At 39.0% G+C, this 144,179-nt stretch overlaps 1 protein-coding gene across 1 annotated transcript; it reads right to left on the reverse strand.

The window, feature by feature from the left end:
* Window positions 1-15,871: 15,871 nt before the first annotated feature.
* On the reverse strand, window positions 15,872-101,703 carry IPCEF1 (interaction protein for cytohesin exchange factors 1; the record flags this gene model as incomplete). The annotated part of the gene is made up of 10 exons (XM_079716745.1): window positions 101,677-101,703; window positions 89,377-89,416; window positions 88,588-88,757; window positions 56,661-56,734; window positions 55,154-55,225; window positions 48,821-48,879; window positions 47,408-47,496; window positions 37,846-38,218; window positions 24,688-24,881; window positions 15,872-16,087 (listed from the first exon to the last, which is right to left on the reverse strand). Exons 1-10 carry the CDS (start codon window positions 101,698-101,700, stop codon window positions 15,872-15,874), a joined length of 1,311 nt encoding a protein of 436 aa, XP_079572871.1. The 5' UTR covers window positions 101,701-101,703.
* Window positions 101,704-144,179: the final 42,476 nt, after the last annotated feature.

The following is a 144,179-nucleotide window of genomic DNA, read 5'->3' on the forward strand; positions in this document are numbered from 1 at the left end:
CCCTCTCTCTCATCTGGTCACTGGAGTGTCAGAAAGAGCCCCTAAAGTGGAGGGCGGGGTATACACTGGGGGCACACTTTTTATTTATTTGTTTGTTTGTTTATTTATTTATGCTTTTTATTTCTTAATTAATTTATTAATTAATTAATAAATTTGTTTATTAACATCTTTAATTGAGTATAATTGCTTTACAATGGTGTGTTAGTTTCTGCTTTATAACAAAGTGAATCAGTTATACATATACATATGTACCCATATCTCCTCCCTCTTGCGTCTCCCTCCCTCCCACCCCTCTAGGTGGTCACAAAGACCAAACTGATCTCCCTGTGCTATGCGGCTGCTTCCCACTAGCTATCTATTTTACATTTGGAAGTGTATATGTGTCGATGCCACTCTCTCACTTCATCCCAGCTTACCCTTCCCCCTCCCCATGTCGGAACATGCTTTTTAGTTTAGAATTGTCCTGAAGGAAAGAAAGGGTGTCACCATGGCTGCAGCTATGTCTAACACAGTCATCAGTCTGTAGTAGGCTAATACATTTTCAGAGAAGCAGTCAGAGTGGAAAACACTGAAGGACCCTGGCAAGTGTGGGTAGCCACTTACATCAGCTCCTAACACCTAGCTTGCTAGAAATTTAATCAAAAGCTTTTCATTTTCTCCAGTGTATATAAAATGAAAAATATGATGTGCAGACTGAAATGGCCAGCAACAAGGAACACTGATCCCACGTGTTACATTTCCCGGTAAGGATATCTCTTGGCCGAAGTCACACTTGAACCGGTCCTAACCTGCAGGAAGTTGGAGAAACCAGTGTGCAGACTCCAGTAAGACACTCCAGCTCTCAAAGAAAACCAGCACAAGGGGCCTGAAACATTGATATGCAAGTCACTCTCGGGCTGAGTCAGTTTCTTCTTGAAGCAATTAGCAGTTACCAGCATTTAGTCAGTGAGCAGGGCTCAGGCAGACAGACACTGACAGTTGGTCATTATCACAACAAAAGAACCACAGCTTTTATCCTCCCCAGAGGAAGTAAGATTTTTAAGAACTCCAACTTTCCATCTCACTCTCTTCCCAGACCTATGATTTATTTCATCATCAACCTTAAAAATAAAATTCAGCCATTTATTTATGAGGGGCTGCTCACAGAAGGGCCTCCCAAGAATCACATGCAGCCTCAGAAAACTCTAAAAAACTACTGGACAGAGAAACAGAGATTTAATAGGTCAACTCCCAGGGGGCGCCATCTCTACCTTCACCCCAGTTGACTACAGTCTGGGAAAGGGCACCCTTTCTTCAAACTTCCTGCAGACCGCTTCCCTTTCGTCACACCCTAATCACTCAGCTGCTGTTCCGGTGTGGTCAAAGCAATCATTATTTGTCACATTCTGATTATAGGCCAATATTAGACCCTGTGGAAGCAAGAATGAACAAATGAGCCATTTATGCTCTCAGCTCTGGAGTAGTAGACCCTACTGTTTTGTCGGAGCTTCAGTAATGGAGCCAAAGTCAAACTGGAGTCAAACTAAATCCACCTCCAGCTCTTACTGGATGCACAATTTAGGGCAAAGCATTTAATCACCCTGAGCTTAGTTTCCCCATTTATCAAAAGACTAAAACCTACTTCACAAATCAATAAATGTGATATACCACATTAACAGAATGAAGGATAAAAATAATATTAGTATAAAGCATACTGCCTTACACACAATATGTGGGCAATATGTATTAATGTCATTAAGTCACCAGTTTGTCCCTATCTTGACCAGCTGATAAGTGTAAATATTCCAGTAAAGAGTAAGGAAATTGAATCAGTAATCAAAAACCTCTAGACGAAGAAAAAGCCAGTACCTGATGTCTTCACTGATATATGCTTCCAAATATTTAAAGAATTAATGCCAAGCCATCTCAAACTCTTCCAAAACAAAGAAGAGGAAGAAACACAAACTCATTTTACGAGGACAGCATTACCCAAAGCCAGACAACAATACTACAAAAAAAAAAAAAAAAAATTATGGGCCAATATCGCCAGTTAACATAGATAGAAATATTCTCAACAGAATACTAGTAAACCAAATTCAACAGCACATTCAAAGGATCACACACAATAATCAAATGGGATTTATCCATGGGATACAAGGATGGCTTAACATATACAAATCAATAAATGTGATATACCACGTTAACAGAATGAAGGATAAAAATCATGTGATCATCTCAATAGATGCAGAAAAAGCATGTGACAAAATAAAACATCCTTCCATGATAAAATCTCTCAATAAGTTAGAAGGAATACACCTCAACCTAGTTAAGGCTATATGTGGCAAACTCACAACTTACATCATACTCAATGGTAAGCTGAAAACTTTTCCTCTAAGATCAGGAACAAGGCAGTGATGCCCAGTCTTGTCACTTCTATTCACTATTGTACTGGAAGTCCTAGACAGAGCAATTGGACAAGAAAAACAAAAAGCATCCAAATTGGAGAGAAAAGGTAAAATTGCCTCTGTTGGCAGATGACATGATTATATAGACAAAACAATCTTAAAGAAGAAAATTCTGTCATTTGTAACAGCATAGATGAATTTGAAGGACCTTATGCTAAGTGAAAGAAGACAGGCACAGAAAGGCAAATACTGCATGATCTCACTTATATTTGGAATCTAAAAAAGTCAAACTGATAGACGCAGAGATTAGAATGGCAGTTGCCAGGGGGTAGGGGGATAGGGCAAAGGGGGAGATGTTAGTCAAAGGGCTCTAAAGCTCAGAATTTCTGGCCGTCTGTCACAATGCACAGCATTGTGACTGTAATTAATAATACAGTACTATATAACTGAAATTTGCTAAGAGAGTAGATCTTAAATATTCCCACCACACACACAAAAAAGTGATAGCTATGTGAGGTGACGGATATGTTAGTTAGCTTGACTGTGGTCATCATTTCACAGCATATACATATATCAAAACATCATTTTGTATACCATAAGTATATGCAATTTTTATTTGTCGTTTACACCTCAATAAAACTTAGGGAAAATTCCAGCAAGGTTTTTTCCTAGATATAGACAAGATTATTCTAAAATTTACTTGAAAGGACAAAGATCTAGAATAGCTAAAATATTTTGCAAAAGAAAATAAAGTGGGAGGAAGCAGTCTGCCCAATTTCAATTTTTATTTATATAGCTACAATAATCAAGACTGTGGGATACTGGCAGAGGGAGATACACATAGATCAAATGAACAGAACAGAGAGCTCAGAAATAGATCCACACAAATATGCCAAACTAATTTTTGACAAAGGTGCAAAATTCAATGGAAGAAAGATAACATTTTAAACAAGTGGTTCTGGAGCAATTGGACATCCAGAGGCAAAAATTAGCCTCAATTCGGGCTTCCCTGGTGGCGCAGTGGTTGAGAGTCTGCCTGCTAATGCAGGGGACATGGGTTCGAACCCTGGTCTGGGAGGATCCCACATGCCGCGGAGCAACTAAGCCCGTGAGCCACAGTTACTGAGCCTGCGCATTTGGAGCCTGTGCTCCACAACAAGAGATGCCGCGATAGTGAGAGGCCCGCGCACCGCGATGAAGAGTGGCCCCCACTTGCCATAACTAGAGAAAGCCCTTGCACAAAAAAAAACAAAGACCCAACACAGCCATAAATAAATAAAAAATTTTTAGAAATTAACCTCAATTCATAAGTACCACGAAAAGTATCACACTGTCCTTGATAAAATGGGCTAATGATAAGGCAATATTAGGATGAGACATCTCTGCAAGGCAGTATGTTTGTTTTTAACTTTTTATTTTATATTGGAGTATAGGTGATTAACAATATTGTGTTAGTTTCAGGTGTATAGCAAATTGATTCAGTTATACATATACATGTATCTATTCCTTTGCAAATTCTTTTCTCATTTAGGTTGTTACATAATTTAGGTTGAGCAGAGTTCCCTGTGCTACACAGTAGGTCCTTGTTGGTTATCCATTTCAAATATAGCAGTGTGTACATGTCAATTCCAAGCTCCCTAACTATCCCTCGCCACCACCATTCCCCCCTGGTAGCCGTTTTTAGAGAGATATTTGCTTAACTTGGATGTTTAGGTAAAGAAAGTGAGAAAGAAAATCTCACAATCCAACTCTGATCAATAATTTGCAAAGATGAGTGATGACAAGAGTAAACACTTAAATTCCGACTAATGCTTTAAGGGTATGAAATGGAGCATTTTGTGCATAATGTATAAAACTAAGATGTGTTGTGTGGTTGCTAATGAATGATTCTGACTTCAGTCATGGATTGGATGATCCTTAAGATATATTAAGGTGATGGGTTAGGAGTGTGAAGTAAAGAGCGTTTGCATTCTGGGTTTATTCTCAGGGCTGACAAATTATTGAGCAAGGAGAAATACAGTATCACCCTCACTATACTGTGCTTCCCCGGGTGACCTTATGCAGCACAGGACAAAAAGAGCCCCCCATGTGAAAAAAACAAACAGAGAAGGTGGATGACTGTCTTAGATAAGTTTCCATAGAAGCATGGCCAGAGACAGAGATATTTGTTGAAGTGATGTATTGAGGAGTGCCCTCAGGAAGAGGGACATGGGTGAACAGGACGGGGTAAGGGAAGAAAACTAATGAACAAAGTGGTTTGGATGTAAACTAGCTTTGATCTGATCTCAAGGGCCACTCTGAAGTACACTTTGCACCACAGAGTTGGTCCTATCTTAATACAAGGGAAACAAATTTGTACTCTCGTAAACCAGTTATTATTGCTCCCTGGCCTCTGGGGGAGAAGGGGGGAAGGGAGCTGGAAGACAGCCTGTAGAGAGGCAACTGCTATTCAGCCAAAGGCCAATCTCTGGTGAAAGGGGCAGTTGTGAGCTGTTAGCAGCCAGCATTCACTGGGGTTTGGGTCTGTCTGGATCTGAACCATGTACCATCTACATACAAAGGAGTCCACCTCCTGAGCTCTTGTTCTTGATTTTCATATTGTTTACTATATTTAGGCACAGTCACAATTTCTGAGCAAACTTCCAAGAGGCAAGTTAGGATGGTGAGCTATAGCCCAGCTGTTCCATTGGTCCTAGGGCTTCCATTGACACTTTATCTCCTTCCTCCAGCACACATCCTAGATTCCCCTTGCCTTACACGTCTGCTCTCTGTGGTCCAGACCCCCACCCCTGAGCTGTCAGAGCTCCTGGTCACCATACACTTCTCAAGCTGGTTGCTGTACTTGCCTTTGTACTGGGCAAGTTATAACTGGGAATGAGTACCAAGAGATGCCCCAGTGGATTATCTGAGTTCCAAACATAATTTTCCCTTTTCTATTATGTAGCAGTGATCTTATCTCTTCGTGATTATCATAGTCAATGATCCCTTCCGGTATGGTGGAGTCTTTCACTGCCTGCTGGTCTCCTAGCCTGAGGAACTAGGTGGCAGCCATAGTCTTAGGTTTATTGGGATTCTTTTTTTTTTTTTTGCAGTACGCGGGCCTCTCACTGCTGTGGCCTCTCCCATTGCAGAGCACAGGCTCCGGACGCGCAGGTTCATTGGCCATGGCTCACGGGCCCAGCTGCTCCACGCCATGTGGGATCCTCCCGGACCGGGGCACGAACCCGTGTCCCCTGCATCGGCAGGCGGACTCCCAACCACTGCGCCACCAGGGAAGCCCTATTGGGATTCTTATGTCCACCCCCACCCTTACCTCAGAGAAGTAGGACCTCTAGACACACAGAGCCTGATGCTGTAGGGATGGAAAACACAAATTCCCCAGCTGAATCACTTGGACTGATGTTGGCCAGTCCCAGCTGGCCAGTCCTATTTTGGGACCCTTGTTCCCTGACTTATGTAATTTAGCCTGTTGTGAATAGGGTACCATACAATGGCCACTGGCTCTTGAAAAGTACAGTATATTCTGAAGGATGGCGCTCCACTCTCATAATGTGTCTCCTACCAGTAGGTGTCTCAGCTGCCCCTGCAAGAGACCTTTCCAAAGCTCTTTCAGGCCAGCAGCTTCTGAACGTACAGCATGTGATAGAACCACTGGGTCTCACGGTCATGTGCCCACTGCCTCAACTCCTTGGCCACACAGCAGGCTGCTTGTTAAGGTAATGCTCTTAGTCTACTCAGTTGCTCTGACAAAATGCCATAAGGGAGGTGGCTTGTCAACAACAGAAATTCATTTCTCAGTTCCGGACACTGGAAGTCTGAGATCAGGGTGCCAGTGTGATCGGGTTCTGGCCAGAGCCCTCTTCTGGGTTGCAGACTCCTGATTTCTCACTGGATTGTCATACGGTGGAGAGAGAATGAGCCTTTTATAAGGTCACAATCCCATTCATGAGGGCTTCATCCTTATGACCGAATTACCTCCCAAAGGCCCCACTTCTAAATAGCATCACACTGGGGATTTGATTTCAACATATGAATTTTGGATGGACACAAACATTCAGTCCCTAACGGTTATGTTATTCAGAATCCCGTGCATAGATCAGACATTCTGTGAGCCTTGGATGAATCCATATGTGGATCCTCATCAATCCCAGTCAGGGTGAAACAGTGCCTTTTCCCACATAGAAGGGGTCCAACCTAATCAACTTGCCAACAAGTAGCTGCTTGGTCTCCTCAAAACATGACACCTCCTTGGGACTCAGCATTGGTTTTGTTCCTAGTGGGCAAGATATTCAGTAGAAGCAGTACCTTTCCCCCTTGAGGAAGGAGCATACGATTTGAGGCCCATGGTTGGCTTCCATCTCTGCCACTCTGGTTTCTCTCCCATGAGCCCGTGTGCAAGCCCTGGGGTGGTCAATGTCACAGCTTTGTGGGCATCAAGTGGCTGACTCATCCATCTACCTGGTTGCTTAGTGCTTCTTCTGAAATGGATGCTCTCTGATGGGTATGAACATTCAATACAAAGATCAGGTTCTCACATATTATGCCCTCTCCCATGGGTAGATCCTCAAGCTTCTCCCCCAGACCTCTTTGTCCTCAGTGTTACTTGGGCCACCCCTCTCTCCACGCAAAGTGGATGACCAGTCACACTGCCTGAAGCTCTGACTCCTGGGTGGTTTGCTGCTTTCAGAGTCACCCATAAGTGAGATGATAGGGCAGTTGAACAGTTCATTTTTGGCTTGAACTAACATATAAAGTCAACCCACCAATTATCTAGGTTCAGGCATTTTCCTCTTCTGACAATGAAAACTTCCCATGGGGTCAATGTTAAACTAAGGGACATGACTGTGCAACAGTGATAAGTGGCATAGATGTCTGATTCACCTGTTTATGCCATTTCCTTGTGCCCTCTAGAGCTGCTTAAGCCCAGTCTTGGATGTGCCACTTCCATTTTACAATAAATTACTTCTGGACCACTCTAAAGTTATGTCTAACAGTACTCACCTCTTGATGGTTAGTTCTGGCTGCAAAGACAGCAGATATGCCATGCATGGCCTTGGTCCAGAATCCTAGGGATCTGTGCCGTGACTCTTATGTTGAAAGCTGTCATAGACTCCATATTATTTCTTTCTGTGTTGTATAAGTCTCTACTAACATGGGAGCTGCCAAGTCATATAGCCCAAGCAAGAGAAGGACTACTTGCACCACAGCCTATTCTTACTGTAGAGCCCAGTCTTGTTCTGGGCTCTAAAAGCTTTCCTTGTCACTCAGTGGATAAAGTCAGAACAATCCTCCCAATTACAGGATATGTTGCCTTCAAAACTTGAACAGTCTCACCAAGCATAATGCTTCTTTCTTATTGGTAGTAGTCTAAGGTATGATAAGTTACCCTTTGCTTGAGATGTCCTGGTTTTCCCCAAGCAATTGGACCCCTAGATATTTCACATATTTAGCAAGATTTTGAATCTTTATAGGGTTTATCTATCATGCTCTGGAGTTCCTGTGTCAAATCATAGCCTCTGAAGCACCTGCCACCTCTTGCTCATCAAGTTTTTATTGTTAATTACATGATGTCATCGATATGGTAAATCAATGTGATTTTCTGTGGAATGTTCCAATGGTCTGGTTCCCTTTTAACTATTTTGTGACACATAGCAAGAGAATAGACATAGACCTGGGGCAAGACCATAAATGTGTATTGTCATCCATCTCATATAAATGTAAAATGAAGCATATTGAAGAGAATCCCCTTACTCAGCCAAGGTCTATGTACTTGCGGCTGTAATCTGCTCTAGCAAAGGGACCACATCCAACACCACAGCTACAGCTGGGGTTATAACTTGGTTAAGTTTGCAAGGATCCACCATAATTTGCCATGATTCATCTTGGTTTTTCAGGAGACAAACTTATAAATTGAATAGGTATGAGTGGGAACCACTACCCCTGTACCTTAAAGTATTTTAGGGTGGCACTAATCTCTGCCATTCCCCTTGGATGCAATGTTGATTTTCATTTACTATCTTTCCTGAAGAAGGCAGCTTCAGGGACTTCTACTTGGCCTTTGTTTTTTTACTACAATAGCTATTACTGGTCAAAGAACTGACATGAGAAGTCTTCCAGCTGCTAAGCATAGCATTTCTAATTGTACATTTAGAAGTAAGAGGGAGTTCCCTGGTGGTCCAGTGGTTAAGACACCGCACTTCTACTGCAAGGAGTGTGGGTTCAATCCCTGGTCAGGGAACTAAGATCCCACATGTCACATGGTGTGGCCAAAAAATTTAAAAATAAAAAAGAAAGAAATTAGAGGATATAGGCTATTTATCACTTGGCGTGTATATGCCCCTCCCCTCCCATAACCCATTGGCCATATTATTTGGAGGTGGTTCCTGAGAATTTGTACCCTGTATCCAATTTCCCTTGAAGATATTTCTACATATTGTTGGCTTCCCAGGTATTTCTGTCTCTGGCGTACCATTTTCTATTAGCAGTCTCCAAAGACCCATATGGTCAGCACCAGACCCAGGCTGTCACTACTGTCCATCACAGTAATTCTGACTACCCTGCTTGTGATTGTCAAGTGCTGGCATCTGGCCTCGGCGGTTATTGGCCACGGCCACCCTGGTTGAGAATGAGGGACATGACATCCTGGCTAAGTGGATCTCATTTAGCTGAGGACAGTTTTCTGGAAAAGGGGGATGCTGTTAAGTGCAAATCCTGAGGCATGAAAGCTCCGGCCAAGGGAAGGGGTCTGGGCGGGCATCCACGGTGTCCATGACAATAACCTTTGGTGCTAGGATAATAACTGACAAAACATCCAGGCACCCTGTTTGCCTGGGAATTTTGTCCCTTCCCCACACCACCTGCTCTGGACAGAACTGCCAAGACACACTCAGCAGAGACTTTGGGGCAGGCAGAGCGCTTATGACTTCCTAAACCACGAGACTGGATAAACAAGCAGAGCAGCATCAAGGAATTACCTATAAAGACAGGCTTGTTTGGGTTTTTTAAGAGAAAATAATAATACTCGGATTGTGATTTATGAGGACCAGGACCTATCACAATTCTATGCCTATCAGTACATTTGAACACCACAACGCTCTCACAAGAGTCTCTGCGACTCTTTCCTTGGAGAGGAAGCTGGGACTCATCCAGAGCCCTCAGCCAGTCTGACATGGCACAGAGCAGCTCATAAACCTAAGATTTTGAGGCCTAAATTATCCTCTGCATCATGATACTCAATTCTCAAAAGTGACATTCTAATGCTTTGTGTTTAAATGCAGGTATTATTAAAACTTGGTCTGATTGCGAAACTACTGTACCTGTCAAACCTGTGTATGTGTGACTTTAAAAACTAGAAATTTTTCCCCCTTTCTCCTCGTAAAGATGGAATTGCTTTTCCTGTGGCAAACATACTTTGATGAAATCAAATTCAAGCCACATGGTATGACAAAGGATTTCATGCTTGTCATGAAAATTTAGACACCCTGGAATTTCTGGAAGAAATTGATGGTTCAGGGGGACTAAGCAGGATATTTGAAATGGAGGTTTATAGTCGGCAGAATGATGACCATGAATCACTGGACCTGAGTCTATGTTACAAAGGGGAATAAGGGTTGCAGGTTGTATTCAGGTTGCTAAAACAGAGAAGGTTGCCTGAATTATCCAGGTGGGCCCAATGTAATCATAGGGTCCTTAAAAGAGTCAGTCTGATATATACACTCCCAAACGTAAAACAGATAGCTAGTGGGAAGCAGCCGCATAGCACAGGGAGATCAGCTCGGTGCTTTGTGACCACCTAGAGGGGTGGGATAGGGAGGGTGGGAGGGAGGGAGACGCAAGAGGGAAGAGATATGGGGACATATGTATATGTATAGCTGATTCACTTTGTTATAAAGCAGAAACTAACACACAATTGTAAAGCAATTATACTCCAAATTTTTTTGTTAAAAAAAACAAAAACAAAAAGAGTCAGTCTGGGGAAAGTGTGACTAGAGAGAAAAGGTATAGAGAGATACTTTGCTGCCTTTGAAGATGGAGGAAGAGGCAAAGAATGTGGGTGACCTGGAGAGGGCAAGGAAATGCATTCTTCCTTGGAGGTTCCCGAAGGAACACAGTTCTGACCACACCTTGATTTTAGCTCAAGGAAACCGGTGTCAGACTTCTGAATCCACAACTGGAAGAAAACACAATTTTCAAGTTACTGCATTTGTGATGATTTGGTACAGCAGCAATGGAAACTAATGCAAGATTGTTCTAGAAATCAAGAACATACTGTATCAATGCCTTTTGCTAATCTCTTTGGTCTAGAATAATTTTTATTGCTTCCATGTGGGAGCCTGGACAGATTTGGTGGTGGCAGATGGAGGAAAAAGAGGATGGGCCTCAGCATGTAAAGTGAAAATTTGGAGAGAGAGGGGAAAAAAAATAACACTTTGTGTAGACAGCAAACAAGGAGGTGTGAATCAAGGTCAGTGCAGGCTAACTTCCTCTCATCAGTGGATCCAGAATAAAGGCAGTTTATTATGCTACTTCCATATTTTCTTTGTTCCTTTTTCACAGAGATATCTTATGTATTTTAAGGAACTTATGTGTTACTGGTTGTAACTTTTATAATCTTCAAATTTTTAAGATTCTCTAAACAAAATGTGGGTGCCTAATAACGAGTCAAATTGTGTGCACCGACAATTGTGAAAAATATAAATATCTCGGTACAAAGAAATCTGTAAGCTGAAGACCATTGAAGGAGGCCACATCAGTTGTTGTTGAAATAGATTTCCCAACATAATTAAATCTTTCATTTAATAATAAAAAGATCGATCGTCTCGAATCAATTATTTTGAGGCTGCCACCAGAGGGCGCTATAACCCTTTGTAGACGATAAAAGCCCAGGCATTCTACACTTCCCAAGGTGTTTTTATTTTGAGGAAGCAACATTGCAGGGCAGAAAACGAACACCACTGGGACATTTCCAATGTTTTCCATGTCATTTTACTAGATCTATTTTCTCCTGTTTTTATTTTTGTCTTACAAGTCATCCCCAAACACATAAAGCAGGAGAAATGAGTCATGCCCCTTTTTTCAGTTCGGTCAAAGAGGGTAGAAGACAGAATAAAAGTACAATGAGATTGAAGGTATAATTTCTACATTAACATCTTGCCCCCAAACACCATGCAGTGCAAAAAGTCACATCCCCATCATGCAAGGGCATTAAGATGGTGGTTTAAAATCCTGGGCTTAAACGTAAAATAGACAGCTAGTGGGAAGCAGCCACATAGCACAGGGAGATCAGCTCGGTGCTTTGTGACCACCTAGAGGGGTGGGATAGGGAGGGTGGGAGGGAGGGAGACGCAAGAGGGAAGAGATATGGGGACATGTGTATATGTATAACTGATTCACTTTGTTATAAAGCAGAAACTAACACACCATGGTAAAGCAATTATACTCCAATAAAGATGTTAATAAATAAATAAATAAATAAATAAAATCCTGGGCTTTATTAAGAGATACTCGACGTCTCCCTGGGGCATGCTTCCCCTTTGGACTCAAAGAAATATCAAAACAGGACAGTGAAGTCTTCTCACAGCAGGAGAAATACAACTATTTTTTAAAATATCTATAAATATCTATTTTTTTCTTCTTCATTTTCTCTGTGGTCTATGGTGACGTGAGGAAGAATAAAGATGTGCAGAGGAGGTAAGAACATCACTTCCTGTCTCACAACATAGAGAAACATGTAGAGGCTCGTTATTTTGTTCGCTGAGAGGCGCAGCTCTCAGTGCCGGGTGGAAGGATGGCCCATCCCCAGTCTATTTCCTATGAGTGGTTAAAATCTAGTTTCAGGGGCTTCCATTTTTAGTGACATATTACAAATCCATAGGCAGGACAGTCACCTCACATTTCTAGGACTCCATTCCTCTTATAAGTGTACAAAAAAAAAATGGATAGGTGAAATAAATCGGAAAACCCCAATCAAATATCAAATTCTATTAGACCAAGAAGAGAGGCATCCTAAAACTTCATTTGGACATGGCAGCTTTGCAACATAAAGTGACTGTTGGATGGGTACCTTGTGTACCTAAATTACTCACTCAATCTTCTGTGTGGCCTCATCAAAATATTATCTTTCAGAGTATCGTACAAAGAGGTATGTGTCCATGTATTTAAATATGGCTGGAATTGGTAAAGCACCTCTCTTCAAAAGACTTGGAAGTATCTGGTTCGTCTCTATGATATTGTTTGTGACTTAGAGGCTGTCTGAGGAAATTAGCCTAATTACATGAAAAGGAATTGAGAGGAAAGTTAAGGTCCTAACCCTTAATCACTAAGCTCGGTCTCTGGCATCTCCTGACGCGTTTTAAAAGGAAAACAAAATAAATGGATCCCTTTCATCCAAGGATCTCACAGCTCCTAAGAAGCAGTGTACTTTACAGAAGGAAGGAAAGGAAGCAGAGTGATAAGTTACACCCCAATCCACAGCCAGCCCAGCAGCAGGTCACTGCAGGAGGGACAGTAACCTCTCAGGCCACGAGGAAGAGACTGTACTCAAGGAAAAGGGGCCTTTGGGTTTCCAGTGGATGACCTCACAAAAGCTACCATGGCCCTGCGCCCACTGCAGCGCGATGGCACGTAGAGTCCGAGTCCAGCTGCTGGGTCCCCGCAGCCACTGCACAAGGCGGAGGCAGAGGGAGGAGGGAGACTCACAGCAGCAGTGCCCCTACTTCCTAGCACAACGTAACACAAGAGTGAAAGCATCCTCAGAAGGGAAGTCACAAGTGAGCAGGTGAGTTTGGTCTAGAAGAGCCGGGTGCGAAATCGTGCATCTGTTTCACTTTCGTTTGGGAGGGTCTGCATAGTAACTGTTCTAACGAACAAAGCAAAAACATCTCGACAAACTTGACTTTGAAAAGTAACTGAAAAGCTAGATTGAGTAATCTCGCCGATCTGTTTTGCCTTTAAGCTGGAGTGGTACCAATGGACTTTAAAAGGTCAGTTAAATATGTATTCATGAAAAGTCAAAGTAAAGCGTTAGAATATATTTGCAAGCCCTGGCCAAAAGCTTTCGAAGCACTTCACTTTAGGGAAAACTGGTTTAACGTTTATGGGTTGGTGCTGGAAACCAAAGAGAAAAAGGTAGAAGAATGCTTTATCATACCATCCCTTCCTCCGCGATTATTTCTCCTTTTCTCACCACTTTGGTTATTTTGTGAATCCTAAACAGTCCACCTAATTATGGGAAGAATTAGATGCTGCTAATTACAGAAAGAATCAATGCTGATTTCTAGAGTTAAGAGATTAAAGCACTGGCCTTCAAACCAGAAACTTCAGGGTCCAATCTGAGGACCTAAATGTTTGCTTCTCTCTGCGCCAACAGTAAACTCACAGAGGGCCAGGTCCCCTCTTCTGCAGGGTCTGAGCCCTGCCCAGCACACTCCACCTGTTGCAGGAGCACCTAAATGTTTACTGGGCCAAACTGACTAGCATGGCCTTTCAGAAGCTTCTAGTATTACAACTTGCTTCCTGGTTTTGTTTTGTTTTTTCTTAATGCTAGGGTTGTTTTTTGTTTACAAAGTATTAAGACTTCTTAGTAAAGCTTAGGGAAAATTTCAACAACTATTTCCATTTAGTTCGCAGATAAGATTCCGGGGGTTATTTCCACTTGAATGTCAAGCCACACACTTTGACACTATAAAGCCAACGATGTTGTGTTGCCAATTTGCTAGGGGTTAGGCCAAAATGGGTCTTTGATGGGTTGTGGTTATTCTTATGGTGAGAAGTATTCATGGTGATTAGTGGGTGAAAACTTTCCTATTGTTTCTCTAATAAAATGAGTTCCCTTAAACGGTAAACCCCAAAATTTCTATTGGTCTTCCATCAAAAGACTGCATTAATTGTGCTTCATCTGGTTTAGGATATGTAGGCATAAATGGCCTAAAACTTAAAGTATATTTACTAGAAGGGATAATGTAAAAGGAAAGTCCTTTTCTGGTTAGGAGAATGGTTTACAACAGATAGAAATCTAAGCATTCTGGAGAGAGAGAGAAAAAAGAGAGAAAGAAGCAGAGAAAAGCCAGAAAATAAAGATTAGTAATGCATGCCCTACATTTATCCCACAAGATTTCCTGAGCATTCCTCAGACATTATAGTGCAACATAATAACTCCAATGAATCCATAGTATTCCTATTTTTCTCAAGCAAAAAGTATATACTTTGAAACATATACTGAATAAAACATATAATAGTATATCATCTTTTAAGACACTAGTAATTTGAACTTCTATAAATATTCTTAAATAACATATTATATTTATCTATTCACATAGGACACAAAGTGACACATAAACATACAAAAATAAAAGTCATGTTTTAACTCTTTTGTTGTTTCTGTTGGGTTGATTTTTTTTAGATACTAAAGATACTAAAACAATTCAGACACCAGAATCCTCTTGTCAATATTGATCCTGGGGCATCTGGATGTACATGTATATATTTATTTATTTATTTATTTATTTATTTATTTATTTATTTATTTTAGGCCATGCCGTGCTGTCCGGGGGATCTTAGTTCCCCAATCAGGAATTGAACCCGGCCCCTCGGCAGTAAGACCGCGGAGTCCTAACCACTGGACTGCCAGGGAAGTCCCTGGTTGTACATTTATACTGTGCATAGCTACCACACCCAAGGACAAAGTCAGGAAACATTCCTCGCTGGACATATTACCATGTCCTAGAGTGGTTTAGAAAATCTCAGAGGGAATAGAGGTGTCCAAGTGTAATGAGAGAGTTTTCTTTAGCTGTTCTGTGGAAAGGAAACGTTAATCAGATCCCTTACCCAAACTGGATAAAGTCTGAAAATACTAAGCTGTCCTTTGAGTGAGCGGAATATGGGACACGCCTCCTCCTTGGGCGTTCCCGCACACCATTTGCTATGAAGTATTTCTCAACACGTGGAAAAGGCACCACCATTCTGGACCAAAGGCAAGCGATGTGGGTTCCACAATACCACATCTGTCCTGCTCCAGTTACTGCTGTAGATAGCATTCCTCCCCTCAAAAGATGACTTGGGGAACTCAGCTACCCAACCAGATGGAATATATACATTCTTCTTTTGGAAAACAGAGTACTTCTATGAATAAGTATCCCTGGTAAGAAGTGATCTTTTGTCCATGGAATGTTGTCATTCTCTTGAGAGCAACAAACAGAGGGGACAGTTCTCACATCCCACCTAGAACTTAGCATGGCCGGGGGTTCCCAGAAGCAACACAGAGACCATTTGCTCAGCTGGACTCCATCCCTCCAGCTGGGATGGAAGCACTGAAACTGGTGATGCAGCATCAGTGTTTGTCTTCACCCCAGTTGCAACCCTAGAGGAGAAGCTGGTGCTTCCAGGAACTGGCTTTCAGTTTTCCTTTATAAGGAAAAATGTTAAGCTACTACAACATCTTGAAGAGTTGCTTTGGGCTAAGATAGGGGGGAGAGCATCCTGGCTTGCTCTCAAATAGAATTTTCAATGCAGGCAGAGGAAGGTGGTTTCTCGAGTCCCTGGAGGGAGCCTTCGGGGGTAGACGTAGGGGTCCTCTGCTGCTGATGCTGCTGGTAGATATCCTGGATGAGCAGGGTGTTCATGACCTTCCACTCCCTGTATTTTCTGGCTGTCAGCTTCGGATCATCCAGCAGCTGGTTAATCATGGCCAGGTCATGTTCTTTACACTGTCCAAGTAGAAAAAAAAAGAGAGAGAGAAAGAAGAGGGTGAGATGTGGTGACTATCTTAATTTCAATAAACCATCTTCAGCCCTTTTACAAATAAATGCACATATACCTTGACCGTAAAATTATCAAAGTGTTTTTACATATTAATATTCAAGTCCCTACAACAACCCTAATAGATATGGCAAGACACCCATTTACATAGGCTGACCACAAAGAAGGTAAGCATCCCATCCAAGACTTAGGGGAAGAACTAGGCATATAACCAAGGTCTCCTGTGTCGCTCTTCCCTTCCACACTACAGTCATATTTCTATCTCGGTGTGAGCTTTATTCCTCCTGGAATGGATAATTGTATAATCATGCCGTTAACCATCCAAACTTCACTAAGTAAAGTTGGGACATAGTACTTTTCCTAAGACATAAGTCAGTACAAAAATATATCTTTTTAGAGATAGAGATAGAGATAGAGATAGATAGAGATAGAGATATATATTGGATCTGGCCCAACACTGAAATAGTCCACTTAAAAACTCATTAGTTGCCTTATGCTTTGCATATATCTTACCCTTTTTCCTTAAGAAAAGCCCTTTATCAGGGAGCTCATTATATTGGGATAATCCTATTCCTTATGCCTTGATCCCAGTACATTCTACCCTTACATAATATATATATATATATATATATATATATATATATATATATATATATATATATATATATATATATGGATTTCCCTGGTGGCACAATGGTTAAGCATCCACCTGCCAATGCAGGGGATACGGGTTCGAGCCCTGGTCCAGGAAGATCCCACATGCCACGGAGCAACTAAGCCCATGCGCCACAACTACTGAGCCTGCACTTTAGAGCCCATGAGCCACAACTGCTGAGCCCATGGGCCACAACTTCTGAAGCCCGTGCACCTAGAGCCCATGCTCTGCAACAAGAGAAGCCACCGCAATGAGAAGCCTGCGCACCGCAACGAAGAGTAGTCGCCGCTCGCCTCAACTAGAGAAAGCCCATGCACAGCAATGAAGACCCGATGCAGCCAAAAATAAATTTATTTTAAATATATATTTTTATTTTTTATTTTTTATTAAATTATACCAATTTTTAATAAATTTCACACATTTATTTAATATATACAGAATAAATACGTAGGCTATCATTTTATTCAAAGAAAAGACTATTAAACTTCCATCCAAAGAGTCCGTATTTCAATGATGCTAGTAGACAATCTATTGAAACATAAGATGTATCAGCCGCCACATTCAAAAAAAATCTCTCAACCTGACACATTTATCTCAAATCTATTCCTGTTCCCTTCATCCCTGTGAGCATAATTCCACTTTCGGATATAAAGTCCAATATATCACACTTGATCTGCTGCTACAGCCTCCCAAGGGAGGTTCCTGCCTCCAGTCCCCACTTTGTATCCACCCTCTGCCCGACAGTGCAAGGGGTCCCCTTAAAATTCCAAGTATTCTTAATGGTTCCCCTTCCTGACCAAGGTTCCATAGACATGAGCCCATCTGTGATCCTCCACTTCCTTCTTCCCTTCCTCTCTAAGAGTGTTGATGTGGATTTTCTCCCCGACACGGTGCTACTTCATACCCCCGGGATGTACCACACAGAGAACCTTCTTCACCCTCCTTCACCTGGGGACTCTAATTCCTTGAGGGACCTTCACATGGAACATTTCCCAGTTTGTTTTTTACTGGATTTTACTACAACTCATAAAGGTATACTCACTTCAGGCATCATGCTCTCCAAAAAAACCTCTGAACCCCCAGATTGAACTGAGAAGCTTTTCGTATGTTCACGTGCCTTCCAATGCTGGGATCCAGCCCTCTTAGAAGTTACCATGTTACGCTTAGATGTTCATGGCTCTGTCATGCCACCTATTCTAAAGCTTCTTAAGGAAGGTGACAGGGAACATATTTTATTCACTCCTGTATTCCCTGTACCTAACACAGTAATGAATGATAGGTAGACATTCAATGCCTATTCATTACTGAACTAATCTCTCTGCCTAGATCCAGGTCAGCATGTGCTAAATATTCACAAGTGTGCTCACTGGTCAAAGTTCAAATTCATGACCACTGCCATTAAATGGACTTTCACAACTATTCAATAATTGTGTTTTCTTATCCCTTTTCTCTTCCCCTCTCCCAAATGACTATTTCAAAACTTGTCATTTCTACCCAAATCTCCTCCCCAATCCTCCCTTGTAGCTGATGACCCTGCTCTTTATTTTTTTGAGGAAATGGAAACAATCAGAAGAGTAGTTCTCCCAAGCTCCTAGCACCTTCTACCTACACCAGCACAAATATAAGCTGCCTTCCTTCCTGTTCATTTGGGTGAAATATCTGTGCTCCTAGTGAAGACTGATCTCTCTACTTGTGCAAGTGCTTCCTCTCTCACATTCAAGAAATTCACTTCAGCAACTCTCCCCTCTTTCCTGTGACTCATCAGTTTCCTGATTCCACGTGATCATTCTCACCGGCGTACTCTAATCTCTAATCTCTAATCTCTAAGCATGCTCTAATCTCTCCCATCGTAAAAGTCCTCCCTTGAGCCCACTTCCCTATTCCTGCTAACGTGCAGCTCTTCTCTGCCTCCCACGTCCTTGTGCCTGTTCTTTCACAGAATCTCTCCCATCAGGCTTCTGCCCCCATCCCTCCACCAAAACTGCTCTGGTTAGGGCCATCTATGACCACCAGGCTGCTAAGTCCAATGATCAATTATTCATCTGCAACTTATCAACAGCCTCTAAAACTGTTGACTACTCCTTCTTGAACACCTTCATCATGTTGCTTCTGTGACACATTCTCCTGATTTTTCTCATCCCGGAGTGACCGCTTATTCTCAGCCTCCTTTGCTGGTTCCACCCGATCTCTTGACCCTGGGATGCCCCAGAGCTCCAGATGTAGCCTATTCTCTGTCTTATTTACATTCGTGCTCTTGGAAATGTCATGTACTCTCTTCCCCTCTCCCTACACACTGAGGGTCTCAAATTTATCTTGCCAGCCTTACCACCGCCCTGAACTCCATACTTGTTGATCTCTTCAGCAGCTCCACTCGGGCATCTCCAATATAACGTATCCAAAACTTACTTCCTGTTCTTCTCCATACCCCCATCTACTCCCAATACACACTGAAACCTGCTCCTACCATAGTCATCCTCAAAGCCCCTCGTAGCAACTCCATCTTGCCAGTTGCTCAGGCCAGACACTGGAGTTGCCCTTGACTCCTTCTCTTATTTCCAACGTACCAGAAAATTCGGATGGTTCTACCTTCGAAATATGTCAAGCCATGGCACAGCTCTGTTGAGAACTTTCCAAAGGCTTCCTATTGCACTCTGAGTTGAAGCCAAGGTGTTTGCAGTGTCAGGGAGGCATTACAGGCTATGATCCCCTGCTGCCCCTTGGACCCATGGCTCTGTTCCCCGTCTTGCCTCCCCACCCCATTCCAGCCACACTGACCTCCTTACCCGTCCTTAACTGGACCAGGCACACCCCCCATCCCAAGGAATGTGTGTTTTTGTCCCTGTTACTCAAAACATTCTGCCTCAGGTAGACTGAAGGCTCACTCCCTTTCCTTTTTCAGATTTTACTCAAATTCTATCTTTTAAAGAGGCTTCTCATGCTTATCCTAGTTACAAATCAGTCCCTCAACATTCCTTATTCCCCTTCTCTTCTATTTGCTACCAAATGTATCACCACTTAGCACACTACAAATTTGACGTATTTATTTTGTTTATTTTTTTCTCCACCTAAATGTAAGCTTCATGAGGTCAAGCACTTTTGTCTGATATATAGCCAGGTGTCTGAAAGAATGACTGACACATAGTAGACTTTCACTAAATACCTGTTGAAAAAAATGAATATATCAAATAAGAAATGAATGAAAGAACTAGTCACCCATTTGCCTTTTAACCTCTTTTGCATCATGAACCCTATTTAGAGTCTGAGGAAATCCTCTCCATAAACAGACAAACAAACAAACAAAATATATATATATAAAATTATATATATGATATACATATTATTGAATATATCTGTATTATATCTACATAATATATAATATGTTATATAGATATATATTATAGATATATAGGTAGATACAGTCATAGGCATAGACACAGACATAGACATAGATATAGATATAGATATAGATATAGATATAGATATAGATATATCCACACATTTGCATACAGTTTTAGGGATTCTAAGAATTGGCAGCATTTATTTTATCCAAATGAGGTATCTGCTCATGCATGATCCCAAATATTAGTGGCACACAAATGTATTTTCTATATTCTACAATTAGCTTTAAATTACATTTTATTTGGGTGTTTTATTACATTTTCTTGTTTTCTTCTTTTCCTATTTCTAAATTGGTCAGAATAATATTGATTTCGAGGGAAAAGTACCACACATATAGTAATCTGAGTGGTGAGATTTATAGTTTTAAAGCAAGAGAGAAAGGGTGTGGTGATAAATGGAGATCAAAAGATATATTTGGGTTTCAGGAAGGAGAGAAAATTGTGCAGTAGGAAAGTAACCAAAGAGGGATATGAAGCAGGTTGGCCAGAACCCTGAAGCAGAGGGAAGAAAGTTTAGCTAATAAGTAGGTATCTAGGAAAGATTGCTGGTAGAAAGTCAAGCAGGACCAAGAGAGTTTTCTTTCTTCTGAGTTCTCCACATCTCTACTTCCAAAAACAATCTTTTCCAAAAAAAAAAAAAAAAGCTTTCATTCTCTAATATTACCATAGTGCTATTCATATGAAGTTACTTAGGGAGTGTTACTTTGTTCTTAAGGAATTTTGACATCTGTGCAGAGAGAGATCCTAATATTTTATTGAAAAAAACTAAATAAGATCGTTGCAGATCAACCAAATTTGGAAAATTGATTTTTTTAAGGCAAAAATGAATTCACCACCACTCTAAAGGGGATAAAAGGTTTTAGGAAAGGGTCTCTTCAACTAACACTTCTCAAATGGTTTTTAGCTCTAAATAATTCAAATTTCTTACCATTCAGCGCAAGTCTGTGTTAGTTCTTTTATGGATAAAAGAAAAAACTGTAGATAAGAATAGAGAGGAAGGAAATTAATGAAACAACTTAACCCTCTGAGCTCCTTCCTTGACTCGGCACCCTGGGGTCAACGGGCATCACGCGAAGGCCCTGCTTCTCTCCTATGGAGCCGCAGGCTCACTGAATGCTTTGAACCACTTTGACAACATACTCCTGGCTTTCTGGCAGGCAGGCAGGGTCTGGTAGGGGTTCTGAAAAATAACGTACTTTCATTCTTCACTCCAAATATTCAGTACATGACTTGCCTTAAGACCTAAGCACTGGAAATGTGTTCTACCAGAGCAGATGGGCAAAGAAGTGTTCGTTCCTCTTTTGACACAGGCAAGAGGAATCTTGGGAGAAAGTTTCAGTTGGACCCATTAATCGTTCATTTAAAAATAAATACAGGCTTAGCCAAAAGTCCAGGGATGTAGAGCTATCAGAAACTCCTAAAGGTCTAATCTAAAGGCCTTTAGTGTGTGACATGATAGTTTGCTCAACTTTCTAGAAGAATTTCCATGAAGAGCATTCATTTCAATACAATCCCAGTGAGAGGATTTTTCTTCATTTCTGGAATGTGCCTATTACTAATATAAACATTATTATTAAAATAGTTTCCTTGTTTCTACATGAAACTGTTCTTTTTGCTTGTCCACACTCCGGCTTTGAAGTATTTTTTAAGTAAACATTTATATTGCAACGTAACACACATACAGAAAAACGCGCATATAAGGTTTGTGCTTGATGAAATTATCACAAAATGAACACATCTGTGTAGCCACCATCAAAGTCAAAAAAGACTCTTACCCGGCATCTCAAAAGCTTTACTTGTGGCCTCTCCCAGTGCATATCCTCCCCTTCCCCTCAAAGGCAACCACTATCCTGACTGCTTTGAGTTTTAAAGACAGTTAAAATAATTCTGATAGATTTGTGACATGAATGAACATGCACGTACCAAATAATCTTTCTCTAATGAATAGGTTGACGTGCTTTTCTCTTTTTTTTCAACAAGGTCAATTTCCGCATCATCATGTCCTCCTGCCTCCTGGGAGGTTCACAGGAATACATAACTTGGGGTACATTTCATCAGCCCCAGTGTAAGGGATCTGTGGAAAGGTCTTCTTTCCAGAAATGTTCAGAGAGTGCAGCTCTTCAGCTGGGTGGGGTAGAGAGCCCCTGAGATGGCCCCAATGCTCCTTGCTCCCCGGTACTCATGCCTTTCTGTAACTCCCCTCCTTGACTGTAGGAAGGCTGACCTAGCGACTTCCTTCTAATGAATAGAATACTGTAAATGCGATGTGATGTCACTCCTGAGATTGGGGTATAACCCACCCTGCTCACTTACTCTCGTAGCTTTACTGCTCTGCAGGAAGCCAGCTTCTATTTTGGGAACTGCCCTATGAAGAGACTCACATGGGAAGGAACTGGGGGTGGCCTCCAGCCAACAGACAGTGAACAACTGAGACCCTCAGTCCAACAACCTGCGAGGAACTGAATCCTGCCAACAACCACGTGAGAGAGCTTGGAAGCACACCCTCCCCCAGGGGAGGAATGAATACAGCCCCAGCTGATGCCTGGATTACAGCCTTATAAGAGACTTTGAAGCAGAAGCACCTAACCAAGCCACACCCAAATGCCTGACTCACAGAAACTGTGAAATAATGAATGTCTATTGCCTGTAGCTGCTAAGTTTGTGGGTATTTTGTTGCCTAGCAATAGATAACTAATACCTGGGAAGAAAAGAAAAAGATGCTGAGTTCATCAAGTCTGTGGCCATAGTGCCTGGAGAACAAGAGGTCACAGAGAACCAGCTGTGTCGGTAAAACTTTGAATTCTTTGTACAAACCTGCGCTCCAGTTTCCAAGCCCCTGGCCATGGTCGGGTGAAGGTCCAGAATCCTGAGTTTCCTGCTCTTTGGAAAGCTGAGACCACCGTCTTTCTCCTTCTAGAAGTAGCCTGAACTGTCCAGGCTCTCCTTAGCCTCTATTCCCTACTTCTCCCAATGTGGGCTGCAACATCTCATCCACTGATATACATCTGCCTAGGCCAGCTCCTCCTCCTTGAATGCACTTCCTTCTCTTCCTGATTTTCTTCATCTCTTATGATGGGCCAGTTTCAGCATCTCCATGGCATTGTCCCTAATGGCCTCAGGTAGGCAGCTGTTTCCCTCCTCTGGGCTACCAAAGCTGCTATCAACTATAGCACTTATCACATCTCATTGTAATTGTTTTCCTTTATGTTTCCATTGTCCAGTGGGGTCTTCTCAGTGGTCACAGTGTCCTAGAGTAGTGTCTCATACACAGTAAGAGTTGGGAAGTATTTGTTCAATAAAAAATGTATTCACTCATATCAGTTATCACAAACAAGACAGTAAAATCCCAACATAGTATGGCATATTACATTGGATGACCAAACATATTTATCAACTCTATAAATACTATGGAACATATTTGACTTTGAAATGAGTGCTAGTGATGTCTTTCATCATTAAATGCTAGGGAATTTCCTCTACATTTGGGTTTTCTTTGTATAAATAAAATACACCTTTGCCTTTTATTTTTCAGCCTTATTTTTACAAGCCTTTTAGGGTGTTTAGGTCTTCCACTGACTAACTGGGACATCTGACTGAGAGTCACTCCACCATCTTTTGTAGCCTTGTCCTTTTGATTGCTGATATTTCTTCCTGGAAAGGGATTCAAATTCATGATGCAAAAGGACATGTACAAAACAGAATTAAATTGCAGGTCTACAAGGCTTTTCAGAATCTATAAATCTTCTGCTAATTCAGGACTGTTTTACAAAGTATTCTGGCCTCTACTTGTTGGTGCTATAATCTAAATGTGAAAGCAGGATGCTTTTGTTATAAAGAACCATTTTAGTTATGGGAGGCCATGAATATAGCTTCAGTACATCCTGTGCCCTGTCCCTTATTGTCATTGTGAAAACATCTGCTCGTCTGCTACCATGAAGTGTCTGTTTCCCACTGCCCAGCTCTCATGGTATTCTTGGCTCCAGACTCAAGAGCTTAGCATCACGTAAGTCTGCTATATCTGAAATGTAGAAAGTTTCTTCTGGATATAGTATAAAAGAATGGCACCCTTTAATGAATCAGGCAAAATCCCAAGATCTTATTAAATTTTACTGTGTAGTCTTCACCAGTTGACTATCTTAGGCTCTCAGCAACATTTATTATTCCAGGTAGTAGGGTACAAAAACAAATTACACATGATCCTTGCCATCTAGGAGCTTAGTATTTGACATTTTACACCAGAGTGAATGCAAAAATCAAGGCCTATTGTAAAAACAAAAAAACAAACAAACAAAAAAAACTGCATTGGGTGCTACTGCGTGAATTTCCTACTGTTTTAAGAATGTCAAGGGTCACCTCACCCTATAGAGACTGTATTGGCTTTTACTGCCTTTCCCTACCCTCCACCCACACATGTGGTTAGCATAAATCATTCTACAGAACCAGCATTTTCTCACCCCACATCCACAGAGTTCATCTACAGTCCGAAATTTCTTACCTTTAATGTGCTATTCAAAGTTCGGATTTTGTGGAGCTTCTCATTTATGGATGGATTTTTGCACCGCTTGACAAAGGACTTTCTCAACTCCTTTTTGGTTGAAGGTCGCCGGTCCCCAAGAGGAGATAGACTAGCTTGCTCTAACGATTTGTAGAGCTTCTCCATTTCATCATCTTCAGACACTTTTGTCTCTTCTATTAACATAAATAAATAACAATAAACCCAGTTAATCAAGGACAGAACATTTGACATGGTGGTCCTAAAACAAGGCCCTCCTGATACCTTGATCTTAGACTTCCAGCCTCCAAAACTGTGAGACATAAATTTTTATTGTCTAAGCCGCTCAGTTGGTGGTACTTTGTCATAACAGGGCCATGTTCCCTTTGAAGGCTGTAGGGAAGGATCTGTTCCAGGCCTCTCTTCCAGCTTCTGGTGGTTCCTTGGCTTGTGGCAGCATAACTCTAATCTTTACGTGGTGTTTTACAGTGTGCATGTCTCTGTGTCCAAATTTCCCCCTTTTATAGACACCAGTCATATTGGATTAGGGGCTCACCCTATTGACCTCTTAACTAATTACACCTGCAAAAAATAACCATTTCCTAATAAGGTCACATTCTGAGGTCTCAGTGGTTACGACTTCAACACAGGAACTTTGGAAGGACACAACTGAACCCATAATAGTACACCCTCTAACCTCCCAAAATTTATGTCCCTCTCACATGCAAAATACATTCACTCACCCCAACATCTCCAAAAGTCTTAACCCATTCAAACATCAACTCTAAGTCTCAAATCTCATCCAAATACCATCTAAATCAGAGATTGGTGGGACTCAGGGAATGATTCATCCTGGGGCAAAGTTCCTCTCCACCTATAAACCTGTGAAACCAAACAAGTTCTCTGTTTCTAAAATACAATGGTGGGACAGGATAACCTTACCAACCAGTACACACTCTAAAGCTTGAGAACCATTGTCCCAGATCACTTTTTAATGTCCTTCCTAGAACTGTTCTTTGAATGAAGGAATCCACCTGTGGTCTGTGGCTTTCAGCAGATAATAAAAATTCCTCATGCCACACACCTCCATTCTCTTTGTTAACCACAGCTTGCCAGCCTCAGCTCAAATGCTTCCAGTAAAGTGACTCCACCCAGGATCCGGGGGGACCCCGGATGTGCTAGGCTAAGCCAGTGGCAGTTCCATCATGCTAGCCACAGTCATTCATCCAGGGATGAGCATGTGTCTCAGATCAGGCCCACTGGGGCCAAAGAGACTCAATTCTGAGACTTTGGTTTGGGGTGTCAGGGAATCAATTTCTCTATTTTCCTAAACTGAGTGGTGTGATGATGTAACCTGGAAGATTCCAGAAATCATGCCAAGAATCATGAGAATGGAGCCAATCCATAGGATCCAACTGACACATGGATTTTGGTGATACCATTAGTGCCCTCTTAGCTTATGAGAGCCAGTACATTGCCTTTGTTAAGATATTCTGAGTGTTGTTTTCAAGCATATGCAGCTGAAAGAGTCTCAAATGATATAGAAAGTTACTCAAAGAAAACCATCTCTTGATGCTGCTTTAATTTCTTACTAAGAACTTCAGTCCTTTATTCACTTCAGTCTGAAAATAATGTTGGGACAGATAGACAATAAGATTGTTTTCTACCATGTACTCCCTAGTATTTATGCATTTTAGCTCCCGTCCTGAGAACAAGCTTGATAGAGGATCATATAGGAAGTATGGCCTTAGAAGAACTGGAAAAAAGGTCTCACCGAAGAGAAAAGCATACAACAGTAGTCTAGGAGCATCAAAATTAAGCACACTCACTTACTTTACAGTTTACTCTTATAAGATTAAGTGTCTTTAGGCAATCGTTTTCCCCCTTCTACCACCAGAAAGTCCACAGGTGTGCCCAGTAGTCTTTAATAAAATGAAGAGCAAAGATGTTGGGCTAACTTTGCAACTAAATTAAAGTACTGGTCAGTAAACTTCTTTGTTCACTACCACAATATTATCAAAAAAGGAGGAAATATTCAAAACTACATTTGAACACAATTAGACTTTTTGGCTCAGTCTGTGCAGACATCAAAAGTAGGTTTTTGTCAATAAGCACGTGAAAAGATGCTCAATATCATCAGTCATTAGAGAAATGCAAATCAAAACCACAGTGAGATACTATTTCACACTCACCAGGATGGCTAAAATCAAAAAGGCACAATAAGAAGTGTGGACAAGGATGTGGAGAAACTGGAACCCTTAAAGTTGCTGGTGGGAATATAAAATGCACCCACCACTTTAGGAAACCGTTTGGTAGTTCCTCAAAATGCTAAATGTAGCATTTTAAGTTACCATATGACCCACCAATTCCATTTCTAGTTATATACTCAAGAAAATTAAAAACACGTTAAGAGAAAACTTATGCATGAATGTCCTGAATGATATAGACAAAAGGTGCGAACAGCCTAAATGCTCATCAACTGATGAGTGGGGTAACAGATTGTGGTACACGCATGCAATGGAGTATTAGTCATTAAAAGAAATGAAGTACTGACACATACTAAAACATGGATGAACCTTGAAAAATTCTTTGAAGTAAAAAAAGCCAGTCACAAAAGACACATACTGTATCATCCATTTATAATGAAATATCCAGAATAAACAAATCCATGGAGACAGAAAGCAGATTAGTGGTTGCCTGGGGCTGAGGAAGGGACAAGTAGGAATGGGGAATGACTGCTAATATGTATGGGGTTTTTCCTGTGTGTGGTGCTAAAATGTCCTCAAGTTAGATTGTGGAGCTAGTTGCACAACTCTATGAATATACTAAAAACCACTGAACTGTATGTTTTTATGTGTGAATTTTATGGTATGTGAAGCATATGTCAATAAAGGTATTAAAAAGTAGACTTTTATAAGATTATCATGATAACTGATGACACTTGCATAGGAGAGATACTAAGCATGGCAACAGTCCTGGAGTTAAGCTGGAAACATTAGAAAGTCTTAAGAAATGTAAATGAAAAGACATCTGACTCGTAGAGGGGAACGTTAGCATGGAGGACTCTGGGAGTTTTCAGTCCCACGAGAACACAATAATTGTACACATCCTTTTTTTTACAGATAGGCAGGTGGGGACTCTACTTCCAATAAAGCCTGAATACATAGCTTTTAATACCACAGTATTTTTAAAGCAATATATATTTAACAAACCAAACAAGTATACAACAAAGAAGATAAACAGAATGACTTCTTTACTTTCCCTGTGTTCACCAAGCTGCTCAGTTGTGCTGCTAAAGATTGTGATAGAAAATAAAAATACTTTTGACTAACACATTAATCTGTAATTATGTCAAAGTAAAATGATTATATTAAGATCTTATATCTAATTCAACAATATTAAATTGGTAAAGATGAAAATAAACTTTAGAATCTTTAAATAACATGGCATAAAGCACATTCCCTAAATGAAAAGTAAAGAGGACCGCCTCTTTGGATAATTTTATTATTATTTAATATATTTAAATCAATATATATTACCTTTAAGTTAAAAATATCAGAGATTATCTCCCTCCCATACACATATTCCTGCCCCTATTTGCCTTTTTTGTATCATAATCTGAGAGATATACAACATATTGCTAGATACTCATGGGAAAGACCTGTGATCTAACCTCATCCATGACCTAAATGGGGATTTTATACTGTTTTACTGTTGCTAATGGCCGGTGCCTAGGTCTTCACAGGACAATAAAATGAACATCCAGTAATAATGGAAGCAGATGATAAATAGGATCATAGGACAAAAAAAGGACCCCAAGGGTACAAGCACACAAGAAAACACAGCTTGCACCTGACCCCAAGCCGAGGTGACAGTCCTTCCTAATGGCTGTATGGAAGACTAGCGCTGGCTGGCTAATCCTACAGGGCTATCCCTGTACCTTTCAAAGGCTTCTCGATAGAGTAATATTTTTTAAATCTCCATTTCACCTTTCTTATGTAAATATTTTTCTAAATTCTAATATCATATTAGGAAACATTACATTGTTCCCTTATCTTACCAGATTATAAAAAGAGCAAAAAAAAAAAAAGATTGGCAGAAAAGACCACTGGTCTCTCTCCCTCTGGAAACAGAAGCCAAGTTAATTATTTCTATCTCCCTTGTCTTTTGTGGCAAAATAAAAGAATTTTGTCTGACAATCAAGTGTTTCCAATGCAACTGTTATCCTTCCTCTCAAGTGCATATTTTAGTCTTCTTACATAAAATAACAGGACTTTAATTTCCTTCACCACATAAGGCATCAAGCCTCACAAGTTCTTTGCCAAGGAAGATGAAAACTATTTTTATTTTATAGATGAGAAAAAATGTGGAGATTCTTGGAAAACAGTAAGTGATCTTTCCAAAATGAAAATCAGTGTGGAATTAGGAATAAAAGTTTGATTCCACACTGTGCAGGCCCATGCACTTCTGGACCAGTCTTCTCCAAGTTTAATAAGCAAACAATCACCTAGGGATCTTGTTAAAATACAGTTTCTGATTCATTCAGTCTGGGATGGCAGGCACTGAGATTCTAAATTTTTAACGAGCTCCTAAATGATGTCAGAAGTGCTGGTCCATGGACATGCTCTGAGTAGCAAGGCTAGACTGCTCCCCAGCAATTAGTCGTGCAGAAACAGCCTCAGCTCACTGGAAGAGAAAAGGACTGAAATTACAACTAGAAAGGTGAGACTTGTCCAGAAAGCAGCATCTATTTTCTCTGTGCCATATCATAGTTTTAAAACAAATCTGGCTTCCTCAAGGGAGGGTTCCAGAATCCCTGCTCTAAAGCAGCAGTATCTCAATATTGTTGAGTTGGTAGGAATTTGAGGTAAATGTTAGTGACCCTTTACTTCTGTTAGACTGGCTCAGAATGTCTGGAGGGGTCAGACTAGTAAACATTCTCCAAACTTAGGTCAATAATCTAATGATTTAGACTCAATAAAGGGATGATATTTTTTTTTTGCGGTACGCGGGCCTCTCACTGTTGTGGCCTCTCCCGTTGCGGAGCACAGGCTCCGGACGCGCAGGCTCAGCAGCCGTGGCTCACAGGCCCAGCCGCTCCGCAGCATGTGGGATCTTCCCGGACCGGGGCACGAACCCGTGTCCCCTGCATCGGCAGGCAGACTCTCAACCACTGCGCCACCAGGGAAGCCCTACAGACTTCCTTTAATTAGTGATTTGGACAACTCTACAGCCAAGAGACTTACAATCATAATGACAGACAAATTTAAATTTTTAACTAAGATAAATCCAGATAACTTATTGTAACCATAAGGATACTACTAAGCAGGAACGTTAGCATAGTATAATTTTGAGAGACAGATTGCCTATTTCTGCTTTTGTTGATGGTGGTAGAGATCATTATCATGTATTTAGTTTTTAACTAGGTGACAGGCACTGTGTTAACTGCTATACCAACATTCTGTCATTACCTTTGTAACAACCCTACAAGGAAAGTATTATTAACCCTGATATAAAGGAGAGAATGTCAAGACACAGAAAGATTAAAAACCTTGACCAAATTCACAAAGAGACAAACCTAGGTTCTGACCTAAAGCTTATTGCCTTATACACTATTCTTTGTACTATAAGTATATTTGATATACTTTCTTTTGAATAAAGTTCAGTGAAGAAGATTTCAAATGAGATAATGCATAGTCATCAAGATGGTAGATGGCAAGGCCAAGGCTCAGATGCCTGCCACCACTACTCTATCTTCCAAGGGAAAAGGCCCCACCCAGAGCCTCTGCTTCTGAGGTGCCCAGGTTTTATACCTCAGATTCTGTTCTCACAGGGCCACACGGCACTAGATCCTAGGAGAGGAAATTCGTAAGCTGGTCAGCAACCTAAAACACAGACTGGATAATCAGATTCTCTGCTTGGGCATTTGAGCTGGGCACCTGGGGATAATGAACCAGTTTGAATCTGGAGCAGAAGGCAAGAGTCGCTATCATGATAGGCGGGTCCCTGTATACAGCAAAGGTATAAATGCACAGAAATGGAGAATTCAAAGTCGGGGTCTAAAAAAAAAAGATGGCAAGTAAAAGAAATTCTATAAGAGAAAAATCAGATTGAGAAAGTCAGAGAAAGCATCCAAGTATAAAGCAAGTGTTTTTACTTGTGTTCTTGTAACTCGGAAAAGAATTTCACTTTGGTTTCCCTTGTTTTCCTATATTTGCTTTACCTTCTCTGCCTGTCAGTTACCTATTTTCTCTTGGATATTTGATGTTTCTATTAAGCAAGGCAACTCAGTATGTTTGTACTGCATTATTGCTTTTATTGATAATAATAAACCTAGTCTATTGGGAGAAGTTTAGTGTTTGTTTTTCTTTTGTTTTATTATTACTGCCTCTGTGGCAGTGATTTTCAGAAATAATCTTAGCTTGAGCTCATTGCCTAAGATTCTAATAAGTAGCTTTACATTCTTAAAACAAAGATTCCAGTTGTTTTCAAAATGTATTCTTCCAATCATATGAGCACCCTGGATTAGGTGAAATATTTAATGCAGACATAAAATTTCTATATCTGCTCACACCCTAAGAAGACAAAAAACATTGGCATGCACATAAAAAGGTATTTGGTTAGGGTTTTTGTTTTTTGTGGGGTTTTTTGCCGTACACGGGCCTCTCACTGTTGAGGCCTCTCCCGTTGCGGAGCACAGGCTCCGGACGCGCAGGCTCAGCAGCCATGGCTCATGGGCCCAGCCGCTCCGCGGCATGTGGGATCTTCCCGGACCGGGGCACGAACCCGTGTCCCCTGCATCGGCAGGTGGACTCTCAACCACTGCGCCACCAGGGAAGCCCTGGTTAGGGTTTTTTTTTGTTTTTCTTTTTAAAATATATTTATGAGGTGAAGTTTGAATAGGAAATAAATGGGGAAAAAAGCTTGAAACTGCCTAAAATCAAGTATACAAACCCAATGCACAGTAGGTAAATATGTCAACCTTGGCTCCATAACCTGCTGGATCGATCAACCACATGGATCCATGACGGGGACAAATGAGCACAAAATATAAAAACGGAAGAGTCAAGAGGAGGGGAAAGATATGAGGGGCACTTCATGCCAAGAGCAGTGAGGCAAGAGGAAGAAGAAGTTACCCCAGTACAATTTCACAAGCAGAAAATGAAGGTTTGGAGCAGATAAATGCCCTTACCTTTTCAAGATGGTGCTCTCTTGTCCTTACGTCTATGGTTATAATCTAGTGTGATCTACAATTACTTGCAAGATTTCCTTATTTTTGCCTTATAGGAAATCCTCAGTGTACACATTTAGAGTTATATATGTCAACATGGCCATTATATCCCTACTAATAAACCTTTTCCCAGGGAGTGATAAAAATTCTATACAGTTGAGATTATATTTCATGCCACAGGGGACTGAATGTTCTGGAAAACTAATGACTCATCCTTGATTCCTCTCTTTCCCTCACACGTTTGATCCCTTTATTAAGTTCATCCATCACATATCTTTGAATGTCCACTGTGTACTTGGGCAGTGCAGTTGAAAGACTAGGGATAGACTAAACCAGGCAACAATCCTTTATGAATCTTACATTCTTACATTGTATGTTTATAATATATCCCACATATGTGTATTTTTTCTGCTCCCCACCCCATTGCTACCATCATTTCATTGTTGGTCTATTTCGACAGCTACATTCCTAATACCCATTTTTCATACAGTGAAGTGATCTTTTAAAAATGTAAAACCACACGAAAACATTCCTCAGCTTCACTTCCTCCAAAAATATCTCATTGCACTTAGAACAAAATCCAAATACCTTAAAGGACCCACGAGTTGCCACAGAAGCCAGCTGCTATTGAATTCTCCAGTATCTTCCTATGCTGCCCCTACCCACTCTGCTCCAGCCATGCTGGATTTATTTCTGTTTCTTGAACCTCAAAATTTGTGCCAGTACTAGAGCATTTATACTCTACTTTCTCTCTGTCTGGGGCATTTTGCCAGCTATTGTTTATATGTGTAGGTTCCCTTGTGAAATTCAGGTCCCAGATCAAATATTGCCTCCTCATGGAGATCCTCCCCAACCAGTCATCTAAATAAAGGTCCTTCTTCCTACCTCCATTATTATATACCCTTACCTAATTTCCCTTATAGAACTGACTCACTACCAGAAATTATCCTGTTCTTCTATTTACCTGCTAATGGTCTCCAAACCCTGCCAAAACAGACACACGCGCCAGACTGTAAGTTCTATGCAAGAGGGCTATTGCCTTTGTTATCTTCAAGAAGCATCTCCAAATGCCAACAACTGAGCCAGAAATATAGTACCTCCTCAAAACATATTTGTTAAACATTCACGGTTTGGTCAAAATTTCCATTCTTAATCTCATTCTCACCTCCTTCATATATCCATACATAATAAACACAGCAAGCTAATTTTGGATTTGGATTCTTTAAAAACTCAGTAAGTAAACTATACTTACTAAATGTCAAGTGTCTAGATAGATAGAGTAAAAGTAAAAATTAAAATTTGGTTTTGGTTAGAGAAAAAGGGAAAGGACACAAATTACTAACATCAGAAATGAAAAAGAGGGATATCACTACAGATCCCATGGGACATTAAAAGGATAGTAAAAAAATACCATGAGCTATTCTGTGCCCACAAATTTAATAACCTAGCTGAAACAGAGCAATTCTTTGAAAGAAACAAAACTCACACAAGAAGAAATAAATGATTTGAATAGGGCTATATTCAATCAATAATTGAAAAACCTTCTAATTGAATCAATAATTAATAACCTTCTAAAACAAAGCACCAGTCCCATATGGGTTCACTGATGAATTCTACCAAACATTTAAAGAAAAAATTATACCAATTCTCTACAATCTCTTTCAGAAGATAGAAGCAGAGGGAATACTTCCTGACTCATTCTATGAGGCCAGCATTACCTTAATCATCAAATCCAGACAAATACATTTCATTGCTGAAAACCAATATACCTCATGAATATAGATGCAAAATTCCTCAACAAAATATTAGCAAATTGAAGAATAAAAAAATTTTACACCATGACCAAGTGGGAATTATCCCAGATATGCAAGGCTGGCTCAACATTTGAAAATAAATTAATGTAGTTGATCACATCAATAGGCTTAAGAGGAAGAAGGAAAAAATCACAGGATAATATCAATAGACACAGAAAAAGCATTTAACAAAGCCCAATACTCATTTGTGATTTTAAAAAAAAAACTTCTCGGTAAACAAGGAATAAAAAGAAAATTCCTGGCGGCTTCCCTGGTGGCGCAGTGATTAAGAATCCACCTGCCAATGCAGGAGACACGGGTTCGAGGCCTGGCCCAGGAAGATCCCACATGCTGCAGAGCAACTAAGCCCGTGTGCCACAACTATTGAGCCTGTGCTCCAGAGCCTTCGAGCCACAGCTACTGAAGCCCGTAGGCACCTGTGGTCCGCAACAAGAGAAGCCACCGCAATGAGAAGCCCGGCACCACAACGAAGAATAGCCCCCGCTCACTGCAACTAGAGAAAGCCTGCGCACAGCAACGTGGACCCAACATAGTCAAAAATAAATAAAATTAAGTAATCAATTTTTTAAAAAAAGAAAGAAAATTCCTCAACTCAATACAGAATACCTACAAAAAACCTACAGCTAACTTCATACTTAATGGTGAGAAACTAGAAGCTTTCCCACTAAGATCAGTAAGAAGGCAAGAATGTCCCCTCCCACTACTCCTCTTCAACATTGTACTGAAAGTCCTAGCCAACACAATAACACAAGAAAAGGAAATAAGAGTATACAGATTGGGAAGGAAAAAATAAAACTATCTTTGTTCATATATGACATGAATTTGCATCTGGAAAAGGCAAAACTATTGAGATAGTAAAAACTATCAGTGGTTGCTAGGCATTGGGGAAGGGAAGGATTAAAAGGTGGGGTATAGAGAATTTGTAGGACAGTGAAAATACTCTGTATGATACAGTATTAATGGATACACGTTGTTATACATTTGTCTAAACCCACAGAATGTAGAACACTAAGAGTGAACCCTAAGTTAAACTACGGACTTTGGGTAATTATGATGTGTCACTGTAAGTTCATCAGTTTTAAAAAATATACTACTTTAGTGGGAGTCATCATTACACAGGCATGAGTCATGGGCCAAATAACCTTTCATTAAAGAAAGAAATGGTATAGAGTAAAACTGAGCTGAGGTGAATATTCCATTTAACCCCATTACACTTTGTGGAAAGACTCAGTGAAGAGTCTGAAGAGCTCTGGAACTCCCAATGCAGAAAGGCAATAGAATGCAATTAACACCCTGCATTGTTTAAATAGCTTACTTTGCAGGGGGAAAAACGTCTAAAAAGGTTTAAAGTTGGTATAAAATTCTAGCAACCACAATTTTAATCACATACCAACTGTAAAATATTTCTCTCATTGTCTAAATAAAAAGAAGGCTATAATACATTCTGTCTGCTTGTTTCAGGGCTCAGTTATTAACCTTTAAGAATCTCTTCTAGGATAAAAGCCTCTTTCTCCAGCAAACACATCTTGAAACTGGGACTTAGTCTAAAATCCTAACTCCTGTCATGGACCATGTCAAAACTTCAATCCCTATTATAAAAAATGCTGAACAATATTTCAAACACAGGAATTTTGCACTTTTCTTTTTTTTTAGCTGGCAGCTAAAAAGATAATAATTTTTAGAAGTCACAAAAATGAAATGCTACCTTCTTTTCCAACACACAAACACACGTTAAAAAAAAAAAAAAAAGCACAGTACTCAATCTGATTACTCAACAGCACGTCATCGCAAACGCAAGCGAAAACTGGGTTGCTGTTTCCATAGCAATGACTTTATGTAGTTTAACTCTGCTAGGAATTTAACCAAATCCCCAGCAGCAGGAGAAAATCATCAGCAAAAATTTTGTAACATATGGCAAGTGCCAACAAATCAGTGAGGGGAAAAATAGATTTATTTTCTCTTCCTTTCTACTCCAAGGAATACCTTTATGTCAAGCTGTTTGAAGAAGCATACAGATATTGTTGGTCACTCTGCACCTAACTCAAAATTTTAAAATACCTGGTTTCTTCCTTCTTAGATTAAAAGAGCTGTTGGTACTCAGCCAGGCTCTGCAGCACACTCGTGCCCAGAATGACATTAGACATGGACAAGAATTGCATGCACCTTCCCATGACTATCAGGTTACTCGTCCTAAAGGAAAACTCAATCCGCAGTGTTATCTCTTGAGAACGAATGCAAATGAAATTTTATTCTCTATTTTGCTTTTGAAGCCATCCTCATCCCGGGGTGCTGTGTGTGTGTGCGCATGTGAGTGTATGTGTATTTGTGCATGATGAAACAAACATTTTAGTTCTACTAATGGCCCAGTAATTAAAGCCAGAGTTTTTAGCAGGAAAATAATAGATATGATCCTCTTCATTATTTTCCTTAGTTCCACCAGGCCTATATCTGGAAGGATCTTCTAAGTATCAAGTTAGAGGCCATCTAGTCCAAGGTACTTAAATTCCCTCTTCAGTATATCTTCATAAGAGAAAAAATTGTAATCGACACACAATATGTAATAATATCCAGTGAAAATGGTTGTCTCAGAATGAGTAAACACCTTCAATGACGAGGAACACATTACTTTCTAAGGAGCCTATTCAATTTTGAACAGTTCTCAATGTTAAAAAGAAGTTTCTTATGATGAACCTAAAATTATCTCCTTTTTACTTGCACCACCGGCCTCAAAATTTGCATCAATTTCATACTTCCACAGAGGTACAAATTAAGCCCAATATCTTCATATCAAAACACTGCACAAAGCTGAGGCCAGCTTGAGTCTACTGCCTTCCATTCTGTACAGTCCAATATTGATCCCCCTTCCCCTACCTCATTCACCTCTAAAAGTAGGTTATTTTGGCAATGACTTCATTTACTCCATTTTTTCTAATTGTAAAGTAGATAATTGGCCTAAATTAGGGGTATCAAACAAAAATGACATCAGAGGCCAGGCAGGTAACTCAACTTATGTTGAGTTGCCTTATGTAAAGCATCTTCACATAAGGTCACAGGGAGCAGTGACTATGGACACACGGGTCTGTAGTTGTAATTCTTGGCCTAAATTACTCTGATACTAAATATCAAATTAATAGGGTAACTATGAACATTTGAGAACTTAAAGAAACTTTCCCCGATTAGGCTGGGGGAGAGGTGACAGCTGTCACCTATGTCATCAGGCCACCCTGACTGGCGATCATGGGAATTTAGCTAGTCAACTTCCCCTCAATGGTACACTGAAAAAATACAAATCAATCTCGTCATTCTCTCATTTTTCAGTATCTGCTATCAGGTAAACTTGTTTTACACTGGAATGAATAAGGCACAGACCATCAGGAAAGACCCATCATGACTGAAAACTAATCATTTTTTAAAAGTTAGTCTGAATAAAAGACAAGGACCAACAATCATGGAGTATTAAGAAAGTTCACACTCTTCATTTCTATACTCCAATAAACTCTTTCATTTGCTAAGACTTAACAAGCTTTTTTTCAAACACATAAGCTGTGCTCTCCTTTGGTTTTAAAGTTCTAATGCTGCCCCCCAAAGTGCACGTAGATTGTCTGTCTTCCTGTTCACCATGTAGGAAGGCCCCCCAGGAGCTGACCTGCTAGGACCCAGACCTCATCTGTGCTTATAGTCCAGGGAAGGTGGTAGCTCTGCGTATGTTTGGAACCATGGTGGTGATGTCATCTGCAAAATGTTGATCTAATCACCACAAGCTCCAGAGCACAGCACATGGGACCAATCAAAACCAAACCAAAACAAAACAAAACAAAAAACTCAAGTGTTACCTCAGATTGGTGAAAAAGTATCATTCTTTTCTGAACACATCTCATAGTTGCAAGCATGTGGTTGGTGACACTTACAGCAGGTAATAAATGGTCCTGAAGCTGGAGTTTTCTACATGTGATCTCCTCTCCTCTACAGAAGTAGCCCCTGGACTTAGCCCCACTTGACCATTTAATTATTGAATCATTCGTGACTTTAAACATTCTTTTTACAATCGACGTTAGCATTCCACATCCACATACAAATATTCATTCTCGAAAAAGAGTAAATAGTTTCTTGGTTTACCTCTATCCGTCATCTCTGATCCAGCCGGCTTGTCTGGGACACAAAGATGATCTAGGTTGCTACTCAATGAAGAAGCGTCATCACTGGATAAAGAGTTCAAAATTCCACTTTCTGATGTGGCGAAGCTGGTTTCCAGGGCCCTGCGACCCTTTGCCTCCGAGGGTGCAGGTGAACGGGCCTGCACAGCGCATGTCACAGACTGTCCCACGTCTTCAGCGGCAGACAAGCTGTCAACCACGTCCATCCAGGACTGTCCTTCTCTAGATATGGGGGAAGACAAACGGCTGGGTGCCTTTTTTATGTTTTCCATGGAAGAGAAAGAACGTGATATTTCATTCAATTTGGGTGAAGACGAAGACGCCTGCTGGGCAGCCTGTTTTTCACAAATAAAAGCAAAAGAGAATAAAATAAATCATGATTAAGTCAGCATTCTCTACTTTTCATTTTCACGGAAGGTACTCCAGCGTTTCAAAAAGTTGCCAATAATAAAAGATTCAAAAGAAAAAGAGATGGTATTTATACTAGTATGACAGACACTATGATCCCATTTTCCAAAACCAATCTGTATAACTTTGAATTCACTACTCTAGGATCTGAAAAATCTCCATGTCATGAATTACCCTACTCTTCAATGCTCTCCGGGTAACTAAAAGACTCCTTTGAGGAGTTCATTGGAACACTGAAGGACGCTTTGAGCAAAAAGTAGATTGCAATCTCTCACTGAATTCTTACCAATTGAGCAAAAAATCTTGACAAAGGTGATTAAGAGAGAGAAAGCAAAAGCTGGAGCCAGACGGGAAGCAAAATAATATTAACTGAGTGGAAGACCAGTGATGTGGGTACAACACATACATTTACACCCTCAAATATGTGTCACAGTTCCTTAGCACATGACCAGTATAAGCTCGTAACTGCAGAGTTAAGTGAAATAATGTTAACTCATTCACTCTTCAATAATTTTAAAATGTCAATAAACTTTCACCAAAGAAGATGAGAATACATATGCAGTCTCCTAATTCATTAAAGGGAAACCAAAAACTATGAGAAGTGGGTTGATGGTGTAGGATCTTCTGAAAGCAGCTCCTGACATACAATCCAAGGGTGAATGCCAATCCTTGGCAAAATTTTCCCCAGTCCATGGAGAAAACATCAATGCAACATCACCAATGTCCTCTCTGGGGAAGGACTTCATTTATTCTGAGATTTTATCCTTGTTACATTTTGATGTTAAAATATATGCCTTCTTTTGGAAAATGGTAATGGTAGCTATTAGCTTTTGTCTTTTGGAGATTTTTTTTAATGTTCTCCATAGCAAAATAAAGATTTGGCAACTATATGTTGTTCCTCCCTTTTTAAATTTTATTGGTCAATAAAAATTCAAAAAATCTAAACACCAGTGCTCTAGGGGTCACCCTATATCTCCAATGGTGGATAAGACAGAGAAGGCTTTTTCTGGTTTGGTTTCATTATGTCATCCTATGAGATACTCCTGTCAATTTCAAGCATTCAGAACTCCAAGGGAGTGGAGGAACTGGTAGGAAGGAGATTGTTAGAGGGAAGAAGCCAAAGAGCAAAGTAGCCTCCTCTCCCCAAAACCTCAGCATCACTGCAACTAACTCGAGATAGTTGACTTTGTTCCAAATTAATATGTGCCCAAGAATTTTGCAGGTTCTAAGCTCTGAGTTCTGATGGAAAAAGTCAGTAAGTGTCCGATGAGTGCCTAGCTGGCTGCATGCTAGACATGGATTGCCAAATAAGCAATAAATCCACTTTTTAGTAGCATGACACTAAAACATCTAGTTAAGATACTAACTCAGCACACACATCTTCTTAATAATAATATATTTGGCATGACATGAAAACTTTCCTTTCAGGAATGTGTCAAAAAGCTTTCAAACCAGCTGCCTTCAATCACCCAGACTACTTAACTAGGAGATCCAGATCTGTAATTCACTAAATAAAACCCTAGCTACCCAGAGGAGGTAATGCACCCCCTACCAAACTGTCCAAATAAATGCCAAGACTTGTTTACCTGTTAGCAGGATCTACGGAATAAATGTTAACAAAAATACCCAGGCCCAGTCCTGACACAGTTCCCTATTGTGAGCTATTTTAGTAAAACTTGGCTTCACTGGGATCAGCTTCCTTTTCTGAAAAGAGACCAAACATGAGCTTTTCCTGTTTCTCCTGCTGATACTACTGTAATTTGATTACAGCAAAATGGGCTATTTGTGCAAAAAGCTGTTGCTGCAGCACTTTCCATAAGCCTTTTTAAACCTCAAAACTCTGCTTAAAAGACTGAGGAAAGACATATTCAATGAGCATCAGAAATTTCCGAGGAGTGTATTCCTGCTTGTGGTACTCCTCAAACACACAGCCAATGCTTCCAGTCCACTTTCTCTAGCACCACGTAGCATGTATAAAGTTGATTTTCAAACAGAGAAAAGAAGAGTGAGGGGCAGAAAAAGGAATAAGGAAAAGAACTAGAGAGAAGAAAAAACAAAATGAGAAAAGGATGGTGTGTACCAGGTCAGAGGGAGTTTTTGTTAGAAGAGAGATTGACACAAATCAAAGGTTACCTGGAGTGCAGTTACAGAGGATCGATAGGGGAATGTGCCTTATAAACCCTGTGGTTTAATAAAGCTAAATCCTGCTTTATTATTTCTACCATTCTCTAGCTCTTCATAGCCATAAGTCAAACAGAGAACCTTTAGCTCAGTGCCTTCTATGAACCATCCAAGTAACATACCCAGAAGACTCCCCACTGCAAATCACATGAAGGTAGAAAGGAGCGACAGTCTCTCCTCTCCAGCCCACCCCTGCTTGGCTCACACAACCCCATCCTTCAAGGGTCAGTTCAAGGGCCACCTCCTCCAGGAAGCCTTCTCCAGTGGCCTCAGGGCAAGGTAGGTATCTTTTCCCTGTGCTCCTGGGCTTATTTCTATCACACCAGGTAGAGTATCATTTTATCTGTCAACTAATACTGTGATTGCTGATGGATTTGTTCCTCTTTTTCAGTGAGTTACTTGAGAGCAGGCTGCTTTTAATCACTTTTACATCTCCATTTTTTTGCATTTGTGCCTGACCTTAGTAAATTAATAAATTAATAGCTAGTTGGTAATAAATTAATGCTACAAAGACTGGTCTAGAAAACCAGCTATGTGAAGGCAAACAGCTCAGAGCAGTTCAGTCTCTTACTCAGGAGCACCCTGAAATTCTCTGTAAAGTTGCTATGGATGATTTATCCTAATCCTGGGATCCAGGGGTGACCATTACTGATTGCAGTGCAAATACTCCCACAAAGTATTCTCAGAATCTCAAATAAAATTATTTTATTTATTAGACATTAATAATTGTACATTGTTTCATTTATTTCAGAACACTTGGGCTTCAAATTTTTATTTTTTTAATGAGAAAATGAAAGACATTCAAAAAATCTTAGTTTTAATGAGGAGAGTATGTACATGATTAAATAAAAAAATCAATATTGCTTTTCTCCATTTTCTGTATAAGAGATTTTTATTCATTGAAGAAGCTTAGTTCAAAAGCTGATTAGCTCTAAAATTCTTTTCTTTGAATTGTTTTTAAAACACAAGTTTAACATGGGGAAAAAAGAGTTGAAAATGGCCACCAAAAGCCTGTAATTAGAAAGGAGTGAGTCAGCATATAAATCTTAAGCAACATTAGTCAAAGTATATGAAAAAGTAAAAGAAAATACAGGAATAACTTAAGACTAAACAAACTACAACCAAATGAGAAAAAAGGAAAGTACACAGCTGTTATTTCCTTCCATTGGCCATATTAATGAAAACAAACTAACCAATTGCTGTTAAGCCCTAGGAGGTATTGTGTTTATAATTCTACCATATGCTAGTAGAAACATTATTCTAAAAACCCGAAGACTTTGTACGGTATACTGCCCCCTCTGTCACTGGCCTTCTGCATGACCTTGGTCAATGAGCTGCAGACAGTCCATTCCTCACTCCAATCTTTAGTATCCAAATGGCCTTGGAGAAACCACTTTACTTCCAGGTCCTAGCTTACTGACTTCCTGCCTCTACCATTACCCACCCCCTCCCTACCCCAGTCCATCCACCAAACAATAGCTAGAGCATTTCTAAAGCAGAAAATGCATCATAGTATTGTCCTGCTGAAAATCCTCCAGTAACTGTCCATCATGAGTAGAATACCCATAGTCATCATTATAGCCAAGACAACCCACATGGACCCCTCCCTACCTCTCCAGCAACATCTCCTTCAACTTCCCCTTCCCTCTCCTTTCCAACCACATGGTCTTCTTGCTGTTCCTTGAGCACGTCTCTGGTTCCTTCTGCCTGGAAAGCTCACTGTGGATGTGGGGTTGGCTGACTCCTTCCCGTCACTTTGGTCTCAAATCAAATGTCACCTCCTTAGCAGGCTCTTCCCTGACGGTCGTAAGCAAAGCAACATCTTCCCCAACCTCAACCCCAGCCACTCCCTAGAACACTGCCCCAGTTAATGCTTCTTCATAGCATTTATCAGTACTTGAGACTGTTTGAATTACAAATTATTGTGACTTTTCTTCAACTTAGAACTTAAGATGCTCCAAGGAAGAGGCTGTCCAGCTCAGTTCAGCATCCCCTTCTTTGAAAAATATCTGGCACGTGGTTGATACAGAAAAACAAATTTGTCAGTGGTTTGTCTGCCTGACTTAGATGATCAAAAAGAGCAAATGAGAGAACATAAAAGATATTCATAATAAAAGGTAAACTTAAGCTTGCAAAGGTTACTTAAGATAGTTCTATTTACTTCTCTGGCACTTGACTTCTTCATTTGTAAAAGATGAGACTTTTATGAGTCGAATGAAGTCATCCTTCTCAAAGCCAAGTGAAATCACTAGACAAGTGTAAAGTAACTTTCTAATTCACATGGGGGAATATTTGTATAGCTACAGATCTGTGGAGGAAGTGGATGAAGTCACAATCATCACCCACTTGCCCATTTATCAATCCATTAAATAAATATTTAATTAGGTTCAAATATGTGTTAGACAAGGTCATAGATGTTGCGGGTAAAGAAAAAGATATTGGATACTGCCTCTAACCTTAAGAATTTAATAATTAGATAAATAAACCAGATACACAAAATCTATAATTCAAGGCAGAGACTAACACCATGAAAAAAGTATCCCAGAAAATGCACTACAGAAATATAAAGAGTTTAGAAGAAGGAAAGATCCTCCTGTCTCAGAGGACCAGGGAAGGTTTAATGAAAGAAGTCACATTTAAACCAGTCTTGAAAGATATTTAGAAGGCGGAATTGGGGTGAGAGTGAATGGTTCCTGCAAGTGGAGAAACTTTGTAAATATAGGAACAGGAGCAGGAAAGTCTGGAAAGCTTTCGGGAAATAGGGGGCAGTTTATTGGGCCGCTGAAAAAGAAGGAATCAGCAACAAGACTGTCATGGCAGTTAGAAGTAAACCCAAGGTCCTGAAATACCAAGCCAATGAATTGAGAATTAATTTGATAAGCAATGAGGATTCACAGAAAGGTCTTTTGTTGTTGAATCAATTTATCAGAACTGCACATTAGGAAGACTAATTTGGAAGTGGTTTTTTTAAGAGGAGAGAGAGATTAGAGACAAAAAAAAAAAAAAAGAGGCTGGTATTTCAAAATAGCCTGGGCAAGAGCTAGTGCAAACCCCAACTAGGGCAGGGGTAAACAACATGGAGGCCCAGGAGAGGTTGCGGGACAGCCCCTCTGCCTTGTGACTGACGGCCAGAAGATAAACTGTTAAAACAAGAGGCGAAATGTAAAATCTAATTTTAGAAAAATCTTAAAGTCAGTTAAGTGCTCAACCATAGAACTTAAGAAAATGTTTTGCATCTTGAGGACAGAGGGTGAATTTTTTTTCTACCTTTTCTTTGTAAGTATATGTACTCACTAACAACTTTTCATCCAACTATCTCACTTGAAAGCATTTCTATTATTTTATCATAGTACACGTATCAAAAGATCATGTCTTTTAGTAAACAACTGTGCCAGAGCCATCCTACTAAGATTAAGTTTGAATTTCTAAAATTGATTTTACCCCTTTTTGTGTTTAATCTTTGACCTCTGGCCAATGGGCCAGAGTACACAGGGTTTTTTTCCCATCCTTTGGATATAAAGGAATTGTACTTCTGAAAAAGCATCAAAATATAAGGACTATCATGTTAAAATAATCTGCATGAGCTGCTTAAAACTGGGATATTTATCTTCTCTCATATCTGATCCACCTGTAGGTCTGCCTTCCAACTACGTTCAAAATCCAACCATTCCATTTCTCAACTATGACCTCATCCCAGTCATCACGTTCACTACACTAGATTACTGCACACTCCCCCTTAGACTTCTTTGCTTCTATACTTTCCCCCTATGCCACAGGGTCTTTCCCCACAGCAGCATGAGTGGCCCTTTTAAAATAGAGATCAGTCACATCACTCTTCTGCTCAAAACTTCCAAAGGCAAAGGAACTCAAAACATCAAAGTCCTTAATGGTCCACAGGCCCCATACATATGGACATAATTACCCTCCAACCTCATTTCCTGCAACTCTCACCTTGGTTCACCCTGTTCCAGCCATACTGGCCTCTTTGCATTGCCATCTATGCACCAAGGAGATCTGGACTCTAACTGCTCCCTTTGCTTGGAAAACACCTTCCCTGAATATCCACCTGGCTGACTCTTACACCACCTTTCAAGAGTTTTGCTCAGATCTCAACTCTCACTCAGGCCAATCCTGGTTCCCCTATTCATTCTCACAAACTGTCCTGACCCCCTCAGCTCCACTTCTTCTACTGACCTAGCAGATAACTTACTTATGTTGATTGTTTATTTTCAGTCTCCCTCAATCAGAAGTTTGGCTACATGAAGAAATGAATCTTTGTTCATTTACTGTTGTGTCCCAAGTACTATTTAGAATAGTAGCTCTCGATAAATATTTGTTAAATGAATGAATAAGCATATAAGCACAGCTCAAGTTTTTTTTAAAAGCAAGAACTTGGGAAAGGTTTGGGTGTTTTTGGTTTTTGTTTTGTTGTGTTTTGTTTTCTTGCCTAGGCTTATATAGCTCAGTCATGGCTAGCCTATGCCAGATTGAGCCAAAACAATAAGCTGCTTCATGCTCTGGATAAAAGTTACCATGATTTTTAAAATTTCATCTGTTTAGATAAAAAGCTTAAGTGTTATTTTAACTAAGTGTCTGGCATGTCTGTTTTTCAGAAACAAGAGAAAACAAAAACAAAATCTGCCTGGGAAATACACGAGCAGGAGCAACATACTCTGTTTCTAAGGAAAATAAAATCTAACTGTTCAACATTTATCTTCTAATACATTTCTTCAGAAAAAATAACGTTAGCCTTAGTGGTCTTCAAAAAAATGCTTAACTTCTTAGAACTTTGAGGAATAACATTTGATTGACGTTTAGAATGACATTCTAAAGAATACTCCCACTTCAATGACCTAACCTACTGGTCTCACATCCATCCCTTCATTTATTTGCTTTGAAACAAGCATTCTTTGGGCTCCTACTCTAACATAATGTAAGACTGTCATTGTATTATGCAATTGAGCCATGATCCTTCATCTAAGAAGACAACTTTGTTGCTTTTACTTTCATCCAGTAGAGTTATAGATGCCTGACAATGCTCTTTGTAATCTGTGATATAGTTTGCCATTATAAAACTGAAAATCACTGTATTTTAGAACAAAACTAAATCATATAAGAGACAGACAAAAATGGAGAGACACAGAGAAACAGAGATGAAGGCAAAAAGAAACTAAACAGAAATACAGGCTTCTCTATTAAACCAGCAAGGCACATCTATTTTATTTTTTCTAAATGCAGAAACTGATTTTAAAAGAGGAGATAGACTATTTCAAGGGAAAACTATATTAAGAGAGGCTATATTGTAAATCTAGTTCAACAACTGGTCGACGTTTTACCAAAGTTTAATTTTATTTATGTCTTACTTAACTTTGGCTAATCCTATTTAATACACTTTTAATAAATATTCATTCAATAAATATTTATTTCTGGTCTCAGTTGCTAGCCAAATAAGTTAGAAAAGTGACCACAATTCCCCACTGACAGCAGATAAAAACAGTAGAAGTCATTATTTAAATGATATTAACACCTTAAACCCAGGAACTGGCAAATAAAGATTGAAAATCTTATCACACAAAACAGAAAATTCTGGCAGAGGAGGTCTGGTAAGTGAAGGAGTTGCAGTAACCTATTAGAACTTATAGTTATTCGGGTCCATGGATGAGCTAGTGTCACAGTAGAATGGAAAGAGCATACGCTATAAAGCTAGACAGATCGGGGTTCCCATCTCAGGTGCTCCATTTACTGGGGGTATGACCAGGCCATTCTACCTCTCTGAACCTCTGTTTCCTAATCCATGAAATGAGATAGTAATATCTATGTCCTCATGACCTGGGAATAGGAAACAATATGTAAGCCAGAAACAAAGACACCAACCACAACGGAAGTGATGGATAAACCTGACACACAGAAATTAGGAGCATCTGCCAACAAAAAGAAACAGAGTTTAAAAAATATAAAAGCCATAGACTGGGAAAGAAGATCTGCCTCATTTTTAACTGACAAAGGACTAATGTACAGATTAATAAAGAAATCCTATAAATCCAAAATAATAGTAGTAAGACAGCTAAAGATGCACAAAACACTTAAGACGCTTAACAGAACAGAAAATCCAAATATCAAAAAAATCATGAAAAGATGCTTGACCTCATTAGTAATCAGGGAAATGCAGATTAAATAATACTGCATTTCAGGGGTATCTGAGGGCAGTAAATGATTATATATTTAAAGTACCTATATAAGTGCTGGTGTATGGTAGGTATAAAAGCCATAAATCAACCTCGCCAAAGATCTTTGCTTGACTCCTTCTACATGCCATCGCTATAATGCCCATGAACATCCAAATATAAAGCAACTCTCCATAGCCTTAACGTCCATTAATAACCTGAACTTCCACTGGATGCTTCCAAAGCTTAGACTCAGACTTGGACTTCTCTCTAGTAAATATACTGAATCATTCCATACCCAGATTTAATGCACTAACCCCACTCCTGGCTTCCTGCTCTCTTTCTGATTCTAATTTTCTCTTCATGTTATTGCCTTCATCCCCTTTACATTCATTTTACATCATTAGAGTGCATGCACCTAGGCAAGGTAGTTTCAATTCTTTCTGAGAACAAGTAGGATATAAATAAACATTATAAAACAAATCTTTGCAAGCACTGGCCTATTACCTAGAAGTCCTTTGCATCACCATGAATCCTCTGCGCAAAATACATCTGTGGGTCACACACAAATGCACCGAATTTGTCATACAAATGGGTTGCTATAGAGAAGGCTCAAAATCAGCACCCTGAGAATTGCACTTGCTCTTTGGCAAGTACCTTAACTTAGCGTCCTCTAAAAATGTATTAGTCAAGGTAGTTTCTACCCAACTGGAAGGAACGACATCCACACATTTGATCGATGACCAACAGACCAGTTACGACGGTACGTACCAAAGGAGAGAGAGTCTCCGCAGAGTAATGAGGGGGTCGTGTCTCGACAGCTATTTCAGGATCTTCCTGTTCACTCTCACTGTAGCATTCTATAACAAAAAGGAAAACGCTGAATGTTTCAGCACTGTCATCACTTATTCCATAATGCATGAGCAGAGGTTCTTCTCCATCTGGCTATTGCATTTCCAACCCAATTCAGAAAGCACTTATCTAGTGAGCTACCTGATACATAAGAGTTTCCCTCTGTGAGGGTTTCTGCCCTCAAAGAGTGTCCAATAAGCAGAAAGACGACTAACCATAGCTCAGGGAAAATGAAACTAATTCCTCAAAAGAGGTGTGAGTCATACACTAAGGGAGCATAAAATCAGTAGTGATTAATTTTGAGCATAGGAATCTTAATGAGCTGAAAATGGCAGGATAAGTAAACCATCAATGGTGCACACAGAGTAATAGGAGTACCAGGCTGAGGACACAGACTGAACCAAGTATTCAGAGTCCCCTATGGGACAGGGTGGAAAACAAAGCTGAAAGGTTGCTTGAGGCCATATCATAGAAGGCCTTACATACCAGGAAAAGGAGAAGGTTTTTCTGTAGTTACTTTTTGCTCACAATCTATAAATATACTTCAAATATATAATGGGTGTTTATTTTTTGGAAAAGAAGACCAAGGAGATGATTAGGATACTGATTTCACAGTATTGCATTACACTTCTTTATTGTTTTAAATCAAGTTGTCACTTTTTATTTCTAAATTTAAGATTTTATGATTTTGTTCTCCAAAGATATAACTCCCTACTTCGAATTTCCAAGTTTTATGTGGTCTGAGCATTTCAGAAATAGTGTCAGCTCTGTGACCCTGGCACCTAAATCCTCTTTCTTCTCAATATTAAGGGGTAACTTCATCATTAAGAAGAATTAGACTCTTGTAGCTTTTGAACCCTGAAAGCTACAGACTGAGCTAAAAATATGCCCTCTGTCCCAATCTGACATTCAGGCTCCTGGTACAAACTTAGGGTAATTAGTCTCAGCACACACCTGGTGGAAATACTAAAATATCAGAGAGGAAACAGTGGGCTGAAAGTTATGTCTCAAACATGACGAGATCATGTCTATGAGTAAGAATTCAGTAAGTGGGGCAATAAAACATTTGCACTGGCAATTGGTTGAGATCTCAGTGAAGCCTACAGCTGCTAACATGTGGGTGAAGTGTGAAAAGCGTTCTTAGCCAGCATGGGAAGCTCTATTCCATGTTGGTGAGCCTGTGTGTCTATGTCTGTCTATACATATTTTCAGATAATTTTAAATAACAAAGTATGGTTCATTAGAACAAGACTATACATAGAAGTTGACATTGTATTTTTACCCTATTCTAATATTCTTGCTAAATTTTCAGAAATTGAAAATAGAACATACCTTCATCCTTTGTAGTGGATTCAAGATGGATTATAGCTGATTCAAATTTGTTTAACCACCTAAAATTCAAATAGAAAATGAATGTTTGACCAGAGACACTGGTTCCCAACATATGCACCTTTACGCTAGACCCTAAAGGAAGGTCTTGTACCAGACTTTATAATAAAATTAAGTCAGAGTGCTATGGTCAGTCTAAACATTTCTAGGAACAGCCTAAGTTTGTGGTATGGAAAACTAAGACCTCTGGTTTCACAATACTGTCCATACTTCGGGCATTTTTGTCAGATAAGAAATGAGGTGGCCCATTATACAGCTAGTTAAAGTGGGCAACTACATTAGATATTCTAAATATACGAACAAATATACGTTTTGTAATTGTGTATTTGAAATTCTTATCAACCATCGAAATGAATTTCTTAACTTGACCTTTAAAGTTCTATCTCTTTAATTCTTAAAATGTAAGCTTATTTCACACACACGCACAAAATGAAGATGATCTATTTTTAAACCACAATCTTTATATCAATCAGTAAAAAGATCTGGCCAGAGCTTCACAGTTATTCCTAAGCTGGGGAAAATTTCAATTTCTTGAAAAATTTTATGTAAGGTAAAAATTGACAATGTCTCATCTTCCATTGATTTACCATTTTATTGGCAATGAATTTCAATTACCCATCAATAATGAAAAAAGAACTAGACAAACCTTAAGGAACACAAACTTGGCTTATCACTTCAGGCCACTGTAGTTCCTTTTCAAGGGCTCAGTTAGAAACTTATTTTAATACACAAAAGACACAAAATGTATCTATTTCATATGTTCCTAGCTATATAGCCTTCTATTTAAAGGGAAAATATCATTTTGGGATAGCGATAATCTAAGTGATTTATTTCCCACTTCTTTCCAGTTTTCTTTATTTTAAAAAAATATCCCATAATGTGTATTCATCTTTTTTTGAAACATAAGTAGCCTAAGTCAATCAATATCAACAAAATGATAATAATAATGCTATGCATTTATTGATTCACCTATATGTTTTATTTTTTTCTAGTCCTGTAATTCCTGGTAAATTACCCAGCTACACCCCTACCATAGCACAAATATTGCACATTCCCAAGTCTGCAATTGTCAACAAATTAGGACCCCTTACCCAATCCTCATCCTGCCATGGTCTTGCTGTACTGATTATTTTTTAACAGGAAATATGTAATAAATTTTATTTTAAAAAATAAATAAAATAGAATTGCCTACAAGACGGAAGGTGAGCTCCAGCCTCATTTAGAAAGTCCCCTTTTGCACCATGATAAACATGAGTCTCTCATGGCCACATAAAACTGGGCCAATACCTGGGCCCAGATCATGCCATAGGAACTGAAAAATGCTCATCAAGACTCAGTAGAAAAGTAAACAAAACTAAGAAACAGAAAATGACCAAAAAAAGTACAAATGGCTAATAAATATATGGGAAAATTCTCAGGCTCAGTAGTATTTTGGGAAATGCATAGGAAAATATTTTTCACCACAAGATTGGCAAAAATTTTAAATATTGCTGATTTCTATTAGATTTTAGGAAAAACATTCTCATCCTTTGTTGAGTTGACCATGAAAAACTGCAACAGCCAATATTAAGCAGATAACTTGATGATACTATTCAAAACATGAATTTTCATCCCCTTCGCCCAATAATCCTAATTATAAATATCTATCCTACAAAACACACCTTCATGTACGTAAATAAATGTGGAAGAATATTAATTCAATAAGGCTTGCAAAGGCAAAAAGAAAAAACTGATACAATATAATTGTCCATTAACAGGAAAACAGATAAAGTATGGTACCAATTCCAACAGTACCATGTTATTAAGAAGCTAATAAAAAGACTGAGATGGGGTGGGGGGCCTTGTAATGACCTGGAAAAATCCTAACATACTATTAAGTGAAAAAAGCAAGTACAAAACAAAGTGCTTATCCTGATTCAATGTGCTTCTAAAACTATATATTTGCATATGTATTATACAAGACTTGGTACGCAAAGAAAAGCCTCAGAAAAGACATAGTCATATTGTGAAAAGTGGCTTTATCTTAGGGAAAGAAGTAGAACGGGAAGGTAAAGTTGGGGGAATGGGAAGGTTTTCACTTTACATACTTCTGTATTACATGATTCTTTACAAGAATATGTTTTATGCATTACTCAACTAAAAGAAACACTTAAAAGTACATTTAAAAAAAATGATCAGGGGCTTCCCTGGTGGCGCAGTGGTTGAGAGTCTGCCTGCCGATGCAGGGGACACGGGTTCATGCCCCGGTCCGGGAAGATCCCACATGCCATGGAGCGGCTGGGCCTGTGAGCCATGGCCGCTGAGCCTGCGCATCCGGAGCCTGTGCTCCGCAACGGGAGAGGCCACAACAGTGAGAGGCCCGCATACCGCAAAAAAAAAAAAAAAAAAAAAAAAACTGATCAGGCAAAGCACAATGAATTTAATGGCTCACTAATTCCTAGTTTATTCCTGATTTCATAATTGTATAAGCTGACCCTGCCCACAAAACAATCATCTCAAAGTGAAATAGACAAACTTCTTTTCTTAACATAACAAGACAAAAAAATGGATGAATTGAGAATGACTGAAATAAGAAAAGACATTTCTAAGTTCCTTTCCAGATACAGCAGAAGAGTATTGAACAGTAAAGCAGATTCCTCTCAGCCCTTACCCAAAACTCATATACCTTTAATTGCCGCCATCAGTTACTTGCTGGGAAAAACTAGTGATTGTTCAGAATCTTGTTTGTTTTCTTTCTAGAACCCACAGGGTTGGAGTACCTCCTTTGCTAAGCACTTTTTTTAAAAAACATCCAGGCAGTAGCAAACTTTCTATTTGTTCTAAATAGATGTATGCACAAAAAGACATATTTACATAAAAGAAGATGACAGATGTTTCCTGGGAGTTTGTTGTATGTTAACTGGATGTGAATGTGTGTGTTGAAGAAGCACAAGTGTTAAGAAACTGATGTACAAAACGACATTTTTCCCACAAACACCATCTGAGAAAGGCAGCTACCACCAGTCTTTGTTTAGAAACCAACCCTTTCATTACCTTTAATTACTCACCCCTATACTTGTAAATTGAGGGTCCCTGCAGAACACACAGTGCTTCTATTAAACTTAACTACCTTTTCCTTCATCATCACTGAGAGAAATGTCACCACCCAAAAAGGCAATTTCCCAAGGAGGCGAAATTCTGAAACAGGATCCATCTCTCCAAATACCACTCCCTCCTTCCCTAGCACCTCTGCATCTCACTAAGAAATACCCAGATGCACTCCGTCCTAACTTAAATAGACCTCATCAGTAAGAAAGGAAGCTCTTCAGGGGCTACTGCAGAACAAAGCTTTAGGGCTTCCTTGGTGGCGCAGTGGTTGAGAATCTGCCTGCTAATTCAGGGGACACGGGTTCAAGCCCTGGTCTGGGAGAATCCCACATGCCACGGAGCAACTAGGCCCGTGAGCCACAACTACTGAGCCTCTGCGACTGGAGCCTGTGCTCCGCAACAAGAGAGGCCACGATAGTGAGAGGCCCCGCGCACCGTGATGAAGAGTGGCCCCCGCTTGCCTCAACTAGAGAAAGCCCACGCACAGAAACGAAGACCCAACACAGGCAAAAATAAAAATTAAGTAATTAATTTAAAAAAAAAAAGCTTTAACCCCCGCCTGCCTACTCTTGTGGGAGAAGGAAGAAGTTAACTTGCAGGCCGGAAGGGATTCTGCATTGTTGGCTATTAGAAAAAACCATCTTCAGAATAATAAAGCTTAATAACGACATTATAAATGAAAAATTATGATACATTAATTGTGATACATTCAGGCACAGACAAAATGGGCCATTTATTTATGAGTAGCCAGACGGACAATTTTTGAGTATAAAGGTCACTGAGAGATTCAAATATATGGGTCACGACACCTCACATTCAAATTTCAATTTTACATCTTTTTGTAAGCTGGAAAGATAAACAAATACTAAAATAATTTCAAGTAAAATTAACAGATCTTCACAGCATAGATAGGCTATGAGATCTTGGCTTTCATAACTATAAAAGGCTTTGGTTTAACAGTCAAATAGGCAGAGTGTGTAGCTAATACTCATGCAACTGTACTTGCCATGAGATAGAGCTCTGCAAAGGGAGTAAGTTGAAAAGTGAAGATAAATGGACCAGAAATGTAAACAAAAACTGGAGGAGTGGGTGGGCAGGGAGCTACATAACTCTGATGTGTGATTGAGAAAGCACATCTGCCTGAAATAGAGCCGACTCAGATAATCTTGTAAGGGTCTCACACTTTTACTGGCTTAAAATGTGTTTTACTGTGTAGGTAGAGAAACTCTCTCGGTAACAAAACCCTTCGCAGTCATTGTTTTTCTGGTAAACTCAGTCTTACTCTGCCCTTGTTGGAGAGAACAGAACGACTTTGAAAGAACCAGTCACAGGATGAATGGGAAGGATGTGGACCGGACGAAAGCTGGAGATACAAGAAGCTGTTTGGGAGAAGCCAGGCGCCAAGGGAGCCTATGGGGGTGGGGAGAGGTTGCTGACGGGCAGCCCTGTTTCACCACCATTAAAGCTTAGAAAGGACCACTTGGCATTGATGGATGGCTCGGCTCCGGACGGACACTCACTACTATATGATTCCAAGGACCGCTGGGCAAGACATTAAGCTTTCCACGCACCTAGACCTTGCTAGTCAATAGAATTTAGCGTTACCAACACAAATAAAAAGAGGAATAAAGAGCTTTGACTGTGAAGTTTTTATCTCCTCCTTTTGTGTATCTGCTCTTATTTTTCTCAGATGCTTGAGAAAGCTGGTGGGGGGGGGTTAAAAGTCGAAAAGAGGATAGAAACAACTTCTTTCCTTGTCCAAGTAAATTAAAGACTTGTTTGGAAGATGCCGTTGTCAGTACCTTGCTTTGTGATTTCTAACGCAGGGTTCCCTAACTTTCTCTGGTAAAGAGCAATTCCGCCCTCATCTAAAGGTTTGTGGTGGCGAGATAAACGCAGGGAACAGATGAGAATGCTTCTAGGGAGAAAAGGCTTCCCTGGGGATATGGTGTAAGGCATTCTGTGTGTGTGTGTGTGTGTGTGTGTGTGTGTGTGTGTGTGTACTCTTGCTCATACATGTTTAGTAAAAGGCAGCTTTTTTTTCCTTTACATTTCTAAAGCAAGAGGCCAAAGAGAAATTACAGAGAACAGATAGATAAGAAAATCATTATGTCTAAATAAATTAATATGAGGGGTGGGATAAGGAGGGTGGGAGGGAGGCTCAAGAGGGAGGGGATATGGGGACACGTGTATGCATATGGCTGATTTGCTATCTTGTGCAACAGAATCTGACACAATATTGTGAAGCAATTATACTCCAATAAAGATCTGTTAAAAAGATAAACTGATTAATTAATTAATAGATATAAATATATAATTAAATATAAAAATATAAATAGATTAAAATAGATTAAACGATAAGCTCTGTGAATGGAGGGAATATGTCTATATTCTTCACGTCTAGTGCCTAGGATCTGCTGCAAGGAAGCGCATAATAGTTATTCCATACATATATATTTTTTTCATACATATATTTTTAATTAATTAAGTGAAAGTAATAAGAAACACTGAATTCTGAGACTAGGACTTAAATTAAATAGAATGCCCTCTGATGCCTCAAGCACCTTAAATATATAGAGCCTCATCCAAATAACAGCCACTGCGATCACACTGTAATCTAAACCAGCAGGGGATGTCACAAGACGAGTAATGCTCTACCAGTATATTCCACTTACTTAAACTGGGCAAACAGGAAATGGAGTTAGGGATATATATTTATATTAGAGGTACTCTAAACAAAGATGTTTTGCAAAATTTGGGGATAGAACATGAAGAGATGATAACCATGAATCATCATGATAATCACACAGCACATATGAAATGCTGCAGAGATATTTTTCATGTAGAATTCTGAACGCTGTGAGATTGGTTACACAATTCTTTCAAGCCTTTCTCCCTGTAATGCTGATTCTCATATTAACATTTTCTTATAATGTCTTCTATTCCTTTCTCAACTTACTGGTTCCCTCAGAAGAACCTTATTACTTCTTCCTAAAATAGCCATTTTGATCTGTGTAGTTCTCCAAAATGCTTCTAAATACTAGAAAAGAAAGCAAGAAGACTTTAAACTGCTAAGGAGATTAATCCTTAAAGCAGCAGAAATAAAAAGATAATAATTGATATGCACATGTGCTTAAAATTCAGACACCTGACCAAAGTAATTGGATTTAGTGATGTTTCTCTACTTACAGGTTCATTTCCTGCACATTCTCAGCTGCAAAATAGAAGGTCTTGATCTGTGGATGGCTGATCTTAAAAGCACTTGAAGGGGGAAAAGCATAGACACATAAGAAATTAGAAGTTAGTGTAGCCAACAATGTAGTCGAAAGTAAAACAGTCAAATGTAAGTATGGTAAGTTCATCTGCTTTCTTTGTTAATTTACAAAAACAAAAGTTTTAATTACATTAAATACCTATTGTCTAATCTCTATTTTATGCAGAGAGCAGAGGGGTAATTCATCATGTCAGGACATCCAGACCAGGACTGAGTCGTGGCTGATCAATAGTTTCTATTTAAAACATATGGATATATTCTTTTATTTTCATTTGCTGTTTTGCTATAAATAGACAATAAATTAAAATATAAAGTGATAGATGTATCACTTCAAAATACTCAGATCAATTCCTTCAAGCAAAGTATTCATTCAAATTCAATCAAGCATATACAATAATTGTATTTACAGAAAAACAATCAAGTATAAAACTACACTGTGAAAACACATCAAAAACTTTATCCAATCTATTCTCTATTAGTAAAGGAAAAATATAAGGCAGATTTTTCGTTTAAAAGAAAAGTATAGAACATTGAAGATAACAAAGTATTTCCTTTTTACCATTTAGACAGGAAGTCCTGCTGTATGGGCCAGAGTTTTTGTAAATGACCAGTGTGGTCAAAACCACAACCTCGTGTATCACTAAAGATAGGAAGCTATATCAGAATGGCAAAGACCTAAAGCCAACACCAGTTTATTCATTAAAAGAAAAACTAACCAATTGCTGCCACTAGGAACACAGGTCAATAGGGAACTGCCCCACTTTAATAAAACAGGAAAAGATATCAAAAGCAGAATAAAGAATAAGTAAAAGGTGAAGAGGACACATATGCAAAATGCAGCTGGATCCTATCATGGGAAGAGCACTTAACTGGGAGTCTGGATAGCTGGTCTGGAGTCATGGGCTGGTGACTCTTGGTTCCCGTCAGCTCTCAAATCTTTTGGACTTCAGTTATATCAGGGGGCTAATCCTCAAGTCTAAGACATCTCAGAGAATTCTATTTCAAGGATGTTACTGACAATTTCATGAACTAAGAAAAATAAACTGGTTTTGTATCATATCTGCAGCTCTGGTGACTCCTATGTAGTCATTCTCTTTACAAGAACACAGCCTTGACATCTCATCACCCTGCCAGTCCTGGATGGCAGCTTGCTTTTCATTGGATCACAGACACCATCATTAACAGCACGCCCTGCCAGGGCTCCGTGGGGTTTTAAAATCCATCTGCTCCACAAAATGAAATTCCAGAAAACAAGAGGTTAAAAGCTTCTATTATTGTTTGGGGTTCTAACCCATAAAGTCAAAATTCTCAGACACTTGAATGTCACCATCATTAACTTCCAAATCACCTTATCACCTGAGGAACATTATAAAGAGATGTTGTCCTGGCTACATATTTTGTGGAAAATGATAGAAAACTTACTGCTTTTTCTTGCATTCAGATGCTCTCTCTACAGTGAAATCAGGCAGGTTGATAAATCCATCAGCTTTCTCTGACTGAAACAAATACATACACAAATATGAATAAAAGTGTCCATCTTAGCAGTTCACTTATTGAGATCATATATGTTGAATAGAGATAGAGTAAGTGAAATGGAGGTGTGCCAAAAGATACCCCTCTGGGCTTCCCTGGTGGTGCAGTGGTTGAGAGTCCACCTGCTGATACAGGGGACACGGGTTTGTGCCCCGGTCCGGGAAGATCCCACATGCCACGGAGCGGCTGGGCCCATGAGCCATGGCCACTGAGCCTGCGCGTTCGGAGCCTGTGCTCCGCAACGGGAGAGGCCACAACAGTGAGAGGCCCGCGTACCACAAAAAAAAAAAAAAAATACCCCTCTGAATCAGCATTGGACTTATCCTAGATACATATTTTTAAGAGGAATTAATATTCTTCTGATACATCATCCGGAATCTTTCCCTGAGAAGTAACATGGCACAGTTTAGGGACAGCCAAGGTGTGGCACAAGTAGGACCTATCCGACCCCTTTTTGTCTTCCTAGAAAACATCAGAGCTCACCTATCAGAGCTCCACTTCCTGCTATCCTCAGCATCTTTCTCATCCTACTTCTCTCGCAAGCCACAAGCACGTAAGAAGGAACCTAATTAGCACGCTATTAGTTGTTATAGGACTTAAGTGAGCTCAGACAAATAAAACACTTAACAGATACTCAGCAAACATTGTTTCCTCTCCCAAGTCTTTAGGAAGTTCCTTGGGGGTTAAATCACAGAGCCATGTCTTGGAAAATCTCAGTTCCATAATCAATTCCCAGGAGTTTTTTCTATAAAGGAAAGACAGCAGAGGAAAATGACACTTCTAAGGACGTAGAATGAATGCCACTTTAAAACACCAAGAATTTTATAGGAAATGTAGTCATTGTTCCACCTCTAAAAATGTCTTAATCTTTACTTTATGAATAAAATTTAACTGAACCATAGGAGGCTAGATTGCTTATCATAGACGGAACTCAAATCTTCCATCTACACTGGTGTCTCTGAATGGAGAATTACAATCCACAAGATTAAACATAAAAGAGCCAGTTATTGGGAGAGGAGTAAAAATTGGTTTTGAAAATACAATCTTAATTTTTAGAGTCAGCTAGCTATGAAATCAGCACCATGGGTGCTCTTCATCTGTGTTTCTTTCCCTTATCACCAAATAGGGTGCAACTTGCATTCTTTCTTCAGAAAAATTAAACTGTGAAACTTCCAACCTTAGCCCTGTCCTGTCTTCTCTTTCCTACATGAGTCAACTTATCCAAACTCTTCACCTGAAGTGCTTTCTTCTTATGAAACTCAAAACTCAATTCGAAAGGGCACTTCCTTCTTTAAAAATTATACGTTTTTTTCACTCAACTTATTTTCTCTCTTTTGATGTGTTATTTAATTACTGAATGGTGGTTTCACCAATCCTATCTCAAAGAGAATGTAAAGAACTTGAAAAGAGACTGGGTACGTCAACTTTTTCTACAATGCACAATGCTTCTTGTGAACTCTCAGTTAGCATTATATAAAAGTATAGTGTTTAACATTTATTTTATTGAAGTATGGTTGATTTACAATGTTGTGTTGATTTCTTCTATAAAGCAAAGTGATTCAGTTATACATATATATTGATACACTCTTTTTCACATGCTTTTCCATTATTGTTTATCACAGGATATTGAATATAGTTCCCTGTGCTATACAGTAGGATCTTGTTTATCCATTCTATAGATAATAGTTTGCATCTGCCAGTCCCAAACTCCCAAGCCATCCCTCCCCCACCCACACTAAAAGTATAGTTTTAAAAAACTATTTTAGGCTCCAGCAATTTCACTTTTAGATATACACTCAAAAGAAGTGAAAACAGGTACTCAAATAAATACATGTACATGCATGTTCATAGCAGTATTATTCACAATAGTCAAAAGGTGGAAACAGTCCAAGTGCCCATCAACAGAGGAACAGATAAATAAATGGTGGTCTATCCATACAATGGAGTGTTATTCAGCCATAAAAACAAATGAAGTACTGATACATACTCTAATGTGGAGGAACCTCGAGAACATTATGCAAAGGGAAAGAAGCTAGACACAAAACATCACATATTGCATGTTTCATTTACATGAAATATCCAGAATAGGTGAACTTATAGAGACAGAACACAGATTAGTGGTTGCCAGGGGCTGGGGGGGAGTAGGGAATAGGGAGCAACTGCTTAAAGAGTATGGGTTTTCCTTTGGGTTGATGAAAATGCTTTGGAACTAGATAGAGATAGTGGTTGCACAATACTGTGAGTATACTAAATACCACTGAATTGTTCATTAAAGAATGGATAACCTCATGTAAATTTCACCTTGATTAAAAAAACCCTATGATAGGCTAGGGTATTTTCATGTAAATTCCTGTAATTATTTTAGAAAGAATAAAACAATTTATATTCACCATTTGTTTCTACTTCCTCCCCACATTCATTTCTATACCCACTATTCCACAGAAGGGGTAGTTACCATGAACTCCAGTGATTTTCATGTTGCTAAATCCCACTACCTTCTTTAGCCCTCATTTAATTGAAGTCTAGGAACGGACACTACAGCCCACTCCCTCCCTCTTGAAACGCCTCTTACCTTGCTCTTCCGACAACACATTCCTGCTTCCCCCTTTCTCCTCTAACCACTCCTTGCTTTCTTTCATAGGGTCTTCTTCCCCCTGTTTCTTAAATGTCAGTATTTCCCAGATTTCTAACCACAGACCTACTCTCTTCTCATTCCAGTACTCTCCACAGGGAATCATACACACACCCATGACTGCATGTATAACCATTGTACACACATATCCAAAACCTATACTTCAAACTCATTTCACTCCTGGTGCTTCTGTCCCAAGATACAACTGCCGAGTGTACCTATTCAATGGGTGTTCCACAGACCCAATATTTGTGCCCCCCCATCCCAAATTCATATGTTGAAGCCCTAAACCCTAAAGTGATGGTATTTGGAGGTGGGGCCTTTGGGAGGTAATTAGGTTTAGATGAAGTCATAAGGGTGAAGCCCTTACTAATCCTATGATGGGATTAGTGCCTTTATAAGAAGAGGAAGAGACCAGTGGTTTCCCCTCTTCTCCCTGCTCCTCCTCCATCTAAGGATATGGCAAGAAAGCAGCTGTCTGCCAACCAGAAAGAAGCCCCTCAGCAGACATGGAATCTGCCAGAACTTGATCTTAGACATCCCAGCCTCCAGAACTGGGAGGAACAAATAGCTGTTGTTGGAGGCACCCAGACTACAGTATTTTGTTATGTGACAGCACCAACTAAGACTCTCCCCAAGAGTGGAAAATCCAAAACCAAACTCATCATTTTACTCCATGAAACGCCTGCTCCTCTTTCTCCTGTGTTCTCCTCTTCAGTGAAAGATATCACTTTCTATCCAGTTGTCCCCCCCAAAAAAAAGGAAACATGGAACACATCTTTGATGCTTCAATCTCCTTCTCAGCTTCTGTGCAAATAACCACTGAGTTGTATCATTGCGGCATCTGCCACAGCTCTTTAATGCATCCCTTATCCACCACCTCCTTCAGACCACCATTAACTTTCACCTGAATTACTGCAAAGGTCTTCTAAACCATTATCCCTCTCTCTGGTTCTGTCCTTTCCTCTGATTTAGTGTCCAAATCACAATCACAGCAAATCTTCACTCCATGAACTTCTTTCATTAAAATCCTGTATGGTTCCCAATTGCTCTTAGGCAAAGTCTAAGTGCCTTAGCAGAGTATAAAAGGCGCTGCATGATCAAGCCCTGCTTAATAATACAATTTCATTTCCTCCAGGGTCCCTACCTCTTATTCAACCAAAATAAACAAAAAAATTAAAACACAGAGAAAAATACTTCCATTGAGTTGAATTACAATTAACACCCAATTTATAGCATTATTAGTCTCTAGACAATTTGTTTTCAGTACAAGAAGCCCATATTAAATGATAACAACACAAAAGTCAATCAACAAAAAACTAAATACAGATATATGTAAGAGATCAATTGTAAGTCTTCATTTGGGTGGATTCCTTTCCTGCAAAACAGAGATGGCTGAGATTCCTTCAAATAAGAGCCAAAATGAATATGAGTAAAAGATGCTTTAGTATTTCCCCAGTAATGTTTCCTTTATGAGCAAAGGCATTTTTCATTGTACCTAAGACATTCAAGGTGTATTCAAAATCGCAACTGTGTCAAAAATTGTCTTTGCTTATTTGACTTGCAAAAAATGCCTCAAAAATGACAATCACAGTGCGAAAATCCTAAGGAAATGACAGTTTTCTCCTCTTCTTCCTCCTTTCCCTCCTCTACCCCCTCAGATCCTTTGTTCCTTATTGTATTAATTAAATAACTTTCTCAAATGGCATCCTTCCTCTTAAATCATTCCTAAATTTCTGAGAAGTTACTTGAAATTTCTGCATTGGTACCTGCAATTTTTTCTCTGGATTCTAATGTAATAAAAATCTTGTTCTCTTACCAGAAGTATCAAACCATCCTTTGGTCACTGTGCAAACGTGTCTTACCAAATCTAGCCTTAAATTCTGAAACAAGACACTGATCTTCACTTTGTGATGTGATGTTCTACAATCTTAAATGTGTTCCTCCTCATGTACCCATCCATCCACTTTACCCAGCAACTCTGATTTTGTTCAACTCAGTGAAGCTTCATCTGTAGTTGGTGTATTATGCAGCATTAAACACACATGTTTATCAAAACTGTTTGTGGTTATACATTCATTTATTCAATGAATATTTATTGAGTACCATTTCTTTGTGTCAGGTACCGTGTCAGATATTTGGGCTTTATCAGTGGACAAAACAGACAGAGATCTCTACTTTCAAGGAGAAAAGAGACAATAGCTCAACAAATGAACACATAAATTACATAGCACGTGGTAGGCAATAATTGCTATGAAGAAAAGTAAAGGTTATCTAGGTAAAGGGGTTCTGACTGCAAACAGGGCAGGATGCCTTCTGCTCCTAGGCTTATAATGCCCTTCCTCCCTCACTCCCCTAGATATGTCTCCAGAAATCAACTTCAGTGTGACCTTCTCCAAAACATTTTCCTGCTCCTCCAAGCCTGGAATTGTGCCCTCTTCTTTGCACCTCAACCCCAGTGGTGGACTTTGCTTACCATACTTCTCTTACTGTCTTTAGTTGTCTAGGTATTCCTCTGGCTCTCCAACAGATGGTGAGCACTTTGGAGGAAACAATTTTGTGTTTATGGTTATATCATTAATTCTTGGGACAAGGTACGTGTTCAACACATGCAAAATAAAGAAATGAGTTTTGTGAATGAAGGAATGAATGACAGAAACATGGTCTTTGTCCTCTGACAATAAAGAAAGTGCTAAAATGAGATGCAGAAGCCACTTTGGAAAAACACTGGGCAGTTTCTAAAAAATATAAACATATAATTACCATACAACCCAGCAATTCCATTCCTACGTACCTACCCAAGAGAAATGAAAGCATATGCCCACGCAAAGATTTGCATGCAAATATTCATAGCAGTACTATTCATAATAGCCAAAAATGGGAAACAATCTAAATATCCATCAACTGGTAAATAGTGTGGTATATTCAAACAATGGAATATTGTTTAGTAAATAATTGACACGTGCTAGAACATGAAAGGGTCTTGAAAACATAATGCTAAGTAAAAGACAGACACAAGAAATCATGTAATACTGTATGATTCCTTTATATAAAATGTAGAGAAAAGGCAAATTTATAGAGACAGAAAATAGAATAGTGGTTGCCTGGAGTTGGGGGTGGAAATGGAGATTCACTGTAAATCAGCATAAAGGATTTTATAGATATGATTAAAATGATTCAAAGCTGATGTCTTATGATGGCTCATCACTCAGTAAATTTACCAGAAATTACTGAATTGTAAATTTGAATAGGGTAATTTTATGATATGTAAAACATATTTCAATAAAGCTGTTTTTAAAAACATGAGATGCAGGAAAAGTTTGGGGAGTAAAAAACAATGAATGAACTCCCTCCTGTTTGTCTATCAGTAAGACTTAAATGAAGGTAAAATATGAGGTCTCTGATGATCCCGCTGATGACTCAATATGATTTGTTCAAACTTTAGACACAAGAGTAGGTTAATATTTCTTATTTGCTTCAATTTTGGACTACAGGAATTTTAGAGTCAAAATATTTTACATAGAATTTGACACACTCAGACATATTTTTTAAAATTAATTAAGATAGGACATCAAATTTTAATATTTAAATGCAAAATAAGTGTTCATTGCCATCAGTAAAGTTTGGCTTTTTCATACTACAAACCTTGCAAAATAGATAAAATCACTGCTTAAGGAACTACATATGTCAGAAAGGTAGAGAGGAGACCTAGAAAAATAAGAATGATATATATATTCCAGAGGATAAGTAGGTCAAAGAAGACCAAACCAGAAGCAAATGAAGTATAATACAGGAAATTATTATGTATTCCATGGTGAAAAATAAAGAGTATAATTATCTCTCTATTCTCAGTTGAACTCTATTTCCTTGATTCTGAGAAATCTGATTTTTTACATTTCAATAGTTCTGAAATCAAGAGGCACATTAGAATCTATATGAATTTTCATTGTACAATTTCACCCAAAATTCTGTTATTAAATAAAGTATGTGTTTAAGTGAATAGAATCTTAAGTTCAAGGAAAAAATTAGTTTAAAAAACAAAATATAGATTTCTTTGTAATATGCTTTTGCATTTATGTGTGAATATGGATGTGACAGTTTTGGAATTACTTTAAATAAATTTAAGTGAAGTTACCCAATGAATATCAGAATTAGGAGCTTTGCAAAACTCCAGTTCTCCATATAAATCCGTGGTTTGCTCAGTTCTGCCCTGAAACCTCCAGTATGTTGGAAACGAGCAAAATCTAAACTCTAAGCAGAGCTGTCCTTTCTCATGTCACTTTGGAACAGTTGTCACTAAATTCTAATGGCCTATAATTTTCTTTTTTTTGCAGTGTCTTTGGTTTTGGTATCAGGGTAAAATGTTGGCCTTATAGAATGAGTTAGGATATTCCCTCCTCTTCAATTTTTTGGAATAGCTTGAGAAGGATTAACTCTTCTTTAAATGTTTGGCAGAATTCCCCTGTGAAGCCATCTGGTCCTGGAGTTTTGTCTGTTGGGAGTTTTTTGATTACTGATTCAATTTCAATACCAGGAATTGGTCTATTCAGATTTTCTATTCCTTCCTAATTCAATCCTGGAAGATTGTATGTCTCTAGAAATTAATCATTTCTTCTAGATTGTCCAATTTGTTGGCATGTAACTGTTTGTGGTATTCACTTATGATTGTATTTCTATGACATTGGTTATAACTTCTCCTCTTTCATTTCTAATTTTGTTTATTTGGGCCCATTCTCTTTTTTTTCTTAATGAGTCTGGCTAAAGGTTTATCAATTTTATCAATATCTTCTAAAGATACAACTCAGTTTCTTTCAATGATCTTTTCTATTGTTTTTTAGTCTCTATTTCCTCTCTAATCTTTATTATTTCCTCCCTTCTGATGACTTTGGGTTTTGTTTGTTCTTCTTTTTCTAATTCCTTTAGATGGAAAGTTAGGTTGTTTATTTGAGATTTTTCTTCTTTTTGAGGTAGGCTTACATTGCTAAAAACGTCTCTTAGAACTTCTTTTGCTGCATCCCATATATTTTGAAAAGTTGTTTCTATTTTGCTGCATCCCATATATTTTGAAAAGTTGTGTTTCTATTTTTATTTGTCTCAAGGTATTTTCTGATTTCCTCTTTGATTTCTTCATTAACCCATTGGGTTTTTTTTAGTAGCATGTTGTTTAGTCTGCATGTGTTTGTGGTTTTTCCAGGTTTATTCCTGTAATTGATTTCTAGTTTCATACCACTGTGGTCAGAAAAAATATTTGAGATAATTTCAATCTTTTTAAATTTATTGAAACTTGTTTTGTGGTTTAGCATGTGATCTATCCTGGACAAAGTTTCATGTGTATTTGAAAAGAATGTGTATTCTGCTGATTTTGGAAAGAATGTTCTGTGAATATCTATTAAGTCTATCTGATCTAATGTGTCTTTTAAGGTCACTGCTTTCTTATTGATTTTCTGTCTGGATGATCTGTCCATTGATATAAGTAGGCTGTTAAAGTCCCCTTGCATTATTATATTAGTGTCAATTTGTCCCTTTATATCTGTTAATGTTTGCTTTCTATATTTAGGCGCTCCTGTATTAGGTGTATAAATGTTTACAAATGTTGTAAGCTCTTCCTGGATTGACCTGTTTATCAATACATAATGTCCTTCTTTGTCTTTTGTTATAGATTTTGTTTTAAAGTCACCTTTGTGTGATATGGGTATTGCTACCCAGTTTTCCTGTCCATCAACAGATGAATGGATAAAGAAGATGTGGTATATATATATGTGTGTGTGTGTGTGTATATATATATACACACACACACACAATGGAATATTGTATATATTGTGAATATACATATATATACAATGGAATATTACCAGCCATAAAAAATAATTAAATTTTGCTATTTGCAACAACATGGATGGACCTGGAGGGTATTATGCTTAGTGAGTTAAGTAAGACAGGGAGAGACAAATACTGTATGTTTTCACTTATATGTGGAATCTAAAAAAATAAAACAAATGAACAAACATAGCAAAGCAGAAACAGACTCACATATATAGAGAACAGACTGGTAGTTGCCAGTGGAAAGAGGGGTGGGGGAAGGAGCAAAATGGGTGAGGGAGATTAAGAAGTACAAACTACCTGGTATAAAATAGATAAATTACAGGGATATATTGTACAGCACAGGGAATATAGCCAATATTTTATAACAACTTTCTATGGAGTATAATCTATAAAAATATCAAATTACTAAACCATACACCTGAAATTAATATAATATTATAAATCAACTATAGTTTAATAAAAATGAAAAATAAATAAATAAGTAATAAATAAGTAAATTCTATTGGTACACAGACTCATGACACTAAAGAAATTTGAATTATATCCTCTAAAATACAAGGTAAAAATAAATTGAGGTGAAAGAAAAGGTGAAATCAATTTTTAAAGTTCTAGCTCTATGGAGAAACAGTCATTCTCATTACACTGTTAGTGGTAATGCAAAATGGAACCCCATAGAAGGAAACTGAGCCATAACTAACAAAAATGCATTTACCCTTTGACCCAGAAATCCTACTTCTGAGATCTATCCTAAATATAAATATGTTAAATGGCATACGTATTGCAACATTATTTGCAAGAACAAAAGATTGTAAAGAATTCAAATGTCTATCATCAGGGGACATTTGAATAAACTATGGCATCTACATATAATGAATAACTATGAAAAATGACATATATACATATAGAGTAATCTCCAGGACAAAGCAAGAGAAAAAGTAAGGTACAGTACAATAGATACAGTATGCTAATTTTATGTAAGAAAAGAGAGATAGGATACCCCTCAGTATACATACTTGCCTATATTTGTAAAAAGAAATAGAAAAAAAATTTTAAAACAAACATAAAAGGAGGGAGGAAAGTGGGTAGAGGAACGGGATGAAAGCAAGGCTTACCTGGTTGTAATCTGTAAATAGTTTTGACTTTGGAATTGAGTAAATGATTTCTATTTAAAAAATAAACCAAAAACAAACAAACAAAAAGAAGCAGTTCCAAAAATTTTAAACAAATAGAAACAAAGGAACCTAACTGAACACAAACATGGTGACATAACCCCACACAAATAATAATAGAGCACAGGGGGGCTTCCCTGGTGGCGCAGTGGTTGGGATTCCGCCTGCCAATGCAGGGAACACGGGTTCATGCCCCGGTCCAGGAGGATCACACATGCCGCAGAGCGGCTGGGCCTGTGAGCCATGGCTGCTGAGCCTGTGCATCCGGAGCCTGTGCTCCACAATGGGAGAGGCCACGGCAGTGTGATGACCGCGTACCGCAAAAAATAAAAAATAAAAATAATAAATAATAATAATAGACCACAGAATCTTGACTATACATATTTAGTGGAATACAGCCTAAGAACTTTTTGTAGTGACATTGTTACTATTTTTAGATAGTTTTAGTAGTTTTTCTTCCCCTCAAAAAATTGCATGTAATCTAAATCTTCCCTCCTTCTCTCCAGATGACAGATTATGTGATGCTGCTTTGTTCTGATAAGCAACTCGACTCCCTCTTCCTTTCAGGAAAGGAACTAGGAAGATTATACACCAAGGCAATCTCCATTCTGCGAGTATTACCTGGGCCTGCAGGCAGAGAGCTGAGTGTATTAGCACTGGGCTATGACAAGCACTGCAAGGGAAGAAGAAAAAATAATTTTTTCTTTTGTTTTGTTTTGTTTTTAGATATCAGAAGCAGGCCTGGCAGTGAGAATGCTTGAAACCCTTTTAAGAAATATAATAATTATAATAGCCTTGAGTAATATCTAATAAAACCTTAACATTTACTGAGTGCTAAGCATATGCCATCTAGGTACTATTAGCCTTTAGAGGATAATTAATCATATTCAAGTGCCAGAATTTAAGAAATTGATCAGTCTTTAACCTAGACATCAAACTAGATTGGCATTATACAATAAGAAAGTTATGTGATGTCATTAAAGTGACAAAACTCAAACCAGAAGCCAGAACTCAGTTAAATAACTCTAGACAAAAATTTCTTCAGTCTCAGACAAGAGCTGAAATAGAAGAGAATCTTCAGTTGACGGATTGCATGGAAGGAAGAATCCTGGATTTGAATCAGAGTATCTTGAAGCAAGCCACTTAATGTGTAATTTTAGGCCGAGCAACTTAACCTCTTGGGCCAGCACCACATGGTGAATCTAACCAGAGTCTTCAGGCTAACTAGAGTTAACATGAATCTATGTAATACTGTAAAATTGTCAGGGCAATACATAATTTAAGATTTTATTATTAATGATAAGAATTGGGAAAAGGCATGGAAAGAAAATAAGAGAAGGAATGACCCAAAAAGGCAAAGGTGAAGTAAAATAAGTTTTTTGCTCTGTCCACTGTCAGCCGAGCCCTCTGAGTAGCTCTTTCTGTGTCTAAGCTCTCCCTGTTTCCTCTGTGTCAGATTAATTGCTGTAAAAAATATTTTAAATTCTTTGGAGAACAATAATGTTAGCAAGCTCTCTGTATCCTTCATACCTTATCTGGGGTATGCTTTTATTAAAATGTTATTGCATTGGGGTTTATCTAGCATTACATTATGAATATAATGAGATTTTCACCCAGGAAGTCTTTCTTCTTACAAATAGACGTTCTACATAGAAAACATGTGGTAAGTGTTCTTGGTTAATAAACAGAAAGACCTGATTTCCTACAGAACCCACAGATTCCTGGCATTCATTATAAAAATGGACTGAAGGTGTTGATGGTAATAATCATGATGGTTCTGAAAGGCTGCGGCTTCAGCAAGGGGGAGAGAAAAGGGCTCTGAAGGAAGCAGACCGCTTGCAGAGGATGCTGCTAGCGACCCAGCCACATGGCCTTGTCCTGATCACCTGGGGCACACTGGCCAGACTTCACTTCCAGTCCTTACATCTCTTTGTGGGAGGACTTCTCTGGCTGCCAGATTCCAGTTCCCCACCTGTGCAGAGATGCATTGCCCCCAGGACAAGCCCTCAAGCAATGACCATTGGGACTTAGTATATAAATATTCCAGTGCCCCTGTCCCTTGGGTGAAAAACTCAGAAGTGCATGTTTTTCAGTCTCTCAGAGTTCCCCAGCAGAATTAAGTTACCCACAGTCATAATTTGCTTGCTCATGACAGCTTTTTTTTTTTTTTTTTTGGCAGTACGTGGCCTCTCCCTGTTGTGGCCTCTCCCATTGTGGAGCACAGGCTCTGGACGCGCAGGCTCAGTGGCCATGGCTCACAGGCCCAGCCGCTCTGTGGGATCTTCCCGGACCGGGGCATGAACCCGTGTCCCCTGCATCGGCAGGCGGACTCTCAACCACTGCGCCACCAGGGAAGCCCTCAAGACAGCTTTATCAGCTAACTTTCCACGCTTTCTCACTTCCTCATTCCCTTTCCAAGTATTTCTGGTATCACTACGCAAATAAATTACTTGCACCCAAATTCTCTTCTCAGGGTCTGCTTCTGGGAAATCTAAACCGAGATGCTATTCAGCTCACTGAAAATGTCCTTACTCGTGGTTCCTGCTCAGGAACAGCCCATCTGTTTGACACCATAATCCCTTTTCATTATTTCCTTTTAAAAATCACCTGAGAATGGGACTACTTCATTATCATATTAGGTCAAATTTAAGTGGTGACCAAGAAGTGACTGGCATCTTACTGTATGATTTATAAATCAGCTCCCCTAGCTAGCTATTCTTACTTACATTCTTCCATTCTCTCCCTATGAAATAATATTTTAAATGAAATTAAGTTACTAGTGAACTTTCTGGTAGTCTGACATAAAAGATAGTCATTATCTTCTGAAATATTTTCAGAAACAATTAAGACGGAAATCTTAGCTCAAAACAATTTTGTGTTTTTTTTCTCTGTAATATAATATCCTCACCACAGGGCACAAGCCTTAGTGCATGAGGCCATTCGTGATCTGCCCCATGCAGCTTCAACTCTCATCAGTCTTTTAGATGCCTTAAGACCCTAGAGATGCTATCACTTTCCCCTACGTAGAGTTGGTCTCTTCAGCAACATGGTCAGAAAAAAAAGAAAGAAAGCACTAAAAAGGAAGGAAAAAATTTTAATGAATAGGAAGACATTTGATTAAATTTCACTATTACAGAATAAATTGTATCTCTTGCTTCCCAGTAAATTTCATCTACCATCCATGGTTAGAGCAGGAGTGAGGGAAGAGTAAATAAAGGAAAATCATTTAAGAAAACTTGAAATCTGGTGCATTTGCTTTCAATATTAGAAATTTAAGAGAAATAAAAAATAAGGTTAGTTCTTTCAAAATCACAGTTAGTATAGCACATAATTGTGCCTTCACGCAATGCATATTAAATCTTTGAATACTCCAGAAACTATCAAATCTCTTCAAACTGTTTTCATAAGTTTCATGAGTGCCAGTAAGTTACTACTGAGCCACAACAAAACAACTCCAAATGGGAAAAGATAGTTTTCCAAAGAAGATATATAAATGACCAAAAGGCACATGAAAAGATGCTCAAGGTGATTAATCATTAGGGAAATGCAAATCAAAACCACAGTGAGACACCACCTCACACCAACTAGTATGGCTCCTATCCAAAAACAAGAACAAACAAAAAAACAGAAAATAATAAGTGTTGGTGAAGATGTGGAGAAAAGGGAACACTTGTGCACCAGTTGTGGGAATGTAAAATGGCCACCATAAAAAAAATAGTATGGCAGTTCCTCAAAGAATTAAAAATAGAATTATCATATGATCCAGTAATTCCACTGCTGGATATATAACCAAAAGAATTGAAAGAAGGGTCTCAAAAAGACATTTGTACACCCATATTCATGTCAACATTATTCACAATATCCAAAATATGGATACAACCCAAGTGGCTGTCAACAGATATGAATGGATAAAAAAAATATGGTATACACATACAATGGAATATTATTCAGCCTTGAAAAGGAAGGAAATTCTAACACATGCTACAATATAATGCAATGAACCTTGAAGACATTATGTTTAGTGAAATAAGCCAGTCACAAAAGGACAAATACCTTATGATTCCAGTTATATGGGGGACCGAGAGTAGTCAAACTCGTAAAGACAGAAAGTCGAATGGTGGTTGCCAGGGATGGAGGAAAGAAGGAATGGGGAGTTATTGTTTAGTGAATACAGCGTTTCCATTCTGTAAGATGATAGGACTTCTGGAGATGGTTGCACAATAATGTGAATGTACTTAATGCCACTGAACTGTACCCTTAAAAATGGTTAAGATGGGAAATTTCACGTTATGTGCAGTGTACCATAATTTTTCAAAAATAAATTCTAAAAAATGTTAAGCTACTACTCTGAAAATCTTTATTTGTCAGTAAAGGGTGAGAATGCATTTGCCACAGTAAGTTTCCTAAGATTCAAAATAGGAAAATATCAGTGGTTAATATGCTGTTCGTGAGAGCACCTCTTTCCCAGGGAACAGCCAGCTCTTCATGTTCCTATTTCACAGATAAGGAAGAAAGCCCAGAGAGGGCTGGGGATTGGCCTAAGTTGTTGGCTGCAGCATCACGGTGGGAACCGTCATCCTGATTCTGAACCCAGGGACATCTTCGACTATAGCACGTCATTTCCTTGTGTCCTTATTGAAGACATTGTTTCAAACATGTTTTAAATGCTGACTCCTTAAAAAAAATATTTTATATATATTTATATATATATATATATATATTTCATTTCCACTGCATAGCTTCCTTTCCAAATGTTCTTGAAACATGTTTTATGGGAAACCAAACACAGCAGCACAATGACAGACGAGTTTATCAGCTAGCTTGTCGGTAGAAGAAGCTGGTCCCTTGGTCCTTAAAAAGCTTGCTTCCAGGGGGATGATAAATGTTCACATAATGATTTCTCTGGAAAATCCTCAAATCTAACCAAAAGTTCAGCTCATCCCATGGGGCACTTCTCATTCTATTGCTCCGGAAATGTGCACACAGCCCGTATCACTAAATCATGTATTACCTAAACTCTTCCTCCAGGTTAGGAACTACTGTGCTGAAGTATCCCCCAGGGCCTCCTAGTTCACTGTCCTGTTTTATGGCTTAAAATCACCCTTGACACAGGGTCAGTAAGCGTATTTTTAGAATCTCCAGCACACGATAGCCATTGCCACCAAGGAAACAAAACAGAAAAACAAAAACAAACAAACATTTCTGGTGTCTGAAAATCCTTAGCACAATTCTTCTGCATACTAAAATCACAATATTATGTAAGCACATCTCATCTAAAGCATATATAAAATTGTCTTTCTTTATATGATTTTTTTTTTTTTTTTTTTTTTGCTGTACGCGGGCCTCTCACTGTTGTGGCCTCTCCCGTTGCGGAGCACAGGCTCCGGACGCGCAGGCTCAGCGGCCACGGCTCACGAGCCCAGCGGCTCCGCGGTATGTGGGATCTTCCCAGACCACGGCACGAACCCGCGTCCCCTGTATCGGCAGGCGGACTCTCAACCACTGCGCCACCACGGAAGCCCCTATATGATTTTTTTTATCACTTTAAGATGCATTTGAGCTTCTCAAATAACACTCTGAATTATGTAGGGACAGCATTCTTGGTCAAAGTGTACTTGTAAGAAAATGGATGCATACAGAGTTACATCACTGACCTAGGATGACACAACTTAGTACGAAAGGGCAGGACTAGAATCCTGGTGACGTTTGTCCTTCATACACATGCTGGCGAAACTCACCTTCCTGCCTGCTTGCTTAAAAGAATAACTGAGTTATACACACACACACACCTATCAATATATTTATACACATATTAGTAATTATATAAACACATATATTAAACATACATAACTATAAATACATACTGCTTTATATTCAATTTAGCATATGTGTGCTTGTATATTCCATTTTCTGTTAGATATTTTAAATGATTTTAAAATAACAGGATTTCTGATTTCAAATTCTATGGATTGATAGACTATGATATATCCATATGTAATACAGCCATTAGAAATGATGTTGTGGATATATATGCATATTGACATGAAAATATGTCTGTAATATATTGCTTAGTGAGAAAACCAAGTTATAATTTTATTTTTGGAAAACATAGAAAAATGTTTGGAAACAGATACACTAAAATGTTTACAGTGATCGCACCAAGGTGGTGGGATCCTAATTCATTTAAATAAATAAATGATCTTCATTTATTTCTTTCTGTCTGCCCCCATATCTGTCTGATATTTTAAAGCATTTTCTTAATTATTTAAGGCATTTAAAAAATTATTTAAATTTTCAAGAAGGAAGAAGCTGGATCCTACCAAAAAAAAGATAAAGTAATTTAAGAGAGAAAGGTTGTGGAAACACCAGAAAAAGCACTATGCACTGCCTACCAGATGAGAGAAGATAATGCTGCATTGCCCTGACTGGGCATTTCAGTCACTGCTGTGAGCTAAGAAGACTGTCCTCTGATACAGCCCAACCTATGTCATTAACCCTGGTGTCCTCTTCCAAATCAGCAGTGCCCAAGCATACCACAGCCTCTTGAGAACAAGACAACAAATGAAACATTTCACAGCCTTAGTGTTTCACAATTGCTTTTGCAAAGTTTGGAAAGAATTGAAAGGAAAATAATATTGGCAACATAAGCAATTGTTCCCACATTGTGTGAATTTAGCAACAAGAAGTTATTTAAAAAAAAAAAAAAAAAAGCCTGCCTCAGCTATTGACTGCCCTGGTCATAAAGATATGGATGGGGAACCATTATTTTAGAAATACATTCTGGAACCTACCAAGGAAAATAAATGTTAGGACATGGTGATAGTATCATAAACAACAAATAAATTAAGCCAAAACCAAACACACTACAATGAGGTATCACCTCACACTGGTCAGAATAGCCATCATCAAAAAATCTACAAACGATAAATGCTGGAGAGGGTGTGGAGAAAAGGGAACTCTCTTGCACTGTTGGTGGGAACGTAAATTGATACAGCCACTATGGAGAACAGTATGGAGGTTCCTTAAAAAACCAAAAATAGAACTACCATATGACCCAGCAATCCAACTCCGGGGCATATACCCAGAGAAAACCATAATTCAAAAAGATACACGCACCTCAATGTTCATTGCAGCACTATTTACAATACCCAGGGCATGGAAGCAACCTAAATGTCCATCAACAGAGGAATGGATAAAGAAGATGTGATACATATATACAATGGAATATTACTCAGCCTTATAAAGGAATGAAACTGTGTCATTTGTAGAGATGTGGATGGACCTAGAGACTGTCATACAGAGTGAAGTAAGTCAGAAAGAGAAAAACAAATATCATATATTAATGCATATATGTGGAATCTAGAAAAATGGTATAGATGATCTTATTTGCAAAGCAGAAGTAGAGACACAGATATAGAGAACAACATAAGGATACCAAGGGAGAAAATGGCGGGGGGCAGGTGGGATGAATTGGAAGATCGGGATTGACATATATACACCCCTATGTATAAAATATATAACTAATGAAAACCTACTGTATAGCACAGGGAACTGTACTCGGTGCTCTGTGGTGACCTAAGTGGGAAGGAAATCCAAAAAAGAGGGGATATGTATACATATGGATGGTTCACTTTGTTGTAGAGCAGAAACTGACATGGCAGTGTAAAGCAACTATACTCCAATTAAAAACAAACATCCATTTTAAAGATCTCTTCACTCGCCTGAAATTATGAGGGAAGTAACAGAATTCAAAAAGTCCTCAATAATTCCTATGTTCAGGTTTTCAAGTGGTACCTAAACTGTCCCGTTTACCCCTTTCACCCATGTGGTCATCTTGAAGTAAACTGCTCACTTACAGCTGCTGAAACATCTTTTGCCCTGTGTGGATCTGTCATCATTTCACTTTCTCATATTCCTTTCCCATACAAACTCTAGAAACACAGGTTGGCAAAGAGTTTATCAGTTTTACTTAATTGGTTTGAACTGTCTTCACTGAAGAAACTTTTCTAAATATTGGAATTTTGCTCGGGATACACAAAGAAGTTGGTTGTTAGCCGAAACAATGAATATGGATATCAAACACATTAGAAGCCCATAATTCATAAAGCATCTCATTTTGTAGAACTCTCAGAATATATTAGGTGTTCAAAATGCTTTGATTAATTGATTTATATAACTAATTGATAATTAAGTAATGTAATAAGTAATTTTCTCAAAAAATGACTGGTGCCTACCCTGTGCCTACTGGTTCTAGGCTCTAGGGACACAGTTTAAACCTGAGAGGTAAAGAATATGCCCTCAGGTGTTTCCATTATAGTGGGGAAAAGAAAACAAGAATATAATAAGCTCTGATTGCACTATAAATTCCTACAGATTCTTTTTATTTAATCTACTTTTTAATTATTCATTTTATTTAGTTTTTGGCTGTGTTGGGTCTTAGTTGTTGTGTGCCAGCTTTCTCTAGTTGTGGCGAGCGGGGGCCACTCTTCGTTGCGGTGTGCGGGCTTCTCATTGTGGTGGCTTCTCTTGTTGCAGAGCACGTGCTCTAGGCGCGTGGGCTTCAGTAGTTGTGGCTCAAGGGCTTAGTTGCTCCATGGCATGTGGGATCTTCCAGGAGCAGGGTTCAAACCCGTGTCCCCTGTATTGGCAGGCGAATTCTTAATCACTGCACCACCAGGGAAGTCCTAGATTTTTTTTTCAACCTATGCTAAACTTGCTGAGACACTTTTCCCAAAATCTATGCTGATAGGTGATTAATAATGAAAATTAAGAAAACTTAAATGTCTCTTTCAAAGGGAGAATTAACACACTTCTTACTTTTCTTATGCTGAAAAAATAAGGTGCTCTATATTTACTGAAACTTTTAGAACAGTTGTCTCATGAAAAGAGAAATTCTGGCTTTCAAGTAACATTTTCTGCAGAAGTATATTCAGTTTAATCTAAAAACTGATTAGGTTTTTTCTATAGAGATTCTCATAAAACCAATTCCAAGTAAAATCCCTTCCAAATCTAAGATCCTCCAAAATTCACAGGACCTGCATATACAGCTAAATACTAAAACATCTGATATAGTCCCAGTAACGTGAACCTGCAGACACGTGGAATCATTCAGACGGTGAGGGGAAAAGACGATCACATTAGGGCAGGCAGGTTGGATTCTCAAAGAACTGAAAAGTCTGCATAATATGTATTAAACCACATGGTAACCCAACAAACCTCACCAGTTTACCAAAAATTTTTATGAAATAAAGAGTTGGTGATTCACCTTTTCTATAAGAGGCCCAGGGCTCCCTTGAACCACTGGGCTCCCTTGAACCACTGATGCAATAGCACAAATGGCATCAATAAATGGTTACTTCACTACTAAAGAACATGGATTTCTAGTAATTTTATACAAAGAAAGAGTGTACAAAGCTAAAATAGACCAGAAAAATCAATGACATTGAATCTAAATGAACTCCACATTTTTAGCCACGAACTTGTCCTTCCTCAATTTTCATATTATTTTCCCAGTCTCCCCAGGCTCCAAAACTTGGAGTCATTCTTATTTTAGCTTCAAATGTTTTGTGTCCTATATCAAGTACTCAACACACCTTGCCCTTTCGTATTGTGTAGTGTGTCCCAAATTTTCAGTTTCCCCTCTACTCTAGGAGTTCCTGTCTCAATACTTGCATTCTGTCACCATCTCTTAACTGACCCTCTGAAAACTCCTTTATTCTCCAATACATCCCCTTTATTACTGCTTGGTTAGTATTTTCACATGCCAATTTCATGAGATCAACTTCAGACTCAAGAATCTGCAGTGGCTCCCTACTGCCTACTGGATCAAATCCACATTCCTACCCTGTGCATTTGAGACCCCATTTACCAGCCCTGGCTCACCTCTAAATGGAGAAGCCATGCAGCCCAGGAAATAGCCTGGCTTCGGTGTTGGTGGATCTTGTTTTTAATCCCAGCCCTGCCATATACTCGTTATGCAACTTTGAGGAAGTTACTTAAATTCCCCGAGCTTCATTAAACTCCCTTGAAAAATGGGAATAATACAATCTCTCTTGCCAGGTTATTATGAGAATTCAATATAATGCCTAAAACAATGGGTTGGCACAGCTCATGTATATTTTCATTCCTTTGTTCACATTAGTCCCCAGACAGGAATGCCCACACACTACCCTCTATCCTTAAAACAAACAAAAACTGCCTTCCAAGGCTGATCTTAAGAGAATCTTCTTCATGAAGTCTTTCTACATCCACTGCAACCCACAGGAATAATGTTTTTTGATTGGTGAAAATTATGTTTATCTAGTAAAGAAGGCTGGCCTCTTTGACCAAGGAAATCATGCAGCTTTGGAAAATGATAAGAAAAGAAAAAACACACCTTCCTAGGTAGAAAGGAGAAAGAATCTTCCAGGAATAAAAGTTGCTTGGCAGAACTCTCTCACATTCGACCCAAAATATTTTCCTTACCCCTGGAATTTCCAGAATTCATCTGTATTGTTCAATCTCGGAGCCATTTTTTTCACCAACTTTTCTTTGATCATGTCACTTACATAGGTCTTTTCCTCTCCACCAGTCTGTAAGTTCTTAAGAGAGAAGAACTGTAGTCTCTCATTTATTTTTTTTATTTTTATTTTTTTTGTTTTTGTTTTTGTTTTTTGCGGTACGCGGGCTTCTCACTGCTGTGGCCTCTCCCGTTGTGGAGCACAGGCTCCGGACGCGCAGGCTCAGCGGCCATGGCTCACGGGCCCAGCCGCTCCGCGGCATGTGGGATCTTCCCAGACCGGGGCACGAACCCGCGTCCCCTGCATCGGCAGGCGGACTCGCAACCACTGCGCCACCAGGGAAGCCCTCTCATTTATTTTTAATTCTACGTTTACAACAGTTAGCCCAAATTATTTTTAAGTCCTCGATAAATACTGGTGGAAGGATATGCAGGTGGGTGGGTAGGTGGATGAATGGATGGATGGATGATAAACTTTTCATGTGGGGCTCACTTAAGAAGAGACTTTTAATAACTGTTATCTGTAACTAATATTAAACTGTGCTTTGTAATTAAAGCCTAAATTGTTCAGGCAATGCCTCCAAGTTGTATACCAGCATAATGCATTTGTTCCCTTGATGTATTTTGATAGCTCACATGTGCTCTTGGATAAAGTAAGAAGATACACCACTAAGATGAGTAAATGCTCCTTGAGTAGAAACATTTAAGAACCTCACTGATTTTAACTGGGTTGTATAACATAATAATATGTATAATATTTACCATATGATTGGTCTTGGGTATAAATAAAATCCACAATATATTTCCCAAGGAACTATGCTAAATTTTAATTAAGAATTCTTAGAAAAGAAAAATAAGAAGTTATAGCAAAAGAGGGAAATCTAAAAACTGTAAGATATAAGATAGTTTTAACAAGTAAGTAATCACATCTTAAGGACCTATACTGTCACTATTTCGCAGCAACATGCCTGAAGGAAAACAATAATTCAGAACTTTGCTTCTCCTTCTCCAGAGAGAAGATATTGATCACAAACATCAGTCTCCAGCTGTGCCTGAAATCCAGGTGAAATGCTAGAGTGGAGGGAATTCCCTGGGAAACCTTTCTCTCTTTCAACGTTTCTGCCCCCAGCCTGGTGATCTGGATGAATGAACCCTTGTTTTCAGCCAGAGGCCATGGCTAGAAAGAATCTAATAAAATAAACTCTGATAAGATGTTAGCAAAACGGGAACTGCTGTGTGGGACCTATTTGGGACCATAGAGCCCTTCTAGCAAATCTCAAATTAGACCTTTTCCTGTATTTTTAAGAATAGACGTGACTATACGTGACTATTTTTAAAAGAGACATAGTTTTGCTGGAAAATTATTTTCTAGCAAAAGCAATCCTGGGACATTCTCTGGCACTGAGACAAAGTGGCTGTCTGCAATCCAAGAAGAGAGCCCTCACTAGGAATCAACCATGCTGGCACCCTAACCTTGGGACTTCCAAGCCTTCAGAACTGTGAGGAAAAAAAAACTGTTATTTAATCCACCCAGTTTATGGTAGATTCTTCTGGCATTCAGATCTTAAAAGGGAGAAGGTCTTGAGTTTCTGTAAGACTCACTGGTTATAACTGTCTCTTGCTGGAAAAGATGATCTTTCACTAGAGAAATGGAAGTATAATCTTCACCTGCTTAATGGGAACAATCCCAAACTCATTCGTTGCCTGAATGTAAAACACAACAACAAAATAAGATACCTTCACTCTAACAAGAATTTAGCAAATCATACCAAGGATTGTGCTGTGTAATATGAGGGATAGAAGAAGGAAGACAGTAGTCCACATAATTTTAAAACAGATTTTTTTTCCCTCCATATAATTTGAAAGCTCCTTCATTCAACTCTGACAAAGACAGGGGAGATTGGTTCAAGATGGCGGAGTAGAAGGATGTACTCTCGCTCCCTCTTGCAGGAACATGAGAATCACAACTAACTGCTGAACAGTCATCGACAGAAAGACACTGGAACTCACCAAAAAGATATCCCACATCCAAAGACAAAGGAGAAGCCACAAAGAGACAGTATGAGGGGCGCAATCACAATGAAGTCAAGTCCCATAACTGCTGGGTGGGTGACTCACAAACTGGAGAACACTTATGCCACAGAGGTCCACCAACTGGGGTGAAGGTTCTGAGCCCCACGTAAGGCTTCCCAATCTGGGGGTCCGGGACTGGGAGGAGGAATTCGTAGAGAATCAGACTTTGAAGCCTAGTGGGATTTGACTGAAGGACTTTGACAGGACTGCGGGAAGCAGAGACTCCACTCTTGGAGGGCACACACACAAAGTAGTGTGCTCATCAGGACCCAGGGGAAGGAGCAGTGACCCCAAGGGAGACAGAACCAGACCTACCTGCTAGTGTTGGAGAGTCTTCTGCAGAGGCGGAGAGTGGATGTGTGTTACTGTGAGGACAAGGACACTGGCAGCAGAAGTTCTGGGAAGTACTCCTTGTCATGAGCCCTCCCAGACTGCCATTAGCCCCACCAAAGAGCCCAGGTAGGCTCCAGTGTTGCGTCGCCTCAGGCCAAACAACCAACAGGGAGGGAACCCAGCCCCACCCATCAGCAGACAAGTGGATTAAAGTTTAACTGAGCTCTGCCCACCAAAGCAACAACCAGCTCTACCCACCACCAGTCCCTCCCATCAGGAAGCTTGCACAAGCCTCTTAGATAGCCTCATCCACCAGAGGGCAGACAGCAGAAGCAAGAAAAACTACAATCCTTCAGTCTGTGGAACAAAAACCACATTCACAGAAAGATACAAGGTGAAAAGGCAGAGGGTTATGTACCAGATGAAGGAACAAGATAAAACCCCAGAAAAACAACTAAATGAGGTGGTGATAGGCAACCTTCCAGAAAAAGGAATTCAGAATAATGATAGTGAAGATGATCCAGGACCTCAGAAAAAGAATGGAGGCAAAGATTGAGAAGATGCAAGAAATGTTTCACAAAGATCTAGAAGAATTAAAGAACAAACAGAGATGAACAACACAATAACTGAAAAGAAAAATACACTAGAAGGAATGAATAGCAGAATAACTGAGGCAGAAGAATGGATACATGACCTGGAAGACAGAATGGTAGAATTCACTGCTGTGGAACAGAATAAAGAAAAAAGAATGAAAGGAAATGAAGACAGCCTAAGAGACCTCTGGGACAACATTAAACGCAGCAACATTCGCATTACAGGGGTCCCAGAAGGAGAAGAGAGAGAGAAAGGACCCAAGAAAATATTTGAAGGATTATAGTCGAAAACTTCCCTAACATGGGAAAGAAAATAGCCACCCAAGTCCAGGAACTGCAGAAAGTCACATACAGGATAAACCCAAGGAGAAACGCGCCGAGACACATAGTAATCAAATTAGCAAAAATTAAAGACAAAATTTATTGAAAGCAGGAAGGGAAAAACGACAAATAGCATAGAAGGGAAATCCCATAAAGTTAGCTGATTTCTCAGCAGAAACTCTACAAGCCAGAAGGGAGTGGCATGATATACTTAAAGTGATGAAAGGAAGAACCTACAACCAAGATTACTCTACCGGCAAGGATCTCATTCAGATTCAATGGAGAAATCAAGAGCTTTACAGACAAGCAAAAGCTAAAAGAATTCAGCACCACCAAACCAGTTCTACAACAAATGCTAAAGGAACTTCTCTAAGTGGGAAACACAAAAGAAAAGGACCTACAAAAACAAACCCAAAACAGTTAAGAAAATGGTCATAGGAACATACATACCAATAATTACCTTAAATGTGAAAGCATTAAATGCTCCAACCAGAAGACACAGGCTTGTTGAATGGACACAAAAACAAGATCCATATATACGCTATCAAAAAGACACCCACTTCAGACCTAGGGACACATTCAGACTGAAAGTGAGGGGATGGAAAAAGATATTCCATGCAAATGGAAATCAAAAGTAAGCTGGAGTAGCAATACTCATATCAGATAAAATAAATTTTAAAATAAAGAATGTTACAAGCGACAAGGAAGGACACTACATAATGATCAAGGGATCAATTGAAGAAGAAGATATCACAATTATAAATATATATGCACCCAACATAGGAGCACTTCAATACATAAGGCAACTGCTAACAGCTATAAAAGAGGAAATCGACAGTAACACAATAATAGTGGGGACATTAACACCTCACTTACACCATGGACATCCAAACAGAAAATTAACGAGGAAAAACAAGCTTTAAATGACACAATAGACCAGATACATTTAATTGATACTTATAGGACATTCCATCCAAAAACAGCAGGTTACACTTTTTTCTCAAGTGCACACAGAACATTCTCCAGGATAGATCACAAAGCTTGATCACAAGATTGTGATCTATCTTGGGTCACAAATCAAGCCTCAGTAAATTTAAGAAAACTGAAATCATATCAAGCATCTTTTCTGACCACAATGCTGTGAGATTAGAAATCAAGTACAGGGAAAAAAATGTAAAGAACACAAACATATGGAGACTAAACAATATGATACTAAATAACCAAGAGATCACTGAAGAAATCAAAGAGGAAATAAAAAAATACCTGGAGACAAATGACAATGACATGATGATCCAAAACCTACGGGATGCTGCAAAAGCAGTTCTAAGAGGGAAGTTTATAGCTATACAAGCCTACTTCAAGAAACAAGAAAAATCTCAAATAAACAATCTAACCTTACACCTGAAGGAACTAGAGAAAGAAAAACAAACAAAACCCAAAGTTAGCAGAAGGAAAGAAATCATAAAGATCACAGCAGAAATAAATGAAATAGAAACAAAGAAAATGATAGCAAAAATAAATAAAAGTAAAAGCTGGTTCTTTGAGAAGATAAACAAAATTGATAAACCATTAGTCAGACTCATCAAGAAAAAGAGGGAGAGGACTCAAATCAATAAAATTAGAAATGAAAAAGAAGTTACAACAGACATTGCAGAAATACAAAGCATCCTAAGAGACTACTACAAGCAACTCTATGCCAATAAAATGGACAACCTGGAAGAAATGGACAAATTCTTAGAAAGGTATAACCTTCCAAGACTGAACCAGGAAGAAATAGAAAATATGAACAGACCAATCACAAGTAATGAAATTGAAACTGTGATTAAAAATCTTCCAACAAACAAACATCCAGGACCAGATGGCTTCACAGGTGAATTCAATCAAACATTTAGAGAAGAGCTAACATCCATCCTTCTCAAACTCTTCCAAAAACTTGCAGAGGAAGTAACACTCCCAAACTCATTCTGAGGCCAACATCACCCTGACACCAAAACCAGACAAAGATACTACAAAAAAAGACCCAACATCACTGATGAATATAGATGCAAAAATCCTCAACAAAATGCTAGCAAACAGAATCCAACAACACATTAAAAGGATCATACGCCATGATCAAGTGGGATTTATCCCAGGAATGCAAGGATTCTTCAATATATGCAAATCAATCAACGTGATACACCATATTAACAAACTGAAGGAGAAAAACCATATGATCATCTCAATAGATGCAGAAAAGGCTTTTGACAAATTCAACACCCATTTATGATCAAAACTCTCCAGAAAGTGGGCATAGAGGGAACCAACCTCAACATAATAAAGGCCATATATGACAAACCCACAGCAAACATCATTCTCAATAGTGAAAAACTGAAAGCATTTCCTCTAAGATCAGGAACAAGACAAGGATGTCCACTCTTACCACTACTATTCAACATAGTTTGGGAAGTCCTAGCCATGGCAATCAGAGAAGAAAAAGAAATAAAAGGAATACAAATTGGAAAAGAAGAAGTAAAACTGTCACTGTTGGCAGATTACATGATACTATACATAGAGAATCCTAAAGATGCTACCAGAAAACTACTAGAGCTAATCAATGAATTTGGTAAAGTAGCAGGATACAAAATTAATGCACAGAAATCTCTGGCATTCCTATACACTAATGATGAAAAATCTGAAAGAGAAATTAAGGAAACACTCCCATTTACCACTGCAACAAAAAGAATAAAATACCTAGGAATAAACCTACCTGGGAGACAAAAGACCTGTATGCAGAAAACTATAAGACACTGTTGAAAGAAATTAAAGATGATACCAACAGATGGAGAGATATACCATGTACTTGGATTGGAAGAATCAATATTGTGAAAATAACTATACTACCCAAAGCAATCTACAGGTTCAATGCAATCCCTATCAAATTACCAATGGAATTTTTTACAGAACTAGAACAAAAAATCTTAAAATTTGTATGGAGACAAAAAAGACCCTGAATAGCCAAAGCAGTCTTGAGGGAAAAAAACGAAGCTAGAGGAATCAGACTCCCTGACTTCAGACTATACTACAAAGCTACAGTAATCAAGACAATATGGTACTGGCACAAAAACAGAAATGTAGATCAATGGAACAGGATAGAAAGCCCAAAGATAAACCCATGCACCTATGGTCAACTAATCTATGACAAAGGAGGCAATGATATGCAATGGAGAAAAGACAGTCTCTTCAATAAGTGGTGCTGGGAAAACTGGACAGCTACATGTAAAAGAATGAAATTAGAACACTCCTTAACACCATATATAAAAATAAACTCAAAATGGATTAGAGGCCTAAATGTAAGACCGGACACTATAAAACTCTTAGAGGAAAACATAGGAAGAACACTCTGACATAAATCACAGCAAGATCTTTTTTGATCCACCTCCTAGAGTAATGGAAATAAAAACAAAAATAAACAAATGGGACCTACTGAAACTTAAAAGCTTTTGCAAAGCAAAGGAAACTACAAACAAGACGAAAAGACAACCTCAGAATGGGAAAAAATATTTGCAAATGAATCAACGGACAAAGGATTAATCTCCAAAATATATAAACAGCTCATGCAGCTCAATATTAAAAAACCAAACAATCCAGTCCAAAAATGGGCAGAAGACCTAAATAGACATTTCTGCAAAGAAGCCATACAGATGGCCAAGAAGCATATGAAAAGCTGCTCAACATCACTAATTATCAGAGAAGTGCAAATCAAAACTACAATGAGGTATCACTTCACACCAGTTAGAATGGGCTTCATTAGAAAATCTACAAACAACAAATGCTGGAGAGGGTGTGGAGAAAACAGAACCCTCTTGCACTGTTGGTGGGAATGTAAATTGATACAGCCACTATGGAGAACAGTAGGGAGGTTCCTTAAAAAACTAAAAATAGAATTACCATATGATCCAGCAATCCCACTACTGGGCATATACCCTGAGAAAACCATAATTCAAAAAGAGACATGCACCCCAATGTTCACTGCTGTGCTATTTACAATAGCCAGTACATGGAAGCAACCTAAATGCCCACTGACAGACGAATGGGTAAAGAAGATGTGGTACATATATACAATGGAATATTACTTAGCCATAAAAAGGAACGAAATTGGGTCATTTGTAGAGACGTAGATGAATCTAGAGACTGTCATACAGAGTGAAGTAAGTCAGAAGGAGAAAAACAAATATCGTATATTAACACGTATATGTGGAACCTAGAAGAATGGTACAGGTGAACCCGTTTGCAGGAAGAAATAGAGACACAGATGGAGAGAACAAACGTATGGACACCAAGGGGGGAAACTGGAGGGGCTGGGGTGGTGGTGTGATGAATTGGGAAATTGGGATTGACATGTATACACTGATTCGTATAAAATGGATGACTAATAAGAACCTCCTGTATAAAAATAAATTAAATGAAATTTTTTTAAAAAGCAGTCCTTATTCACCATCCCATTTCTCAAAATTCCCATGGGTAAGGTAAATGCTGATGATTCCTAAATCTGATTTATTTATGAAATCAACAAATATTACTTGAGTGCCTAGGAAGTATCAGACACTACCTAAGGCGCTAAAGATATACTACGGTCTTTCTCTACAGAGATTATTATCAATTATGGAAAACAGCAAGTCTAACAACATGTACGAAAGAGGAAGATAAGTGTATACGTATAGGTTGCTATGGGAGAAGAAGAGGCAGCCTAATTTGGGTCAGAGGAAAGGTAAGAACACCTCGAGGATGCGCTATTTAAACTAAGATTTGACTTATGAGGAGGAATAAGCTTGATGGAATTGGGTGGGAGAAAGACTGTACAGCATGAAGGCAAAGAGCTTTCTGAGCTGAAAAACAGCATATGCAAAGGCTTAAAGAGACAGCCGGCATATAGGACAGTAATAAGGAATTAAATGCAGTTCTGTAGTTGAAGCTTGGGTGGAGGTGGGGAAGCTGGGGAAGTAAGATAGGTACAGGTCAGGAGACGCCCAGGAGCCAGGAAATGAACTGGTACTTTATCTAGAGGCAAAGGAAAACAATTGTGTGGATTTCAATCCAGGATTTTAAACAGCCTGGATTTTTAAGTCTGTTCAACTTGAATATGGTTTTGTAAGACATGGCATAAATTCTTGTGTGCTGCATCACATTCTATGCACATAATATGGGGTGTGAAAAATGGTAGATGAGTGTCTGGATTTGACCTTTCTCAAGGAAATCTGGGTAGTACTTTTTAAAGCAGCAGAGAGTGATGGAAGAAGGCAGTACACCATGCGTCAGTTACTAGGTAACAGCAATGACAAAACGCTGAGAGAGGTGAGGGTGATGTCTCCTCAGGTTGTGTCAGGGAACAAGAGAGACAAGCAAGGGGATCCCACGAGCTCACTTGTACTTGCACATAAGAACGGCCCCACGTTTCCCTTCTAGAGTTGTTCTCTCCAAACCCCATTGAATGCAGACAATAGGGGAGTTGAACCACATCATTTATCCTGGTCCCTGCATGGAGTCAGGTTGGCATATGACAACAACCGGGGGCTGAAGAGTCAAAGGGGCTAAAGAGGATCTATTTGACCCTCTTCCCTTAGGACTTGGGTCACTTGGAGAATGTACACAAGTTCTATGAGTCTCAGCCTTCCCAACTTTCTAAACGTGGTGACAATTGCTACCTTGGAGGGTATTTTGGAGAAGTTAAAAAGAGTGTGTATGAAAGGTACCTCGACTCTCCCTTGACATATGGTAGGCAAAGGTACCTCGATAAGAGGTGGCTCTGGCTGTGATGCTATCAGCTCCGTTACCATATGAGAAAGAATGGGGAACAGGGAAGGTAGAAGAAACAGAAGTTTGTTCATAAGACATTGGTGCCTTGGGAGCTACTTTATTGAATCTGAATTCCTTGAGCGGCAGAAAGTAAATAAATATTCTCAGCCTGAGGGTATGTGTTCGGCAATTATTTCACAGTTGATATTCACACAGATAGCAGGACTATGTTAATTAAGTATTCACTGAGTAGCCTTTTTTCCCCCAAACAAACATATAATTAAGATGCCAGAGTGTGTGTGTGTGTGTGTGTGTGTGTGTGTGTGTGTGTGTGTAGAGATTATTCCTCTGTAACACAGTCATAGAATTAGGAAGTTGAAAGGGTCCTTCTGTTATATACCACAAGTTTAATAGAATAATTCTGTGGCCAAATAACAGTGAATTTATTCTCCATTCAATGTTTCTAATCTAATTCTATTCGAGTACGTGATTTGCTATGTGAATATTGCTTTATCTGTTTGCATGACAGCAAGTGAGGCCAGGGGTGCCCAAGGGGGTCCGATGCTCTCTCCTCTTCCTCTTTCTAATCTAGTCTCAGTCAACAGTGCTGCTCCCGGTGGAAGCATGAGATTCCTAATGCCTAAAATAGGTAATTCATTGCTCTTCTAAGAGAAACTTAAGCCAAATGAACTTATGAAGCCAAATAAGCCAAATCTGTAACTATGTGTGGTTCAGAGGGGACTCGATTCCATGAAGACAGGAACAGCACCAGAATATACGTGCAGAATAATGTGACTGAATGAGAAAATTAATGCTATGCTTATATCTGAGTTTTGTTACTTCCCACAGATGTGTCATGCTCCCTCAGTACCCAATCCTTCCAACGGCCTCGGAAAATTCCTAGAGAGCTATTAAAAGGTAAATCAGTAAGCCCTCTCGTTTCATAGAAGATGCAAACTATCACTTGCACAACTAACCAAAAGCAAGAGCCTAAAATATTATAAACGAGAGGGAGAAAGTTATATTAACCACAATTAATTAACCTTCGTTAAGAAGGAAGCTGTATTTGTTCAGGAAAAATCCCTTAGGATAGAAGGTGAGACCTCCAGCTCCAGTTTGCCTTAATTTGGGTAAAACTATTCCATGCTAGACAAGATGGTAAATGTATCCAGGAGGGGAGAAGAAAAGAGAGAAGAAGAAGATAGTGGAAGACTGCATACTCTGCAAGGTGTTTCTTTCTTGTGAAGCTCCCAAATATTTGATAAAATTGTTAAAACTCACCAAAAGCTCAAAAATATATTTTTTTATAAAACTCAGTGAAGAATTTTGTACCATGTTTTGGGTGAAACCAAATCTGTAAGCTTGGGAACGGGGGACGGGGGAGGGGGAGTATAGAGAAAAGCACAGGGGAGGATGCTTATTCCAGGGCACTGGAATTGGATTTGGGTCCAGTTTAATCAAATCCTTACAGGACAGGTGCCTTGGGTTATGTGGGTACACAATTTTTTGATTAGTGGCCAGTGAATGTAAATTTATCAACTAAAAATTTCACCCACAAACTACACAGGGCACTTATTTTACATTTATAAAGTTATTTGCCCTAAAGCTCTGTTGCTTGAGAGATGGGCATACCCAAGTCATTTTAAAAGAATGGTGTCACATAAAAAGAATTTTTCTGGCTTGTGGTCAATTTTTAAATGATTTTCCCTTAATGGATTAAAGGACATCCATTGCTGACCTTCACTCTACCACAAAGAGAAACTCAGGCTCTCCTGAGATCAGCAAATGGCTACTCGGTGTTCGTGGAGAGAGTTCCTTTGTGAGAGGTCTCTACTCAATATTCGACAAATAGCGTTGTTTTCAGAATGTTTCAAGCCAGGAAAGATCAGTACACATTTTAACAGTAACTTTATTTGCAGCCCTTTCCAACAGAAAACTCGCCTGCAAAGCAGACCACAAAAGTGAAGTGCCTATTACAGGATAAATTAGGCAGCTTTCTTATCAAGTGTTGTCCAAGCATCATTAGTTTAATGCCTTCACTGTACATGCCAAAGAACAAGAGATGACAGTCACCAACGCAATGCCGGCACACAGGTTAGCGATTCCAAAACCAACCCACCTGATAGAGAAGGTCAGAGGAAAGGAAGATAATAAAGGAGGAGAAAAGAAAATAGCTTCCTGTGGACTGAATCCATTTACACCCCAATAGGTCTTAAAGTTGAGTCCCATTTTTTTAGTAGAGCTCTTAACAATGTCAAGTTCCCATATCAAGTGCTGTCCAAGGAAATCCTGAAATGATTAGCATCTATCATGGAAGAGTAACATTAACAGGCCCTGAAATCCTCCTTCAATAAGGATATATATTTGGATGCCCCTCTTCAACCAAAGATTAGTCAAGCAGGATGGTTTTCTCCTCCATCAAGTATAGTAGAATAACTTACATATCTACAGAAACAGTTTCTAGAACTTATTTGTTTCTTTGCTCTGTTCCAAGTCCCAGAAATAAAAATGATCTTTCCCATGGGGATCACCTGTTCCACAATGATCTTGGACCCACCCTTTGTTAAAGAGTCCTGGGACAGGAGGAAGACAGTGGACTCACCATTTGATTGCTGTACCAGTACAGAGATGATCCCTTCAGGACCACCCAGAACTTTTTCCATTTGTTGCCTAGGAAAGTTCCTCTTTCCTTTTTCTTACATAGCCACCCTTGGCAGTCAGCGTGCCCCAGGTCTTTACATGATATCCTCCTCCGACTCATGGTGAAAAAACCTGCAACAATTATGTGAAAAAGGTAGGTAACATCGTACCCCGATGTATGTGACAGACTGAAAGATAACTGTTCGCTGTTTACCTCCAGGAAGTTGGATTTTTGTACCAAGATTTATGCCAAGCAAATGCAAAAAGAAAGTAATTTATCGATTTTATTTTTAACCATTCATTTGGTGCTTAGAAGGTACAAGATATGATCAAAGAAACAGTGAGACTCACATGCAAGTGTTAGTCTAAGAATATTCTTCAATGGAATAAGCTGAAAACATGAAAATCATGAGTCTGGCAGGCACATCACTGCACTAACACAGCTCGTTTCAACAATAATAGCAGTAGTTATGCAAGAGATGCAAAAGGGTTAATGCCCACCTAGAAACACGGCCACTTCCCCGACTCAGTGCCAGTCTTTCTAAGCTCTATTGACATACCACAGGGATTAATCCAAATGAACAGCATGTCGTCATTTCTTAAAATCGATCCAAAAGAACCCCAAATTAATCTGCCATCCACCTTCTGATATTAGCATTAAGACAGACAAAAATCAGATCCTAAAGAAGGCATCCAGGAGAAAGGACACTCACACACACAAACGGGATAAAGAAACAAAAGATCTAATTACCTTTAGTTTTCTTTCTCTGCTTCTGACGCAAGGGAACCTGCTGGAAATGCAGGAAGGAAAGAAAAGAGGAAATTTCTGATTGTGTTGTAACATTTGTAACGAGAGAAACAGGGAGGAGGTGGCAGTATGTATGAGCAGGATGGAAGCTAAAAAAAAAAACTCTCCAAGCAGAGCTAAAGGGGAGCTACTAGCTGAGGCACAAAATGTGCTAATTAGAATCAATAGACATGGAGCTGCACCTGAAAAAAATACGTAACAGCATTTATCACTAATGTTTCCTGTTTCCACCCACAGGCATCTTTCTCACTACCGCTTTAGTTATGACAGGACACCGTTCACTCAAGTTCTTAAAAATAATAAAAAATATTTCCCTTTTTATTTTTTGTGAGAGAAGACAAAATTATGTTGTGCTTCTTTTTGTGCCGTTTCTAAATAACAGCAATTATTTAGATAAACCTGCAAGATAACCATTGCAATGTCGCAATACTACAGGTTCACATCAGATTGTTAAATTTATGGTCCTGCTAACACCATGGGGTTGCATCTAAGTCACATGAAGTAAACATCCCAGAAAAAAGAAGTTCCACAACCTCTTTTGGTGAGATCTAAGTACCTATCAACCCTCCTTATCAGGAAATTCTTATTTACATCTAGATTTAAATTACATATTGCCTTAACTATCTCTGAATGTTTCTCATATGTTTTATGGAAGATAAATTAATTGCCAATTTCTATTTGATACTAGCTCTTCAAATATTCAAATCAGACAATCTGAAATACATGTTTTTCACAATACATTTTAAACAATTCATGTAAAATCATCAGACTATCAGCAAAAATAGAAAACAAACAAAAAAAATGCTTTCAATGGCTTTGTATGTGTGTGCAGAGAGAGAAACATTTTAGATTAAAGAAGTTTCATTTTTTCCTCCACAATATCTAAACCGAATTTAGTCAAGTTTAATTGATTTAATCTTTTCTGGTAACAAGTGGAGAATTTGAAAAACATTGTACATAATTGAAAAGCAGTTCTAAAAACTGGTATGCAATCCTATTACAAGATTTTATAATGTTATTTTAGATGCACCTGGCTAGTATTCTCCATATCTAACTATTGATCTAATAGCTACAATGGTTCTACAATATGTTTGAAGAGGGAATATGACAGAGTGGAAATAAAATGGGATTTTAAAATCCAGAGGCCTGAAATCAACTCACGGTTGTCATACGTAGTAGCTGTGTTACTCAGGGAAAAATCAGTTTATTACTCAAAACCAACTTCCTCATTCGTAAAATCAAGATATTTATAATAATTCCAATCCTGTAGGTCTCAAAAATATTTAACAAGATTGTACCTGAAAGTGCACTAAAAACTAAAAATACTTTATGTGACTATGTACTATAATACATGATTATAGATATAAACAAGTACTTCATATCTAATAAACAAAAATTTCCTAGTAATTTTCAAGATAGGTAGGATTTGTATTTCCTTCAGCAACAATGATGAAGTTAAAGTGCTTAAATTGTATTTCCTGGGAAATCCCGTACCGACTTTTTATTTTACAAATGTTAGAAGAAAATTTTATTCCTGAAGAAATTAATCGTCCTTGTGAAAAAAGGACATGACAAAGGCAATAATTGCTCTAAATTTTAGTCAAGAGTAGACATGCTAGAGTCACGACACACAACTAAAATTTAGGCATTTTTGACCAAGTTCCAGTCCCAGCTCCGCTTCATAAGATATCTCCCACACTGACCTGCATCTCGGTCTAGAATTCCCACCATCCCCTCAGAAGGTCTCCTGGAGTCTTTTCTATAGGCAATTATCTGAGGTCAGCAAAACCTATTAACAAAATATATTAGCCCAAATATCTTATTGGCATAATGTATACCATTTGGATAGCTAGAACTTAGTTGAGAGCCAGGACTAAAGGTGAAGAAGAGAGTAAGTCAATTTAGATAGTGGGAACACTTTTAGAAAATCTGGGCTCCAGGAGACCCCAGGAAGCACTCAAGACAAACTAAGAACCAGGGGAATAGGAAGAAAAGGGAGTTGTAGACAGAGGCATTCCTAGAGCGTTCTGGCCCCATCGGAACAAGGTAAATCACATTAGCTCATACAAAAAGAGCAGCTCTGATAAGAAGAGAGAGAGGAAGTAGGAGAGGACAGCTGTAGGATCTGTAAAGGGAAGCATCACCCACTCCAAGCCTCCTGCCTGGGAGTCAGTGAGTCTCCTCCATCCATCGCTTATGGACTCCCAGTGCAGCAAGGGCTCTCCAGCTCTACCACCCAACCTTACGGCTGGTTCTAGAGAAAGCCCCCTATCAAACTGTAGGCTCTGTCTCAACTTTGCCCCAAACCAGGGCTCCATCTATGCTAGATTCTTGCACCTGGGCTGGATGAGAAGCGGGGCTCTAAGCAGGACAATACCTCAAGCAATGTGAGTGCCCAACACCCAGAGGACTTTATTCAGACTTTTTTAAAGGGGGGCAGGGAGTTTGGTCATTGAGTCTGCCCTCCTCAGACAGTACTTCTCCTAAGGCAAATTATCATAAAATCTGTATAACTGTTCAAACTCTTTCCCCCAACCAGAAGCAGAACTGCATATTATAGAAACGACAAATTAGAGAGAATTTCAGTTTCACTTGAAATATATGAATTTGAAACCTAAACTGGTTTACATGAAAGAATGAAAACAATCTTGAGAACTTTAGTGAATTTGAGATACATCTAACCCCTCACAACAGGAAATGGAACCCACGAACTAGTCAGTTTCATAAAGATCTTACATGTGGTTTATTTCACTAGGTGAGTGACAAAAAGCCAAGCAAGCAGTGTGCATTTTATGAGACAGTTTTTCAATAGGGAATTAAAACAATCATAACAAATATCCGAAGCCTAATAAGATATTTTTCTCACACAATTTTCTACCCATTGGCATGTTGCAGGTAAAACTGAAGAATTACTCTAAATTCTGAATTTGCCCTAACTTGGTTCTAAAACTTGAGAAAATTTTCTCTTTTAAATAAATATTTCCTTTTTATTGAAAAAGACTATTTTTCTTTTACTTTTTAAGGTGGTTAAAAAATTCACTTGGTCGTTAATCACTCAAAATCACACGTTGTATAAACTTAAAAAGGAACCAGTGTAAAATATACAAATGGACCTCCTCTGATATTGAATGATGGTGCTCACAACCAAGATCAGGGTAATTATTATATTGACTTCTAATATATATAGTAATTATTAACTCTTACAGGTACAATTTACCCCCCATGATATATTAAAATTCACCATAAAGTGGTTTGTCATTACATCAAACTTCACAATGGTCCTGGTATTAAGCAAAATTATATAGTGTTATGCTAGTCTTGATTTGTGGCATTTACCCAAGTTCCATGGTGTAAAACCTCACGATTGCCAATTTTACCACTACTTTAATGAAGCCACAAAAATTCCTAAATATTTTAGATCCAAGCCAGCTCCAGCTGATAAAGCTATTAGGCATGTTTCTCCACAAACAACTTTGCCCCACAAACACCTTTGCCCCACAAACATCTTTCCTCCTTCCTGGCAAATTAAACTCAACTTTGTAAAGAGAATTTTAAAGCTTTTATATATTAAAATTTTACCTGTAAAAGTACATGAAAAACTTGCTTAGTTTTTTTCAGAAGGCTAACCACTTTAATATTACTTAATAAGTTAATATGAAAAGAAAACCTCTATTAGTGAAAAATGAAGACAGATAAGAGACTTTATAATAACAATAGACAGTAATTGAAAACAATGATAGCTAAGAAATATATATAAAGCTTATACTCATATAATGTTTGCCATAGGCCAGTCACTGCTCTGAGTCTTCTCATAAATACCTGGATTGAATGCTCACAACATTTATGGCTTAGGTGCTATTATAATGCACATTTTACAGGTGAGGAAATGGAAGCAAACGGAGGTTCAGTATTGTGCCCAAAGTCACAAAAGTAAATGGTAAAAGGCAAGTATTTGTTTCAAGAGTAAAATTCACAAAGTAGTAGCCTTTAAGGTATTTGCTTTGGTTGTTGATGTTGTATAAAGGAGGAGGACAGGGAAGCAAGGACTAGAGTCTGAGGGGAAGCTGGAAGCAATGGCACTTTCTACACAGAAGAGAAATTTGAGAAATATTATAAAAGAGGGACTAGGGAGAGGGAGAAGAAGAAAGAGAGAGGAGAAAAGGAAGGATGGACAGGGAGCTGAGGGGGAAGAGGAGGAGGAATTTAGAACCTGGAAAGTGAGGGAGAGCAATGTGCCAGGGAAAGAGTTTCCAGCTTAAGCAATGGGATAAATGACATCAATATAGAGGACACGGTCCTATATACTGAATTATAATATATTCAGTAATCAACATATTGGGTTTGATGTACACAAGAGGCATCTGATGGAAACAGTCAGTATATATAGTACTTAAGGGTTTAAGGATTTGGAGGGAATCTGGAATAAAGACATACAATTAGGAATCATCAGTGTACAGAGAGTGGAAGTCTTGAGTTTGGATAAGATAACCCAGATGTGTAGAATGTCAAAGGGTTGAAGTCAGAATCCGAAGGAAGACCAGTATGTTTACACGGAAGCAGCAGGAAAGGTCAGGGAGACTGAGCAGAACAGCAAAGGACAAAAGAAAACCAGGAGAGGAGCTGTCATGGAAGTGAGGGAGAGATGGAAGGGAAAGGTGAGCCCAAACCCTTAAATACGACCAGTGTCAAAGGGAAAGAAAAAGCTCCTGGAGACCTTGGCAAAACAGTTTCATTGTCCTCTTGGCTGGAAAACAAATTCCAGTGGGTTGGGGAGGAATGGGAATTAAAGAAGTCAACACAGCACTGAAGACGAGTCTCACCAGAACCTTGATTGAAAAGAGGAGACATGAGAGTAACAGGCTTTTTTTGTCAGGCTTTAAAATTTTGTTTTTATGTAAAATAAAGTTACACTTGAATTTTGTATTTGAGAGTCTATCTTTCTTAGCATTTCTCAGATCTGTTTTGGACTTTTAAGTTTGCAGAGTTGTGAGTGGAAGGGCCTTATGTTCTCTCCCCCTCCCTCTCTCTCTCAGTCTCTCCCTCCCTCTCTGCTCCCCTTTCCCCCATTACAGCCGGGTCTCCCTCCTTATCCCTTTGGACGTTGCCTCCACCTGATGTGGAATCGGTCCTACAATCAGGTCCTGAAGCCATCATGGGAATTCCTGCCTATCCAGTTGCTGGTCTGGCTGGTGACTAGGTTGAGCTCCTGATTTTGATACGTGTCCCTATTCCTCCCTTCTTAGGTCCTCAGGTAGCTTGTGGAGTTGTGTAACCCCAGGCAGTGCTTTTCTCTTTTCATCTTTAGCCCCTTTCACAAGTGGGGGAGCTGCTGTTTACCACTGTCATTGAGAAGTGAACGTAGGGGCTTCCCTGGTGGCGCAGCAGTTAAGAATCCGCCTGCCAGTACAGGGGACACAGGTTCCAGCCCCGGTCAGGGAAGATCCCCCATGCCGCGGAGCAACTAAGCCCGTGCACCACAACTACTGAGCCTGCACTTTAGAGCCTGCAAGCCACAACTACTGAGCCCGAGAGCCACAACTACTGAAGCCTGCAAGCCACAACTACTGAGCCCGTGAGCCACAACTACTGAAGCCCATGCTCCTAGAGCCTGTGCTCCACAACAAGAGAAGCCACTGCAATGAGAAGCCCGTGCACTGCAGGGAAGAGTAGCCCCTGCTCACCGCAACTAAAGGCCGTGTGCAGCAACCAAGACCCAACACAGCCAAAAATAAATAAAATTTAAAAAAATAAGTGACCATAGCTCCCTCATATTTAGCAGAGCATTTTCCCACCTCCCTAACCTGGACCAGGAGGCAAACTGCTTCCTGCCTCCAGATGAGGTAGGTGCCCAGCAGGCCGTAGCTTCAGTCATGTTGCCACTTTTTATTTCTGATCCATAGAGATGATTACTGTGTTTTTGAGCCTAACTGTGCTTTTCCTGTTTTCTATGTTTCTCTTTGTCTATCATTGCTCTGTATTTATAGCAGAGTGGAGTGTCTACGTGTGAACCTGCAGGACCATTATTGAATGGAAGCCAGTCATTTCATGTATGAGATTCCATCTTGAAATCACAGTTTAAGTGACAAGCAAGTCCCTTCCCACAGTAGCTTCAATATCCCACCAAGACATCTGTCCAATTCTGCTCCTGGCACCTTAAACTTTTTTCTATCCTACAGAAATGTGAGGCACTTTAACAACTCCATACTTCTGAATGCTTTATTCTCTTCCCCCATTTTTCATCTGCTTAATGCTTACTCATCCTTTCAGATCGAGGTCAAATGCCACCTCCACCATAAAGCCCTTTCTGACTTTAGAAGGCATGAGCTCTTATAAAAATCTTACATTCACCCAGTGTTATTCATTTGTAGTCACTGTAACAATTGATTTATATTATTTCCCAAAGATCTTCATGGTAGGTACTATTTCTACCTTCCTTTTCACAAAAGGAACTTCATCTCAGTGTGCTTAAGTAACTTCCCTTCAGATCACACATAGCTAGTAGCAGAGCCAAGACTAGGACCCAGGCCAATCAGACTCCTAAGCCTATTGTTTAACTCAGTGTTACTACTTCTTCTGTCTTTTATATTCCACAATGCTTTGCTGGTGCCTCTTAAATGGATATTATAATCTATCTCTTTATATATCTGAGTGGTACATACATGGTAGTAACACAATCCATCTAATGGTCCAACCCTCTATCCCACACAACTACTCAATCACTTCCCCTGTTAATGTTGCTTTTTATCAAATCTCTTTTATCAGCTCTGTAGTTGAATGACGACTCTGCTTAGAGTCAATGATTGGCCAAGAATTCAAGATAGAATTGACGTTCTTGAACACGTCATGACTTCAAAATATAGCAACTAGAGTGATGCCTGACACAGAGGAAGTGTTCAATAAATATTTACCAAAAGATTAACTGGGTCTTGTATTAAATTTTACTTCCTATAATGCCTTAATAATAGTGCCTGGTACAAGTGGAGATTTAACAAATATTTGGAGAGCCATCTCTACTGTTTGATTACTCAGAGCTGAAAAATACCTCCGCTAACATCAGCAGAGAAAAGCAACATAACAGTTGCTCCAACATCTTTCTCCCCCCAGAGAGGAACATACATAGAGAAAAGCCCCTGGGATCAATTGACACTAAGTTTGAACCCACCTGGAGAGATGACCCTTGGCGTTTCCCTGAAGGTAAAATACTATTTCCTCAAAAAACACAGTAGCTCTCCAGCATCCTGTTTTAACCATATCCACCAAATACTAAGAATCAGGAACCCAAGAAATAGGAAGGCATGGGGTGGAGGAGAGGCGCTGGGAGGAGGGACACAGTTTCCCAGTGGTAGTTAACAAGCCCTCCCCCAGTCATCTGGTCCCCAGATAGCTGTCACACACTTCTCCACTCGAAGTCCTACTTGGGACAGAAAATATGCAAGACAGTCTCCTGCGTCCAAGGCAGCATTGGCACAGCCAATTCAACATAGAGTTCTGTTGATGGAGCCTAAAAAAACAAGCTGCCAACATTTCAGCTCTTTCTAGTTGATCAAAAAGGTGGAAAATAGATTCCTCACTTCATCCCTGAATATCACCACATCCCTGAGACACACACCATGAGCACAGGGATGGAGTGGCGGGCAGAGCAGGTTCCCATGGGGGCTGGAATCATATCTGGGCTGCTCACAGCACACAGTACACATAGAGACCAGGCAATACATGTTCTGTGAACATCGAATGGAGAGCTCTCTTGTGAAGCAAACGCATTAGGGACCCGTCTGCTGTTAGATCACCACATAGATGACAGTCCAGGCAACAGCAGATAACCCAATGACCACAGTGCCAGAAGTAAATGTCCATTCGCATTCAGTGAGCTTGTCTTCATCAGCGGAAAAATTGAGCAATTTAACCATGATTTATATGCAGAGACTTTCGTTTCAGGAAAAAGTTTTCACTTGACATTTTTTCCAGGCAATATTTCCTGAAGGAAATTTATTTTAAACAATTTTTGAGAAAACACTGTCATAAAGTTTTGATCTAAGATAATTCTGACATTTCTTCCCCACTAGAGCAATCCCTGAAAGTCATCCCTGAAAGCTTTAGGGAAAAGAATTATGTACGATGGTAAAAGAGATGATGTGTCACATTCCCTCTGAGCCTTGTCATCATTAAATTAAGGCTGTTTTTCTTCTCTAGGTAGAATGTTGTTACTAAAATCTGAGACCAGAGAAGTTTCTTAACCAAGCCTTAAGATTCACATGCTGGTCGTTATTATTTATTTATCTATTTATTTTAATAAGAAACTAATCATAACCATATGACTCAGCAATCCCACTACTGGGCATATACCCTGAGAAAACCATAATTCAAAAAGAGTCATGTACCAAAATGTTCACTGCAGCTCTATTTACAATAGCCATGACATGGAAGCAAGCTAAGTGTCCATTGACAGATGAATGGATAAAGAAGATGTGGCACATATATAGAATGGAATATTACTCAGCCATAAAAAGAAACAAAATTGAGCTATTTGTAAGGAGGTGGATGGACCTAGAGTCTGTTATACAGAGTGAAGTAAGTCAGAAAGAGAACAACTACTATGCTAACACATATATATGGAATTTAAGAGAAAAAAATGTCACGAAGAACGTAGGGGTAAGACAGGAATAAAGACACAGACCTACTGGAGAATGGACTTGAGGATATGGGGAGGGGGAAGGGTAAGCTGGGACAAAGTGAGAGAGTGGCATGGACATATATACCCTACCAAATGTAAAATAGATAGCTAGTGGGAAGCAGCCGCATAGCACAGGGAGATCAGCTCAGTGCTTTGTGACCACCTAGAGGGGTGGGATAGGGAGGGTGGGAGGGAGGGAGACGCAAGAGAGAAGAGATATGGGAACATATGTATATGTATAACTGATGCACTTTGTTATAAAGCAGAAACTAACACACCATTGTAAAGCAATTATACTCCAATAAAGATGTAAAAAAAAAAGAAACTAATCATAAAAGAAAACTAAGCCATACTGATTTGGTGTATAATGCTTAATCACCACAGTATAATGTACGGAAAGTCTTATAAACATCAAGACATACACAAATGGATGTTTACCGATTGTACCAAATTTAATCATTTATGTTAAAAATTTCCCAAAAAGCTATGACCCGGATACTACAGGTGATTACCACCACTTACTGCACAACTACTAAGTGCCGAGGACCAGAGATTCAATGGCAAGCAAGTTCTAACACAGCTTCCAGTGAAACACAGACGAAAGAGAGCTGAACAAGGATAATGAGGTCTGCACTCCATTACAGAGCTTACCTAGAACTGGGGAGTCAGGGCAGGCCCTCCAGATAAAGCCCTGTGCCTAAGAGGATGTGATACAGACATGCAGGTACAAGCCAGGAGGCACTGACCACCGAGTGCAGGTAGGTTTTGGACGTGGTCACCACATTCAGAGTGGCCAAGCCACGTCATGTAAGTTATGTTTGAAAGTATGAAGTTCATCGGAGAGCCAAGCGAAGCCACTGAACAGATAGAAGCAGGTGGGTGGCAAAATCACATCTGCAGTTAGGAAAATCCACCCTGGCTGTTGTGAGGCGGCAGAGAGTAGTCGGGGGTGGGGGTAGTTGAGAGCAGGTGCAGAGAGAGGCAAAGAGCTCGGTGAACAGAAGGAAGGCAAGCGTTGCGTCTGCGAAGACGGAGAAATATTTGGGAGGGAAAACAGAGAACTTGGTGAGTTAATACTTTTTGATTCTGTGTGAAGCTGTAGCTTTGAAAATTCTGCTCTTTCCCTTCAGAGGAGAGAAAACCGGAGGAAAGAAAAGAATACCATCAGATAACAGCAAGTCAGCTTAACAAAAAAAAAGAGCGATGCTTTTTTACTATGCTATACTATAATATACTATAATGAGTATACTATAATGAGATTTCAGATGCTTAGAATCTACTTTCTTGAACAGTTTTATTAGCACCACTTCACCATATCATCCTGCCCCGACCAGGTGGTCGGCTTCTCCTCTTCGTACCCCAGCACCGAGCAGAGAGCTCAGCACATGTAGTTCAATAAATGTTAGTTTAGTGGAAATGAGGTGTAATTCGGGACGCGATTAGGTCAAATGTGTCACACCTACCGAAACTACCTAGCATAAAAATAGGTCTCCTGTGCTACATTTTATTTAGAGAACAAATGACAGCAGAAAATTGAACTAATTTTCTGAATGGAAAGATAAAGTAGGGTAACCACTGAAAAGCAGCTGGAAGGCATGCTTAAGAGAGACATTAAGCAGTACTGCCCAGACGCTGATGGCTGTGAGATAAAAATAACAGGTAAATAGACACACAAGGAGAGCTGAGCTGATTGCGTCTAGGAGTGGAGGATGGCTCATGAAATGAGAAAGACCCATAAATAGCCAGAGTTCCCACCAAGAAGAACAGAATCCACTTGTGCCCAGGACCAAGGGGAAGCAGGTTACCTATTACAGTGGTAATAGCTATAGATTGGGGGCTACAGAATGATATGTTAGTCCTTTGGTAATCACATCTGCCATCTTTGTTCCAAAACCCAAGGCTATACTTTTATTTTTAAGATGTGAAGATTTTAACTTGTTTCAAGTCACAATTAAATCTCCAATTCTCACCTATTACAGTGGTTGACACTTGATAAACTCAGGAGAGGTAATCAGTGAGCATTAAATGAATGTCTCAATGAATGAATGAACGAACTTATGCATTTAACGTCCTTAGGTGGTCTCTTATTATCTTAATTTCCATTTCCTCTTAAACATATAAGATGAACTCCTTCCAGCTGGAAGACTACCTTTTTTCTTCAGAAAAAGCAAAGCAGTGTAATAATTAAACCCTCCATTACCTTTCTCAAGGACCCAACAGTCCTAATTCTTTCTTTTCATATCTTTGTTCCACATAACACATACACAGGACACACATATGCTTATAATCCCATGCAATTTTTTCTTTTTAAAATTTTTCATAAACTTTAGATATTCTGAACCTGAGTCTCCTTGACTCTGTCTTTACAGATCTGTGACATCCATTTGCTTTTGCCCTTGACCATAAGACCCTCCTTTAACACCCTGTACAAACACCTTTATATCTCATCCTAGCAAAAATCTTCCGTCGCAGCCACATTTATTCTCTTAGTTGTTCTTCTTTATCTTCACTGTGATTGTTCACATTTCTATCATCAAACACACACACCCATTCATGTCCAAAGAATCACACTTTCCTCTTTCTTTAAGTTTTAGATAGCGAATTTCCTAGCTTGCCTAAGTGACTGTAATTTGCGTTTTCATTTTTAGTTTTCTGCAGCCCTGTCTCCCGAAGTGTCCACCATTTTTCATCACTAGCAAGTTTTCCCTCCTCATTTAGACGTAGCGTCAGAATTAAAGTGCTGTCATTGCCTTCTCTCTCTCTGGAATATGAAATTGTTAAGAAGCAGAGAATTACTATGCTGTCCTGCTTTTTAGTAAGGTGGCCCTTCCGGGAGCTGTCTGGCTCCCTCCATTTCTCCATCATTATTATTACAACCTGCCTTGACATCCATTTCCTAATGTTCATCAGGAAACCATTGTCCAGGTTCCCTATTTGGCAGGAAGTCTATACTGTATTTTCTGGACACTCCGCTTCTGATTCTGCTTTTGGCTCTGCTGCAAAAACTCTGTCCTATGTGTCCATCACGAAGTCATTAGATTTGCCAAAAAATGGACACCATCCAATCCCACACTATTCTACATCCCCTTCTATTTGAAGTGTCATGTTACTGATACCAACTTCTCTAATTCCCCTGCATAAGTTGCCTCATCTAATAGAGGAAATTTGCTCAATTGACTTACCTAAGTTAGGCAAATTTATGGCTATAAAATTATTTTTAAAAGAACCTACAATTTCACCGTAATAATTAGCAGACTTATTCCCATAGAAGTTGCATAAGAGGTTACACTATAACATAGTTAATTTAAAATGGAGCTAATTTATGTACAGTATGTTAAAATCATGGTTAAGTTTCTTGCTCTTTAAAAGTAAATAGCTAGGAGTCTTAAACAAATGCTTGGTGATCATAAGAAACCCTCAGACTCTAACAAGAGGATCATTTCATTCCACTGTGACTAATGAAATGGAGGACAATAAATAGCTAGCCAAACTTAAAGTCGACCTAATTTTTTACTCATTCATCAAACTGACAATTAATATTTAAAGTCTGAAGTATTCCAAAGGGTACTTACAAGATCACTGCCATCAGTAGCCATGTATGATGTCAAGTTGATAGAAACAAAAACTAGAAGAAAAGAAGGATTTTCAGTTAAATGTGGGATTAAATTGTTCATAAAAGCGTATATCTCTTTGACAGGATGAAGGGCATTTCTATTTTGATTGATGAATTTCACAATAAAAGTGATTCATTACATGGCCTTTTAATCCAGAATAAGCCAACTGTTAAAAACTGAGTTCATAAAATAAGCCAGAATTTCATCCGCACACTTGTCAGTATTTTTTTCAAGTCTACAGCAAGATGTATCTATTTTTTATCTACTTAATACTGTATAATACAAAAATGTATATCTTTGAAAAGTGAAAATATTTTCATCTTCATGATGAACAACATAATGTAAGATGCAGAAATATTTGATCCATTACTATTATTCTGATTGTATTAATTTAACGATTTCAAAAATGTAACTAATCCCTCTGCCTCAGGAGTCCCAACTTTAATATAAAGATGAGCCCCTTTTGATGTATTGCACTTTGTAGTGGATTACCTGAAAAACAAGACACTCTGGTTTCAAGAAAAGGAGATGAAAACAAAAAGAAAAAAAATCTCATATCTTCAGACTTTGACAAGCGAGGAACTTGGTAAACATCCACAAGCCACTGAAACTCTCCCCAAAGCAAAGAGCCTTTCAGTTCTTCCCAGTGACACCATAAATGCAGATCCATACCCCATGTGACTTTATTTCTTACACCAATGGTTCCCAAGTTCTGAAAAATGTATACCACTTTTGTATGTCAAAAATGCCATATTTATATTACATAAATATGAATAAAACATTTATTTGTAAAATGCCAAAGAGAAAAACTACAATAAAAAAGATCGACCAATTTAATTACTTAATTTTTAAATTACTTGTTTAAAAAATACACTAAAATGTAAATAGAAAATCAAATCACAAGCTGATGAAAATATCTGCAATATACATTTAATACATGAGAATCATAACATAAAGAGTCCTTACTCACCAATAAGAAAATAATAAGCAGATGGGGAGATGAAGATGGTGAAATAGAAGGACGTGGAGCTCACCTCCTCCCACAGATACATCAAAACTACATCACATGTGGAGCAGTTCTCACAGAACACCCACTGAGTGCTGGCTGAAGGTCTCATACAGCCACAGCTGCAAGAAAAACCACCACATAACTGGGTAGGATGAAAGGGGGAGAAAAGGAAGCAGGACGGGACCTGTACCCCTGGAGGGAGCTGTGAAAAGTTCCCTCACCCTGGGAAGCGCCTTCACGGGCTGGGAGATCAGCCAGGACAGATAGGAAGCTTCAGGGGCTCAGAGGTGAGTGCAGCAACCAGCTTGTAGAAGGCAGGACAAGGAGAGACCTGCACGGAAGGTCCTGGCCACCTCACTGCTGGAGTGCTCGCCGGTGGCAGCTGGCTTCTGATACTCTGGCTTCAGCAGACAAACCCAGGGAGAAGATTCAGTTTGGTCGTAAGAGTGGTTCAGGTCACAGCTGCCAGTGTGTGAGGGCAAATAGGGGCCCTATTGTCACCGCTAGTGCAAAGGGAGGGGCATGGCCCTGTCATAGCAGCCTCATTCTCAGCCTGCTCACAGAGGGTGCAGCCCCAACTCTACAAGCTCTGGGCATACACAAACACCTGCAGGTTGCCCACACACAGAAGTGGGGCTGAAATCTGAACTGATTCCTGGTGGGTGCGTGACTTCCACGGATTTACGCCACTGGCAGATTTGTGAGCACAGCGCCTGAGGGACTTGCAGCCTGATTGCTAGCTTTTCCTCTGCTGAGATGGGGCAGAGAGCAGTTTCAACAGTGTACTTTGTGAGCACGCACAAGGGTGACAGGCAACATCACAGAGCACATGTCTCAGTGGACGGCTCCTTTCCCAGCGAGAGTGCGCCAGTCCCACCTGCCTCACACCACAGCTTAGAATCAGATCTTAGGGTTTCTATTCCAATAACTGGGGAGCAGGCTCTGCCCCCGACAGGGCTATGACAACCATGGAGCAAAGAGGAGACCCCTCCAACATCCAGTGCAGGCTTTGGCCACCACAACATCAATCACACCCCCTATCAAGGGGATAATGGCCAGCACACACTGAGGAAAGATGTGGTGGCATACAGAAAACAGCCCTAGCACAAAAAATATTAGACTCATACAGGACGCTAAAAATATCAGACTCAAATAAAAACAGCCCTTCAAGACCACAATAGATAACTGCTTCTCCTAAATTAATAGAGTCAGAGAAATATAAGTAAAATGAAGGAGAAACCATTCCCAATTAAAAGAAGAGAAATCCCCTGAAAGAACAAACAATGAGACAGACCTCTCCAGTTTACTAGACCCCAAGTTCAAAAAGGAAGTAATAAAAATCCTGAAGAAATTAAGAAAGACTATGGATAGAAGTGTGGATCACTGTAGTGAGGAAATAGAAACTATAAAGAGGACAATTAAAATTAGACAACTCAATGGCCAAGATGGAAACTGAGCTAAATGCAATAAATAGTAAACTAAATAATGCAGAAGAGAGAAGAAGTGATCTGGAAGATAGAATAATGGAAATCACTCAATCAGAATAGCAGACAGAAAGAAAAATGAAAAAAATGAAAGCAACATGAGACCTATGGGATAATATAAAGTGTACCACAGGAAGATCAGCTCAGTGCTTTGTGACCACCTAGAGGGCTGGGATAGGGAGGGTGGGAGCGAGACGCAAGAGGGATGAGATATGGGGATATAGGTATATGTATAGCTGATTCACTTTGTTATAAAGCAGAAACTAACACACCAATGTAAAGCAATTATACTCCAATAAAGATGTTAAAAAAAAAAAAGCATGCCAATCTACACATAACAGGGATCCCAAAAGGAGAAAAAAGAGAAAAGGGAACCAAAAAAGTATTTGAAGAAATTATGGCTGAAAACTTCCAAAACCTAAAGAAGGAAACATATCCGGGTACAGGAAACACAGAAATGAAATGAACTGTCAGAAAAAAAAAATCTCTTAAAATCATGTCAAAAAAAAATAAAATACCTAGGAATAAACTTGACCAAGGAGGTGAAAGACTTATACACTGAGAACTATAAAACACTGATAAAGGAAATTGAAGATGATTCAAAGAAATGGAAAGATACCTCATGCTCTTGGATTGGAAGAATTAATATTGTTAAAATGACCATATTACCCAAAGCAATCTCCAGATTTAATGCAATGCACTCTATCAAATTACCCATGACATTTTTCACAGAACTAGAACAAATAATCCTAAAATTTATATGGAACCACAAAAGACCCAGAATTGCTAAAGCAATCCTGAGGAAAAAAAGAAAGCTAGAGGCATGACACTCCCAGACTTCAGACAATACTACAAAACTACAGTAATCAAAATAGCATGGTATTAGCACAAAATAGACATATGGATCAATGAAACAGAATAGAGAGCCCAGAAATAAACCCACACACCTATGGTCAATTAATCTTCGACAAAGAAAGCAAGAATATACAATGGAGAAAAGACAGTCTCTTCAGCAAGTGTTGTTGGGAAAGCTGGACAGCTGCATGTAAATCAATGAAGTTAGAACACTCCTTCACAACATACACAAAAATAAACACAAAATGACTTAAATATAAGACAGGACACCTTAAAACTCCCAGAAGAGAACATAGGCAGAACATTCTCCATCATAAATTGAGCTTGGTATTAACAGATACACACAACTATATATAAAACAGATAAGCAACAAGGTCCTACTGTATAGCATAGGGAACTATATTTAATACCTTATAATAAACCTACAATGGAAAAGAATCTGAAAAACTATATATACATATGTGTATATACATATATATGTATAACTGTATCACTTTTCTGTACACCAGAAACTAACACAACATTGTAAATCAAATATACTTCAAGAAAAAAAACTAAAAATTAAAAAAATAAAATAGAGAACTAATAAAATAGTAAGTGAAGGAAAATTCAACACATAAAAATAAAAATGACTAATGTTTAATCTCATTAGTAATAAAATATGTGCAAAGTAAAACAACAGCCTAATTCCATTTTCATTCTTCAAGATTGGCATACACAAAAGAATTGTCAGAAGCCAAGTTTGCTGGAGGTGCGTTGAAAAGAATAATTTGTTTTTGGGATGTCAAAACATTACAGCCTTGCTGGAGGGCAAGATGATGTTGATGACAGTGGTGACAATTTCAATGGCTGCTGACATTGGCTGAATCTTTACTATGTGCCATCAACCATGCTAAGTACTACCATACCAAACATGTGAAGAGTTTTCAATATATTCTTAATGAAAAAGTAGGGGAAAATATGTGTGATTTAACTTCATTCAATTTTTATCATAAAAATGTGGGTTTATATACATACAACTCAAACATCAATGCATTGGGGAAAAAAGTCTGAAGAAATCTACAGCAAAATGTGTATAGTAATTATGAGTTGTAATAATGTTATTTTTTATTCCCATACCTACTTATTTTCCTACAATAAGTATTTATTTATAAAATGAAGATGTTCAGGTAAAATACTATGAATATTTTTTGATTCTGTATACTAACGTATTTTTAGTATCAATCAACTGAGCAAATACATAATAAGTAAAAGCTAGTTTTAATTCAGCAGCGCTTTTAGGTAAAGAAGCTTGCAGAACTTGTAGAAGTTAAAAGCGAAATTTTGAATTGGTCTGGACTGAACTTAAATCCTAGCTTAAATACAGCTTACTCTGTAATCTTGGGCAAATAACTGATATTTTGAGACCTCAGGACTCCCATCTGTGAAATGTGGATAAGAATTGTATTTTCTTCTTAGGATCAGATAAGAATTAAATGAGAAAATATCTTTATAAGGCTCACATGGGGCTTAACATAGAATAAATGCTCAATAAATTATTTTATTGTCATAAAACATACTCATTCCCTAAGCAAGCATTTATTAAAGGTCAGTTATATATACTCTTTAAATAAGTTGTAAGGGATCACAGTGTAACCTTTCCTGACTCTACCCAGATGGCTAATTGGCCCCTCCCCTATAATAACATAAATTGATTGCATTTATTAAGCAGTTACTATGTGCCTGGCCAATTGATGATTTCATATATCATGCTATACTATTGTTAGAACCACTTTATGAATAATATACTATTATTAGTCCGATGTCTTAGATAAGGCAATTTAGAGGAGGAAGTTAGTAAATAGGTATTTCCAAATTCAAACCCAGACTCCAGAGCCTGCTCTCTTAACCACCACAATACTATCCTGGCTCCCTCAAAGTCTCCCACTAACTCCTAATGGCTGGACAGGTCTCCCTGGTTTGACAATGAGAATGTCAAAGGCAGAGGCCAAGACCCAGTCTTCTTTATGCCCCATGTTCTAGCCCAGTGAGGCACACAGCTTAGACTGTACCCTCAGGCAACTTTATTATTTCAGTGGAAACCTAAATCCCTTCACTCAGCCAGCTTTCTAGTAGTAAAACAAGCACAGAATTGACAGGAGATGATGGAAGACAAAGGGAAAAATTCACCTCTAATTCTTCTCCTAAGCATTGGGATAGGTAGACAATACACTTCTTCAGTCACTGATATTAAGCCTTCCTTGGAACTCGAGGAATATTTCCCTTGTACATATTGTACCTCTTTACCACTTGACTATCTCTTAAATGCATCCATTCTATCTATACCCATTGCTACCACCCTAGCAATTGGACCACCTTTGGACCACTGCAGGAACATCCTAGCTGATGTCCTGGCTTTCCTTCTTGCCCAGAGTCAGGTTTTTTCAATGCACATCTAACTATTCATCTCTTTCTTTACACTTCTACAATAGCTGTTGAGTCTTGAAATAAAGACCAAAATTATGAAAGGAAGGCTTTGTACTACCAGGCCTTTGCTTCCTTCTCCAACCCCAACTTGGATCATTTCCATGTCTCTTTCTTTCCATCTCCCTGACTCACTAGATATTTTTTAAATTCCTTAAACACGTTTCTACCAATCTCAGAACCTTTGTGCACGCTCTTCAACAGTCACCAGCCAAGATGACTTATACCACCTAATCTTTCAACACTCAGACCAAATATCATTTAGTCAAGAAAGCTTTCCATGATCCTTATTAGAGATCTCCTTTTGTTTGCTCTCATAGTACCTTATCTTTTACTTATAGAAGGTCTCATAGTTGTACAGAATTATTAATTTTGCAATTAGTTCTTTAACTTCTGACTCCCACTATAGTATAACTTGTCTAAGGGCAGGCACTCTGTCTTACCTTTTCTATCTGTTTACTGCTGTAGCCACAGTCATTGTATACCAGGTGATTAAATAGACATTTGTTGAGCAAATGAATTAAAAATACAAAAAATGAAAGTACTAAACTATAGATGAGTTTCCATAAAGAAAACCTATGAATTACAAATTTTTTCATTTAGTGAAATAGTACTGTCATGAATATCCCATGAGAAATCTTCCCAATCTGCTGAATATGGAAATGAAACTGTGTTGATTGACGTCAAACCTCCCAAATCAAAGAGCAAGTGGGTAGAAATAATATGCAATCACTGCTGCAAGGACACCTAAGTGAGGGGACCTAGGAATGAATATACCTTTGTGGAGGCAATGGGAGTGTTTACTTAATGATTTTGGAGTTTCGGTACTTTGTTTCCTGAGGTAGTTGACATATATAAAATCTAAAATTTCACCAAAATGATTCAATGATAAATAACATGTAGCTCCAAGATTTGATAAAAATATTTATAAAGCACACCATAAAAGTAACTCAAGAAAAATAATAATAACGTTGGCAAAAGTGCTTCGGAAGTAATAATTTTTCCATTTTCCCAACCTTTCTGAGAATGTCAGTTTGAGCAAGGTGCCCATGAGTGAAAGAGTTAAAGGAAGAAGTAGTAGTTATTTGATATGTCTTGATAAAGAATTTTTGTATAGTTCCCAGGAATTAAAAACATATAAGAGCCTAATGACAGGGTAACAAATAACATTTGTAAATCAAGTTTCCAGTTCTTTGCTTTCAACAAAATTGAAGAAAAATCTACTTTAAGTCTCTTAATTATTAAAAGTAGTTGTGATAAATCACTGTAATATTTGGCATATCCTTGGAAGGAGTTCAAAAAGTGCTCCATTTCCATCTATTTATTTATGTGAAAAATTGTTTTAAGTGCTCAGCATACATAAAAAACAATAATAGGATTAAAATTGGTTCTGAACTCTCATTCTAGAAGTAAATAATATTCATGGGTATGTTACATAATTAGAAGGAAAGCTTCATCTATGTCATTAAACAATGCATTTTCAATAAAAAATATTTACCTCTTGTAGTTACCATTATCTGTCAAAATGTGTAACATTCATATTGTTTGTTATGTACCAATAATAATTATAATAATAACTCATTCCAAATGAAATCATTTATGGCTTAAAGAATTATATCACCTCAAAATTTTTAATTAATTTAATTTTAAATATATATAGTTGAAATGTATTACAGAATTATCAACAAATTATTATTAATAATTTTATTAATTATTATTAATAATTATCAATAAATTTTCAAGCATAAAAATATTATATAATTGAACAAAAATCTATGGAGTACTGGAATGAAAAAATGAGCTCTGGGGGGAAAGATAAAAAAGAGCTATGTAGGGCTTCCCCGGTGGCGCAGTGGTTGAGAGTCCGCCTGCCGATGCAGGGGATACGGGTTCGTGCCCCAGTCTGGGAAGATCCCACATGCCGCGGAGCGGCTGGGCCCGTGAGCCATGGCCGCTGAGCCTGCGCGTCTGGAGCCTGTGCTCTGCAACGGGAGTGGCCACAACAGTGAGAGGCCCGCATACCGCAAAAAAAAAAAAAAAAAAAAGCTATGTAAAATCTAAAACTTCAAAGATTACTTTAAAAAAATAACAAGACATGTCAGATTTCGGTTTATATTGCATAAGTTATATTTAAAGAGAAATATTACCTTTTTCACTATGAAGATTTATAATATGCCAGAAATTACATCTTTCGCATCTATTTAAACATACGATAAAAACTCTGAGTGACAATTTAAACTGTGAGGGAGCACACAGGGTTTCCATATTATTTTATGGGTACACAACCAGAAAAAAAAAGCTTTAAAACTACTGGACACACATGGATTATGGTCAAACAGATTTCACTCTGCCACTTGCTAAATGCGGAAACTTAGGAAAATCACTTCACTTCTATAAATGGTAAGAGCTTCATCTCTTAAACAGAAATGATAATAACCAGCTGATAGGGTTTTTGTGAGAATTAAGTGAAATCTCATATGGGGAACACGTGGATGCTCAAAAAGTGGTAGCAATTACACAGAATGGGAGCAATTACCTAGAAACAGCTTTGTTATAGAAAACTATTCTTCCTAATGGACTCAGCACACAACTGAAGGGTCTGAGCCAGGGTGACAGCAGTTTTCATCAAATAAAATAGCGTTCACACTTGGAGGTGGATTAAACTCCCTAACCTACTCTCCTCTAGACATTTTTGGTACTGTATTTCAGAGTTTAAGGGAATAGTTTTCTCAGTCATATTTGAGACAGTTACCTTCTTTAAAGAACAATTCCTTAACACACCACAACTTAGCCAAAACACTGAGGTTATTAATATTTTTTAAGTTAGTGCAATGACATAAAATGTATTTCTGATAAGCTCTGTAACTGAAAAGTGGAAACACATTTCATTACCAAATGCATAATAAAGCTAATTTCAAAGAAGAGATTTTTCCTTAATATATACTGGTTGTTATGGACTGAATGTTTGTGTCCCTGAAAAATTCGTATGTTGAAATCTAATTCCCAGTGTGGTAGTATTTGGAGGTGGGACCTTGGGGAGGTAAATAGGTCATGATGGAGGGGCCCTCATAAATGAGATTAGTGCCCTTTTAAGAAGGGGTCAGAGAGCCAGCTCACTCTTTCCACCATGTGAAGATACAAGAAGAAGAGTTAGCACTCTGCCACCCAGAAGAGGGCTCGTACCAGAACCTGACCATGCTGGCACCATGATGCCAGTTCCAGACTCCAGAACTGTGAGAAATGAATTTCTATTGTTGATAAGCCACCTAGTTTACAGTATTTTGTTATAGAAGCCCAAGCTGACTAAGACACTGGTGAAGAATCAGTCCCTCTCATTTTACACAAACAAAAGTTCATTCTAGCAATTTATTTTAGAAACTGTTTGGTAAATCAGTTAAGTCAGAAATATAGATTCTGGTACTGTATCATTTTAAAACCAGAAAATAAACCAAGAATATCAATATGCAACAAAGGCACTATTGATAAAGCAGACAGTAGATAGTATAACTGGTATTTTTTAAAAAAACTTTAAAAAAAAACTCACTAAAGGCAGTTATAGGTTCAATTGATCCAAAAGTAACTGTCTTGATTATTCCTCAGTGAACATTATAATCTTTGGGATGATGCAGTAAAACAAGTACCATGCCTACTGTTTTAAAGATTTTTTTTAAAGAATACAATTTATTGTGATTTTGAGATAATTTTCCAATTGAAAGAAACTATGAGCTAGGTTTATTCTCTTTTTCATAGAGCCTTAAGTGAAAACAACAAAACTGAACAAAAAATTTAAAAACCAACAGATTAATTCACATGCTTATCCTTTAACATTACAGTGTTAGCATTTGACAAGACATTCTCAGAACAGTGAACGGATTTATGGACAATCCATGAGGCAAACAATGTGCATTATCCTTAATCCAAAAACTAGAGCTCTTTGGAGCCAGAAGATGCAGGTCATTCTAGAGGCAGAAGTCTCAATCATCGAAAAGCATGGAAAACATGTAACAACAAAGTGTACACTTAACTAACAATGAGAACTGTCTGTAAGCATCTTCTGTTAAGTGATTGTCCATCGTAGTGATGCCACGGGAAGCAGGAGAGAAAATTCATCTTTGCTCAGATATAAAAGCAAAGGACATGAAACAACCCATTAGCTTTGCTACTTAGCAGGAAATCTCTCGTTAAGGCAGAGCAGGAGAGAAGGGAGCAAAATGCAAGATGACCTTCTTGTGAGTACACCTGCAGGGATATGTGAGTACACCTGCAGGGATCTATGGTACACCTGCAGGGATGGGCTGGCCTGGGGTTGTTACTTTGTCCAGGAAATTTACGAAATGGAAATATTTATCCAAATTATTTCAAACTTTTTCCTTTTTAATTTTAGCTCTATTGTCATTCTGTTCCAATCCATCTCCTACATGCTTTAAAAGTCTCATTCTTCCTCTTTCATTTATTTTCCCTTTTTTATCTTTAACTTTTCCACTCATTTCACTGCATTTCTTTTCTGCAGTCTCTCAACTTTGAGGATAATCTGACAGATGGTTTTAAGAGCCGCGACTTTTTTAAAACAGAAACGATGATAAAATTATTTTATTTTCAACACCACTGAAATGCCGTGATCCATCATCTGAGGAGATTGGCAGGCTTCTTCCTTACTCTCCTGCATTCCCACATAAGCTGTCAGCCCTGACAATCAAGGTTTAGACATAAAAATCCACAAATCTAAGGGTGAAAAAAACCCTTCTTTCAGCCAACAATGTCAATCTCTATTCCCAAAGGATGATTTTACCAAAGTAACAAGCAGGTGGCAAACTGTAAGCGATCACCAACAATCTGCCTCTTCTACGTCCTGGAAGAACCTGCACCAAACCCAAACGGCTGCTGGACCTGCCCCTTAGGGAGGCACGAAGCTCCCTGGCATCCCTTGCGGCAGGCGTATATTCCTGTGTGCAGCCTCCAGAACCCGAAAGAGTCACAGATTATCGTCTGTGTCCCAGCATGCCCTTAGGGCTCTGGCAAGGGGGCAGGGCCCTGCCGATCCACCTCCGGGCAGTAGCCAGGCGCTGCCCATGTGTGCCCTGTGCCCATTGCTCCCAACCGAGGTGCTTTCCCTTCACCAGCTAGTGAGGTCGACCAGATGCCCAGAGACCACCAGAACTCATCTTTGTGGGGTTGATTCTGTTTCCGCGATTGTCTTAAATTCCACAGCACCAGCCCAGTAAGTGATTGATCCCACCACCCCTCCAGAATCGGGCTAGCACACTGACTTTTGGCTCTTCAAATTATTTATAAAGGTAGGGGCCCTGCAAAATATGTTTTCACACCTCCCAACACTCACACACACACACACACACATACACATGCATGCCATAGTAGCAGCTTTGTGCACCAATGCAGATAAAACCTGCAAGGCACCTGCCTCCTAGACCAGTGACAGATCCAAGGCACTTCTAGGAGCCAGTCGTTCTAAGATCCAAACTAGCTGTGTGCTTAGGTTGGATTTAAAAGATTTGTGATGGAAACCCAAGGAACCTCTTCAGTGATTTGTACTAGCCCCAGGATGCTCCATCAAGTAGGGACAGGGCCACCAGGCCTATGACGAGACCACAGGCAGCACTGGTAGCCCCCAAGCAAAGCATCAGTTATTAGGGCAACAACAGTCTGTCCCATAAGCACACCCTGGTTGTCTACAATGGCAGCCCCTGAGTAACAACACCTGATTCATAAATTCACTTCACTCCAGCCTGTGTGGGGTGAGAGCAGATACAATGCACTAAGCTGGGCCGGACAGGAATGGCAAATGATCACCCTTACCTTTCGGCCATTTGCAGCCCTAAATTTCTCCACATGAGTTATATTTATATTTTTGCTTTCTGGAAGAGAGTATATGTTTCTGCCTGTGAACTCCAGACGGTGTTCACACTGCTCCGAGCAGCCCATCACTTTAATTCAGCTTTGCCAAACAACCCTCCATTGAACCCTCTTTTCACCAAAAGGAATAGGTGTACCCCGTGCAGCAGTGGCCTCTGCTACAGGACCATTGCAGGCTAGAAGGAAGCCAGAAAAAGAAGAACTATTACAAAGCTGCCTGTTGTTTGCACCCATTGCTCTGCAGTTGGAGCAAAAATTCCCCTTTTGTCTGGCTAGCTCTTTCTTGGGAAATATCACTTTGATGGGCCTTATGATTTTGCAAAAGTCATGCCCAAGGCCCTGTCCGACAGGAGAAGTAGTGACCGTAAGGAACTAACCTGCTTTGCATCATAATAGGAAAGGCTGCCTTTACCAAGAAGAGGGAGACTTCTCTTGGAAGCTCTTACAATGATACTCGGCAGAATTATAGCAAATTATTTGCAGTCTTCACATCAACTCTGTAATTTTTTTCTTTTTTTTTTTTTTTTGGCCACACCGTGAGGCATGTGGGATCTTAGTTCCCCAACTGAGGAGCGAACCCTCACCCCCTGCATTGGAAGCATGGAGTCTTAACCACTGGACTGCCAGGGAAGTCCCAACTCTGTAGAGTAATATTACCTATACTTTTACAAGTAAAGAAACTGACATACAGAGCAGATAGACTAGCTACTTTACACAGCTAGCAAGTCATAAAGTCAGAATTCAAGCCTTCAGACCCCAAGCTCAGGGTCCTTTGGACATTAACAGTGTTGCCTCTTATAATAATGTTGCCTTTTCAACTTCTCCTTAGCAGCATGCTTAATTTTTCTGCAAACAGTAAGTCTCACCACATTCTTACAGAATGAATTGAGTCCCATAATTCTTGTAGACACTGCAGGCCAGGCATACAGTAGGCACCTAATAAATATCTGTTGATCTATATTGACCCTGCCTGTATTTTAGGACAAGTTAGAGAAGGTAAACAATTTACCAGATTTGAACAATTCAGAGAAGCCTTATGTGACTCACCACAGTTGATATCTTTTACTCAAAGGGCTACATATGGGACCACAGGTCAGCTGCCACTGGGTGATTTTGAAGGATCTGATCCACAAGGAATATAGTTTCTGGAAAGAGACATTGGAGAGCCAAATGCAGCTTGTTTTGGAATTGAGCACCCTTGCCAAGGCTTCATTTATAAATAATGTAGGGCCAACTTCCTGGTCGCAATCCTTAATGGGCAGGCTGCCTGTATCAGTTTGCCGACAACCCTGATGCAAGTACCTGAATTCTGTGTCTGCTGACAATTCCTGGTTAATGCCTCCAAAATTTTTTTAAAGCAAGAATGAGAGCTCTAGCCAAGATGCATCTATTTATTAAAGAAGACCTGTTAAATTAAAGCCATTCTTAAATACCCCAAAACTGAGACATTTGTTGACACAATCCACGTAAACTATTGCCTGCAGAAATAGATTAGCTTTCTCTGGAATCATAACATGTATGCAAAGAGACACCTAGTGGACAAACATGTAAGTACACCATTTAGCTTGAGACCGAAGACTGCAAGATCATTCTCACTCCTGCTTTTGATTTCAATAGAGCATTTTTTAAAACTACTAGAATCATAAAGCTGGAAATCTAAGCTTTACAAAAGACTATTTTGTGTTTATTTCTAAAGGAAATTTTTGCTCTTTACTGTTTTTTAATTAGATTATCATACTGCATAAAGTCTTGAGAAGTAACACAAAAATTAGAGTAGAATGTAATTGGCCAGCCACTTGAGTTCACCTTTCTCTGAACTCACGTGTGCTTATTTTTTTGTTTCCATCTCTTTATAGACTTTATGTATGAGATTTTCCATTTGTCTTTGGGTTGTTTTATTCTTGCTTTTAATTAAGTAAAGCCAAAGACGTTTTTTCCAGCCAGTTTCCTGTGGTCCGCCCAGCTTCCTGTGACCGGCCTGCTCTCTTCGTTTTGCACTTTCTCACCCACACCTCACCTACACACTGTTTTATACCCATCTTCTCACATTCAGCTTACATCTGCATCTGCCGCCCTCCCACTGCCCTAGATAACTTTAACCTCAGAAGTCTGTCATCACAAGGAAAAAAGGAATTATTTATTTTTTCCTGACACCATTTTACTGAAACTTGGCTATGTCAAACGTTTAGAGGAGAAAGGTTTTTTTTAATTAAATAGATAAGTTTAATTTCAATGAGTATGAACTCACGGACTCCAAGTCGTAGAATTTTAAATCTGAAAGAGAAACACTTGTTCTCAGGGAAGCCAGCTTAGATTTACAAAGTCCAGTCACTCTGGGACTGCTGGGCCAGGAAAAGCCAAGCCATGTGGAGAATCCCAGGAGAACAAAGTGCTAGGAAAAGGAGGACCTAAGGAACACAGACGTGTGGGTGAAAAAGTGACCTTGGGGCTTCCCTGGTGGTGCAGTGGTTGAGAGTCTGCCTGCCGATGCAGGGAACACAGGTTCGTGCCCCGGTCCAGGAAGATCTCACATGCCGTGGAGCGGCTGGGCCCGTGAGCCATGACCGCTGAGCCTGCGCGTCCGGAGCCTGTGCTCCGCAACGGGAGAGGCCACAACAGTGAGAGGCCCGCAAACCGCAAAAAAAAAAAAAAAAAAAAAGTGATCTTGGAAGCGGATCCTTCTGTCCCAAGCACTCCAGCTAAAACCACATGAATCAGAGAAGAACTGCCAAGCCAAGCTCTTCTCAAATTCTGTCCTGGGCAAAACAAAGAGGTCCTCACTCTACCATTTTCAGTAAGTAAGGTGGTCCTTCTTTCTTCCATCACATATTTGATGGTAATATGTTGAAACCTTTTCTTGGATATTAGGAATAAACCAAAGATGCTGAACATTGTATCAGAAGAGCTCATTAAAAATTAGTAAGAATTACAATAATTAAAAAATAAGAGGGGGCTTCCCTGGTGGCGCAGTGGTTGAGAGTCCGCCTGCCGATGCAGGGGACACGGGTTCGTGCCCCGGTCTGGGAAGATCCCACATGCCGCGGAGCGGCTAGGCCCGTGAGCCATGGCTGCTGGGCCTGCGCGTCCAGAGCCTGTGCTCCGCAACGGGAGAGGCCACAGCAGTGAGAAGCCCACGTAATGCAAAAAAAAAAAAAAAAAAAAAAAAAAAAAAGAAAGTAAGATTGTCAATATTTTCATATATGATTTTACATATGGAAAAGAATCTACATGTGAATTATTTAAACTAAAAAGTGGATACAGAAGGGTTGCTAGATACCTGCCCAATATGTACATGCCAGCAACAGATAGCATGAAAATAAAATTTATAAGAAGATACAAATATAACATCATTAAATTCCAAATACATTAGAATGACTCTAACAAAAGACATGTAACACTTCTATGAAGAAATCTATAAAACATTATTGAAAGAAATTAAAGAAGATCTAAACAAATGGAAGGATATGTCATATTCATTAATTAGAGGACTCAAGATTGCAAAGATGGGGCTTCTCTGGTGGCTCAGTGGTTAGGAATCTGCCTGTCAATGCAGGGGACACGGGTTCAAGCCCTGGTCCGGGAAGATCCCACAGGCCGTGGAGCAACTAAGCCCGTGCACCACAACTACTGAGCCTGAGCTCTAGAGCCCACAAACCACAACTACTGAGCCCATGTGCCACAACTACTGAAGCCCACACTCCTAGAGTCCGTGCTCCACAACAAGAGAAGCCACCACAATGAGGAGCCCGTGCATCACAACAAAGAGTAGACCCTGCTCACCACAACTAGAGAAAGCCTGCTCACGGCAACGATGGCCCAACACAGCCAAAAAATAAAATAATAAGTAAATTTTTTAAAAAAAGATTGCAAAGATGACTATGGTTAGTGCTTTTTCTTTGCTGTTAATTTTATTATCCTACGGCCAAAAGGATACTATCTTACCTTTTCTTCTAGAACTTCTGTTGTTTTGCCTTTCATTTTAGATCTATAATCTACTTGCAATTAATCTTTGATTCTGGTTTCAAATAAGGGTTAATTTTCATTTTTAAAACTAATAACCAATTGTCTCAGTATCATTTATTGAAAACACTGTCATTTCCCCATTGGTTTTAATCATAAAGGAAAAACTTCATAAGTTGGAACCCACTAAAATTAAGAATTTCCGTTTACCGAAAGACAACAGTAGGGATTGTAAAAGCAAGTAAATGAATGAGAAAAGATATGTGCAGTACATATAACCTATACAAGGCTATATACCAGAATGCATAAAGAATTTCTACAAATCAGTCACAAACAGACAGAAAAACCCAAGAGAAAAATGAGAAAAGACTTAAGAGCCGTTTCACAAATGAGGATATCAATTAGCCAATATATGTATGAAAAGGTGCTTAACCTCATTACCATTCAATGAAATGCAACATAAAACTGTAAAGAAACATCATTAAACACTGGCCAAAATCATGAAATTTTAGAAGACTGACAATAACAAGTACATTGTAGAGCCAAAGAAAACACTCAAACACTGCTGTAGAGAGTAAATTAGGACAACCATTTTGGAAAACTGTTTAGCTAAAGCTGACCACATGCATAGCCTATAACCCATAAATTACTCTTAAGTGTACATGCATCAGATATGCACACACATGTACACTGAAAACATGTATAATAATGTTTCTAGCAGCTTTATTAATAATAGAGAAAATGTTAAAAAATAATCCAAATGTCCATAAACAGGAAAGTGGATAAATAAATTGTGGATTAGTCATACAATGGAATACTACTTAGCAATAAAAAAGGGGAAACTCCTTATCTCACAGTCATATAATATTGAGAGAAAGAAGCCAGACAACAAAGAATATACACTATAATTCTGTTTATATAAAATAATAAAACTGGCAAAACTAAAACTTCCTAAACTCTTCCAAAATATAGCAGAGGAGGGACACTCCCGAAGTCATTCTACGAGGCCACCATCACCCTGATACCAAAACCAGACAAAGATGTCACAAAAAAAGAAAACTACAGGCTAATATCACTGATGAACATAGATGCAAAAGTCCTCAACAAAATACTAGCAAACAGAATCCAAAAGCACATTAAAAGGGTCATACACCATGATCAAGGGGGTTTATCCCAGGAATGCAAGGATTCTTCAATATACGCAAATCAGTCAATGTGATAACCCATATTAACAAATTGAAGGAGAAAAACCATATGATCATCTCAATAGATGCAGAAAAAGCTTTCAACAAAATTCAACACCCAGTTATGATAAAAAACCTCCAGAAAGTAGGCATAGAGGGAACTTTTCTCAACATAATAAAGGCCATATATGACAAACCCACAGCCAACATCATCCTCAATGGTGAAAAACTGAAACCATTTCCACTAAGATCAGCAAAAGACAAGGTTGCCCACTCTCACCACTATTACTCAACATTGTTTTGGAAGTTTTAGCCACAGCAATCAGAGAAGAAAAAGAAATAAGAGGAATCCAAATCAGAAAAGAAGTAAAGCTGTCACTGTTTGCAGATGACATGATACTATACATAGAGAATCCTAAAGATGCTACCAGAAAACTACTAGAGGTAATCAGTGAATTTGGTAAAGTAGCAGGATACAAAATTAATGAACAGAAATCTCTTGCATTCCTATACACTAATGATGAAAAATCTGAAAGAGAAATTACTGAAACACTCCCATTTACCATTGCGACAAAAAGAATAAAATACCTAGGAATAAACCTACCTAAGGAGACAAAAGACAAGTTTTCGGTATGCAGAAAACTATAAGACACTGATGAAAGAAATTAAAGATGATACAAACAGATGGAGAGATATACCACGTTCTTGGATTGGAAGAATCAACACTGTCAAAACGACTACACTACCCAAAGCAATCTACAGATTCAATGCAATCCCTATCAAACTACCACTGGCATTTTTCACAGAATTAGAACAAAAGATTGCTCAATTTGTATGGAAACACAAAAGACCCCGAATAGCCAAAGCAATCTTGAGAAAGAAAAACGGAGCTGGAGGAATCAGGCTCCCTGACTTCAGACTATACTACAAAGCTACAGTAATCAAGACAGTATGGTACTGGCACAAAAACAGAAATGTAGATCAATGGAACAGGATAGAAAGCCCAGAGAAAAACCCACGCACATATGGTCACCTTATTTTTGATAAAGGAGGCAAGAATATACAATGGAGAAAAGATAGCCTCTTCAATAAGTGGTGATGTGAAAACCGGACAGCTACATGTAAAAGAGTGAAATTAGAACACTCCCTAACACCATACATAAAAATAAACTCAAAATGGATTAAAGACCTAAATGTAAGGCCAGACACTATAAAACTCTTAGAGGAAAACATAGGCAGAACACTCTATGACATAAATCACAGCAAGATCCTTTTTGACCCACCTCCTAGAGAAATGGAAATAAAAACAAAAATAAACAAATGGGACCTAATGAAACTTAAAAGCTTTTGCACAGCAAGGGAAACCATAACAAGACGAAAAGACAACCCTCAGAATGGGAGAAAATATTTGCAAATGAAGCAACTGACAAAGGATTCATCTCCAAAGTTTACAAGCAGCTCATGCAGCTCAATATCAAAAAGAAAACCCAATCAAAAAATGGGCAGTAGACCTAAACAGACATTTCTCTAAGAAGATATACAGATTGCCAACATACACATGAAAGGATGCTCAACATCACTAATCATTAGAGAAATGCAAATCAAAACTACAATGAGGTATCTCCACACACCAGTCAGAATGGCCTTCATCAAAACATCTACAAACAATAAGTACTATAGAGGGTGTGGAGAAAAGGGAACCCTCTTGCATTGTTTGTGGGAATGTAAATTGATACAGCCACTATGGAGAACCATATGGAGGTTCCTTAAAAAACTAAAAATAGAACTACCATACGACCCAGCAATCCCACTACTGGGTATATACCTTGAGAAAACCATAATTCAAAAAGAGTCAGGCTTCCCTGGTGGCGCAGTGGTTGAGAGTCCACCTGCCAATGCAGGGGACACGGGTTCGTGCCCCGGTCCGGGAAGATCCCACATGCCGCGGAGCAGCTAGGCCCTTGAGCCATGGCCACTGAGCCTGTGCGTCCAGAGCCTGTGCTCCACAGCGGGAGAGGCCACAACAGTGAGAGGCCCGTGTACCGCAAAAAAAAAAAAAAAAAAAAAAAAAATGAGTCATGTACCACAATGGTCATTACAGCTCTATTTACAATAGCCAGGACATGGAAGCAACCTAAGTGTCCATCGACAGATAAATGGATAAAGAAGATGTGGCACATATATACAGTGGAATATTACTCAGCCATAAAAAGAAACAAAATTGAGTTTTTGTAGTGAGGTGGATGGACCTAGAGTCCATTATACAGAGCGAAGTAAGTCAGAAAGAGAAAAGCAAATACTGTATGCTAACACATATATATGGAATCTAAAAAAAAAAAAAAAAAGGTTCTGATGAACCTAGGGACAGGACAGGAATAAAGACTCAGACGTAGAGAGTGGACTTGAGGACATGGGGTGGGGGAAGGGTAAGCTGGGACGAAGTGAGAGAGTGGCATGGACATATATACACTACCAAATGTAAAATAGATAGCTAGTGGGAAGGAGCCACATAGCACAGAGAGATCAGCTCAGTGCTTTGTGACCACCTAGAGGGGTGGGATAGGGAGAGTGGGAGGGAGATGCAAGAGGGAGGAGATATGGGGATATATGTATATGTATAGCTGATTCACTTAGTTATAAAGCAGAAACTAACACACCATTGTAAAGCAATTATAATGAGTAACAATGTTTCAAAGGCAGTTGCTAGGTAATTGGAAGTGGTAGAAAGTACATACTGGGGAGAAAAGTGATTATTATTACTATTGTTTCTTCACTTCATAGAAAAATAATAGCGCTTGAATTAATATACTAATATTTTCTGAAAATTTACTACTATTTCATTATATCCATGGAGTCACAAAAGAAGGTATTCTTGATAGATAGCTGTGAAAAGAATGTTTCTCTTGTATTCTCTGGCAAGTTATAAGCAGAGTTAAACTAAACAGGAGATGGGTGTCCCAGTGAGGAACTAAGACATTCTTTTTGAATCATTTTATAAACAGGAAATTAAAGGAATAATGAGAAAAATTAGATATATATTTGTAGAACTCTAGTCTTACCTAGATCATTAGGGATGAACTTTAAAGATGAGAACATCTTAAGATTATTTTACTTTTATATTGATATAATAATTACTAAATATAAATATTTCGTTATAGTCCTTAGTAAATTTATATTAGTAAATGCCTCATTTCTAGAACTTTCAATTTACATATGGGCATCTAAACCCATAGTTGCTTATAAAATAGATTCTTCACATAATTATAGTTCTATGGTACTTTGACAGTTTGTTATGTCCCTGACCAGTAAAGGGCTCAAACAAGACAATTCCATAAATAAATTGCTTTACTAAACAGCTCTCCTACTAAAATGTAATCACCGTCAAGAATCCGTTTTCAAGGGAAATCCAGAGGACCAAATATAGTTGGTTATTTATGAATACCATTAGCTTCTCTCTGCATTAATCCTAGCCTAGGGGTAAATATACCTAGGCTATTATAATTTGGTTCACAAATTAGAATAACAAAGTGGAGTATGGGCCGTTCAGGTCATGAATATCACCAAAAGAAAGAATTAGTTTTGAAGAGTTCTCAATTACATACCAAAAAGCTATGAACTTCCTCGTTCCAGTTCTGTTGCTTCTGATCTGTACAAGAAAAAGACAAGAAAGAGGTCATCAAATTTCTGCCAGGACTCAACTGCCTCGGAGGAAGTTAGAGTCCTACCACATCAACCCCAAGAAGAGGCAGCAAAATAGTAACTTGCTCATCATAATAATTACCCAGTGTCTCTCCTGGAGAATGAGGCAGAAAGTTGTATCTCATAGAAAATAGGAAAACTTGGGTAGTAAGCTAGCAGGAAATCATTAAACTGAGATTCCCCCAGAATTGAACGTTTTCTAAAAGATAAAATGAAAATAATATTCTAATCTCTTGAACATTCCTCAAAATACATTTCCACTTCTCCTTTTTTTAATTTTTATTTTTTATTGAAGTATAATTAATTTACAATGTTTCAGGCATACAGCAAAGAGATTCAGTTATAGTATAGATATATATTATGGTTTTTTATTGAAGTATAGTTGATTTACAATGTTGTCTTAGTTTCAGGTGTACAGCAAAGTGATTCAGTTATACCTATATAAATATCTATTCTTTTTTAGATTCTCTTCCCACATAGGTTATTATAGAATATTGAGTGGAGTTCCCTGTGCTATACACTAGGTCCTTGTTGTTTATCTATTTTAGATATAGTAATGTGCACATTTTAATCTGAAGCTCCTAATTAGTTCCTCCTCCAGCCTTCCCCTTTGGTAAACATAAGTTTGTTTTCTATGTCTGTGAGAATATTTCTGGTTTGTAAGTAAGCTCATATATATCTTTTTTTTATATTCCACATATAAGCGTTATCATATGATATTTACCTTTCTCTGTCTGACTTCACTTAGTGTGATAATCTCTAGGGCCATCCACGTTGCTGCAAATGGCATTATTTCATTCGTTTTTATGGCTGAGTGAGGTAGGTATTTTTTTTAAGAGTTTTTGATGTGGACCATTTTTAAAGTCTTTATTGAATTTGTTACAATATTGCTTTTGTTTTATGTTTTGGTTTTTTGGCCACAAGGCACGTGAGATCTTAGCTCCCTGACCAGGGATCGAACCTGCAACCTCTGCAATGGAAGGTGAAGTCTTAACCACTGGACCGCCAGGGAAGTCCCAAGATAGGTATTTTTAATCATCTTTTCTTTTTGGATGGAAATCTATCCAAGTGTATATAACCAGTAAGACTACTTCTGTGGCCAAAATTTAAGTATAAAGATACTGTAATTATCATACTGCAGTAAAAGGCCCTCTATTTTCATGTCAAATACATCTAGACATCTTTTTTTCTCTCCTACAACCTGCACTCCACATTGTTCACACTGTGTGGCTTAAAGTTCCAGTTTTGTTGTTTTAAATTGAAAAGTAATGTGACATTATGTTTTGTCTAAATATTTTCCAACTATAATGATTTGAAATTATAATAGTTCACCAGAAACAATGTAAAAGCAGATGAATGTTAGCTGTGTTGGATGCCAAGTCATGGACTTCTGTTCAAGTTTGTCTTTGCACTTAGTGTACCTAGTAATAAACCAGCTCTTTCTTTCTCCCCGGAACAAGATTTCTACTTCCCAAAACAGTGAAAACTGCATTGTTTCACGTTGTAGTAATTAGCATTTGTACAAGAACTTCATAGTACATTAAATTCGTTTTAAAATTTTTCTTTTTACTGTTGGACCTCACAGTCCTGGTATTGTTTAGTTGAGGGCCAAATCAAGAAAATTTGGGGTATCAGTGCATGTAACTTGATCACAGCCAGCAGAATGAACCTCTAACTAGACATTCCAGCCAGAAAGAGCACAAAGTTTTCCCATCCTCTAAATCAAGAGAACTGATAGGGGTAAAAGCTAGACAACTTTTATAGTAATACTGAAACGTAAAAAGCAATGCCACCCGCGTCCAGGTAAATGTGACTGCAGGTGCTTATCTAGGTGGTATTCAGACTCAGATTACTATCTAACTCATTTTGAGCTTGGGAAGATCTTGTAGAAATTGGGTGCTATTTTCCACTGATTAAAACCACTTTACCACCTCCAGAAAGCCTCATGCTGAGAGGACAGATCAAGATCCGTTTACTCTAACACCCATGCACAATTTCTCTAACACTCAATGATTTGAATATCTCATTTCAAAGGAAAAGAGTAATTTCAAATGCCTGAATAATGAGAGTGATATTCTTGTCCTTGTCCAGTGCAGTTTCATAAGGAAGCAGAAGCAGAATCCTGAAAATACCCAAAGCAGGAACAAAAGGAAGAAAATTCTCTTTTCAACTTTCACAGAGTTCTGCAAGTGTAACATCGTTTTCTTTTGAGGAAAAAAAAATCTATAGCCCCTCAAAAGAAAAATCTATATCTTAGCCCTAGGAAAAGCATTATTCTTCTCCTTCATTTGAATTCATTTTCTAGGCCAAATACAGTAAAGAAAGCTGCATTTGAAGACTATGCCTTGAATACATAAATTGTAGCCAGACAGAAAGAGTGATGAAAAATGTTTCAGCGGTGAAGTCTTTAATAAAACATGTATCATTCATTTTGTGCCCCACCAATCCTCAACAGACTCCTATTGTCTTCAAATAACAATAAGAGAAGCTGCCTGCAGTTAATCATTGTAATTTCCTAAGAAATAAAGACTGATGTCTATTGAAAAGTATTCCAATTATGTCTTTAAAAATGAGTTCAGAACTGTTAAAATTACTACCTTAAATACTATGTTAACCTCTACCAAGTGTTATTAGTTATTCCCATGATCTTCTTAGAGCAAAAAAATGACATTTGTGCTTAATTTTTTTATTCAGTAAAAATTCAACTTGGAGATGCCACAATCATTTTTAAAACTTTGCTCAAGTTCAATGTACTTAAGGTGTAATCTAACCCTTTTCTATTACATCCCGAGAAGTAATTTCTCTGATTAAAAACAAAAACACTGGCAGAATCCATTATATTGCATCACATAAAATCAAACTATGCAACTGCTTGAAAATAAGTAGAAGATAAGCAGAGAGAAGGGATCTCACAAAAGCAACAATGATGAAAATAACAATAGCCAACATTTATTAAACCCTGTTTATCACTTTGTTTGTGCTGGCATATGCTAAATGCTGTACACGCATTAATCATTTAGTTTTCACAACTCTGTGAAGTTGGTGCTGTCTTTATTCCCATTTTACAGATGAAGACGACTGCCCTGAAAGATGCAGCTCTGGCTGGCATCCTCTGCTCTGTGGACAGCTACCACCCCAATGCTCATCGGAGGCTGCCTGCACTACCCCCAACCTCCTCTAGGCACGCCCCCCAACACACACACACACACACACACACACTCACACACACACACCTGTTTCTGATCAGTACTTTGATGAGGATTCTCCACAGTGACATACGCTTTCCTTTGACCGTATCTCTCTCCCTCCAGAACCCACAGACACCCCAGAAGAGTGATTGTGCAGGGAGGGGTAGCTTTTTTCATCTCAGCTTTTGCCAGGCACCCAGGCCTCTCCCTCTGGTCCAGGTCCTTTTGGAAGCCTTCTGTCCATCGGTCAAGTCTGCCATGTCTAAACCAAAACGGCAGATAAGTGTAGCCCCTCTTTCCCAGGGTTCTTGGACCCCATGCAGTGCGCCTGGTCATGCCTCTGAGTCCTTTCTGAAGCTACTTGGCTGTTCACCAAATGCTCTCAGCCAGCCAGGAGTGACCCTGCTGTGACATGCACACGTGTATTAGCGGTTGGTTGGCTGCAGCCTAACTTTGCCCGTTGTGTTGGCCAACTCTCATCCTGACATGATTCAAGAGACTACATTCCAAATGATTAGCTACATGAAGGAGGTAAAGTTCATGACTCTCAAACTTTTCTGTGCTTTGGTTATTGATATGCTGTCAACTCTACGTACATCTGATGAGAATGAAGGGAAGGCACGGGGAGAAAGAAAAGAAAGGGGAAGAGAGCAAGTTGATGGTGTGTTACTGTAGGTCTCTGAGCAGCCAGAGGGCGGCAGGAGGCCAGGCATGGGAGGCCAGGGAAAGAAGCTGCCACAGAAGAGGATATAAAGAAGGCAAGCAAACACGAAACACAATAGTCCCTTCTCCGCTTTACCATTCCCTATTCTGCTTCTCCCAGAAACCAAAATCATGTATTTTACCTATGTCCGCCCCCGCTAAAGCTCCGTCACACTCCCTAGAAACTCCCATGACTGCAGGTTCATTTGTGTCAACTTCCTGCACCTAGAAAGACTCCCCTTCTGTACCTCTCACTGACAAAAATGCGTATTCCACCTAAACTGCTCATTCGTAAATATCAGCATCAGTGGCTTAAAGACAAAGGAACATTAAAATAGAAGAGGTGGCCAGGGACCTCCCACCCACCTCCCGATGCTGGGAGGGAGGGGTGGAAGGATGGGATGCACATGCTAAATGCAGGTTATACGAGAAGCTTTCCCCTTCTCTTCCCTATTGGTCTAGAGTCACTACATTTCTAGTTGTTTAGTACTTCTTTTTTTTTTTTTTAAATGAATTTATATTTTTTTATTGGAGTCATATTCCAGTGTGTACATGGACCACTTCTTCTTTGTGAATTCCTCTGTTGATGGACATTTTCATTGCTTCCAAGTGTTGGCTATGGTAAATATTGCTGGAGTGCAGAATTGCCAGCCTGTTTCTTTATTATTATTCTTATTTTTTGCGGTACGTGGGCCTCTCACTGGTGTGTCCCCTCCCGTTGCAGAGCACAGGCTCCGGACACGCAGGCCCAGCAGCCATAGCTCATGGGACTAGCCGCTCCGCAGCATGTGGGTTCTTCCCGGACCGGGGCACGAACCCGTGTCCCCTGCATCGGCAGGCAGACTCTCAACCACTGTGCCACCAGTGAAGCCCTGTTTAGTACTTCTTGCAAGAGCAGACTCCTGGGCTTCCCTGGTGGCGCAGTGGTTGAGAATCTGCCTGCTAATGCAGGAGACACAGGTTCGAGCTCTGCTCTGGGAGGATCCCACATACCGCGGAGCAACTACGCCCGTGAGCCACAACTACTGAGCCTGCGCGTCTGGAGCCTGTACTCCGCAACAAGAGAGGCCGCGACAGTGAGTGGCCCCCACCTGCCACAACTAGAGAAAGCCCTCGCACAGAAACGAAGACCCAACACAGCAAAAATAAATAAATTAATTAATAAACTCCTACCCCCAACATCTTCTTTAAAAAAAAAAAAAAAAGAGCAGACTCCTGATTCACCACCCCTACCATAAGCATATTTTTAAACCCGAAGTTGACAGGCACGTCTGACACGGTGCCTATTATTGAGTGTTGGAAGGAACAAGGTGTCTTCAGGACCCTTGTTCACCATGTCCTTACTCCAAGGTTGGCTCTGCCAATAACTACAGCATCTATTCTACTTTTTAGAAAATGAAGTTTTTGATATTAAAAAAATACATATTTGCATTGTTTTGAGCTTTAAAATGCAAAAGAAAAAAAGTTAATAAAAGGAAACAAAAATCACCCATAAGCCCAAACTCCAGAGATACCCGCTCTTAACTTGTGTATTCCTGCTCCGTTTCCTTATATTCATTTGGAAAATTTGTAATGTAACAAGGGATATTCTACATATACAGCTTTGGGTCTACAAAGCCTAAAATTAGAGCTCTGTACGAATGGGGATTAGAGCTAATATTTGAGCTACTTGACAAGTCACATTTAGATCTTTTAATCACAGCAGAGACCCTGACATTCCACTAACTTTATCAGGCATATATGAGATTTTGGACAGCACCCTAATGCTCTCAAGAGCATTCTTTTCTTATCTCAGTTGTTGAGCAGGAGGTCCTAGGGTACAGAATAATGTAAAAGTCCACATGGACATTTTCAGCATTTGAAACCAGCACATAAAGCACAGAAGTGCTTTTGAGAACAAGACCAGTAACTTATAAGGCTCAATGATTGGTGCCATCTCAAATATTCATTGTTTAACATTTCTGTGTTCTTTTGGGGAAAAAGCTACATAATGACAGAAAGCAAAGATTGTTTCACTCAAAATTCACTGAAAATGTGGGATTCAGGATCATCTGGCTCTATTTTAGAGAACTATAGAAAATTTTTCTTAGAAAAAACTATGAGGTCATATTAGAAAACATATTACAATGATATTGCATATACACACCACTTTGATTTAACAATTTATCAAATTGTCCCCAAGATATCTTTTTAAATTTGGTTTGTAGAGAATGTCTTATTACTAACAAAGCAAATTTAAGCCGGCAGCTTAACTTTAACTTCCCAAATATTTCATGAGTTATTATAGTCAATTATATCATTCCAATCAAGAAGATATTTTTATTTGTTCATTCAAGAAACAGACTGTGCCCAGTTAATTCAACTGAAAAAATGACACAAACCCAAAGAGAGCAAAGGAAATAGAAGGCGGCCTTCCTTTAAAGAATGAAGAACCATGAAGGGTCTCTTCTCCTTTCAGTAGAAAATGAGTAATTCTTACTCAGGTTACCAGCGTCAGCCTCTCACAAACACACACATGTGTAATCAAAGGAAGAAAGATTGCCAGTGTTTCTATCTATTGCAGTATTCACCCCAAAAGTTCTCAGGAAATACTATTTCTTTCACAGTAAGGTTGTGAATCATCCCTGCCTTAAAATGCTATTGTCAGTGGTTCTCCTCCTGAAACCTTGAACAAGCAATCCTCCCATGAGAGCTTCATGAACTTGGGTACCTGCTCTATGCCCAAGACCAGGCAGAGTTCTATGCAGGGAGAAGAGACTAAGGAGGATGCAGAGAGCCTGGGTGAGCTGGGCAAGTCCATACTTACTGGTTTCACCTTGAAATGCAGGCCATACTTTCATTCAAAGAAAAGGTTCCATGACTTTTAAAAATACGTTTTTTAATTCTTTTGAATATTGTGAATCTATACTATTCTCATTATTCTATGTCTGAATAATTTATAAAATTCATAGTTGGATTACTACATAAAAAATGAAAACCCGTTTCTAGAATTGTTGTAAATCAGTTGACGCTAATGCAGATGTATTACTCTTCTGGTCTACAACGTCACTGCTCATTTTCTAAGCCTCTATGCCTGGAGGAGGGCGTTCCTCCCACTATGATTTCTGGTGTTATGTATTCCTTCCTAGAAGGAAAGAACAGCTCCTCTGCATCTCCATTAAAAATAAAATGCAGCTGGGACTTCCCTGGTGGTCCAGCAGTTAAGACTCCAAGCTTTCACAGCAGGGGACACGGGTTCGACCCCTGTTCAGGGAACTAAGATCCCACGTGCCACGTGGTGTGGCCAAAAAGTAAAAAAAAATTTAAAAATAAAATAAAATGCAGGTTTGGCCTCTTTGTGGATAAAGTCCAAAGCAGAGAATACTTTAGGTTAAACATAAGCAGAGTGTTCTTATTTATTCTGATTCTTCGACTGAGTCTCTGAAAATATTTATTTCCAACTTATTTGAACATAGGTATTGAGAGAAGTGACTTTTTCTTCTAAACAAGCAAAGTAGATACTCTCCCAAAAATACAAAGTCAAAAACATAAACATGGTGCTTCCCATAGGCTTTGAAGAAGCAGATGTTTCATGCCTTTACAACTCACTTTTCTCTTGGATGAAATAGACAATTCCCTTTGTAATAAAATAAGAATTCTTATTCTTAATCTATTATATTCGAAAACAATAGATTTTATTGTTGCAAGCTAGGAGTGGCTTTAATGGAGAAGTTGCCTTGATACCTGACCCCTGAAAAGAAGACTACAGATCAACAATTCTAAACCCAAAGTGAGCATCTTTGTTAGACTTAGCTTCTCATGTAATCTGCTTATAGTCAATATATCTATAAAACAAGTTAACTCGACCAATTACCAAAGCCTATATTTTGTAGCTAATTATCTTGGGGCAGTCACCAGAAAATTACATCAATGAATTAAAATAGTCTATGTGTGCTGAACTAAGAGTTTTAGCGTTGAAATGATCATATGGTTCTAGATCTTCCAGGTTAAAATCACTGAAGCCATATGCTATGGTCTATGTGTCTATGGCCTTAAACACCCTTTCATCTGTGAATTGAAATAAATCCCATACTGTTCCAAGTGGCTTTTTCCCATTCTGATCTTAGGCTGGTGTGTTCTGAGATATTTGCCTTATTGGGGCCTATGGTAAGATCATACCCCTGCAACTGGGAATGAGATCTTCCCAGAAGAGGGCATATACTTCCCATGTCTACAAACTTGGAAAAATTGAGATCCTGAGATATGGTAAGAAAAATTTTCCTCCTCCTTCTTTTCTTGGCCTTGCTCTCTTGAGCCTGAACTCTAAGGAATCTTACTAGAAGGCTCTATGGAGGTGCTGCAAAGACAGCCACAGCCATATGTAGACAGCCCTTGGAGTAGGCTGTGAGAGAGGAGAACAAAAATGCTCTCATGAGGGTGAGCTGTGGCCTATGATTTCCAACAGCAGGCATATAAGGAGGGATATACCTGCTTTGTAGTTACTAGGATATATTTATGTTTCTTACAATCTCTTCTTTGTTAGGTTATAGCCAGCTGTCAAGTGTGGTAATAACTTCCAGTGACACTCTACTTTCCATTGGCCAATTCACCTGGCACAGTGATATGATGGCTCAGGACCAGAGATCATATTACAACATAAACAGGTCACGTGTCTCCCTGTGCCTATGGGTAGTGGAGGGAAACAGGGTTTCTAATGAACAGAACCAGAAGTAAGTGTGGGGGGAATTCTTCCTAATTTTATAGGTCACAGGTGAAAGAAACTTGAAAGAGAAATCCTAAAATTTTACATTACCAGCAATAAACTGTGAAGGCAAAAGAGGTTTTTCTGAACAATCAATAAAAAACAATTCTGATCAACTTATGCTAGACAGACTGGATTATCTTTCTATGTTCTCTCAAGAAAAGTGACTATAAAATCATTATCCTGTGAAGAGGCAACAAAAAACATGCAGCTAAAAATGTAGGGAAAGGATTTTAGAGATATGTCAGGCAGTTAATTTTTAAACGATCCTATTTTTCTGACTAATGTGCTATTTCTGGTATTTTGTCAGCTTTTTAAATTTTGAAATTTATTGTCATTTCTGTCATGTCTTTTAAATACTGAGTTTCTTTACAATTTTGTCTTTGTAAGTTTGTATCATATTTCCTAAAAAGGACTCTCGAAATTGTATAAGCTTTGGGTCTTACAAAATCTGGATCCACCCTGTTTATCTCTGATTTCTCACATTACAGCTTGGTCTCAACTGGGCTATGATACATGATGGGAGGAGGGGTTTAGGGGAGGAATTGGGGACTGTGACCATATTTGGGTCATCATCCTGGGACCATGAAATGGTGGTAGCTAGAGATTTGTGATGTTTCCAAAGGGCATGAGAATCTTGGGTATAAGAATTCAGGCTATATGATCCAGGCATCCCTCCAACCTTGAAATATTAGCATTGTATTTAGCTAAATGTGCTTGCAGCTTTCCTATTCTCCAAGTTATTAAAGCATTTGTTTAATATGCATCATAGAATAGCTGCATTCCCATGCTTGCCAATAGCATTAAGTCCAACTGGCTGGTTCTCAATCCATGTCAAATGCTCAGTTACAGTAAACAATATTTATATAATATGTTTAAAGGCATATCTATTACTCTATATTGCAGAGTTATTTATTCTCAGAGTACTGAGAACTCAGGAGGTCTGTGATTCCCTGAAATTGAATGCAGAATTTAATGTGTGTCTGCATTTATAGCTTTCATCAGCATCTCAAAGTGGTAAAAATTAATAATCACTAATCTACATTTCAAGAACAAGTACCTCCAAGAAGGTGGTACTAAAAGTAAATAAATAATACTTTATAACTCCAAAAGGTTAAAAATTTACACTAGATAGTTTAAAATCCATTTCTATATGTAGTTGGGCCAGTAGAAACATATGTTGGTAATTTACACTGAGAAATTATAAGAAATAGCCCAATGAAACAAGGGAAGTTTTCAAAAGTACTATTAATTTCATTCCTCAGTGTATCATTGCTATGGACTGAATGGTGTTGCCCCCAAAATTCAGATGTTGAGACCCTAAACTCCAATGTAAAAATATTTGGAGATGGGCCATTCAAAGGTCATGAAGGTAGAAACCTCATGATGGGATTAGTGTCCTTAGAGAAGAAGAGAAAAGAGAGAAATCACTCTCTTTCCACCCTGTGAAGACACAGCAAGAAGGTGGCTGTCTGCAAACCAGGAAGAGAGCCCACGCCAGAACCCAGCCATGCTGGCACCTTGATTTGGGACTTCCCAGCCACCAGAACTGTGACAAATACTTGTCTGTTGTTTAAGCCACCCTGTCTATGGTATTTTGCCATAAGAGCTCAAGCTAAGAAAGTCATTATGAGGCAAAGCCTATAGAAGAATTTTTTCTCTAGTTTTAGTAGAGAAAGAGTTTGGCATCTCAGGAGATGTGATCGTGAATCTATAACTAATTGTTTGTTACTCTTCGCATTGAATGTTAAACTTAGAATCAAATTTGCCATTGTACTCTAGTAAAGTTCTAGAACTTTCCCACACACTTTGTATATTAACTTTACTCCAAAACACCTTTTACATTTCACACCAACTTTTCTTTTTTCTCATCTACAATCTTGTAATTTTATTACATTTTGCTGTATGTATATATGCAATTTGCCTCAAATCCTTTCAAAAACAAGGCAGTTTATAAGGAAGAATATAAATGAATGAATGAATGACATTTCCATTTGAGAATTAAAAATATAAATGTTCAGGGCTTCCTTGGTGGCACAGTGGTTGAGAGTCCGCCTGCTGATGCAGGGGACACGAGTTCGTGCCCCAGTCCGGGAAGATCCCACATGCTGTGGAGTGGCTGGGCCTGTGAGCCATGGCCGCTGAGCCTGTGTGTCCAGAGCCTGTGCTCCGCAACAGGAGAGGCCACAACAGTGAGAGGCCCGCATACCGCAAAAAAAAAAAAATTAAAATTAAATAAATTAAATTAAAAATAAATGTTCATAACTGTATCAGGAATTGTATACAGATATTTATATGAAGAAATTTTATCTCAACAATGCTCATAATCCTATGAAAATGATTTTCCTATTCCAGGGGTCCTTCACTTGGGGGTCCAAGGGTCCTGTGAACAGAATTCAGGGAGTCTCTACACTTAAATGGGGAAAGTACATCTTCATTTTCACTGATCTCTAACTGAAACTTAACATTTCTTTCTAATATAAATACTGGCAACAAACCACCAAAGTTTTATCAGCATCTGTGATTTTGTTTCCCATAGAAACAAAATGAGGTATTCTCATCTCCTGTATCATTGTTGAAGGTATCTGCAAATATCATTTATGCTCCTCATCAGTATTCAAATGTCAGCAGACTTGCTGCTAGATTATTTAATGCATTAATAAAGAAGCACATATATTACTATATCATACATTTTTGATTATTATATTTTTTATATATTTGATTTCTTTGTAATCCTTTGTGTTTTGTTTTATACATTTAAAAACATTATTCTGAAAAGGAGTCCATAGGGCTTCTTCAGACTGCCTAGGGTGTGCCGGCCATTAAAGAAGTCAAAACTCTGAAAAACACAAAGTGTTTAGGCAGCGCTTTACAGAGTGTTTGCAAATATCTTAGTGAGAGCTATACTATGACTAGAGAATGGTGGTTTCTCTTAATTAAAGAACAGTGGCATTCTCTTTTAAATAAACGGGAATATTAGAAGCCGCACGAGTCTCGTAGTCCCTTTGACAATAAAGGTCACAATAAGCCCCCATGCAATAAATCCATTTCTTAAGTCTGCATTTACAACTTCTGAAAGACATTTAACAGCTTTGTGAAACTTTGGGTCAGCATTTCTATGCCTGAGAGAGACAAACAATTGACTTAACGTTTTGAACATCTCTTTTTTTTTTTTTTTTTTTTGTGGTTCGCAGGCCTCTCACTGTTGTGGCCTCTCCCGTTGTGGAGCACAGGCTCCGGACGCGCAGGCTCAGCAGCCATGGCTCACAGGCCCAGCCGCTCCGTGGCATGTGGGATCCTCCCAGACCGGGGCACGAACCCGCATCCCCTGCATCGGCAGGTGGACTCTCAACCACTGTGCCACCAGGGAAGCCCTGAACATCTCTTAAGAAGCAGTACATCTGACTCAGTCATGTTAAGACATTATCCAAGCCCCTTCCTCTTATTTTTTTTTTCCCTTGTGAGTCAGCCTTCTTTTGAATTTTTATCAGACCCTTTGGTACTTTTAGCACAACTAGAGTAGGGCAAGAATAAGGAACTAAAACAAAAGGCTGTCAGTTTGATTACTCAACACACACTTGAAAATTATCTTTAGTTACTGTTGTGACATTCACAACTAGGACCTGATACAATGGAGTGTATGTGATTGTGTGGGTGTGTTGGGGGGAAGAGTATACATGTGGTGACACCACTCCACAAAGGCCATGGGCACGGGTCTTTGTTCCTGCTTCCCAAATTCATTTATCAGGAGAGGGAGTCAGGGCCGACTGGGCAGATTTACTCTCACCCCCAGTACTCTGTGCTGCAACTACCACCGGAAGTGGGGAGTGAGGCGGCATGGTGGGTCCCTGCAATGGTGGAGTTTATCCTTTCTCTCTCTTTCGGGCCAACAGGAGGGTATTATACCTGGGCCACCTGCCCCTATTCCAGTGAAAGTTGTAGCTGGAAATTGAAGTTCATAGTTAAATGATAAGGCACCAGCTCCTCTGAGTATGCATCACTTTGCATAACTAGTAAGTTTTCCAGATGTCTGATTTCTTACCTTTTAAGCAATGATACTTTTTTTTCATGTTAGTTATTTTACACAACTGAATCTGTTATACTGTATACCTCCTATGTACTTAGAAAAGTAGCCCAAATTAGTTTCACCTTATATTGGTGACTCTGGGTCAACATTGAAAACATCCACTTTCTTGCATGAGCGTATTACAGGTGTGAACTAAGAATGATGCCTGCCATATCAGTAAACAAAGGATGTTGCAGCCATCAAGCCATCACATTACAGCCTCCCCTACGGTGAGCCCTGAGGGAACTCAGGATGGAAACAGGATGCCCGCCATCTAACAGTCTGCTGCTGCAGCCACCCACAACGGTGAATGCTGAGGAGACTCAGGATGAAAAAGCACAGAACACTGGCCCCAGATAGCTGAGGTGCTTATCAGAGGAATGATTTCAGTGAGCCCAGACTCTCACATCTTCCCATAAATATAAAAGCGCTAAATTCCTTAATTTGAGATGTCTGGTTTTCTTTAGTTAACAGTAAACTTTTGATGTTCCAACTACCTGGTCTTTGTTGCAAAAACTCCTATATATCCCGGCTCCCTACCTTGCCTCTTTGGGGCAATCCCTCAGAGCGATCTGAGAGTCCTGTCTCCTGAGCTTGAAGTCCTCAGAATGTCTGCTGAATAAAACATAACTCTCAACTTTTAAGTCGTGCATTTTTTTTCAGGTGACAAAGGGTAATCCCCAGGATCCACTGAGGGTCTCTGACCATAATTTGAATTGATGCCGAGATGTTTGAGTTCTTACAGCTGCTTTTTCTATTTTTGGTCTAATCCTTTCTTGTCAGACATTATTTCTTCCTGTTTTCAGTAATCCTAATGAAGAAATTCTTGTATGCTCCAATAGATTTGGAAGCCAGATATGCAGTAATGAAGAGATTGAGGGCTTGAGGGCGTTTTGAATGTTATAAAACTACGGTGCATGAGATTTACTATTTGTTTTTTATGATATCTACTTGAGTATTCACAGAGTTTTACTTATTTGCTGATTCTTTGCTGTGTGTTGGATGTGTGAGTTTATGGTATAGATAATTTCCAAATAAATGAGGTTCAGCTACATTTGGTTTTCTGTGTGAATCATCCAGAGAGGCCACCTTGCTCTCATAGGTATGTCTATATACCAGCTCAAAGAAATGCTTATTGCAGTTTTTGGCTGATAGCAAGCTTCTGCTGTTGAGTTAAAATCTCCTTAATCTAGTAACTGAAATATTTACAGATCTTGACTACACAAACCGTGGGTCCTGCTGTCAGAAATTTCTCAGTCACTCACTCATTTTCAGAGGCAGCAAAGCCCAGTTTTCCCACTTCCTCTTTCACCCATGCTTTATTTGTCTCATTTAGCTGTAACCACACCACATGGTGAAAGGACTCTGAACACGTGTTGAAATCCTGTCTGCCTCCAGCTAGCTGTGTGGGACTTTGGGGAAACTACTGTTCATACCAACTCTCAATTCCTCCATCTGTTTAGTGATTACAATTTAGGACCCAGGGTGTTTGTGAGGATGAAGTGGCATAATTCTCATGAATGTACTCAGTTAGATGCCTAATAATCGTTTCCTCTCTTTCCCCATGTTCCTTTATTCTCCTGTTTGCTTAACTCTCAAACACCCAATTATATAGATCACCTTATATAGTTATCATCTGCATAACTATCATCAGTTATCATCTGCAGTCAGTGTTGATCAGCAAGCTAACAACTTCAGTCATTCTTAATAATTCCCCATCAGGTTTTGAATGAAGCTGTGTGACAGCACTGTCACACTGTCTTAGGAGCATATACAAGTCCATGCTCATGTCTGTCAGCCCTTACCCAGGTGTTCCTTGAGGGGAAGGTTGGCATCTCATTTATCTTTTCCTTCCCAAGTCTTAGTCCATCACCTAGGACATTAGCAAACATTGAACAAATGAAAAAAAACAATGAAGAGGACTTCCCTGGTGGCACAGTGGTTGAGAATCCACCTGCCAATGCAAGGGATGTGGGTTCGAGCCCTGGTCTGGGAAGATCCCACATGCTGTGGAGCAACTAAGCCCGTGCGCCACAACTACTGAGCCTGTGCTCTAGAGCCCGCGAGCCACAACTACTGAGCCCCGGTGCCACAACTACTGAAGCCTGCGCGTCTAGAGCCCGTGCTCCGCAACAAGAGAAGCCACCGCAATGAGAAGCCCGTGCACCAAAACGAAGAGCAGCCCCCACTTGCCGCAACTAGAGAAAGCCCGTGTGCAGTAACGAAGACCCAACACAGCCAAAAATAAATAAATAAATTTTTTAAAAAACAGGTTCTCGGGCTTCCCTGGTGGCGCAGTGGTTGCGAGTCCGCCTGCCGATGCAGGGGACATGGGTTCGTGCCCCGGTCTGGGAAGATCCCACATGCCGCGGAACGGCTGGGCCCGTGGGCCATGGCCGCTGAGCCTGCGCATCCGGAGCCTGTGCTCCGCAACGGGAGAGGCCACAGCAGTGAGAAGCCCGCGTACCGCCAAAAAAAAAAAAAAAAAAAAAAAAAACAGGTTCTCGGACCTTGTTGTTTCTGGAGATTCTGAGTCAGTGCTTCTGGAGTGAGGCCCAGGTAGTTTTCTTTAAAAAAAAAAAAAAAAAAAAAATGAAGAACCATTTCAATATCTTGAATGAATTCTGTTTACATTAGGAGATTCCTAATCTGGTAGAGTCAGTAGCTAGAGAGGAAGCCAGAGATCCTGAAAAACAAGCGGCCAAGTTGACCAAATCCATAGACAGTTACTTACCGATGGCTCTCTGCTAATCTCCTAGCACCACATAAGGTTATAACATTAACCTGGGAACTTTCCCACCGTATCTTCAATTTGGAAAAGAAAATTAAAAATCTTCATTTGCATTTCTAGACAGAGTCAGTCTATGCCTAAAATAGTCTTCTGTTTTAAGTCATAAGAAAATTAATGAGAAGGCTGATACTTCCTGGCTATCTACTCAGCTCTTTTCATCTCAACGTTTACCAAGACAGGTGTCTTTCTTAGGAGAAAAACCCAGCTGCCACCAAACAATCTGGCTCACCACCCTTGCTTTTCATGTGCTTGGGCTCCCTTGTCCTTCACTTATTACACCCACACCTTGGTATTTTCTACCATGTGCTATTCGCCAGACATTTTTCCATCTCCACAATTACCAGGCCTGTCTATCTAGGCTTCTCCCCGTCTCTCTACCTTCCTCCTCTTCCTGCATCTATCTATCTTGCACACCTTCAAAAATTTCCACTTCTTAAGTGTAAATAGTTTTCTAGAAGCTTCAGCAATTTTTAGCGGGGGAGGAAAAGAAAAGGCAGTGAATTATGGAAAGAAATAAGAACAGAATGAGAAGAGGCCAAAAGGTATGATGAATGTGCTTATATTCCTTTCTGAAATATTTTAATGAGGGCTTCAAAGTTTTAATTTTACCACTTAATTCATCTTTTTACCAAACTTATTGAGAAGTCAGCCTTCCTTCCCAAAGCAGTTTTTATATATAACAAAGAATAAAGCATACTTCATATTAATTTCAGACTTCCTAAGAAAAGACATTAGTAAAAGAATTATAAATATACCGGCCCCTATTGCAATACAATGGAAAGGTAATATGCACTTGTAATTTCTAGATTATCCATAGGTGGTAATACTTCTGAAGGTTCTAATTTGTTGTTAGTTTTACAGGATGAGAATATTTTTCAGCTTAAGGTTAGCTGTGATATCTGCAATTCAGGAACACAGTCCATTAAAAAATGAGTTACACAGTCCTTCATAGTTCCCATTTTTAAAGTCTAAATATGTATAATTATTTTTAAAAAATAAGGAACTCCCTTACAAGTATGTCAAGTCATCTTAGATGAGAAGAATTTTCTAATGGGACACATGGGGAAGAAGGTTAATATATGCTAAAACATACCATTTCTTCTAAATATGATTTTCAAAAAAAGAAAAATTAACATTTATTAAATATTATGTATCTAGTGCTATCTCCTTTCCATTCCCCAAAAATCTCTCTCAAGTAGAGCTCTTCTCTGAGCTCTCTGAATTAAACTACCCAGGATTCCAAAAACCTCTTGTTCACAGCCCTGATCAATATCACAAATTTGTATTTATTTGTGTAATGTAGATTAATTCTGCTCTACGGAAAACAGTACGGAGGTCCCTCAAAAAATTACCATATGATCCAACGATTCCACTTCTGGGTATTTATCCAAAAGAAATGAAAACACTAACTTGAAAAAGTATCTGCACACCCATGTTCATTGCAGCATTATTTACAATAGCCAAGATATGGAAACAAACTTAGTGTCCACTGATGGATGAATGGATAAAGAAAATGTGGTATACAGTTGTCCCTTGGTATCCGAGGGGGATTGGTTCAGGACCTGCTGAGGATACCAAAATCTCCAGATGCTCAAGTCTCGTAGTCAGCCCTCCGTATCCATCCCTCAGGTTCAACCAACCTTGGATCATGTAGTACTGCATGTACTTATTGAAAAAAATGTGCATATAAGTGGAACTGTGCAGTTCAAATACATGTTGTTCAAGGGTCGTCTCATGTGTGTGTGTGTGTGTGTGTGTGTGTATACATACACACAATGGAATATTATTCAGCCATAAAAAATAAGAAAATCCTGCCATATGTGACAACATGGATGAACTTCAAGGGCATTTTGCTAAGTGAAATAAGTTAGACAGAGAAAGACAAATACTGTATGGTCTCACTTATATGTGGAATATAAAAAAAAACTCATAGATACAGGACAGATTGATGGTTGCCAGAGGTGGGGGGCAGGAAGGGGTAGGGGAGGGCAGGGAAGGCAGCGCCAGTGGAGGGGACGGGGGAATGGGTGAAGGTGGTCAAAAGGTACAAACCTCCATTTATAAGATAAATAAGTCCTGAGGATATAATGTACAGCATGGTGACTATAAGTAATAATGCTGTACTGCATATTTGAAAGTTCCTAAGAGAGTACATCTTAAAAGTTCTCATCACAAGAAAAACAAAAATGGTAATTATGTGTGGGGATGGATGTTACCTAGACTTATTGTGGTGACCATTTTGCAGTATACACATCTATTGAATCATTATGTTGTACACCTGAAACTAACATAATGCTGTAAGTCAATTATATCTCAATTTTTTTAAATGAAACCCTAAAAACAAAAGAATAGACTATGCTTAGAATTTCAGATTTTAATCCTCAGCTACCCAGGTTGTGGGTCCTGAATGCCTTTGAAAATATGATGAAGCTACAGACCTTCTAGAAAAACACAAAACAAAAGAAGAAAATGATTAATGTTTGTCCCCCTGCTCTATGGTGGCAGGGATCACATCTGTTTTGCTTCACCAGTTAAGCCACATCACAGTACCTAAAATGTAACGGGAGCTCAGGACATGTGTTTAATGACTGCCTGACTGTCGGAAGAAACCAACAGTTTTTTCTGCCTTCATACTCAACACTTTCTTCCTCCTCCCATCTCTCACTCAACCACCTTGCCTCCCATGTCTCAGAGGAATTAGAGGCTATTCTTAGACACTCTCTGCCCTTCTCTTCCTATTGAATTTCTCCACCATGTTGGGAAGCCAACCCTTCCTAGTTCAGAGAAAGCAGAACCTTTTTTTTTTAACCGTGCCCTGTGGCTTGCAGGATCTTAGTTCCCGACCAGGGATAGAACCCAGGCCCCTAGAAGTGAAAGCACAGAGGCCTAACCACTGGACCGCCAGGGAATTCCCACGTAACTATTTTTAAATCCCACAGATCTCTAAAAAAGAAATCCCTTTCACTAAAGCCACACTTAGCCCCTGTGTGTTTTTTAACCTTCCCTTCATCAAGCTTCTTGAAAGAGATTTGTTTTTCTTGCTCCAGTTCTCACCACACACTTGGTTCTCAAAGACCTGCAAGTGGACTGCAGGCTCACAGCTGCATCAGGATGCTCACAGCTGTATCAGGATGCGCATGCCAAAACTGGCAGGCATTACCTCACTGCAGAATTCCACAGGCACTTTTCAATCCCTTGCTTACAAACCTCCCTACGGCATGGGATCCCATCTTGATATTCCCTTTCCCTTGGCTCTCAGGACTCTACTTTCTCCTGTCTTCCTGTTAGCTCTCCTCAGATGCCTTGCTCGCCTTGTCTCCTTTAATCCCTTAAATATTGATGCTCCCTGGGGATCTTTTCACATCCCTACATTCTCATGCTACATTTTATTTAACTGTCACCAATGCCAAAGGGTCTCAAAACCATATTTCAAGCCAGAATTACATTCTGAGATCCAGAGACATCCATCTGATTGCCCACTGGTCATCCCCTATTTCCATGTACCAGTCTCCTAAACGTGTAAAAAAAAATGAATTTATCATCTTTCCCTAAAAATGTGATCTTCACCCTCATCTTGATGAATGGCACCTGTCTCCTAATCTAGTATCTTCTTACTTTCTCTATTTTCACATTATCAATAAATTAATGGATATATTAATTTCTAAGTAAAAAATAACTTATTGTTCAATTAAATTATGAAAATATTATTTATATTACTTTTACATACATATTTTTATTTACCTTATGAAAACAAATCGATGTCATACTAATGTTTTAGAGAATCTAAGGAATAGAGAAATGGTCTTTTAAATTAACACTATATAATTAGCCTCCAAAATGTCCTCAGGGGCTATAAAAGACTGTCCTATTTAATATTTGAAACATTTACCTTTATTATTTGTCTATACTATTATATCTATTCAGGGTAGGTATTTTGAGTTAAATCCAGTCCCTGTTAAGCTGAATCCTTATTCCAGTTAATAAGGTTTTTCTGTGTTATTATGTAAACAAATAAATTCAAAAATGATGTGTAGTTGTATGTATGCACTTAAAAAGAAACAGAAAGCCCTAAGGAGGCAGACCTTCATCTTCTGTTCCTGTTTCTGCCTCTGCTCCACAAGATGGTCTCTGCTACATCACCTTGATATTTCCTCTGACATTAAGAAAGAAGTTAAGCCTGCTCTTTAGCTAATAAACATATCACTTACATTTGTATACTCTTTAAAATGTTAATCCAATTTCATTTTGACCATAAAAACAAATCCTTGGAGGGGCTTCCCTTGTGGTGCAGTAGTTAAGAATCCTCCTGCCAATGCAGGGGACACGGGTTCGATCCCTGGACGGGGAAGATCCCACATGCCACGGAGCAACTAAGCCCCATGCACCACAACTACTGAGCCTGTGCACTAGGGCCCTCGTGCCGCAACTACTGAGCCCGCATGCTGCAACTGCTGAAGCCCACGCACCTAGAGCCCATGCTTCACAGCAAGAGAAGCCACTGCAATGAGAAGCCCGTGCACCACAATGAAGAGTAGCCCCTGCTCGCCGCAACTAGAGAAAGCCCACACGCAGCAACGAAGACCCAACGCAGCCAGAAATAAAATGAAATAAAAATCCCTGGAGTAGTAACAGCTTGTTTTAGATGGAGAAACTGAGCAGAGTCAGGGGAATTTGCCTAAGGTAAATGACAGCAGAAGAATCAAATGAGACATTATGATCCTGAGCCCAGTCAACTTTCAAAAAGAATGCCCAGCAGACTGAAAAGATGAATGGTTTGATAATGTATATACAAGTTTGATCCAAGCAATAGAAATACAAAGGTATATATAAATATACATATATACACATTATCAACAAAGATACTAAAGACAAACTAACCAAAGATCAGATCTATCTACCTGGAAAACATTTCAACATCTTCTCACTTTTTTAAACCTCTCCTTTCTCTGGTATTTCTTTCTCTAGTCTTAGTATCCTGAGAATTCTTTTGCCTCTTTGAGCATTAAAGGAAAGCTCAAAAATGTATTAATTGCTTTGGTTCTAATTGAATTCTCTTATGCTTTGATCATCTCATCAGTTGATCTCAAGTCTTTACATGAAAAATAAAACATTCTGAAAAGTTCTCAGGTTTGTAAAAGATAATATGAAGTAAGATCAAGACCACAAAAGAAGGAGTTCTTGAAAATACCTTTTATCCCTAATGGTCTCAAGGATAAGCTCTCATTGAACAGGGTTCCTTTCCCATCGGGGTCCCATGGACTTTGTAATTATGCATTTATTAGAGTGATTATTTGATTAATATCTGTCTCCACATCAGACTGAAAGCCTCAGGAGAACAGGAGCACTGAATGTTTTTGTTTACCCTTGCACCCTAGTTTTGGTGTTCAGTCAATATTTATAGGTCACTTCTGTGGGACATAGGACCAAGCATTTTGTGCATATGACATTTCTACAGGGAGAGAGAGGGCCCATGAAAAGCACAGAGATAAAGTAAGAAGAGTGGGAGTATTTAAAAATCTGAAGATCTTCTAAATACTGTAAAGCCAAGGATTTTCTCTAATAACAGCTTTTTTTTTTTTTTTTTTTTTTTTTGCAGTACGTGGGCCTCTCACTGTTGTGGGCTCTCCCGTTGCGGAGCACAGGCTCCGGACGCGCAGGCCCAGTGGCCATGGCTCACGGGCCCAGCTGCTCCGCAGCATGTGGGATCCTCCCAGACCGGGGCATGAACCCGTGTCCCCTGCATCGGCAGGCGGACTCTCAACCACTGCGCCACCAGGGGAGCCCAACAGCTTTTTATTAACATGAATAAACGGAATTACAAGTAGCCCAGATCCCCAGTGTGAAGATCAATAAGATCCTTGCTTCATACATAGTCATAATATAAGGTATAAGGCAAAGTGAAGAATGAGGGTCAGAGCTTAAGTCAATTTCCTTTGTGGCAAGGATCACAGAAGGGAATTGCCAGTATCCTCCACTGGTTATGACAGTGTCCTAAGTCCCCTATTTTATCTGTCTCAGTCTTACAGATCCAAAACAAGCATGGGAGATGATAGTCCAGGTCCACTAGTGCCCCTGTATTTGGCCATGGGATACTGATTCCCTTATCTGTCTTCAGACAGTGAAGACATAGTCAATATAAAGTCTAAAATAAATACTTATTGGGAAATTAATGAAAATCAAAATACAGAAATAGAATCAAGATAAAAATGTGTAAATTCTTAACATTTACTTTAGGTAACACTCAGTAAAATACTGATTGGGTTGCCCTCTCCTGTGCTTGGAGGGAAGCATCTCCCATTTGCTCTTTGGCAGGTCACTTCCTCCTCCTTTTCCACTTTTGGACAGCTGTAGCCTTAGTCAGGTGAGCAAACATTGTTAACTGATTCAGAAGTGTCTCTAAATATAGAAGGAAATAATTTCAGATTAATAAATATATATTTGCATTTCA

Source organism: Hyperoodon ampullatus (assembly GCF_949752795.1).
Source record: "Hyperoodon ampullatus genome assembly, chromosome: 12".
Classification (NCBI taxonomy): domain Eukaryota; kingdom Metazoa; phylum Chordata; class Mammalia; order Artiodactyla; family Ziphiidae; genus Hyperoodon; species Hyperoodon ampullatus.